Below are 144,179 nucleotides of genomic sequence, written 5' to 3'. Positions count from 1 at the left end.
AAAAGCTCCTGAGTATTTTTTTACAGCCCATGTTAGACCATGTACCACCTTTTGTAAATGGTTCAAAAGGTCATTTGCACCATTTACATCCCCACACATATGGACACACACAGAGTCACGGGAATAAATCCAGCAACCGGTCGATTATATGATTGGGTGCTGAGACAAAGGGAGAGCATGTTGCTAACACGTTCCCTGTCAGTAGGTTGGCTGGATGTGGGCAGACACAAAGCCTCATTAAAATACATACAGAGCTTGTGCTGCTTCAGTGGGTGGGAAAGATGCTCCATCAAGATGTCGTTACAACAAGGCTGTCTCCACCCACTGGCATGTATCTTCCTTGCACTGTCCTCCCCCATGCCTGGACAGCACAATGGCAGCCTCCTTTATAACCGGTGTGGGCTATTCCCCACCATCCTCAGCAAGGTCACAGCCTAATCCTTGGGGAATTCTTGCATTGTGTTTTAGCAAACTGGGGTCAAACTGTTTCCAATGAGGGGGTTTAGTTAAACACCCATTAAGCAGGTCCAATGTGTTGGGGTGAGCTTTGTTTATGAGGGAAGCAACATGTTGAGTTTAGAGTGTTTAGATCTTGTCTCAAAAAAAAAAAAATCAACACATTCCCAACCTAAGTAAAACACTTTGACCTGAGGTCCACCTCTGCAAGCATGAGTGCGATGAACTTTTCTTATAGTTAGAATAAGAAAAGGCATTTGAATAGCTCATGCACATGCCAACTTCTATGCCACTAAGAGGCGCTGTTCTGAGAGTAGGGGGAAAAAAAGCAAGTTAAAAGTGTGGTTGCGTTGTCAGAGGTGCCATGTAGCCCCCAAACTGCCCTGTTAGTGAGGCTGACATTCAAAGAGAACCGGGACGCCGACAACAATCCCACAACCTCCTGCTGCGAGAAGACATTTCGCATGGTGGCCGAGGGCTTTGATACCGCTCTTGTGATCCTCGCTGCCATGGTCTTTGAGAAAGCACACACACAGGACGCAGAATACAGGCCATCGCCATTATATACAAACTAAACGGAGAGCGTTCTTACATATGCCAGAATTTTCCATTCTGACTGTGGTGAAATCGCCATGTTTCAGTGAAGCTCTAAACTTGTGTTTGGAATTTGACTTACTTGCATGTGTTCATTTCTCAATTTACTTTCTTACAATAGAAAAAGATAGCGTAATTAAATATTGCACTACCCTCACACTGCCGATTAAAAACAAACCTGCCTCTCTAATAGCACAATGTGACTGCAAGTAATAAGCAGTAAAGCAGGTTACTGACTGTACAACCTGCTTTAAAGAGTGAAGGCAAAAAGCACCACTAATTACTGAGGAACTATGCAGACATTTTTATTTTTTTAGTGCAAGGTTACTGAATGGCTGCCTATTACTTCACTTTTTCTGAACCGAATGCTTAAGATAATGACCAGTTACTAATTGGTGCTTATACCTTATATCAGTTTGTGCAGAATATAATTGCAGCTATTATGGCACTAAATAATTGTTGGAATTAGCATCTTTGAGCGAAAAAAAAAAAAACATGGTGCTTGAATAATTGTAGGGAGCAGATACCGAGAAGAGGTCTTAATGTTGCCGCACCACCAGTTGATTCATCATTAACTAGAGGGTTCAGGGCAGAGGGAATGCCCTGCCTATCATAGAGCAGAGGCATCTTCTGCACCGGCTAATGGAGCCACTGATGGGTGCAGTCTTGTGTGCTTCATTCCTTGGAGACATTTCAAGTATGTTTTTGTGCCTGAGTTGCAATGCTGATATTTGCGTATGGACAACATGAAGTGTACGGGCAAAGTGAGGGAAGTCTATGTTTCATGCTCATCACGTTCGCCATCCTTCAGCAGCTCCCTCCTTTGTGCTGGCCCTTCCGTCAGCTGTTGACTTCCTAAGTGTCTCAGACAGCCGTGTTTCTGTCTGCGCCTCTGTCCACTGCCTTGTCCTGCTCACATTTCTGAAGTCTGCTGACTGCTAATGGCTGGGTCCAGACAAAGAGCCCACTCTGTGGCCACTCTGCCTGGCCAAGGCAGGGCCCAGGGATAACCAGAAGAAGGAGGAGGTGGGGATGGAAGGGAGCACTGGGTTTGGGGAGAGGGAAGGGTTGAAGCTGTGAAAAGCAGCCGGCACTGCCTGCCTCTTTCCACTTGTATCATGCTTGTGTGACAACCACTCCTCTGTGTTTATGCCTGTTTTGAACTGTCCTTCCCAATTAGCACTAATAAGTCACTCATCAAGGATGAGCAAGCACAGTGAGCCAAATCACTTCCACTTTCTCAAATGTGTAAACAGATATAAGTACAAAACACAAACAGATGTATCCTGTCTTGCCCTCTAACTTAGCAATTCATGACGGACCCTGGGAGCACAACACCTATAATGGGAACGGAAATCCAAAATGCCTCATGTTGAAAGCAAAGAAGTGTCATTGTTGAAGCCATCTGAGATATCTCGATGGTTATAGGTTTCAAATTATTTTAGTATGGATCATCTCTGCCACTGAAGATTTTTTTAGAGATACACACCTCATAATTCTGACCTTGTAGTTAAGAAGTCACATTAGTCTCAAATAAATAAAAAAAAAATCTTGAAAGTATTGAATTGTGATATGGTTCTCATTTTTGGCTTCTGCTTGTGTGACATGTTTGAGCTCCAAATGCAATTGGTTAAACCTTCCTTCCTCAAGGTGCAGAAGCTTAACTGTTACCTCAATTTAATGTTCTTTTCTCCATTGATTTGTTCCAAGTTGTTGAAAAATCCACTTCTGACTATGATCACTCGTGTTTCAAGTCTTGAGTTACTTTTTCTTATTGACATTCTTGAAATTCAAACAACTGGTTCAAAACACAAACTCACCATCTAGACTCTAGATGGTTACCTACTGCTTGATAGGCAGCATTTGTTCCCAAAGAGTTTTTACCATAACTGGTGGTTGTGCAATCATGAATGTAACCAACCCAACCCAATTCCAAAAAAGGTTGAATGAAAGCTTATGCTGACACGTTGCACAGTCAATGTTAAACACAGTTAATATCCTGGGAACTGTTATTGAGACAGTGAATTATTATAACTACTTGGCTCTTCAGTTACACAATAAGGCTGATGATGGTTTTTAAAGAAAGGGTCAAGGACACTCATCAAAATGGCCAGCTCTGTCCTAGGACCCAGTGCAGGCGGTGGAAAACAGTAGCAAAATTATCTTCACTCTTTGACATTGTCATCCATCCCATGCATTAAGCTGATGTAGAAGTGGAGAGCTCTTTAAAATGACAGATTTCTGCATCATATGTGCACAAAGGAGCTTTAGCACAGGTCCTTCTTCCCAGCAGCTGACTCTTTACCAACATTTCTCCCAACAAACTCAGTAAATTGTGACAACCCTGTTATCTGAAGGGTTTTTTTAACTGCACAGTCTCTTTTCTAAGCTTCTTACAAGGAACTGTAACATTCCTATCTGCCTCTACCAGCGACCAGTGCTTATTTGTGTGAATAAAGCATTGTGAAATAAGAAGAACAGGTTAAATATAACCACTCTCAACTTTATTATTAAAAAATATGGAAAGTCAATATGGAGAAGAAGATTCTAGTTGCAGTTGTCAGCATGTTATGCTACTATTACTATGGACAGAGAAGCTGTTGACAATCTAAAAGATTTTGAGGTACACCAAATTTTTATTATGTCATGTTGTGTCTGTAGGCGGGCCCAAATCCAGAAGGCAGAGGCAGCTTGTATTTGGAGAAGTGTTTATGAAAAACTTGCAAAGCACAGGGAGCCAGAGCTGAACAAAAATCATGAATCCAAAGAAAAAATCAGCGAGGAAACATGAGGAGAACAAGGGTTAGAGCAAGGAAGTAACAGGATTAGACAGGAGGAACTAGCAAAGAGTCTGAGGAGGAGAAGTGTTCAAGTACTGGGAGAGCAAATGCAGAACAATGGACCTGGGCTGATTGGCTAACTAATTGCAGGTGTGAGGAGAGAGGGAGAGAAAGTTGCACAAAATGTGAGGGAGAGTATACAAGGCTTTAGGAAATGAATCTAACACTAAAGAATAACTAGACCTAAGAAACATAATTAATCTAGAAAAACAATCAATAATAACTAGACATAAGACATAAACATGACAAACTAGAAACATATAGAAAGGACTGAACCAAAGTAAAACAGAAAAATTACTGATTTGATCAAGGAAAAGCAACTAATGAACACTGAAAGTAACAAAACCCAAAACCAACTCAAAGAACCCAAGATCCTGACAGTTAAAGCCTAGTCAAAGCCTTATTTGTAGGGTTATCTTCAGCAGAATTAAAACGAACCGGTCACTCCTGTGTTGTGGGGCAAGGATGATTCCACAACACGTCCAAATGCAACACAGTAAAGGTAGGAATATTGTTTATTTCTGTGTTCATCGAGCACGTACTACAGATTAGAATCTGCTGAGAGCTCATCAATTATGTATTTGAGCAGGTCAATCAGGTATGGAAAACCTGGATCAATGAATTATCGATCATAAAGGGACCTAAGATTTCTTCTTGTTGTTTCTGATAGATTCAACTGAACTGTGCATCATTTGCATAAAAAAATAAGAAAACACTTTACTGTAACCTGTGTCATTTTATCGGACTTGTCCACAATCATTCTTAAAACAAGCCAGGACTGGTGAATATGTGGAAGTATTCACCTGAATAGAGAAGTTTCCACATTTGGAGAAGCCACATATGTCTCTTTTCAATGATACATAATATGATTGAATCATAGGAACAAAGAAAAATCTCCTGACACATCCCTGCCTAATCAAAGTATAGGAATCAATAGATAGCAAGCTGACACTCCTCCAATTTATTCACACCTTTCTAGATGAGACATAAGTTTTTCTTTCCGTTCACTGAACAAGTGCTCAACTAAAACTGAAAGCTTTTGTCAGAGGCAGAAAGTAGGGCACGTGTGCTCCCGGGTTATGTCACTGTGTTGCTCATACTTTGTCAAATTCCTTTTCTTAAGTTCAGCGAGGAATTCTTCAACTTTATATAATACACTGATAAATATTGTGTTAAACTTGGAAACATGGATGAAATAATTGTGGCAGTTTTTTTTCCCCAATACAATGTTTGGTTGTGAGAACTACCATGCTGCATGGGGAGGCAAGCTAAAAGAACTGTAGAATAATGACTTCACACGTGTTTTCTCAAAGTAAAGACTTAGTCAAGCTCGGCTGTGCTCGACTGTTTATTGTTGCTGCTTGTTTATTGTCATGCAGAAAGCAGAGGAGGTATTAAAGGCAGATTTCGCCCTTATTTTAAAATGTGTTGCCGAAGATTAGAGCGCTCGCCAAACGCTGTGGAAACACTTAATTGATTTCCTTTGGACTGTTTACCTCCACTGTAGCCCTCCTGGAGACTCGCACACGCGTGCGCGTACAGAGTACAACCCTGGCCCCATTTACGCCAACACAGGCCTGCCAAGAGCCTCATTAGTATTCACAGCAGTGGCATTTGCCAGCCCGAGCGTTGCTGTGGTGATGCTGCCCACACAAGTGATGATAAATGGTGCTTTCAGCTTCTCTGCCTTCCATAGAGCAGAGCAGGGAGCTGAGGAGTTGCTGGCTGGGACCCAGCTCCAGCTCCGACTACAGCAAGGCCTCATCCCCAACGCTCGGCAACCGATGCATGACAACACGAGCTGAGGGCTGCTTTAAGGCTTTGGGTGCTGGGGAGTGGTGGGTAAGAGTGACTGGGTGCCGTGTGGGTTGTGCAGATTTGTTGTTTTTTTGTTTTTTCAGTGGGGATGTGTATGCGTGTATGTGCATGTGTGTCTGCTGGGAGAGGATGAGGAGGGGAGCATGTTAGGAAGAAGTGTGTGCTTGAACTTGTCATTGTTGGCTGAAAAAGTGATGTCAGCTTCAGTGTTTCTCGAGTGTGTTTTGTTTCTGCCTGTTTTCACGTCTGTGATAATCTGATGTCAACTCAGTGGCATAAAACTTGTGACTTAAAAATGCTAAAGAAAAGAAAACCTTTTTGACTCCTGGGACTCATCTCGGAATATTGTAGAAGAAATAATTACACTGAATTAAAGTTTGAATGCAGTTAAATTATTTGGAAAAAAACACCAACTTTGATTTTTCTTTTTAAACAAAGTATGTCAATAAACTGCAAAGACAAACACACCTAAATATTTATTTTTGAAAAGCATTTCATATTCACTTTTTTAAATTAAAAAATAATTTAAAAATGTTAGATTATTTTTAGAAAAAAATTGTTTTTTTAATTTTTGAACATTTTTTTCAATCAATCGTTCTTTTTCTCTGCACTTGAACAAACTAACTTTGTTAATAAAAAATAAAAAAATCAATCAATGAATCATTCTGTCCGTTAAAAATTTTTTGAGCCACTGCAGCCACAACCCCCACTTATTCACCCCCACACACTGTTTCTTTCACCGCAGGTTTCACTGCGAAGGCTGTTTGAGCCTTAAATCTGCACGGACCGAGGAAGGGTTAAGGTATCCGCCTACACTTGCTTCCACAGAGCCCCCACCCCCAAGAGCCCTGCATTCAGATGTGGTAGCAATGAAGACGAGAAGCCAGAGCAGAAATCCCCCTGATCCTTGTTAAACACTGGGAGACCGTGTTATTCCTACATTACTGTGCAGCAGTACATAGAGCATTAGGGCCAGGCTGATTTGAAATCATATTGTGTCTTACTGAAAAGAGTGTCAATGAAGGTGGATGGTGTCTTCGCTTCACTGTCTGAGTGCTAAATAAAGGTCTACGCAAAGTGTGTTTGATAAATGCATTATATCTATTGATCCGTTTTTGACTTTTATTAATTCTTGAAAATATTTTGCGAATCTTTTTTTTTTTCTGCACAGAAGCCTATTCATGATCAGATTTTGTGGTGGTATTTCAACAGAAATATTTAATCCTTTGTTGGACAAAAATGTCACAACAACATTGTGTCAGTAATGCAATTATTAATATTTTTGTCAGTCAAGGCTTCGAAATGAAATCAATAACCACTTTTAAAAGGAATACACACAATTTCTTTTTCACTTCAACTTTTAGAATTCAATGTTTTTTAAACCAAACTTTTAGCAATGTTTTGCTCTTCATTGACTTTTCTCCTGTCAGTGAAGTTGACTTCTAATAGTGAAGATGAATGATAAAATTACAGTTTTTCTCCCACCCTCCTTTGCTGAACTTGGTGATGACCCCCCCTTTACATGACTCTTCCAGAATCAAGCCTGATTACCCATCTCTAGGACACTAAGACGCGCCCAACTTCAAAAGAAGCAGAGACAATCACGGGTGGGGTGGTGTATTGTGGTGAAGAGGTGAGAGAGCCGCGTTGGCTCGGGCCAGACTGAACTGTCTCAGCCAGGGGGCCAGGGCTATTAAAAGATAAATGTATTTCTCTGTTGCATTATTCATGATGTGAGGGGAGCTTAGTATAGCAGTGGCTCCCTTCTCTGCTTCATCAGGGCAGAGGCCCCCCCAGTGCACCCGCTGCACCTACACCCTTTGCAAGAGAGGGTGGGTGCAGATGAGGTGATGGGGGCAGCAGCTGTAGAACAGAGAGGATGAGATAGAAAGATAATGCAACAGCATGTATTCCCACACACGCATATTAAATATATCTTTGCATGTTTACTTAAATAAACCTGAATGAAGACAACTGCAGTCAATAATTAGTCTGTCTGCACTTTGCACATTTGCTGTAAAATTTCTTATAAATGTTTTTGTTTCTCCATTTTCATGGTAATCTTATGCACACACACAAACCTGGAAGGAGCATCAGACTCTGGTACTGAACAACCTCTCAGCCCCTCATTAAGTAAAGCATTTGTGCAAATACTTTGGAGACATATTGGCCTTCTATATTAGAGTGAATGGCAAAGTGAGCTGTTGTCCAGCTCATCTCTGATCTGTTGGAAAAGCCTGACCCTGATGTCATTTGCTTGGAGATGAGTCTCTGCTGAGGAAAGCCAAACAAATAGAGGAGAGTGTCAAATATTAGGATCAATACATAGATCTTGGTTATAAGATGAAATTTAATACATCAATTAATCAACAGATTTTATTCACACATTTCTTTTAATACAGTCAAATGTAATGTGCATCACTCCATGCTAAATACAATCACTCCAAACAAGGTCAAACTAAGTCATTAAAATAATGCATTAATCAGTAGAATATAAAATTATATGAAATGTGGAGTTGTGGATATGCAGTCCTGGGGAGGAAACACCAGCAGCATAAATAATCAATATATAAATATAATAATTCCAAAACATAAAAAAATGCATTTCAGATTTTGGGTTAACCAAAGGATAACTGGACAAAGCCAACAAACAAAAAGGCATTTTATTGACAAAGTCTCACATTGAGAAAAATAATGATGTTATTATCAAACCTGATATGCAATTGAACCAGATTGTCGAATTTTATCAACAAGAGGTAAACTATGGACAAAATAATTAGAAAAAATAGCCTAGTAAAAACATGGTTTTATTACTTACGTAACATGAAATCATATTATTTTGTTTGATATTATTCTTTACATCATCTTATATTTTTCCTGAAATACAAGATTTTCAGTTGTAAAATTGATTTAAAAACTAAAATATTGGTGTACAATGTAAATGAAAAAGAAAATACCTGTTTATATTTTAATCAAATGCTTTCCAAATTGTTTCATAATTACCTATAATTGAGCTCACACTGTGCAATTTACCTGTCTGTGTCCAGGATCTGTTTTCTGTAGTTAAATCCCACTGATAAAGAAAATTGTCCTTTTATTTGCTGAAGATGATTTAAAAACAAAAATGTAAAACTTTTTAATTGCACATAAATAATTTTACTTCATTGAATGGTGATTTCAAGAGGTACTTTTATTGAGCTTTGATTTTTATCAGCCATTTTAATTACAATGTAATTCCTCTTGTGTCCATCAAAAGGTGCTTTTTCCTCAGCACAAGTGCTGCCCTTTTCTTATACGTACAAATCAGAGATACATTATGCCGGCATTAAATGCACACTAAAGCTCGGGAGATCAGGACAATGTCTGTGGCGGAGTGGAGGGTGGTCTGAACACATCGGTACTCATGACTCCATGCTGGGATCATTTGTCTCCAGACAAGAGGGCACAAGGGTGGGGAAAAAAAAGAGTCTAGGACTGTGGTGAGGTGTGTGTATTGAAATGTTTGTGTGTGTTTTGGTCTGATGAGTGTGTTTTATCTGTTTCTCTGTTCTGTTTATGTGGATCACAATTCTTGCTTTGCAACTTTACGCACACACCGCTTCGAATTAGACACAAGAAACAAAAAAGGGCTTCATATTTGCGCTTGTATGTCAAGGATTACTTGTTCTATTGAATGCACACACACACCCCACCCCCACCCTCCATTATCTGCTTATCACTCTCTGCGCTCTTTAATCTCTTTCTTGTCCCTGCTCAATGGCTTCCTCTCACTGTCTCCCCATCACAAACGTAGCCTTTCTCCCCTTCTATTTTTTAACACTTACAAAACTGAAAAGACTCGGCCTGGTCGGGGCCACCTGGAAGCACCAGTGGAGCTTTCTCCCAGGGCCTGGCTCCCTGCCACTAGCCAGCTGTAGCATTGTGAGTGGCCCATCTCAGTTAATTCCATGCATTGCAATTGTTGCCAGGCACTGTTTACAGCCACCTCCTAGTCCGCCTGGGTAGCCTCTCCGATTGTCCTGGGGCCTCCCTTGTTTAATACTGTTTTGCAAGTTATTAAGCCCTGGAAGTCCATTAATCACAGTTCACAGGCTGTGTAAGCCCACACAAGGCAGGCAGAGGTGGGGGATGGGGAGGCACACTCGCTATCCTCAATGGGCTTAGACGGTGGTCCATTCAGATCTCTAACGAGATCATTACCACTAACTAAATACAAACCTGACCCCACGACCTGCTGGGAAATTACATAGAAGCTCCCTGGTGCAAGACATTAATACAACCTCCCGCATCCTCACCCAACACCTCCATCTCTATCTCCACCCCTCCCATTTTCCTGCAACAGTGCGTAAACGCCCACCCCCAAAGTCTCCCAATGCAACCCAACCCTGCTCTACATCCCCACCCCCTTTCTTGTCCTTTCTCACTTTCTTTCCAATGGATAGAAAACTAAACCTGTCATCAAAAGATCCCTAATCACTGCTGTGATTGTGGCAAACCAAGCCTGACAGACATTTCACTGAGGCCTCAATGGCTACATCAGTGCCACCTCCCCAAGCCAGTCCCCCACCTCCTCCCTCCTTTCTCTCGCTTTCTCTTATTCCCCTCCGCTCTCTCTTTTCACCAGGCCTCTGGCCAATGAGCAGCAAACACCCGGGGGCTTTTCAGATTACTTGACACACTATGTCCACTTTTGGGAGAGAGACCACCTGGTAAGCTCATTTTAATACAAAACCAGTTTGGTCTCCGCTCTCTTTTTTCTCCACTCCTCTAATTCTGCCTCTCAAGCCAAGCTACCACCATGCCTTCTGTCTAATCCAGTGACCCCCACAGAACATTCCGGTTTTACACTCCTCGGAAGACGATGGATTTGGGCGGATTACATGCTTCCAGTTCTGTTTGGAAGCACCTGTGACTGAAAGTGGAAGGAGGGACCAAAGTGAAAGTGAAATAACAAGTTTCCCTCCTTTTCTATCAATGTTTCACTTTCTCTTTTTTTTCATAATTTTTCTCTCCCATTCTTGATACCCAACTCCGACTTTCCCCCCATGTAAAACTTATTAGACTTTCAGTCATAACAGCGTGGCACTGAGTAGCCAAAACTTTGGAATGAGGGAGTGGGGAGGTATGACAGGGAGAGAGTGGGTTATGTGGGTGGAAAGAGAGGTTGCTTGGGGGTTTGCGCTGACTTTCACTTCAGCTCCTCAGCTTATGTTAAGATGTTGTCACTTTCACCATCTCAAGTGTTGCCACTTCAGATCCTGGAGCTTAGTGTTTGCAGTGGTTTGGAAGGTGGGAGGGGGGTCGAAGGAGGAAGTCTGAAAAGATTTCCATTTTTAAGCATTTGTCACACAGTAACTGGACTACATTCACTGACCCCTTTTTTTAATGTTTCCAAACATCCTGTCTCCTTTTTGCTCCTTTCGTGTGTCCCCCCCCTTTTTTCTAGCCTCTCTTCAACTTACTCAAGAACTCTTTAAAGCAGCATTTCCGCCCTGAATTCTCCTGCCAAGTTGATGAATTGCATCTCACAACCCGTTCGGCTTTGTGCGTTCTTAATTGTTTCACTCTTCTTCCTTCTATTTTTTCCTACAATGTCATTACGCTTACTTGCTTCATGCAGTTGTACATGTGCATAATTTAAATTAGAAGTAATATCCTCCACTTTAATCCTTGATAAGATCTCAATTGTCCCATGATATGAAATGGAGATGCAGCGACAACCAGGGCGAAATTAAATTGAAATATTAATTTACCTGGATATCATCCTTCAGCGAAATGTAATCACTGACTGAATGGCTGGGCACCCCAGGAACTTCGTAATTGGCTCGTAATGATTTTATGTTGCATTTGCTTAAGTGTACATTACTAAGATAAAGTTAAATCAGTACTTTTATCTTTGCTTCAAAGGAGTCAGACCTGTCTTCCAGTCTTTCAAAGGAAAACACCAGCTTGATGACTAGTTTTCTAGGCTTTCTGGAAATCTTTTAAAGTTTTTATTTAGACATTTATTTGTTTTTGGGGGGATTTTTTGTTTGTTGTTTTTTTGTTTTGCTTTGTTTTGGGGTTGCTGCTGGTGTTATTTTTGGTTTAGATTATTTCTAGTCCAGTCCCTAGGCCTGACCTGAGTGGACTGTGGAAACCAAAAAATGTAAACAATGTGACAAACTGATATAAAGAATCAATTTTTTGTAAAGTGAGAAGAAATAGATAAAGGCATTTCAAAAAACGAAACCTGAAAAATGTGGTGTGCATATGTAATCATCCCTGCTGAGTAAAAAGTTTGTCAGACCACTTTGCCCTGTTGTTGCGGGTCCAAGTATGTTACACATCCTTGACTATCTGAGCACATTTAGAGAGCAGATTTTTTCCCCATTGCTTCTTTGAAAAACCAGCTCACACTTTCTCAAATGGATTTATGTTTGAATTTTGACTGTGCAACCATTCTAACACCATATATAAAATATATATTTACAAACATAAAATTAAAATCCTCCTCATATATAAAAAGTAAAAATATTTCTTTTATATATAAGGAGGATTTTAATCTTTTGAACAGTGAAGTAGATACATAAAGATCTGATAAATATGTAGTATTTGTAAATCAAAACATAGCCAATATACACACATGAACGCACTTGTATTTTCAAATTACCCACTCTGGAAAACACAACTACAAATACAAATTACTCAGAGAACCTCACAGCATCAGACTAGTAGTTGAGTGTCTACCTGGCACTGCATTGATTGTTCCTCAACACTGACCAATTGTAAGCTCATAATGATGATCTCTGGCATGACAAGTGATTTTAACCCGCGTGTGGGACGCCCCCGCAGCAAGCCACAGATCAGCTGCCCCACGTAAACAAAAACATTAGGAGAGCGTTCCATATTTAAGAGCACGCTAATTACAGTCATTCCTATCTGAAGTACTTTCTGCTGCAATTTGCTCAGATCACCAAACCTACAATACCTCTCAGGCAAACAAATAAACCCTCCCGCAACAAAGAGATAAAGCAAATAATAAAATGGGCACTGGCGCTATCGGAACTCACTAGGGGCACTGTGTTTGAAGTGGGCTTCAAATAGTATCATACTACTCTACGGTGTGGAATCCTAGAGTTGTTCACATCCCCTGCAAGGAAGAAATAATTATGAGTGCGTTTGGTGATGTGCATAGGAAAACAAATGGTTCATATTCAAACGACAGAATTGATAAATACAAATACACAATTATAAAGAAGCTATAGCACCCCTCACATTTGTTGGCATATCTGATAACGATGTGTTAAGAAATATTTTTATTGCAGTAGCATTGAAAAACTGCAATGTTTCTCTAGCTCCTTCTTTATCATTATCCTCGCTGTGTGTGGTGGGCAGCCCTCTTCGTTTCAGTTCCAGCTGTTTGAATTGTTCTAATTATTGTCGCGACAAAAGCACTTACGATGATTTCTTGATTTGTGAGAATCAACACTCACCTTTCTCACTTGAATAGCATGTTTCCAGCCTTTTCCAAAATGATGAGCAGTCAAAAGTAAGAGCCATATGTCATGTCATATAAATTCCCCAGGAAAACAGAAAGACAGATGACCAGTTGAAAATTCTGTAGAACTATAGCCAACTAAACATGTAATAAATTGCAGTGATACTTCAACTAAATAAGTGTTTTAGGTCTTGTTTGATCATTTCAAAACCAACAACACTGTAAAAAAATATTGGAGTGCTGGTTTGCAAACTTAGTAGACCTCTATGCACTTAGGGGTTGTAGTCTTCTATCCACTTATCTGGAGTACAATTTGAGGTCTCAGGCTATTCTAAGTTTGTTCACTATTCAATAAAGGCCACAACTGCCTAAAAATAATCTTTAAAAATCAAAAACGTTTCTTAATTTGGGTCTTTTTTTTATTGAAATAGTGGACTTAAATTGAATGCTTTTTCTGATTTTCTCAGTGAGGAGTGATGGTTTTGCAAGAAAAAATATATAGTATATATTTAGCATCTTCTCGCACACATTTAGAAAGAGTGAAAATGTAGTGTAGTTTTAGCATAAAAACCTAATAAATAACTAAATAAGATGACAAAAAATGTTTCTGTTATTCAGAATTGCCACAAAAGCTGAATTTACTGTGAGGCATTATGTTGCCACTGGAATGTGGTAATATATGAGAACTGTTGTTTTGTTTTGTTTTGCATTAGATTGTCCATGTTGTTTTGCATTAAGATAAAGATTTTTTGTCACAACATAATTCCGTTTTACAAGTTGAATCCAGCTAGCACTTACTCAATTACCAGGTATTATTCAGAATCTCCCCACTAATGTCTGGCTTCAGCCTTGTGCCTTGGTCTGTAAGCAACAGGGCTGATCCACAGCAACAGATGGGAGGTGGAGGGGTAGGTGGGTGGATGTCACTGCAGCCCTCTCCAGCACTCCAGGTGAGTGTGTTTCTCTGGCGGTGGAGGAAATGAAGCAAAAATGATGGAGTGTTTGTTTTCTGACATTTTGTCTCTCTCTGCGGCCTCATCAGGGCTGAGCCTCGCAGACGTCAAGTGTTAATTTAGGGCTCCTGCCGAGCATGAGCCTGTCAGCAGCAGGGCTTGGAGGAGGGAGGTGAGCTCTTGCAGAAAATGACCCTTCTGGTCTGATTGTCTTCTGGCCTGCAGACTGGCGCTGAGAGGAAAAACAAAGACGTGGGGAGAAAGAGAGAGGCGGCTGAGTGCTAATGCACCTAGCAGCAATTAGAGAGGCTTACCTGGCTGTGTGAACACAGTGGGCAAACATATACACACAAAATGTACACACCTTAAAGTGGCTCCGCTACCACCCCTTCTGAAACTTTCCCCTATACACAGACACACACATAGCTCCTTAGGCACACACACTCCTACTTTCATCTTCATACTCTTAGTGAATGCCCTTCAGCCACCTTTTCGCCCAACAATTAATTGACTTGAGCTCATAATAGTCCATCGCTTTATTGAGTGAAACTTAAACAAAAAGACCAGCCCCTCTAAAGTTTACAGCAGCACATTAACCACAAAGTGAACCATGAAATTGTTTTTTTCCCTCCTGCAGGGTTGTTACTCCAAAATGGTCACTGCCAGTCACATCGAAGCTTCACCAACATTAATATTACATCACAACAAAACATACATAGTGGTGGTTTTTGATATGGCCAATGTGGCTCACCACTCAGGGTGTCATTCTTTCATAGGGTGGCGCAAGATCTCAAAAAAAAGAATTGCTTTCAATTTGGCATTAATGAAGATTCTTTCAAATTCAGTCATGACTTTCTGTCCCAAAGACAGTGCTCCAGAGATCATTTAAACGCATTGCTTATGTACAAGTATATGAAGTTGGTCAATAGTAAGAGTCAAATAGTGGAGAGAACAGAATCTGTCAATTTTTGTCCCAATTCCCACAGTGTATTTTGTCTTCCTCTCAGAAGGATGTCGGGACGACTTCAATCCAAAATCAAGAATATTCCACTTTAGATTGTCTTGGCCTTAATTGTGTCTTGGCACTTCACATGACATTCACACTTCTTATTCTTTCAAATATGAAATTAAGAATCTAAAAATTTTATGAAGAAAAGAACACAAGTAAAAAGCAACTGTCTCAAGACAAAAGAATGACTAAAGTATGAAACATCACGAGAGAAAACAAACAAAAACTAGTAATCACGACTAAAAACAATCAAATTACAAAACTGTGACAGAGGTAGATAATTTTTAGCACAACTACATATGCCTGTGACTTTTGATATGAGCCATACGTCTAATTCCCCTGGATGCCATTTGAAAGGATAAAAAAAAATTATATATAATTTATTGGCAAGTGTGCCATGAGCAAGTTTTCTATTGCTTTATGCATGTCCATTTAATGGGGAGTTTCTACCCACCTTGACTGAATTACTTGCTGTGGAAAAATAGGTTTGGTTACTGCACTGCATTTTATTCCACCCCAGGACCTCAGATCATTTCTCGCACCTTAAGGGAGTGGACAGAAAGAGGCTTTTACCCAATTAATACCGATCTGGGACTTGCCCAGATTGGTATTAATTCAAGAACTGCTACTGAACCCATTAGTGCAGTCCAGGCAATTGCTAACAAAAAACTCAGTGGTTTTGTTTTAAAACAAAAAAGTCAAGTCAATGAAGTTCGACATGTGATAAAGAGCATTTAGAGGAATGTTAAACAGACAGGTAAGGTTAATTTTGTAATTATTTTAGCGCGGAAAAATAAATAGTGTGGCCATTGCCACATCCGTCATCTCCTAATTCACTCTGAAATTCATTTTCTTTTCATTTTTTTTTCACTCCACCTTGCCCAATTCAATCACTCAAGTTCATCTGTCTGTGTTATGCAAATCTGAGCAGCTGAGACTGAATCCATCAGCCTCTCCGTTCAGCTCACGAGCGAAGGGGCTGATAGAAAAGATGAATTCTTCCGTTTCAATGTGCTTCCCTGTTTTCACCCAGTTGCGCAGTATCAAGGCTAGCTTTTTATATTTTAGCCAATTGCACGGTGCCTGTCGGGTAGTCGACGGCATGAATAAGGAGGAGGATTCGCTCTCTGTCACTCTCTTTCTACCTCTGCAGTGAAGCGAGGTCTGTGTTGAAGTCAAGGACAATGTATACTAGGTAAGATCGTTTTGACAAGGTGAGCAGAGACAGATGTTTTATTTTTTATTCTTGTGGGGAAAAAAAGGCCAAGAAATGCTTTTGTTACTTTTTTATAACCTTGTGCAGTTAGCACTGGCAGATATGTTAAATAGATGTCACCTCTTGTTTCTGAATGACAATCTGGTTAAAAAGTAGAGCTGAGTCTGATGTCTTGGAGGCATGAAGACATTCCGCTATTATTTAGACTTATCCCTGGGAGTAAGTCCAGGCAGCCAGGGACACAGCAGGTGGCTAATAGACTAGCTCCCGGCAGCCCCCCTGAAGCTTGATGCATTGTGCCGAGGCCTTGTAAACTTCACGCACATTAAAGATCAGATGCCACAATTTCACAGTACAGCAGGGGGACCAGGCCCCCGCCATCCTTTGCCCCCATTTGGCCAGTGATGGATAGTGTTGACAGTTACAAGCCGAGAACCAAGTGGAGCAATGCATAGGTCAAGGTTGAACCTGCCAGTGTGGTCTGGGTGACAATGAAAGGTCTCCATGGTTGAAGCATGCTCCACAAACTATGCGGCGTGTTAGCACTTTGTTCATTTAAAGCCAAAGCTTTGTTTCCCTGCCAGAGTCATTTACCACATATCAAAGCATAATTGACAAAAGAAAAAACTGCTTAAAAATGTGTAGCAGGGAACTTGTCATATTTAGAACATTTATAATCTTCACATTTTGTGCATTACAAAACAAACTTTTATGTAAACCAAAAACAAAGTAGTGCATATTAATGAAGTTTAACAAACAATTGCTTTTCTTTTTTTTTTTTACACAATCAGATTTACCATTTTTTTAGTAAATTTGTTGGCTTACCTATTTTTTCAGTGAGTTTTCTTTTTTCCAGACTTCACTGTCCACCCAAACTGAAAGAACAGCATAAATGAGAGAAGCAGCCTGGAGGCCCATCTGGATCTGCAGCGATCCACCACTCAGGTTGGAAAAGTCTGTTGACAGAACGATGTGGATACTTAGCAAACCACTGTATGTTAGGAGCTGTCTGCACTGCACTGCTTGTAAAGCAGTGACAGCCGCCACAGTGTCCTGCAGAAGAGATTTTTTTTTCCAATACAGCACTTCAGGATGAAGACATTTCTCCTGTCATTTTCCTCCAGTACTTAAGTGTAATTCTTTTTTTTTCTCCTCTCCCCTCCATTTTTCCCCAGTGAATGCAGTATGTGGCAGACTGAATTGTGTGTTATTACCCAGCAGGAGACAATATCATTACCACATATTTGCTGTCAAGGGTCTGCAAAGAATGGTGCTGTCTCGGGCCTCAGTGATCTAACAGCCTCACACAGGGCTCCGGAATTACCCACTCCTGGCTTGGGGAAGTCAAATACTACCAGTTAGAGAGGGGAGTGAACAAAAGAGAGATAACTCACCTATCCACCCACTGCCATACACAAACGCAAGCAACTGCTTTCTCGTCAAGATAGAAGGGGACACACCTCCTCCGTGCCAAACAGAGGATGCTATTCCCCAAACGCCTCGATACAAATATATGTTTGGCTCAAGTGCTGAATGATACAAGACTGCAAGTTAGATTTGGTCCTGGCAGTGTGTCATTTCAGATAAATAGACAATTTGTAATCTCTCAGGTGTACTATTGGTGAAGGATGAGTTGCTGATAATTACCGGCACGCATATCAACTTTTTTCCTTGATGCATCTGAAACCTGCACACTCACACTCAGACAACATGAAGCGTGCCAGCTTGCAGAGACTGTCACGTTGCTGTCCTTTTTTTTCTTTTTTTTTATTATTTTTTTCTTAACATATCAGATTGTGACGTGAGGTTAAAGCAATTGAAAGAGTTCATATGGATGTGTCATGTAATGTGTTAGGAAAATAACTTCAGAATAGACAAACAATCCTCCTTTCATGAAAACCGCTATTCAGACTTTGTAACAATGTCTTTCTCATAAGACAAATAGAATTGCTATCATTTCTGTTGACAGCGTGCAACAAACAGACCAACAGTTTATGCATACTGAGTGACAAAGCCATCTATTTTCTTTGTGGAAAAAAACAGGCAATACACACTTTGGCAATTGAACCGCAAATGAGGAGTGAAAAATTCTAACTTTCCTCCCCCGCCAACCGCCATCATTTATACAAGTCATAGAAATATTTGATTGCTCTTGCATATCTCCGCGCGCTTAAGGAGGCAGCCAACCAATACGTGGCCGTGCAAACAAAGCCCAGGACTCTATATGAGCCTATCATTTAGGAATCCGGGCCAATCAAGCTTGCAAACAATCAGGAGGGGAGAGAGGGAAAGGAACTGGGTGAGAGCTTCTTCTTGCAGCACTTTGAAGGTGTTAGTGGAGGCCCTTATTTAAGGTGAGATGTGGCTGTGCCTCCTTGATACACCTCTGCACTGAAACAAGGCAAGAGTACTTGAATTTTTCACAATACCAGCCAGCTTTCTGAGGAAGACACATTCATATTCATGAATTAAGAATCTGTAATGGTAAATTATGAGTATGCTGCTACTTCATAAGAGAAGTGATGTTTGAAACTTTAAACTATTAAAGTAGCAATGTCCTTTGGTTTTCTATAATTACAACAAGGTGACCGTTTATGTGTTGTGATTTGCAGCATGTTTTATGTCCCTTGAACATTTTCATATTTTGTGGTTATGTGTTCATGCACATCTGTACATCGACATTATTTCCCCTATTTATATATATATTTTTTGGCACCGTATCTCAAGCTCATTTTGTTGGAGAGCAGCTGTGAACATTAACTTCCAAGCTATTTGGTTGGTTCCCTGATAGAACTGGAGAAAAAAAGTTGAGAACTGGTGGACAGATCTTTTTTTCTCCACAATTTTGCTAATGCTAAAAAGGTTAGAAAATAAAACAACAACTATTCTTTTCTTTTTATATTTAAAGGAGAATTTCAAGGTACTCCATGCATACAGCTGCAGTGCTACTGCAATAATCCATACTCTCAGTCACTTGTGGGCAATTTAGAATCACACAGAAAAGCTCCAAAAGGTAATCAAATTTAAAACTGACCTAAGAACATCTAATTGCATAATAGCAATTAACCGTATCTCCCATGGTAAATCATTACTGATAACTATTGTCAGTAGTCCCTAATATTAATATGATCAGGCAGCATGTACATATATACTTATATGTATTACTGTTATGAACGCTGTAACAAACAAGTAGCCTTTCGTGTTACTCTGCACCCGTGAAGTAGCGCCCAGTCTCAAAAAGGTTGATTTGACACAAATGCATGTCAGACTTTTCTGAGTTTTATGAGTATAATCTATAATCTTGTTCTACAAAAATTTGTTTTGGTTATTCGCAGAATTCTAGCTAGATTTATTGAAGTTTGTGGCTGCAAGGTGAGAACATTTAGAAACCCTCAAGGGGCATAAATGCTTTTGCAACATTGTAGACTGCAAAGAAAGAAAGAAAGAGAATTAGGTGAGTAAGTACAAGGTAAGATCTAAATGGTAACTTGCTTTCACTTTTATTTAAAGGTGAACAGTGACCTTACAGAAACTGAATTTGATTTATGCAGTCTTCATGCATTCACTATTCTGCAGGTGGTATCCAGGATCATGCATTAGTCAGATCCTGTATCAGAAGTGATATGAAATCTGAATAGTCACACCTTACAAACAGAGAGCACTCAAAGACTTTAGCTGATAGGCTGACATGATAACGTTTTGAAATCACTGCCACTAAATTAACCCGATTCTAATAGGATCCGAAGTAGATAACGTGAAAAATTACTGTTTTCTTTTCAAGATGATATACAAAATGGAAAAGCTACAAATTGATTCCTATTTCCTCCCTTGATGGCCTCCTTTCATCTGCGCATTTTCATAATTTGAGATAAGGCGATATGGCATTAATATTCCCCTATCTTATCTTGTCACATCCTGAAATTGTTGGAGAGGATATGATTAGCTGAACAATAGCATGAAAAATGCACTTTGTGAAGGCTATCCAGGTTTTTTTGTTTTGTTTTGTTTTTTTTTAAACAATGAGTGGAGAGACAGTGAATGGTTCTAGAAAGCAGACTCATTTCTGGATCTTGCTTTGCTGTAGTCGTGGGTTGAACTTTAGCAAGAGCTTACAGGGCAGTAGCATAGGGCCCTGCCAAATGTTATCTTTTGTTATTTATTGGTTTTACTGAATGGATATTTGATAGAGTACTCCTTTAGACTGCTTTAAGGCCAACTTATTAGGAACATGACAGTGGTGCAGTGGGTAGAGCGCATGACCCATGTAAAGACGCCTCAGTCCTCGACTGTCATGGGTTTGAGTTCCAGCCCATTAACCTTTGCGGCGAGCTTTCTCCCCTCTCTCATAACCCACTTTCCCGTCTGTGAGCATGTTCACAAATATAGATTGCACATCATTACAAGTGCCTCTTGTTGTATTTATTGTATCAAACTAATTTATGGTTAATATCTGAAACCTTTTCTCTGATTAACATGGGGGGCAGCCATATTGGACTGCCTCTTTAGGACGAGGGTCTTTGTTTCTGAGTGCCGGGAGAATCAGACTTAAGAGGACAAAAACTAACTCCTCATAAGAAAAGGCTCCTAGCAGATTCCCCAACATTATTTTTGTGCTTGTTAAATGTTAGTGACTGTAAAATTGTTACATAACATGCCTAGAAAAGCTAATGCAACATTTTAGATCTTCTATGAAAGAACGAAGACACTTCTGGAACTTTTTGAAAGGACAAACATCATGGAAATATTCTCTCTTTCTGTGGATGACTTTGAAAAATATGTATTCTTAAGTTATTTAATCGGTGTCAATTCAGACGGATATTAATAGACATATTGTCATTTGCATGTAAGAGCAAAAAGTCTACACTTTTGTAAATTCTGCCTGGCTGGTGATGAAGTTCAAAGGAACAGATTTCTCAATTGCAGTCAACACTTGCTTGCTTTGAAGAAGTCAAAGATTCGACTTGCAATTTGGCAAAACTTCCTAAGATAGATCACTTTTGGCAAAATGTCATCTGAGTCATTGTGCGTTATTGAATCTAATCTGTCAACATGACTGGGTTGCATCGTTAAGAATTGGTGAGTTTCTGTTTAACTGGAAAGGAGTTTGACCAGTTAATTGCAAATTGATCTATATTTGCCATTTTCTGTGAAGTGGTGCAAGGTAAATAAATTAAAATGAAGTAAACTAAATTAAAATGAACTGACAGTATATAAACACCAGAAGATTTTGGAGATTTGAGCAATGATTAGTACTGTTTAAGCATCATGTAGGAAGCGGGAAGGGAAGCGGGAAAGCAGCGTCAATCAAATGCTGCGGGGAGGACACAAAAAGCGCAGTGTTTAGGACTGGTTAAATGCACCATTAAGTCTTTCAAATTGAACTCCACCAGTCAGAGACTAAAAACAAGTGTGGCTTTCTGGCTTATCAATGGGCACCACTTAGGGGAAACAATGCCCTGTTGAGGCCCACCAGTTTCCTCATCAATGAACATCAAAAATGAATAAGGCCTGGCTGTCAGCTTTGTTTTGACTCTGATACCCACATAGCCCTGCTCAATATCATCCTGGTCGTGGTCCTCCAGGCTCTGCAAACAGGTGCGGCTCCTTTTCTCAATGCACCATTTGATGAGACCCCGGATGGGTAGGGGGCTTTGGTCTGCATCCTCCTTAATCCATGGTGCTCTATAAAAAAGAAAAATTTGAATACAAAAGTTTGTTTGGCCAAAGTCAAAGCCCTGGAGCCTGGGACTCATCCGTCTGTCTACCCAGGCTTCCCCCCTTTTTTGGAAAAAGCTTTAACTCTTTTATGCCTTTTTTGGCCACGACATGAAAGAAGACCCAGGAGGTTCCAATTCCCAGTCATTCCCAGAAGAGGAATACATACAGTTACGGCAGCCTCAATGCAAAGCGTGATAGAAAAGGGAGGAGTAAAAAAAAAAAAAGAAAAAGAAAAAAATGTCAACTGCACACTCCGAACAGAGAAAACAACTGCCAGCATCTAAACTCTTTCTAATACTTCCACTGCTTCATGGGGAGATTACAGCTCCTCCACTCAGGGACACAGAAAGGCCTTCAGCTGCAGAGTGAGAGGAAGAGAGAGAGAGAGAGAGAGAAAGAGAGGGGAAGAGTCAATGTTGAGCATTTTAATCTGGACTCACAAAGATAAGATGCATTGGCAGATCAATATGTGCTCTATGGTGGCAGCTCCATGAGAACTTGCCTCTCTTTCTGTTTACTGAGAAGACTTTGCTCTCTGTGTCCCATGGCTTCATTTTAACCACAGACCACTGTTATCTGTGGCAACTGTCTCTCTGTGACATCTCACACCGGGGCCACATTTAACCTCCTGAAAAAGAAAAAAAAAAAACATAGTGAATATCTAAATAAGATCGGCTGTGAAATTTCTCTCGATGAATCTCTCCAGGAATCAACCGGTTTGAATATTTCACATCCTGTCAGTCCTCGGCTAGCTCAGGGGGGGCGAGCAGGTCTGATAAGGGATATTCAGAGGAATGATTAGATAAAAAGAAAGCTAAATTCTTTCTCTCGACTGTGGGAGATGCATAGCAATGGTTTTTCCACTCTCCCGTGTCTGTGTGACTGAAGTGAAGAGTACAGGCAGCATTCAAAGTGTCACTTTTGCTTAATTTGCTCTCCTTTGTGTCATTGCAGCATTCCATCATTCCAACATCATCAGATGAGCTGTTGGTGGTGAGGCATCTTCAAAAAGAAAAAAAAAACAGATGAAATGAAATTCCTCTGTGCTTTTGAGAGCCTTTTCCAATAAATACAGAAAAACCTTGAACTCCCTTAATTTTCAGCTAAATAAACATCTCCAAAAGCATGCCTTCATATTCTTTTAAGAATACACAAGTGGGTTATGACTTGCTGCATTCATTTCTACATCCAGGAGCCTGAATTTCTCCCAATCAAATCCCCGTCCTTCACATTTTAGTTTTGCTTGCTGATGGCTGCATCCTAAAAGGGAAACAGATAATAAAAGAAAGGTAAAAAAAAAATGTAAGGAATGATTAGGTTTGTTTTCATCCTGGGCAGCAGTTCAAACGTAGCAGTGGAACCTAAGCCAGACATGGCCCTGACAGACAAACAAAATGGCAGCAAAAATTAGAAAAAATTGTGCATTTGTCCTGTAAAAGACAACTGGAGCCATCTGAGCAAAGAGTATGCACAACGAGGTGTTTGCATGTGCATGTGTGTGTCTGTCTGCGAGCGTGTGTGTGTGTGTGTGTGTGTGCGTGTGTATGTGTGTGTGATGTGACAGCAGACCTCGCTGAGGACTAGCAATCACTCCATTCAGCATCTGCTGCCACACAGCTCATATTGTCATTCCCCAGTTTAAAGGAACCTTGAGCGGCTTCAAAGATCTTTTCAAAGCCTTAATCCTAATAGGTCGCGGTTTGTTCTGTCACATCAAAAGAGGGGAGGGGGCGGTATGGGAGGGGGGGTAATGCGTCGGAGCTGGCAGAGATTCTTAAGGGTGGAAGATTGGCAGAGGATTTGCTGAGCGGGGAGGACTGAAATCTGAAATATCGGACACAGAATGCCTGCTGTAATAGATATGAAATAGGTCTTCTCAACAGCATGAAAGGCTGACATTTCCAGAAAGTTTGTCATGAGAAGGCCCTTTTATTCCCCTTCATCTATCTGCGTTTGTACTGCCACCTTGTCCATAGTGGAAATTCGCAAGTGTCACTCTAACGGGTTAGAGAATAAGATTGGACATTTAAGATTTTTTTTCTCCCCCTGCTCTTTCCTTTTTTATTGAATGTTTAGAAATTTCAGTGAGAGACCAATTGAGTCAGAGCTGTTCAGAAAACTGCCTTCTGCATAGCACTCAAGTAAAAAAAAAAAAAATCTACCTTAGCCACTTGTTTCCTGGCCTAGTGTTAAAAGAAACTCAATGAAACATGGCCCTGAGATAGAATTTGCAAATCCCAACATTACAATCAATTATTAGACACAGAAGTCCATCGCAACAAATTACAATACCAGTGACAAGTTAATTTATTTTATCGAATTATTAATTTAAATTAGTAATATGGATTAATTACACACACAGTGACATGTTTTGGCTGTTTATGCTTATTTTGATTAGTATGGCTAACAGCTAATCTAAAACCATAACACATTAACAAAGAAAGTTAACATGTTTGATAAAGTCAATGAAAATGACATTGTTTTATAGTCATTGTAAAGACTGCTAACTGGACAGTGATCCAGCAGGCTGTCACTTACACCATCTGTAATAGGGATCATGAAAAAAACCTGGCTGTTTAAAAATGCAGTATTTGAGGACATCAGTCAAAAGTTGAGAGGAAGGAAAAACTGTGATTAAATTAGGCATACAGGCACATAGGCAGCATGTATTCACTGCTGTGAGAAGATTGCAAAGCATAGCCCATGCAAAAAGTTTGATTCTCAACACCTGGATGAGGTTGGAGTTAGTGCTTCAGCAGCCACAACACTGAGGACATGGCCTGCAACTGCATTTCTTGGATTAAATCACTCATGAACCCAGAACTACCAGACACAGTCATTGACACCTTTTTGTGGCTTACACACCCCTTTAAGGTCAGAAGCTGGCTGCTCATGAATTACAATATATCAAAGCATTGCAATGTAAAGTTCAGTGGAAGGAAAATCTGCAGTACAAAAAAAGCACAAAAGAATAAGTTAGTGTTCAAGAGCATTTGACGGGAGATCAGATCAAACTCAAAAGAATTTTTTGAGTTTGTCAAGAGCACAACGAGACAGCAAAAGAGTTAAAGGCAGCTAATAAAAAATCTGTCACAGCAGCTGTACTTATAAATCTACATAAGTTTTACTTTTTAGATCAAATTAGTGAAATAAAATATGTGTTCAATTGTATTCTAATTCTCTTTTACTACCGGAATATGCATTAAAAAAGCCAGAGAGAGATTGTAAGATGAGAGATCTCGCTGATGTCCTCCATTTGAAATACTTCCATCACATGGATGATAAAGTTCAAATCAAGTCTGCCAAAAGCATGTAGTGGATGTGAGATATGCTAGACCTAAGTGTCACTTATGTGTTTACTCCTCACCTCTCTGACACTTTATCAGCTCAGAAGGTGTCTCTCTTGCATTTCCCCCGATCGGACAAAGAGATGGTTCCAAGCTTTTCAACGGTGCACAAGTGTCCTACTAATTAGGTGCTCATGGGAAACTGAGCATTGATTTTCTGTCAGCGCCTATGCAAGATAAAACAAACTGGGCTGTTTGTCTTTTTCTTCCATTGCACCTTGTGCCATTAATAACAGCGATAAAGACTGTTCAGGGGGCTGTTTGCAGCATAAGCAAAGGACACTACACCCATGGGAACCCATATTTGTAATGATGCAGTTTAATTGTTGGCAAGTTTTTAGGAAATAGGTGGCAATGTACCTCGCTGGGACTAAACAAAGTTTGTTGAGGATGGAAATGGACTGAGTTGTCTGACCAAAATATATCTTTTCAGCTCTGCAAAGGCATGGAATCCCTCTTGTGCTTGTTATTTCACACTCCTGTGGCTTGGGCTGACGGTGACACAGTAAACAAACAAATACATGTGAAATCACACAAACCACACACATACGTGCACAGTGCACTAAAACAGAAAGGAGAACTTACTAATGACCTCACATTTTCAGGCTACTCACTCACAGAGAATATCTAGGAACCCACAGAGCATTTTGAAAACCCCACATCATATAGAACAAGTTATAATCTTTTGGGGGTTTTTTTAATTATTAACAAAAAAAATCCCTTGAGAAACTTGACTTTTGAGCACGCGGATAACTGCTGTGAATAAATAATGGTTTCACTATCACACAGGACAACGTGCCAGCCACCCGCTGATCCAACCACACACAGGTACAGCCAGCTTGGGTGACTCGGTGCCGCAGAAGCGGGCGTTCAGTTTGCCAGCAAACTAATCAGTGAAAGGGATGAACTCCAAGCTTTTCAGACGGGGTCGGAGATGTAGGTGGAGAAGGTGGCGCAACACAAGCCACAGCAGAGTGACACGACTTGAAGAATGGGAAGAAAAATTCTCAAATCCCCCGGTGTGGGAGGTTGGAAGAGCACAACCCTCAAGGAGGTGAAGGAAGCTCTGCTGTTTGCTGCCCACACGCTACCTGAATGTGTGGCGATCTCAGGCGAGCACCTTCAGTCAGGCTGTGATAACTGGGTTCATGCTCGTAAATGGATATCTGCTGATGGACATTTGTGGGTGTACATGCTGGGTGCTTTGGTGATTGGATTTTGTCATTAGAAGTCACTAATGAAAAACAAAAAAAATAAGTGGGGTTTTTTCCCCGAGATTTATTTTAAAATACAAAACATATTGTGTTGTGAGTCATTTTTCTATTTTGTAGCCAAAATGGATTAGTCGGAGATTAAATTTGTTTTGGTTTTTCTTTTTAAGATAAAAAAAAAATCACAGATAAAGAGTACATTTTTAATAACCCTAGAAAGGCAACGCTAAATAATAAGAAAACATAAAATAACGCGAAAAGAGAAATCTTCAATTACTACTCTCATATTGCACGAGAGCATGTTATTGACATAAGAGTTATCGGCAGTATGTTTGAAATACCTGACCATATAAAAACTCAGCATATCCAGGTTTTTTAAAAATTTATGTTTTTCTCTTTTTTCCCATCCATTTATCTCATCCTTGATCAGCACAAGTGAGGTGCATACATTAAATGTTGCCTCCTATGTGAGGATAAAATTTTTGAAAAATATATCAAATAAACACATGTAATAATTTTGAACATAGCTTTCAAACTCTAATTCTAACTTTTTCAATTTCCAGTAAGCCAGTTGTTAAAAGAGCTGGTTCTTGCCATACATGAACCAGTGTTGTGATGTCACGAAGGGAAGACCAGAACAATTTAGGGATTTCATATTTTCTTATTTGTTTTTGACTATGAAGAAATAAAAAAAGATGTATTAAGGCTATTGTGTGTGTTTTAAAATAAAAATCTAAACAACAAAAAAAAAATACATTTTAAATTTTTTTATTATTAGTTCCTGATGAGAATATCTTGTTGACCTAAGACTGGAGAGAGCTCTGTTTTTTCTTGCCATCTTAAAGGTCCCACATATTAAAAGTTGGCAAATTTGCAATGAACTTTGGTCATTTATGTCCTGTGGTAAATCTTGAGATCTTAACCTTAGCACAAATAAATATGACATACTTTATCAGACGTCTAATTCTGAATCTACCACTGTTTGTTGTAGTGGTGAGAATAAGGAACAATGAAGAAATGCACTGTAGAAAATAATTTCCTATTGGATGTCATCACCAGAATACAAAAATAATTTCAATACTTTGTTATTCTTGGAGGTTATTTGAGTTTCATTTTAGATTTCTTTATTTTAAATCAAAAGAGTGTTAAGGTCAGAATGGATAATTGAGAGTTTTTGTTTTCATGTTAAAAATAAAAAAATAAAATAACTGAGAAATAGAAAGAAAAAAAATTGGCCTCCTTTTTTCCACAGTCTTAGTCAGAAACCTTTATTCTGTGACCATAAACTGTACCATAGGACAGGTTGTCTACTCCTCAAAAGTAAAACATAGATCACAAAAAAACATTTTTCTTAAGTTTGTTCATTAATTGTTTTTAATGAGAACACCCAATGACCAAAATCCACACAGACCAGGCAGTGACCTCTCAGGATGAAGGTCAAATGTGGAAGGTATTTGCATATGAAGAAAAAAATTATCTTAATATTGCATCCTGCATTTTAAGGCAAGCTAAAAGTTTTTTTTTTCTTATGAAAAATTTTGTTCAACCTCGCTGTATTGTGATCAAGACTATCATGACTTAAGGTTTTGCCTCAGGTTCAGTTTTTAATTGTCTCTCAAGCACTACCCTATTGGAAATGAGTATTCATTTTGATAGATAAACTCCATGTCTTTGAAATCTAAGGCCTCATCAAATTGAACATTTTGTCTTTAAATTCAAGAATGTGTTTTTGTCTCAGCCAAGAAAAGCATTATTACAGCTTCTTAACTGATCACCGCTGGAAACCAGTCAGTATCGGCATTTAAAGGTACAAGACTGCAATTCAGGAGGTAATTTCACATCTTAACAGAATCCAATTAAAAGCACTGGCATTTCAATTAAACCTCCCCCTGGCTCGTCGCTACGGTGTCACATCACAAGTTAAATTGGAATCAGATTACGGAGGGAATCTGAAGAAGTATTTTTACATCGCAATAAGGATCATGCATTCCTGATAGAGGACCCCTGTCATGCATACTGCAGGCAGAGGGGAAAAAATATCTTTGCCAACATTATTCATTTAATTCTCCCTCCTTATTAATTTCACAGCAGATTACCTGAGAAGATACCAAATGCTGTCAGCAATGAGCTTTAATTAAGTGTGGGGTATGTTGCTACGAGTACCTTATGTGAAACTGCTGCCTTATAATGCTCTTGTTTTAATTACTTCAGAGTGCCCCCTCATTAACCTTTTATGGAGATGTGCTACAAAAACTCCAGCATGCATTCAAACACTACACCTACCAGGATGCTTACATTTCCATCCACTTCCTTATGATCAATCCCAAAAGCTCATCAATTCTCATGAAAAAAAACTCAAAATACATGTTATTATGACTTATCAAATTGAGCTTTAAATTTCTTTCTTGTGATGGTTAAGACTTGCAGATGATGAGTACCCACAATTCAGTTTCCTAGAAAATATGACTATTACATAAAACCAATGATAAAGATACCTTAAGTAAAGCTATCCTATATACTGACATGAGTATTGTGAGTTATTGAACAGACAATCATTCACACCCTCTGCCAAAACAAGTTGCTTATAAATGTGTGCCGTACCCAAATATGTGACTGGAAAATTGAGTGGAAGAAAAACTAATTTGTTAAAAAGAAAAAAAAAGTGCTCAAGCAACAGGGAACCAAATCCCATTCACCATTTTGGGGAGATCCAAATTTATATCCACATTTTGTTAAAACTGGAAGAAGAAAAAAGTGTGGTAGAATAAGGATAATTGCTGGATTTTTTGGGGGAATTTTCTCAAGGCATAAACTGTGGCTGGAGTCAGTGCTTCCAGAACCACCACACGTATGTATAATATGCCTCATGTTTGTTTGAATTACTTCTTGTGCCAGTCTTGTAATACTTATGTAGATGTGCTCCAAAAATGACAGTGTGCTTTAAAAAATAAAATACACCTCTGAGGATGATTAATATCATGTCAGTTTCCGTACAGTTAAAAAGGTGAAACTGATAATTACTCCAGAAAATGATTTCAAAATAAAAGAAATGGTCATTATAATTAGCCAGATTGTGCTTTGAACATGTTAATTGTGAGATAAACCTGGTTGCTCTGTGATGACCCCTGGTGGGAGGAAAAACTTAAATTAATTGGACATTGTAACTTAATTCTAAAAAAAATGTGAAAATATATTTGGAAAATACATTATTAATCTTTTTTTTACTTAGTCAATTCATTTGGTCCTATAATTTATAAATCTTTAAAAGGAGCCTCATATTAAGTTAGCTTCAATTTTATACACTGGTTTTCTGATTGCATCATTGTTCCATGGCTAAAGCAGCTGTAGGTGGCCGAACAGGAAATTTCCCATTTATATTAGTTTTGCTTTTAATTTTCTTCCTAATTTTCTCCATTTAAGCGTCAAAACTTGTGCCAAAAAAAGAAAACCCCACTTCTGGTAGCTTGTTCAATGTACATCCTCGTCAAGTTAGTGTAGTTTAACAGGAGACATTAGCTTTTAATGGCACTTAATTGTCCAAAAAGGAAATCCATAACCACATAAGGAGAAAAGTCAAGTATTTCCAAGCTCTTTATAAGAACAATTTAGAACAGACAAGTGCTTTTCAAACCTTGGCTTGAAATCAGTCCGGTCTGGTCAGGGTGAGAGGTGGCCTTCATTTGTGAGCCTGCAGTGCCACCATTTGGCCATTATCAAAACCTTCGTTCACTGCTGCGTCCTGGCACTTAGCAAAGAAACTAAACACACTACTATTTTTTTAAAGAAATGGTTTCACCTTAAAAAAAAAAGACCTGTAATTACCCCTCACTGAACACACAACTAGACAGCATACAGCCATAAAATTACAATAAATTAATTTAAAATTCGGCCACAACGAACTATTTCCAGGTGCAGAATTAGAGAGGGAAGTAAACAACCAGGCCCACTGTTATTAGTGATGGATTACTCTCGGTCAATGCCATCTTGGATAATGAGCAGTAACTTGCATTTCAAGAACAGGGTAGGTTTGCCAAGAAGGAACGGTGATTACAATCAATTAAGAGTGATGACAAAGCATCAACAATAACCCAGCCTAAGTGTGTGTGTGCAAGAGAGAGAGAGAGAGAGAGAAAGAGATTGAGATAGAGAGAGCTTGTGTTTTATTCACACATCCTTCCAAACACCCCTGTTTTGTGTAATCAACATCTGTTGTGACAGGCAACCTCCTTCTTCCTCAGAATGGCCCACTTCAGATAATGAGTGTCATACCAAACTGCAGGGCAAAGGCTGATTTTGCTTCTCTCTCCTCCTCGACGGCCTCAGTTCCCACTTCCCTTGGTTCTCTCTCCTATCATCCAACGCATCCATGGTGGAGATCTTGAAAAAAGGAGATAAATGCTCGTACAATATTGTCTGTTCTCAAAATCTGGGGGCGGTTAATGGAATGCACGTTCTTCCCTGCTTATTGAGGATAGAAACTTTAATGAAGCTACCTATAAAACACAGGAATCTTGGTTTTCTTTTGAGATTTTGTGCGCCTTCGCTGACAGTGTGCCCTCTTAAATCATTCTGAACCACTTTCACTGGCACATAATACTTGATGTGCAAGCCACAGACTCTGAACAAAATGCTTCAAAATAAATAAAAAAATGACTTGTTTCTTTGCATGCATACTAATGGCTTAGGCGCCATCTTCTGGTAAATTTGGTCAATTTGAAACAAACATAGATGCTCAAAGTTTATGAGCTAAAGAGTATGTTGTGGTACTAAATCAAAAAGCAATCAAGAAATGCCTACTATTGAGTAATTCATCCCAAAAAGTGAAACCCCTATATTACACAAATTCATTACACACAGAGTGAAATATGTTAATGTTTCATTGAAGGTGATCTTAATTTATTTTCAGATAAAATGTGAGTCTTAAATAACATCAGTAAAAAAGCTTGAAATTTTAACACAAAAAGGCTATGTTATGAACATCCTGTGGCCTAAAGTGATGGGGAAACTACTGGCCTGATCTTCTGCTGACAAGTGTACAAGATTATTGTCAAGAACACCAGCTTTGCAAATTGCTGTATCCAAGCATGTTACTGGAAAGCTGAGTGGAGGCAAAAGGACTGTGCCTGAAATCAGAGCTTCAAAACTTTTAGCAGCTTCAACACAGAGATTTATCAAGGACAAGACTGTAACTGTTGCATTGCTTGTGATTAGCCATTATTAAACCAGATACATTGAATTTTAAATTACAGTCAGTGATAATTTGAGGGGCTATTCCATCTGCATGAGCTAATCGACTCATTTTTATTTTTTTTTTATTTCTATTCTTTAAAAGTTTTATGAAATATTCAAATTTTCTGACAAGCTATTTTGAAACAACAATGCATGCACACAGTCATTCCCAAGGTTTAGAGAGACCAACATGTGTGGTCTCTCCAGGCAGGGAAACCTGGACAGAATGTGTACAAAGAACAATCAGCAGAACTTTATGTATAAAGGCTTTTATCAGACTCAAACCAAAGTCTTTGGTTGCAGGGCAGTGCTGCCGACACCTGTGTCACTACATAGTCCTAAATATATTTCAAATGAAGCTTCATTGCATTAGGTTATATTCAGAAGCAGAGCAACCCAGTAAGAAATGTTCTGTATGAATAGTTAGAAACAACCCAGAGAGATTATTCTTGTCATGAAATAATTCAAGTCATTTGTACCAAGAACAAGAAATACATTTTTCCCCTTCGCTTCAAAAGTAATATTCTGCAAATTGATACTGACAAGTGAAATGATTGCAACTACATTTCAATTCAGAATTGCTGCTGAATATTTTCCAATAATATTACCAAACTTAAGACTTGTCTCAGATTAAAAACATTTTTGTCCATAGTTTCCTGTCTGTAGTGTGGAGCTAATTATGCTTTTGGTCATTTAAATAGGTGACTCATAGAATATGTTTCTCATCCAAACCTTATGTATTACATGACTAAAACAGTTGTAGCTTTGGTGCCACAAAGAGTGATTTCATAGTGAATTGAATTAAAATAAAATATAATCACATCTCATTCAATGAGTAAACTCCATTTATTTATTACATGTTGTAATAATGGGTTCACTCAATGATGCAAATCACTTGCAATGCATGCAAAAGTTTGCAGTTCATTGTACTATAGCAATGAACTTCAGGATTCATTGCTATAATGCTAGGATGAAAGTATTTTACCATAGGTGGGATGATTCCATCATGAGTGTGTGAATGTGTGCGTGAATGACTGAATGTAGTGTGAAGCGCTTCGGAGCACCATACAAGTACAGGACATTTACAGGCCAGAATGAGCATGCATGTAGCGACAGTGGATAGGAAAAACTCCTATTTAACAGGAGGAAACACCAACAGAACTTGACTGTGTGAACGGCCATCAGTCTGGGGATTTGAGAAGACAAAGCCTACACACAAAAAAAAAACAAAAAAAACAATACAGAAGATAAAAAAATAAAAAAAAACCAACAGTAGAGCAGTTATTATTATTAATAATAATAATAATAATAATAATAATAATAATAATAATAATAATAATAATAATAATAATAATAATAATAACTTCATTCGTGGACACTTTCAAACAAAGTATTGAACAGTTACTAGAAGATAACATAAAATAAAAACAGACTAAAACAATACAGCTTGAAAACATATAAGACACAAAAGGAACACCTTTAATTACTAGTAAGATTTTAGGCCATTAGTCCAGAAAAGGTTTCAAAATGATTATATTGCAGCCAGAAGTGACCCAATTCTGATTATTTCTTTTGACCTAATGCAACCTGTATCTGATCTTTTCATAACAGTCTGAACAACACAGGATTACTTGCAACCAAAGTGAGAAATGGAGAAAACATGCAGCAATTGCACATCTAAAATTCTTTTGATTATCCCCAAGACTTTTGAGAAAGTAGTCAGTGAAGTGATAAGATAAAAGTGGAAAGTGTGTCATGTTACAGCTGACCTAAAAACTAACACAGGATTTAAGGAACAGACAATCATATTTGCAATAAAACCTGGTGGTAGCAGTGGGAGGGTTTGGGGCTGCTTTGGTCTCTTGAGGTCTGGGAGACTTGCCATGGCAGGTGGAATCATAAAATTTGCTTGCTAGAAAAAAAATCTTAGAGAAAAATGTCCAGTTTCAGAAAAGGATCTTTAGTCCGATCACACTTTGGTACAGAAGGAGGACAATGATTCAAAGTACAGTAGCAAAGTCACTTCTGAATAACTAAAAATTAACATAAAATTAAGTTTTGAACTTATCTATCTCATTCTAAATCTCATTCATTTGCAATTATCACAATGTTCACACTTAAAAGGCCTGAATTTGGGTGAATTAAAAAAATAAAATAAAATTCTGTAAATGAGAGAATTTGCAGAATCCTCAAATCAGAGAATCTGCAGGATTTGGGGAGAAAATCTCCCAAAATCCCACTCTAATCATTGGTTTTATCTGTTGCCACACTTGTTCAAAGTATTGTTTTGTTGTGATGTTAAACATTCACTGTGAGTTTTGCATTGCATGGCATTAGGGCATCACAAACAGATATGTTTTTTTTATTAGCAATTTAGCTAGCTTTTTTGTTGAATTGTATGGTATATAAGTTCCTTTAATGATAAATGCCCGAAATCTACTTACCTTGGTCTCGTGTTCTTTATATTTCAAAACTCTAAAAATTTGTAACAGGACGTTGTTGATCTCTGTGAAGATCAAATGCGAAAGCATACACCAGAGGGCGCTTGTGAGCTATGACAAACGCGAGACCTTTATTAAATAAGCTACCCGTGGAACTTACTGTCTTTGCATACTTTTAAATATTTACCGATTTTTATTTATTCTTAATTCATTTTGGAACACGCATTTATCTTTCGCGTTCTGAAGGTTTTTGAACCGAGCGGTATCATAATCCAGCAGCTTATTATATTTTGAATACACTGGAAGTGCAAGGTGGAACTGCATAAGAAACTAAAAATGATATGTTCGGACGATCTAACCGGTCCCTTCTGTCGACTGTGCTTCCGTATTTACACACCCACCAAATAAAACGCACAAACACACACGCACACGCAGGACAGGGCTCACTAGCGGCCGTCGGGTGAATGTTTACCGAACAAGCATAGAGTGGTGGTGCGGAAAGTGACAGTCACACTGGAGCCTTGGTGTATGGTGAAAGACAGGTGATTTCTGCTTCCACGGTTGCATTTTACAGCGGAATGTTCACTCGAAGGGGGCATGGGGACGTCAAGAAATCTACACAGAAAGTTCTGGACCCAAAGAAGGATGTTTTGACCCGACTGAAGCACCTGCGGGCGCTGATAGGTGAGTGAAAAGTCACTGGCGGTGGTTCCTGGATGCTGCATCGTCGAGGCTTAGCTGCGGGAGCTAACGTCAAAACACGGTATCAGGTTAGCTGTCTGCCTATCTGAGCGGCTACTAATTACAGCAACCTGACGACCGAGACGCGCATTGTCGGTGTGGAAATAAAAAACACACACTGAGCCGTTGAGATGCACTCTTACTAATGTTTGCATGTGTATATTTTAGAAGGGTTTCTTAAAAACAACAACAGCAACAACAAGTCTCTATGTGATGCGGATGGAAGCTAGCTAATATGAGTTAGCTCCCTGGCTGCTAACTAGCCAGCCAATATTGCTAGCTGATGTTGCCGAGCATCAATATGTTCTCACCGCCAGTCTTTATTATGTATTCCTGAGTCATTGTTACTTAAAAAAACCCAAAACAACAAAACAAATGAATGAATATACAATCAGACACTTAAAAATAAACATAGAATGTAAGAAAGTAGATCTATGGGGTTTGAATTCCCTATACTCTATATATCATTATTTGAAAATAATGCGTGACGTACACGCGTATTGATTCTTTCTGTTTATTAACAAGGAAGTGCAGGTTTTATGCTATTGTGCTCTCCTTGTCCTACAATATAATCATTTAAAAAGACAAGGTTTTATCTGTTGTTGCCACAGTTGTTCAAAGTATTGTTTTGTTTAAAAAAACAAACAAACAAACAAACAAAAAAAAAACAGTTTACACCCTGCTGCATTGTTGGATACAGTAAATCTTAATGTATAAAATTCTGTTCAAATTCAAAACTACATATTTTTTCCCAAAAGAAGATTAAATGTTGACATAACATGAAGTATTGTCAAAGTCGATGTGGGTGATGATCCTGTAGGTAGGGAAGATCTCCAATAGCAGTCAATCTTGCACCAAATCTAAAGTGGTCTCTGACTGAAGACTGATGCTGCATGACCCATGACTGCCATGACATGCTAGCGACACAAGATCCAGGCTGCAGAGATGACAAAACATACCCTGGATGGCACCATCAGTTGTTGACAATCACTGCTAATCCACCTCATTTGCTTTTGCTGATCCACTTGAAATCTCTGTGTGGCCATATGGCTAGAATGCTAAAAAGTTGCAGTCAGGAATATAATCCTTGCCCATTATGATCAATGTGAGAGATGGTTTGATCTTCTTCACCGCTAATATCAGCTTGAAACACTGATTTGTGTTGTTTACACCAAATTCTGCCCCTACCATCTAAATGCTGTTGAAATCGAGACCAACTACAGCTGGCAATGTTTTTCCTATCTTGTATTGTCTAATTTTGGGAAGCATGCATGAATTAGCCCTAGTTTCCTGTGGTTAGCTGACAGGAGAGACACTCGGTGTGGTCTTTTGTTGCTTCTACTTCAACTTTTAAAGGTTCATCCTGCTGTGTGTTGAGAGATGCTTTAAGGCATCTTGTTTGGGTATTTGAGTTACTGTTTCCTTTTGATAATCTCCAACCGGTCTACTTGTTTTCATGTGAACTCAGACACCAAAAAATAATTATGCCCAATAAGAATACTCTCTTACTGGGCATATTCTTGTTTTTGGATCACTCTGTAAATTGGTATAATGTTTTTCAATAATGTTGTTTTTGCATTTTTATATGTAGATGAAGCAAATGAAAGTTTGTTACATATTATCACCAACAGGTTGTTAATGACTTGTTAATAACCTGTAGTCTTACTTATACTGGGCTTATAGTGTCAATGCCAACTTTGCAGCTTATTTTTGGGGAACAAAATCATGGTCTTATTCTTCTGCCAACAAACACACTTGTTAACAAAACAGGAAAAATTCTCTGTCCTACAGCATAAGTCAGTATGCGAACATTGTACAAAAAATAAGGCCATACAAAAAAAAAAAATACACTATCTTACATAACATTCATAAATAACCTTATCATTGTATCACAGCAGAATGTACTGCTGCATAACTATTTTATTTATCATGTGACTGTAAATAGGAATTCTAAATATTAAACAGACTTGTTGGACGAGCGTAATTGTGGTATTAATTACATAATTACTGCAAAGTGTTTAATTGAAGAACATGTTGAACTTTCATTGTGTAGTAATGAATGTTTTATATGTTATTTGATCCACTGATATTAAAAGTTCTAACTTAAAGCTTTTTATTCTTGATTTTGTTTCAACAGTTTCAACTTCTACTTAAAATACAATTTATACACTCTGTAAAAAAAAAAATGACACTACCTGGTGAAAAAGAGTAATTGCTAGAGGATAAATATGCGGTTGAGATGTTTGTGATTGGAACATTTGTTGACGTATACATGGTTAATTGTGACCTTTACATGGGGACACATCATATGTTTCATTGATTTTTTTGTGCAGTGGAACAACAGCGACAGCCATTTTCTGCTTTATGTTGCTTTAGAAACCTGGACTAAACTTTGAAAAGTTAACTGAATGGGACTTGTCAGCTACAGGAGCATAAACACAGTCAATGTCAACAACGTGAAGGTCTGCACAGATCACTGCTTGTCCCCGAGTGTTTTTCTTTCCTTCTATGTGCGGCTAAAGATAAAGCTGGTGTGCATTTCCAGCTGATAGTATATGCTGATGTGTCCCAAACTTGCTGATTTTACTATGCTTTCAGCTAAGGAAGAATTTCCTCCTGTTCATGTTGGATCCTGTGTGGCCAGGAAATGGTGATTAGAGATGGGGTGTTACAGAGGAGAGGACAGGGACTTGGAAAGGAAGGGTGAAGGACAGAAAAAAACAGCTGTCCTTTCATTTCTTGGAGTTTTATCTTTTTAAGATAATTTTGTTCATTATACTGATTTTTGAAAAAAGAGCATTTATACTTAAGCAATTTTTTTTATTGTTAGATGCAAGCTTTGCCATTCCTAAAACAGTTTCAAAGCAGTGTTGATAAAAAAAAAATATTAGTTACATGTTTATTTATATTTTACTTTGAAAATGGCATGTAAATTTTTTGTGGCCTTATCAAAAATCAATGGAAACATCTTTGTGTTACAGTAGTCTAACCATTCCTATAATTGCAGACCAACATTTTTCATGTTTCCACTGGTATTTTGATGAGTTTTGTGTCTGTGAACGTCCTTAATTTTCTCCACCGAATGCTATTCGTATTTAAGTCTGGTGTCTGACTGGACAGCTTCAAAAAATGTTTATGATGTCCAGACAGAAACGTCTTGGTAAAAGGGAAAGATTATTTCGAATCTAAATCTGCCAGTAGCATGGACAATTTTGGGCTTTATTTTATATGATTGTGTTTTGGGTTTTAACTTTTTCCACACTGTTTTTATTGACTAGACGTGTTTTTAAAATGTGTCCCTCTCTTAATGAAGTGGAAATTGTTGTGGCTTTAGCAAACCACCAGTGTGCAGCAGCAAATTTAAGAAGACAATAGACCTTTACTTGCAGATTTTATACAGTAGGCAGATAGTTCTGGTTACTCCATCACTTTCTCAGACATCTCAATATGAGGACTTAAAACTTTAAAATATTAGAGGTTGGAAACTGTAACTTTAAAACTTCAGTATATGCCGACCTGTGAGTAGAGATGATTCATCCTAACCTCTTTAACCTGCTGTGTGACTGACTTGGAAAATTGTACAAGCATGTCTTTTATAGACGATACGAATAAAGCAGAAGCTGCCACTGTTGTAAAATACCATTAATTACTGCTAAAGTTACTTTTAAAGCTTCTGTTAAGCTGTGAATGTTTGTGTTTGAAAGCTTTGTAACAGTTCCCAGTTATTTCTTAATCAAGCTTGTTGAATCAGACTGTAGTATTCATGGGCCAGGCTATTTTCAGACTGTTTTTGCTCACTGAACGGATCTGTGGGATAGTGTGTGAAAGCTGCTGCATGTTAATTCGTCGGTCATGCCTGGCTGCTTTTGGCTGAGGTTGTTAATTACAGCAGGCCAACCAACCACCTGATCGCTCACTGCTCCACTCACTGGTGGCACACGGGGGTGCTTTTCCTGCATATTCTTTCCAGTTCCTTTTCTGTGGTGGTTGTTCTCCTCTTTGGTCCAAACCTGCTCCTTATTCCATGAAGCCTGGCAGGGTCCAGTTTATTGCAAAAAGAGAACTTTAAAGGAGGGTTTAAGAAGTGGTGGGAAATCATTTCAGTAAATACTTGAGAGGGAAAATATATATAAATATTTTTCACCTCTGGTTTGACTAAAACCAGAAGTGGCTTTCTTTGCTGGCGAAAACAAGCTCAGGTCGCATCTGATGCTGAACTGCTTGGGAACTACAATGCATGTGTACCAAGTGTTGCTAGTGATAACCGGTGTATTGTAGTTTAAGTTTGCACCCTCATTTTAACTTCTACTATAGATGGATGACTCTGATCTGCATTTTAATTACAGAAAGTAAATGAAGTGTCTGATACCTTACCTTCCTTTATTGTGGGCTTTGAGTGTTTTTGGGGTCAATTGAAAGTGCTGTTGTTATAGGAGGAAATCAAAGCTGAAGCACCACGAGAAGCTATGACTACAAAACTAGAAGGGCTCTTGAGAAGGTCCTCTCTCTGAGGTTGAGGTAAACGCTTCATCACTCAGCTTGTAATTCCCCCCTTTTTGTTAAACACTTAATTTAGGCTTACACGCAGCGATAGCTCTTATCTTCTTTTATCTGGCACAATGTACGTGTAACATCACCACCTAAATGGTATGTCACTATAACACTTAGCAAATATTAGAGGGTTCTTTAAAACATTTTGCAATCATTTCAGTTTTGTTCCCTATATGTATGTTATTAAGTTGTACAAGTGGTAAAGTGTTTTTTTGGGTGGTTTTTTTTCTGGCAGGAGAATATACTCAGTCTCTCATATTGTAACAAGAAGATTAAAAGCAGAAAAGTTGCACTTTATCGATGTACTAATCATGAACTGGCACGTTTCAAGTTTGATACAGATTATAGTTGACTCTCATTTCAGTTAGTACATTTTTTCAAGTTATTGGATAGCGGTATTTATAATTAAAACTCAACAAAAAAATACAGCATAGCATAGTAATACACCTTGATGAACATATTTTTGTGCAAAAAAATTTCTATTTTACAGCAAAAACAGCTATTTAAGTTAGTATTTGAAAAAGCTCTATTTTGTTGTTTGTTAGACAATAAAATCATTTTTTTATTGTAGCTATGAACTTTTTATGATAGGTTATTAATTTTATATTTGAACCCGAGAGAGAGCAGTCACTGTTAAACAGCTCTACAGTTCAACATTTTCTCTAAAGTTTCAAAGACAAAATAATTACAATGTTGACATTAATAACGAATTCTAAAATCAAACGGCAGTGATTTGTACGCTTAGTGTGATAAGCATCACTAACACAATGTAGACCATTCATTTTGACAAAGATTATGAAAAGACATTTCCAAAGTGAGCTTGTTCCATTACAAGTTTAATTTGGCTTTGAGGAGGATAATGTGGAGTGACTTGGCTGTGATGCATTCACCTTAGTGATAACTTCTGTTAACTAACTCTCTATTAGATTTCTGAATGAATAGCTTCTTTTACACAACCTTCATACAACTTTTATTTTTTACTTCCTCACTTATACTGAAATTGACTAATTGAATATTCTCAGATGTAACTTTCAGCATCTAAGGGTGCATTCACACTAACTCTGTTTTCTCTGGTTCGTTTGCCTAGAAAGTTCACTTCGTTTGGGGAGATGGGAATGCTCAATCAGGCTGATGTGGACCAAAAGGTGAACTCTGGTCTGCCTACAAATATAAGTCTCAGTTTGGTTGAAGTGAATTCTGGTGGGGTTCAAATGCATATGGATACAAGCAGATCAGACAATGCTCCATGAGCAAGAAGTGGGTTATACCGCAGGGCATTATGGGTAAATACAACCAAATTGAATGTGCAAGTCTAGTTTTAGAGGGAGAAATCCCTAGTGGTTTTGGGAAGTTCTTCTCTGTATCTTCTTCAAAGATTTTTGTGTTGTTTTCTTTGGTGGTTCATGTTGCAGCGCCACCACAGGCAAGGGATAAATAGATTTTTTAAATGGTTTAGTCTGTATGACAGTGTGGTGTGAAAGAGAACAGCACCTACTGAAGTGATAAATATTGCAATTTTGGCCCCCGCTAAAACCAAGTCAACCAGACTGTCAGGTTTGAAAACCTTAGAATGTTGTTTTCATTTTGATATGGTAGTGGTGGATATGAATGCTGCATAAACTTGTTAAAAAAAAAAAAATACCAGTTTCCAATCGGTCAGTATCTGATCGACTTAGTTGCAAGATGCTTAGTGACTGGATTAAAATTAATCTATCAGTTTGTATTCTATGAAATCTAAAAATGTTTTCGGAAAAAAATATTTACTTTAGCCTCCAAGAAACATGAATACAAAACATTTAATTAAACAAAGACTGCTTTAGATAAGTTGTTGAATTGATCCTAGATGCAAACAAAACAATACTGTTATTTCAGATTTGTCCTAATCATCACTATGGCACTCCTATGAGAAGGATGAACTTAAAGACTTGATACTAATCCCTTTCAAACATTTTGATGCAATATGCTGCTAATGATATGAACAATTTATGCTGGTGCAAAAAAAATACTTTATGATTGACTATGTTTTATTTAATAGCTCTGTTAAGAAACTATTCAGCAAGTGAAGTGAAAAAGCAGAAGTGGAAAAACATAAATAGCTTCACTGTGGAAGCAATGGTGGTATTGTTAAGATAAGCCTTTAGCAACACAAAGAAGTCCTGTCCTTCAATCCCTCAGTCATTAGAATAGCAAATTTAGACATGGAAATGCATGGAGGCTGGGTAAGTCACATCAAGAGTCGCTGGTGCAAGACCAGTTCCCTAAATGTGACTGGACTGCTCCTGCTGGTATTTATTTAGTGACTGGAGAGCATTTATACCAGAGCACTAGCAATCAGAGCTGCGACTTTTTGGTTACTAAGTTGAAATCTAGTAACCTCAGATTTGCAGAGAGCTTATCGTTTGTCCGTGACTGCTTGACAAGTTATCTTTGAAAAGTCAGTCAGTTTGTGGATTAAAGACAATTCAAAACAAGTACAGATTGTCACACTAAGCATTTTTCCTAGCAAGAATTAAGTTATGTCTTATAAAACCATTAAAATAATGGCATTTTTATGATAATAGTATGTAAACGAGTGACTTCAGCTGTATCTATCCCCAAACCTATGTCTGTTTGGCCTTGTTTTTACTCTTTCTTTTTCTTTTTTATTCTGAGGTATTGTTGCCTCATCATGTGTTTTCCAGCTTTGGCAAAACACCAGAACTCAAATATGACACAAATCATGTGGTTCTGAATGAAAGGCTTATTCATTCTCTCAACTAGCCAGCTACAGATATTAAAACACCTTTTTCCTGTTGCTTCCAAGTGTATGATATCTATAGTGTCCAATGGAAAACCTGTTTTCTTAGTTGCACTGTTTGCCTATATTGTTTCTGAATAATCAAACATCCAAGACCTGTGGTTTGCTGTGGCAGCAGATGCTATCAGGGCTCGATCATGGAATGGGTTTATATTTACGTTGCAGGTCTAAGTGGCCAAATTCCTGTTAATCTTTAGAGGATTTAAAGCTATACAAAAATAAACACTTAACATTTTTGCACTCAACATGTAATGAAGCCAGTTTTAGGTTGGTAAATAAAGTCTGACGTAGCTGATTCTATGATAATTATGACACTGTATTGCTCTGAATAATGTTGCATGAAATGATGGAGTGAAAGTTGCCAGGTCTTCTATGATCAACTGCTGAGATATGTCCATTTGTAAAGAGCGCTGCTGTGACAATTTCACACTGGGCTCTGTGCAGCCCTTTAGATCCCAATCTGTTACACAGCTAGACATTGACCACAATTCAAGACACACCCAGACAGAGCTTGGCACAGTTGCATCATAATGAAATTACATGCACCATGAGTGAAGTGAAGTGAAACATTCTTGACTAACAGCATTTTGCAGGAAATGCTTTTACCAAAAGCATAAAAAATGCCATTGGATATTTTTCATAATATCAATATCGAGTTTGTAATTTTATTGTCATGAGAACCCTTCTTCAAACACAATTGAAAGGAATGGCAGAGGTGAAATGGAGTGACAGCAAGATGTCCTAAAGGTTGTGTAAATTCCTGTTATTTGCCAAAATCTCACCCTGTTTAAAAAAAGGCCATTTATACAAATTAGAATACAGTTTCCTTTTTAGTAGCTTTTGAGCTTAACCCACCATCATTCAGTCTTGTGTAAAATTATCCATCTGTTCACCAGCAGATCTGTCACTGTTGCTCAACATAATATAAAATATCATCCTTAAAGATATATTTAAAGATATATTTCATTATGATCAGACAAGCTTATATGACACTCGATCAATTTCAGTAATTACTTCACATCTTTCTTGGCCACTGAATTGGGTAAATTAGATAATTTTATATGCATATGAGCTACATAAAAGATTGGACTTTCTTTTTTATATACCTGCAAAATACATGTGCAATATGCAATGAGAAAAAAACCATTACTGTTCCAACTTGTCTTTGACTAGAGGTTATTTAATTTCTTCCAGGGAAGTGTTTGCTTCTCTTCACTATTTCACTCTGTCAGTCGTACCCTTCAGGTGTTCTTCTCTGGGGTCCTTAAAGAGTACTATTTTTTTTTCTTTCTTCCTGAAGATGCTGCCAAAAAACCACATCACTCTTTTCTCCCTTATATTCTTTCTGGCACGAACATAGGGCACCTGCAGTGTTAGTTACCCAGAGCTGATGCAAATGAGCTTGTCTAATCAAAGACTTGATTGGGCTGGTTTTGTGTATGACCTGGCATATTAATGACTTTGCCTCAAGTGGTGTAATAGATGGCGTATATTGGACTTTTCCCAGAGGATCAAATCTGATTCCAACTCTTACTTTTACAGTAAAGATGTATTTGATGTGCTGTGTGCTCATTAAGTTTGAATAAAGGTTGGAGGGCAGAGTAGGATGATGTTTAAACTTGCCATAGGCTTCAGTTGGCTAAATGACCTTCACCTACTTGTTTACTCAGCAAGCAATTAGAGTGCACACAGTAGTGTCACACACATCTTGTTAGCCGAGCTTAAAATAACAAAAAAGGCACACTACCTATTCATGTGGAACTGCAAAAATAGTTTAAATTCAGTCTTTCCCTGGTTTACTCATTTGAGGCTCTTATGAACTAAACGTATGCTTCAAAAATCTGAGTTTTTTTGTGATGAAGTTGAGACTAACAAGCTGAAACATCTTTAACTCATAGTGAATTGATAACATCTGCTTCCTTAGAACATTACAAAAGGATACAGTAGTTTTGTGCCCTGCAAAATAAATGTCAACTTTGGCATTTTCCAGCTGGTCGTCTGATGTGGGCGTAAAAGAGCTGATATTCTCTGCTGGTTAACAGGAAATGTATCACAATGGGAAATCCTCTCATCTGACTCAAACCGGTTTATTGTTGGAGTTTTTAGCTTGAGCACACTTATCAAAGATTGTAGGTCACTAAATCATTAGTTTATCAGCATCAGCAGTTCTCAAGATGGCTCAGTCAACATTTAGTTATTAATAAAAAGGCTGAAAGTAACACCTCACAGAGGTGTCATTTTTAACACCTCACAGAGGTGTCATTTTTACTGCATTGCTAAGTAATCAATATTATATTAGCGGTTCCCTTTCACAATTAAATACCTTTCTTTTTTTATAGTGTAAACTTAACAAGAATAAATCTAAAATCAAATGGTGTGCCTTCAGACCTGCAGATTAGGTTTGTGTGTTTTGAATTATTGTCATTTTTTTCCCCCAAATGTTTTTTTAGAAAGTTGGACTTTAACCACAATATTTTTGTAGCCATGAAGGTCCTGGCCAAATTCCAACTGAACATATGTCCTCTTTTCCTTATCAGAAAGTCAGAAGAATACTCCATGGACTTTTCAAAGCAGCCAAGGTCAAGGGTCTTTTTTAGGTTAATGCAAGGCTGCTTTATCCATTCCAGAACTGGCTGTGATGTGTATTTTTGCTTATTGTCCTATTAAAGAAAACAGTCATGTTGAAATATCAACCATCAAGCTGCTCATCTGAGGTAACGTTTATGAATTTTGAAGTAGTTCTCTCCTTTTATTCCATTTACTTTGTGCTGTACATCAGAATCACTGGGAATGGAACAGACCCTCATCATGATGTTACCACCACCATACTTGGTACTGTATTCTTGGGTATAATAATATCTCACCTCAAATTCTCAAAACCTAACCTCTTGTGATTGGGATCAAAAAGCGTTTCATCAGAAGGCGTTTAGCTTCTTGTGAGCAGTTCCTAATTTTAAGAACGCTCTAAAAATATTCTTTCTGTCAGCAGCTTCTTTTTTGATGGAACAGCCTTTCAGCTCCTCCCAGGTCATGTAAAATTGTAAAACAGTAACACAATTAAAAGTGCAAAATTAGTGATTAATGCCTACAATTAACTTGTGATTTGCAGTGGAGATAAGAATAAAAACTGACAAAATATATATTAGGGCTTGTAGTGAATGACTGTGTTGAAGAAACTTTAGGAGGTCTGTGGTTCGTAACCACCATGAATATCACAAGTTCCTTATACTGGTATACCAAAATGTATGGTCTGAGTTTGCTTAGGCTGTTATTTTTGCCTTGATTTTTATAAGTTTTTAAATGGTAGAATTGTGTTTTCTTCTTTTTGTGTGTTTGGAAAATGAAGTCAAACTTAGTGTATTTAATTTTGTGTTTAGGTTAAGGTCTCCGGCTCTTTCAAAAGCTCTTTTTTCTGGTGTTTTCCCCAGATACTTTCTACACAAGCCCTCTTGTCTTAAACAAGGGAGTTTTAGCAGATGAAGAAGTGTCATTTGAGGAAAACGGTTACTTTGTTGGGCTCAGAGGATATAGTGTCATCCTCAGCATTCCCAGGCCCAGGGAACAGCTTCTGTATCGCCCAGTCCTTACGCTGAGGACACCTGAGAAGTCTGTTCTGCGCAGTGAATGAATCTCTGTGGCTACTTGTGCAACTCAACCAAAAAAGCATTCTGAAAAAGCAAACCCTACATGAATAAGGTTGAGAAATCTCCACCATCTTTGTACATAGTGAAACTCATTACCAGCATAATAGGCAGCAGTAATAGAGGTATTAAATTTTTAGTGAAAATCCATTACCAGTTCCAGCTGCTACAGCTCTAGGTGGCACGGACTGACGATTTCCACAGCGTTGGTCGTTCTGTCTCCAAGATTACGCTTCTTAGATACTGATCGTAAAATGTCCGCTTAGTTGACACTTTACAACCTTCAAACTTAATAATAATGCAGATAGAAGGCTTGATGTCCGATATATTTACTGATATTTCACAATGAAAGAATTGATAGAAGACACTGCTGCTTATCAACCAAACACCCCCAAGAAGCATTCAATATAGGAGGATAAAATTGCTCCAGCGCTAATAACTCATAGTTGGTTCAGAAAAAGCTGGGTAATTATAATAAAATATTTGCTGCTCTGCAGACTTTGCTCCAACCAGCAGCTGCTACTTTGCACTCAAAATGAATCAATTTTTAATCAGTTAATTCATTTAATGGTATATGAAATAGCATACAACTAAACAAGATGATGTTGCTGTTTGATTTGTAACAGAAATATATGGAAGTGGTGGACATTTATTGATTTACTCAACCTTTTGAGTTCTGGGTTTGTGTTTTTGTACGAAGTTCATAAAAAGATTTTATTATTAAGAGCTAAATATTTACTCATTCTATATATACTTGTTACTTATAGAAATTTTGAAACTGGTTTTAATAAGCTATTGGATATAATTCTTTCCCATTTGTTTGACTACTTAAAATCTAAAGTTTAGCAAAGTTCAACTTATCCTGAAACATATCAGGCTATTCATTTTTGAGGGCTCAAGTAGCCTTAATATTTAGAGCTATATCTTATCCTTTATCTATTTTAATAACTACTCTGACTGACCATAGACTAACATTATCAAATTTATGGGAAAGAATTGAAAACGTTATAAATCATACATTAAATTAAATGTGTCTGTATGTTATTTTTCACATTTGCCATTATTAGCACTCTAGTTTTTCCTCCACCAAGTTAATTGTAATTTCTTTTAAATGTTTTAACTGCCAGTAGGCATCTGATAACCTGCAGGCTAACTGCACCTATATCAGATAACATTAAGCCACAAGGATGCTGACACATTGAAACTGTCTCTTCTTTGTTTAAATAATTGCTAGTGGATTACTGGAACTGAAATAAAAATGATGGAATTTGTTGTGAAATCAGTTGAACTCTGTCTCAATTTCGCAATTTTAGGTACTCCATTTACAGGATTTATTCTCCAGTGCAGTTAGTGTTTGATTTTGTTACATTTTGATGTGCATTACTTGAGTGATAGACCTTTTAGTTTTCCTCTTAAAGCTCTGCAGATTGTTCTTTTACATCAAGGCTGAAATCTAAGCAATTTTGTCTGTGACTTAATTTTCCCATCATGCGTCCTCATTATTTCTGCTTTAATCTGGGAACACAGATAAGTGGTCTGGGCTTCTCTCGCATTGTACATCATTCCAGCACTCCCCAGGAGCTGAACAGCTTCTGGAAGGTTTCCAGTTTACCATGTGGTACAGGAGTCGTTGCAACAGAAGGTGAACCTTAATTGCTGTTATTTTTCCAGGACTCCTCCTGACCTACATTTAATTATTCAGAAACACCCCATCTTATGTTCTGCACGTGAAGCAAAAACTGGAGTTTTTTGTATCATAAATGTAAGATTTTATTCCCAGTATCTGTTTTTTATGGTAAGGTGTTTTGTGCTGTGCAAATTGTTAAAAGAAAGTGAAACAGTCAGACAAATGAAAGCTTTTTTTAAGCAATATAGGTGGAAATGTAAAAAGTATGATTTTTAGCTTGCTACTCACCTGTTTTGATGTACTTGCATTTGGATAAAATCAATGTTCAGCATTGCACTCCAACACTTACCTTGCAAAGTATTAAATCCCTGCACAAGTCTACCCATTCTGTCCCTATACATAACCTTTATGTTTTGGGGATTGTATGTATAAAATTCTGAATAGAGTAAAATGATAATTATCAAAAAATGTTCACGCATAAAAATCTGAAAAGTGTTATTCACATGTATTTGGCTCCTTTACTTGCGTACCCCTCAATCAATTTCAGTGCAATCATTTGCCAGAAGTTAACTCTAAACGGTGAAACATAGTGGTGATGGCAACATGATGTTGAGATGAGATCTGGGACCACTTTGACTAAAAACAGGTGGGGCTAAATAGGGAAATCCTTAAAGAAAACCTATTAAATGCTGCAAATACAAGAGATTGGGTGGAGGGTCACCTACTAGCAGGACTCCAACCAATACCGACAATGAAACACTAAATGAAAAAAAACTTTCTCTTCAGTGGTTGGATATTCACAACCAGTGCAACACACATCAACTGTGTCACCCTTCTTAAATATGTAGATGTGTCACCTGACTGACACAACTGCACTGACCCAGTAAAAGCAGGCAGTTAATAATCTCTTCCAAATGTTTGCAGAAGACTTATTGGATCTAAAAGGCAAAGGAGATGAGGTGAAGGAGCTGAGCGAAAACTCATTTGTTCAACTATTAACACCGTAATTTATGCAGAATCCTCTTGTGGAGCTGCCTTTAAATCCTTCAGGATAGAGTTAAACATCTGTCTCTCCTTTTCTCTAAATGTTGACCATGTAAACAAAGAAGCAAAGCTATGTCATATAGTGATATGATATTTTTAACTGCATTTGACTCACTGAATTGACTGTTCCCTTCAATATCTCCCTTATTATCGAACTTCCATGCCATTAAACATTATCAAATGTCAATGGTTTATCTGTTTAGGGCTCATTGCAATATTTCACTTAACTTTACTGATGCTACGGCGCTACCAACATGTATTAGTGCTGACCAACGATTCCTTCTGTAAATAAATGACAACCGAGTCAGACCTCTTTGTTTACACAACTTGGTGATTCTCAGAGGGCTTAAGGTCCTTTTTTTTTTTTGTAGAACCATACATTCATTTACATTGTGATTCATAACAGAAAAAGGTAAATTACCTTTTGTTCTCATACATACAGATGTTTTACATTTTGGGTTTATGGGAGTGAAAGTGTGGGAGATTATGGAATTACTTTGCAGTTCTGGCATACAAAAGACATGTTCTGGCTTTGCTTTGACACAGAATATGGTACAAATTCATCAGTTCAGAATTAGAAGAATATGTAATATACCAAATGGGAACTTGCCAAAAACACTCTAAAATCTGAATTGTTAATTGAAAATATAAGAGGCCATGTCCTCTGCGTGTGAAAGCTGTTAGTCTGCAGGTCAAAGTTTTTTTTTTTTTTTTTTTAAATTTTTTATTTATTTATTACTTAATTACATCAGTATGTTGAAAGAAATAATATGGTTAAGTGTGTACAAAAACATGCTAGGCTGAAAAGAAATATTTCTTCTTAGGAAATACTTTGTAGGTATGGGTTTGCTGTGATATTCTGACAGAATGTGTGTTTGACCCAGAAGTTGCAAATGTCTTGAATGATAATTATAACGCCTCACGTGTCAACAAACCATCTTAAATAATGATAACAAAATGATATGAATGGAGTGAGGCAGACCTCCAGGATGGGAGCTCTAAGTCTTTACCACAGGTATTTCCCCACACCTCCCACTCCAATTTTTTAATTTTTTTTAGCTAATCGTTGCACATATGTGTCCACTGACACTCTACTTTTTGGGAAATTGTGTGCATCTGGAATGGAGCGAGAGTTGGTGTTCCTGATACCAGAGTTTTTTTTTTTATTCATTTATTTATTTTTTTTAGTAAACTATGACTATATTTTAATTTCTTATTTGTAAAGGTTTTATTTAATAGACTAATGTAAATTTTCAGTCTACAAAACATGATCCAACATCACACACTCATAATTCTCTTCTTATTTTTCTGTCTCCACAGACATCATTGACAAGAGTGAACTAAAGGCATTCTTTGAAAGCAACTGCTCACAGATTTATTTTATCTTCTATGAAAATTTCATTACACTGGAAAGCAGCTTAAAACAAAAAGGTAAGTACCAGGCATGTCAGTTTCACTTGAGCCTCAGCGCGTTGGTGTCTCTGTGTTTTTAACGATCATGTTCTTGCCAAATATATTTCATTTCCACTCTATATTTTTGCTTTGTGTGTTTTCAGGGAACAAATCTCAAAGGGAAGAGCTGGACTCTATCCTCTTTATTTTTGAAGTAAGTCAGTTATCCTCTATTCATGTTCCAGATCCACCTACAACCTACTGTAGTCTACAACCTGTTTTTCAGCTCAGCTCTGGGGTGGGATCATAATTGCAATTGTCTTAGAACTCTGCTTGCTACCTGTATTCAAGAACCTGAATAGCAAGAACGGATTGTGAAAAACAAAACAAAAAAAACCACAAAACGCTCAGCTCAATCATTACTTCTTTTTAAAAGCCCAGAGTTAATGCAAATCTCAGAGGGCATGTCCAAAGTGTATGTGAGATGATGGGTCTGGAGGTTAAAGTCCTTTTACTTTTTTTTTTTTAACCGCACTGCAAAGCCAGCTCAAGTTTCAAGTACAAACAATCAGCTCTCTAGTTACATTTGCTATGGGCAGGTCTTTTAAGATGGCAGCAAAACAAAATGGAAGTAGCCTCTCTGTTCCTTTTTGTTCAGCATGTCATTTTCAACATTTTCTGTCAACCTTTCTCTCTGCTTTTCATCAAGAAAACTGCCCTGACTGTCATTAATGTCAGCCACTCATCTGACCTGTAAATAGATCCTGGATTCACTCCTCTTCCATATTTATGGAGTCAATATTGAAAGCAGCTTAACCCTCATTTGTCCCCTTTTAGCCCCCGTCTGTGACAACGTGTGCTTTCACCCGTGTGCTGAGTAGATAAGCTTGCTTTGAGTGGGTGTGTACAGGGCAGATACAGAGTTTCTTTGATCCTGAGCTCTGGTACACTACATTAACGTACTCTTTCCAAACTGTTATATTAGTAATTTTTCTCATATGTGATCTTAAATTTGTTATCAGAGGCTGTGTCTTTTATCTGGTTTAACCAGGTGTTTTGTTATGTGCTAATGGAATGATGGCAGATGAATTAGAAGATAGTTGTATGCTATTTGTATGAAAATGCAGTTCATTGTTGAATATTTGTATGCAGCAAATCCACACATGAATGGCTAATGTTGCCTTGGAATGAATCGAGTGTCTTAATGCAAGGGAATAATTGGAAAGAAATTTGTATCATTAATTTTCATCAAAAGAAGCTGAGAATAAATTAATTCCTCTATTAAATCTAGCTTCAAATCCAGTTTGATAATTGTCTGGAATAAAATCCAATTTGTCTTTGACAAAGCTTTATACGGTCCTGCACACGCTTTAATTAGATTGGACAGGTTAAGAAGAATAACACATCTATACTAACTATATTTGTGGTACGAATATTTTGGGCCACCAGAAAAATTTGAATATGGTGTCTCAGCAGCATCCAGATATGTTTGTTGTGTATTGTAGATGCATGTTTTCTTAGAGTTTGCTGCATGGGGATTACTTTTCAGCCATGATCAAGCCTGTGACCCCTTTTTCTGTGGCTTGCAGAGGGGGGAGTGAGAGCTCCCATGCTGATCCTTGGTACCTTGAGTGGATGCTTTTGTTCCTGCCCATAAGCTCAATTGGAGTTTTCCAACCCCCATTCAACCAGCAATCATCACTGCTCCTTTCCAGGATTTTATTCGTGTCTGCTGCCACAGAGATTTCAGCAAAAGCATATGTTAAATGTTGCAACATGATAGCTGTACAGCCCTCATCTGGATTAGGATCCAGAGACATTTTAGAAGAAAACGATTTTGGAAGCAAAATAATTACATCCATATCAGCATTTATTTAGTTTTCATGGTTACTTCACTACTGCTTTAGATCAGTTGATGTTTAGAAACTGTTATAATGTAGCCCAGCTATAGAGGCTTCTATATTTATAGAAAAGCGATGGCCATTTATTGCATTACTTGTCATTAGTGCTGGAAACTGATAATCATAAGAGTTGAGATTTATCATGATAAGGTAAACATTGAATGAGGATGTCTGTAATCAATCATATCAGTTTCGTTGGGTTTCGTTTCGTTGCTTTTTAATTTGTTCTGTGTCAACTATTATCAACATATGTGAAAATATTTCAGTTATAATTATAACTGGAATATGTATTGATAATGTATTTTATTTAACTGGTCTGCCTAAGTAGACCATATGAGAATTAGTTAATAAGTTAGATTTCTAGGTAATATTTCATTTCCGGATTGATAATGATGTTTGTGAAAGAGGTAGTGATTTTTCAGAGGGTTCAAAAAATTACTCTTAGGAAGGTGGTAATATTTCACGTGGAGTGTGTTCATACATTGCATGCTACTGTGTTTATGGTCACATCTGACATAGCCTTTAGTTGATGTGACATAAATAAAGATCATGTGGTTTGAATCACAGAAAATCCTGCTTAATTCAATTACAACTGATAGAATTTACCTTAATTCACAAATAGACAAAATGAAATCAAAACTCTGCATGAGTGTTTTGATTGCCTAAGTCTATGTGAGAACTACAAACACCGAGAACAAATGCCCTGATGAAGTTCAGAGCCTTGACATGCAATGTTGATAGCTAAATCAGGCTTTTCTTGGTGACCTGAGTGACTTCTACAAATGTTGAGTTTTTAAGTACACTTTTTCTGCATAGATCATAACATTTATACTTGCTTTTTATATAGTTATTGAAACTACACTTACGGTATATCAAAGTATAATTCACAGTGATTTAATTATTTTTTTCCCTGGGAAAAGATTTCTATTTTGAACTTACAATATGTGGTTCTCTATATTGAAGAACATTTTAGAATCCAGCTTGTTTTTGTAAGTGAGAAGGAGAGGAATAGGCAAATGCTTTTATGACAAACACTGAGTAAAGCAGTAAATGTAAGACCAGAGTCTGTTTTACAAGGCAGTTTTTGCTGTCACAAGACCAGAGTGAGTTTCTCACCCCTTCAGGGACTCCTGACTTGTTTATGCTCCCACATGACTCTTCACTGTCTGAGAGCATTTTTATCTTGGTGCCAGTGAGGTTGTGGGACAGGTTAAGGGACACCCTTAAAACCAGCAACATTTAGAAGAAAGTCTGTTCCAGGACCCTTTTCGCTCCAGGATATGGCCTTTCTGTGACCTCTTGTCTATCAACCGGACCTGAATCAGCATTCCAAATTCCCTCTACTGTTCTCTCTTTCAATCTCCCTTTCCATATTTAAAGGATATCTTATTGGTATTCATCTTCTTTGTTAATGGGAGAACCAAGAGAATTGTGGTTAACAATTATAATTAATGAATTTTGAACAAATCTCACTGGGCAAATGGTGAGGTAGACCGGTCACTGATTCATAACACACCGTCATCACCGTCATTTCCCTGACAGTTTTAAGAAACTGTCAGGGAAACCTGAGTACCCACAATAAAACCACATGTTCTCAGGGAAAACGGGCAGACAGATACCAGGCTGGGAATCAAACCCAGGACCACCTTACTGCATCGCAAAAAACAGTCAAAGCTATGTCACCGTGCGGCCAGCAGAATTTCCACTACTTTAATGCGAATAAACCCCCAACACAAGTCATTGTTGTTGGTCCCAAAAATGCAAGGTTAGAGAGCAGCAACTCATAAGACTAAATACGACAAAGCATTAATTAAACCTTGGGTCTTTAGTTTTAAAAACAGCTACAGTGTATTGCTAAAGCCTTCTCTTATTTTAAAAAAATGTCCAGAATGAAGAAAATCTGTGTCAAAACAGGATACAACAAATTCCAACATTTTTTTTAAGGAGTTCAGATTACTTTAATTGTCTTAAGTCTGTTGGTCTATGTATCCTAAATAAAGTTTCCTAGCCAAATATCAGGGAGCTTCAGCTTATTCAAAGTGCTGCAGCAAGACTCATGTCCAATACGATGAAAATGGATAATACCTTAAATCACTGCTCTCCGCTTGTTCATAAAATTCTGTAAAGTGCTTTGTGATATTTTTATCTGTGAAAATGACTATAAACATAAGATTTATTTATCTAGAATGAATTATCTTGATCCTTCAGTTTTCTCACAATTCTTAGGATCAGAACTAATCAAAGGAAAGCATTTTCCATTTTTTGCAGTTTTGCAGTTTTACCTTTCTTAAGAACTGAAATGTGAAGAAACTGGTGGATCCCTCAAATCAGGACTAATATTTTCACGTACATGTCAAATTTTATCAGTTAATTTGTATCATGTCTAAGCTATTTGTTTTAAACATATATTTTTATTTGTGTTTAGAATGTGATTTTATTACCTCTCTCCTCTTTTCATATAAATAACTTTAAATAATACTTTGCATATGAATTGTGCAATCCAGACACTCTTGCCTTACCTAATTAGTTATTGCAGGCTGCTGCTGCCACCCACTGGCCCTTGAGGAGAATGAAGCCATGTAATTCTGGTCATTCTATTGGATATTTTTGCTTAATGTCTTTTGTCTCATTTTGACATTTCTTTTTCAAATTTATCTTGGATGTTTTTAGTTTAGCTAAACTAAAAACACTTTGTTTGAAAATAAAATAGCATAAGAAGTAAACTGTTTGACTCAAGCACAAGTATTTAGTGGTATTGATGCTCCTCATAAGTTTGCCACATTTTATATGCTCTTAGTGCAGTGCTGTGTGCAGATTTTAAGTTTTTTGTTTGTTTGTCTTGTTAGTTTCATCTTTGGATGTTGTGATCCTCTCTATGTCGTCAAAAATCCTTAAGACTGTGTAAATGACAAATGTTCCTCAGAGAACAGTATACATCTGTTACTTCCCTTTGAAAAGCCCTCATAAACTACTGATATTCGCTGTCATGTTCTGGCTCTGCCACTGGAAACCTAAGTGCGGATCATGTAAATGCGTTAAGGCAGCGGTAGTACCACAATAATGCCTCTATCTTTATGCTGGAGTATGGCTGCAGATTACAGTAACTCCTCCAACCTCTAGCCCTGCAGACTCTGTATTCGCCTCATATTGCCCACTAAATTCATCACGTTGGTGCTTCTGTTCCCTCACTACAGGGAGTTCTTCTGCATTAGCTATCCGTCTCTCGTTTGTGTTCCTTTGTTGATGCTCTCAGATAGGAAAGACAATGATATTGTGTCTGTACACGCACGCACTCGCACATAGGGAAGGGCTTAAGTAGGCTACCATGCTGTGCTGCAGCCTGGCATAATGTCTCTGCTGACCCAGGGAGAAGTACAGCTCCAGTACAGGGATGTAAGACTCCCATGTTGGATCAATAATAAGGTGCAGCTTCCCATCTGGACACGCATATCATCATGTCTGTGGAATCGGATCAGAAAGAAGTTTAAACAGAACAGATTATCATTGTGTCTTTTCTTAAAGTAATACATGCTTCATTTTCTCTTAATAAATGATTTAAAAAAAACACTAAACCTTTTTTCTTTTTTGTAAAACTCACCAAGAGCAATAAAAATGTTATTGGAGAGCATTAACATTGGCACAAACATTAGCAGTGCACTGCCCCCCACTAGTTGGGGGAGGTGCCTTTTCCCTAAACTAAGCTTTTTATCTTCTTTTTTTTAATTCTCCATATTTAGCACACTGAATGAAGGAAGTCAATGTAAGACAACATGCTAGTTATACCCCATATACCACCTGCAGCAATTAGGCTAACATTTGCATTTTGACTAGTTTTAGCTTATACACTAATTTTAACATACTGAGTAGAGTTACTCAACATGCTTGTGACTCTACACATGCTACATTGAGTACATTGTAGCTTACCTCAGAATTTATGCTAATTTTTAGCTTTAGAACACTGAGTTTTAATTGTTGGGCACACTTTGGCAGCCCCCATTTAAATTTCATCAGAAGTTTGCTAGTGTTACATTTACCGATGCATTTATTTTGTAAAAATACACATCTTCAACATTTTAAGAATTTGATCACTTTACCTTTAAAATGATTCCATCCTGTGAGCTTTCTCTGTGTGATGCTCCTGCAGCTCTGTATAGCTGCAGCTGACTTAATCTTTTTGGCCTTAAAGGTCTCGCATTTTTTTTCTTCCTGTTATGCTCCAAATCCTTCACTATCTCAGTTTCTCACTCTCTGGGGCAGATGAGCTTTTTACTATGCTGTCCAGCAATGCTTGTCTTGTTAAGTGGGTCAGAACTGCCTTGGTAAAGCAGTAAAAAGGCAGGCTTGACCTCCACATTGCAATCATGAAGACTTATTGGGTCAGTGATTAGGCCTGATAAGAATTGAACCATCGGGAGCACAGGTTGATCCCAGTGAACCGACTATCAGGTAGCGAGGGGGCCACAGTTGCAGTGTTTCCCCCCCAGGCTTTTTTCCTCTTTCAATCTCTCCAGCGGGACCCAGCTAACCTGTCGCTGGATTCAGGAATAATGATAGGCTGCTGAAAGGTTAGGGTGCACTAATTGAGTTGTAACGTGGTTAACGCTGAGGTGTTGAGTGCTCTCTTGTGTCTCAAGGTTCTGCACACTTTCTAGGAAAAGTGGAGGCAAAGGGTGAATGCACTGTATTCCTGAAACATGTACTTCTTCAGTCAAACGATGGCACTTACTAAAGTAAAGTCAGTCGTTACCACCTTTCTTTTTTTTTATACTGTTTTTAGAAAGCAGATGCAGCCCCACTGATGGTGCCCATGGGTTTGTGGGCTCTCGTTTTGAAGACCTGAGTTCAGCTATCTGTCTGTTTGAGAAATGGAGCTAGTTTTACTTCTGACTGAGAGCCAAGAAGCAACACAAAACTGAAGTGTAACAGCTTGGCTGTCTATATATCCCACACTAATGCAACTGACATTTATTTCCAATATAATAATCAATCTTATTCTATGTAGTTATCTAGTTTAATAGCTACTTAAAAACTGATGTAATGGTTATTAAAATGGATACTAAATAAATATTTGGTGTCTTATTCTCATTTTGGGGAAAAAAGTTATTGTCTTATTTTGGCTGTAATTAATTATCTTTATCAACCTTATAAAGTAAGAGTATTGTTTTGATTGTTTTTCTCATTGTGCCTGTCTTCAATAAAAACATAATTATTATTATTTTTTTTTTTTCAACTTCTCACAGATCAGAACTGATGTAATTGAAAACCGGTCTGATTATAGTGCATCTCAATTATCTTCTAGTCTCTACTTTCTTCTTCTGTTGGTGTTTGGTTTGTTGCTACTTTTTTTGAGAACTTCAACAACTAAACCTTTCATAAACCGAACCATAACTTTTCTTTTCATCAGAAAATTCTTCAACTTCTGCCTGAGAAAATCTACAACAGATGGCAATTTCACAGTATAGGTATGTACTTAGACAAGATATGCAATGTGTATGTTCTGTTTATTGTTTGAACTTTTCTAATGTCTGAGACATTTAAGTATAAACAATCACAAGCACACATCAGTGATATATGTGGAAGGAAAAATAGATTAGCATTTGAAAATCCAAATAAGCACTTGATTTAAAATGTAATTTAGTTGAGGGACACTTAAAAAATTGTGTGCTGCTGCACACAATTTTTTTCAAGATTGATGACCCCAATTATAACTGTTTCTTATCAGTTCTGATGGCTAAAACAGTTCACGTCTAAATCAGTGTTACAGACTGGCCATTTATCCCACCCTGCATTTACAGGGGATTTTCTCTTCCACTCATCGGTTCATGTGTCACTGGTCAAGTTGTGGTGCAATTATTTTCACATTTGAGACTAGATAACTGCCATATTTTTTGTTATCACATTTTTACATCCATTCCAGTACTGCTTCAACGTCTCTGCCTCCTGACAAATTCCCTGGGTGGCTGGAATGACATTCATGACTTATTTGTTTAGTCCCTTTCAAACTGAGACTTGCAAGGTCACAGACATTTTACACCGCTGTTAAGATACTTCTGTGCTCAAGTCCGCAAGTATGAAAAGATGAATTTATGCTATTGTGCATCCAGCATTCTGATGATGACACCAGATGAAAAAAGTATAACAACACAATCACCTTTTTTATTGTAAATCCTATTGCCAACAGGTTATGGATAACTAGCATTTGCAGCTTTTACAATAACTGTTGCAATTTGTTCCAATGATTTTCCAATTATTTTATGTTCCATTGTGTTGTATGTGTGTAAAAAAACATTATCATTCAATTTATTGTACTGCTAAGTTCTTGAATATGTGGCATATGTATGATGTTCTTATAGTCTGAATTTTTTATGAAAAAGCAAATGGAAGACATATATATATATAAATCCATTATTACATGTCGTCCATGTGTCATTTGTTGAATTAAATTTTTTCCCCATTTTTCCACTTTTTACATGTATCCACCTTTCAATCAAGCCCCCATTCATACCTTCATCTCAGCCTGTTTCATCTCACGTGTCAGCCTGTTGACTGTGCTTCTGTGAGCTACAGTCGAACCACTATAGCAATGTCGGCTATAAATTCATAGGAAAAATCGTTCTCAACATAGTGGTGACACCACAAACCCCCTCCAATATATATTAAAATAATTAAAGTACAGTTACTCTAATACACATCATGAAGAAACTGATTGGTAAATAACCTAATTTTATGACTTTTTGCACCAATAACTTGGTCTATTCTTCTGTTTTGTTTTATTCTATTTTCTGATTAGTAATGTACTTTCCTACATATGAAGTAATGTTCCAAATAAACATGGTCTTGAACCTACCCCTAAAGCTCTCTTGTTTACAATCAGTTAAAATATGTTGCCCTTCCATTTTGTCCTCATAGTAACAGAGCTGCTTGCTGCCTGTCAAAACTGTACCCTAATTCACACAAACCCCTTCTGGCTCGCAATCAGAGCTGTGTCTCATCTGATTACAGAGGAAACAGACTGGCTTCATGGATTCGTTGTACTGTCAACTAATGTTAATTTGGATTGGAAAAATGTGATGATGTGCCACTTGGCCTGTTCATTTGTCAAGATCCCCTTTCAAAGGCCATTTGTCTCAGTGAAAACGACAGTTTATGGGGTTGCTGTGTCTTTGTAACTTTGGTTTTCAAAAATATCTAAACGTGTTTTGTTTTTTTTCTTCTCTTTTTCAGGTTCTATTCTGAAAAAACTTCTGCACACTGGAAATTCATTTAAAGTAAGTTGTTGATTGTATCTAATTCTTATATGAATGTCCAAATGCAGAAACATTACTTTCCTGCCACATGAAGTTTTGAAGATAAACTGAGTTGAATTTGAATATAAAATGAGATAATTTATCTTCTGTCTAGATCCGCTGTGAGGGGATCCGTCTCTTCCTGCTGTGGCTTCAGGCTCTACGGGACAATTCAGCCGAGGAGCAGTTCCTTATCTTTGCCTGTCTGGTCCCGGGATTCCCTGCTGTTCCCTCCTCTAGAGGACCCTGCACACTTGACACCATCATTAACAACCCATCTTCTAATACCCTAGAAGGTGACTTAGATGCAGGCCATTTGCTTATTTTGCTGGCACAGAGTCCTTCTTTTCATAATGTGGTTCATATCATTATTTTTTGGATTTTTGATCTGTACAGCCAAGGTAGTGCCTGAGGAGATCACTCCGTTGGTTCCAGCTGTGTCTGGAGAGAAGGTTGCAGAGGACCTGACTTGTTACTTTCTTGAAACACTGCTCAAGTACATGGTTATCCAGGTAATTAATAAACTTTAGCTGTGAAATGGCTCACTTTTAATCAAGGAGAAAAAGGCAAGTCCATCTTCTTTAAAATCTGGAGTTGCAGGTATCAGAACATAATAAAACTCATCTTTTTTATGTCGGGCTTCTAAATTACTTCAGTCGTACCTCAACTGCAAGAAAACATGAGACCCATTCCACAAGGTCGTTTCTACCTCAACATTGTGTTAGCACGCATCTGTGTTCTTCAGGCCATTAAATGCCAAAGTCCTGCATGTATAGAGGTGGTCATATTTACTCATTGTATGAAATTTGGAAAACGGTCAATTCAGCTTCATATGTTCATATAGTAGGTAATCCCCAATCACAACATCACTACTTGTTCTTTTTTTGTACTTGGATTTATTTTTGTCTATGGGGGCCCAACTGACATGCTGCCATATTCCCAATTTGTCACTGAAACAAGTACGATACAATTGAGTTGCAGCTGTTGTTTACAAAATGTGTGCCTTATTAATGTCTAGCATTTCTGCTGAAAACATCCCATAGGACCTCCAACTGTGAAATGATGTTCTGTTATAGTGCACTGAAGTATGTGTTATTATTAAACAGGCAAAAAAGAGCAATCTTATTAGGCAATCATTGTTTATATGATTTAAAGTGCTTTGTGTGTGTTTTTCCTTTTTTATATCCTCTCTGTATCTCACTGCATGCAGGACCTGTGTAAAACTTTAATTTAGAAATCTGTGATGTAATGAGTTAATCTTGAGGCTTAAGTGCCGATGATTACAAATTTGATTACCACAATATACCTTACTGAACAATATCCTGTTTAAAGTGTCAACTGTTTTGATTAGCATGATGCACATCTTTTTTGAGTATTTTGTGATAAGCAGTCATTCTTAACCAGCATTTATTTCAATCATATTATTGCAGAAAACTGCTGCTCAGAGTGTTAATTTTAACCCAATTAAATCTTGCCTGAGTTTTGTTTCTTATGATGGATGAGCCTTGTCACACAGACAATAAACGCTCGCTGTATGAACATTGTCTTGACCTTGTCTGCTTTTGTGCTGTTTGTCTGCTTCAGGCATCCAGTTTAGAATGGAGGAACAAAGAGAATGAAGACACAGGCTTCAGATTTCTCTTCAGTCTTTTCAAGAAGTACTATCTTCCACATCTATTCCCTTCTTTCACCAAATTCACAAATCTTTATAAGCCTTTGTTAGGTAAGTTTATTCATTCAGTATGTGTCTCTTTGTTGTTGAAGCCTTGTAAAGCAACTATTCTCACACTATATATTAAACCTGACTCAGTATCAGATTATTATGGCATAATAGTGAAAATGTTAGTTTCATATATCATGCTACTTAAGTAACAGTTGAAAAAATAAATGATTAATTAATCAGATACAATATCTGTAAGATTTATTTACTTTCCCAATACCAGTGATAGATGTTAAAATAACATAAAAGAACAAAATGTGAAAATAAATGAAAATGCAAAAGTGAATTCACAAAAATGTACAAATATGATTGTTACACAGACTCCTTATCTGTTAATGTGAAATGATTAAATAATTTTCCAATGAAAATCATTTAGTTTTGCTCTAAACAGCTGAACATTGCATACTGCAGAAGCATGATCAAATCTTGAAAGGAACTCCTATTGCAATTGAAAATTCCAGACAAGTGGTCAGGGATATCTGTATATCAATAAATAGAAGGGGTGTTTCGGGCATTTATGCGCTTATTGGAATCAGACTCTTGGGGGTGGGAGGGAAATGAGAGGAGCAGGAGGGAAAGAGACAACGGTAGAAGCAAAAAATCAGATGTCGGTTGCAGTAACAGTCAAACTGCAGGACATTTCCCCACACATTTTAAGTCGCTGCTTGATGTTTATTGTAGATTCTCTTTGGTTGTGAAAAAGTCAAATTGGCGGTCGTTAAGTCTGTTGCACTGAGGGATCACAGACCAAATGGTTTGAGAAAATGGGCAGAGATTTCAGTGTGACTCTTTCATAACTAAAGACAGAAGGTCATCACTCTGCAAGAACAGAAAAAAAAAGTTCTTTCTTGCACTTCTTGCTTGCGAGTTCGTTCAGCTTGATGTTGATGCATATTCTAGACACAATGTTTTACTTGACCGGTGTTGGTGAAATATGAAGTGTGTGTGCTGCATTGGGAGAGACCCATGCAGATTGCCTGGAAGTTCTGCCTTTCAGTTTTAAAGAACAAAAGTGAAACATGTTTGTCCTTTTCATTTCCTAGGATTTTAATAAAACATGTAATTCAAACAATTACAGCCCTAAATATGAATCTGGCGCCATAAGTCTGTCTTTCAGTTTTTATATTAGCCTCCTTTGTTCTGTGTTCAGAACTCCCCCCGCTCAGAGCGAAACCCTTGTATGTGCCGGTGACGAGGAACAATGAGAGCACCTTCTGCACCAGGGATCAGTACTTGGCAGCCAGGGTAGCCTTTATCACCTGGCTGGTCACTTTCTTCCTGGAGAAGAAGTATGTCAACAGTGCTGCTGCAGCGCAGAGCGCCAAGAACGGCACTGAGGTCATTCCCAAACTCATCCAGGTGAATATGATGCCCCTCTGTTCATTTGTTTTATTGTCAGAAAGAACGGAAGATTGTTTTTGGGAAATCTAACCAAAAAAAATGTGAATAGAGCAAGAAGGTATGTAAAGGGGAAAAAAACCCGTCCATATTCTCTTCTATATCAATAGGGAATATGGGAGAGATGCCTTATTGTATGACCTACTGATTAATAGTGCAACTCCTCCACAAACTCCAGCATTCATTAATTGTTTGATAACATTCTATTATTTCTTTTCAACTGCTATATATATTACAAAAGAAGAGAACTGTACATGCAGTCTAAATTTGTATGCAAGTAGAGCTGATGATGATTTAAAAATATTAGTTTGTATTGTAGAAGCCAAGTTATTTATCTGTGAGGATCCTCTTTAACTTATGCTGACTTCTAATTTCTTTCCCCCTGTTCGTTTCTGGCAGACTGTCACTGCAGGCGGTAGCAGCCAGGAGAAGGAGAAAGATAAGACTACTGATGGGGATACTAGTGGACCACCGGGGGATACAGAAAAGAGCCACTCTAACAGCAGCACGCTGTCTGATCGAAGGCCCAGTGATTCCAGTTTGTGTAGCATTGAGGAGGAGCACAAGCATGTCTATGACATGGTGCACTGCATTCTGCTGTCCACAAGGGACAATGTTAATTTTGTCAATGAAGTCTTCCACCAGGTACAATAAATATCTGCAAACATAAGAACTATTCTCATATCTTGTACTTTGTCTCCCTCTGCTGGTTGTATTTTTATCCTGACTGAGTTTCTTCCATTCTACTAACCTCTCTATTCAATCTCACAGGCCTTCTTGTTGCCGGCTTGTGAAGCCTCAGCAACCAGGAAGGTTATCAAAGTGTACAGAAAGTGGATCCTGCAGGAAAAGCCCGTCTTCATGACCGAGCCTGACCCAACTACCCAGGAAGATGAAGTGGATGAAAACTCGGAGCGTGTTCTGAACACAGATGCAAGCATCATGCATGTAAAAGTAAAATTCACAGAAAATTTCAATGTTGACAGGATTTACATCATTTTCACACATGGCAAACATTTGTTGTGTGGAGTGTAAAAGTACAGGAAAATAGACGTGATTATTCATGATTCTGAAGTTGTACTTTCTCCATACAATCCAAGCTTAAAACCTTTTGGGCCTCTCCCTTTGTTGTCTCTTTGTTCTCTGCAAGGCGTTTGAAAGTCACGGTCACAAACGCTCGTCAAGCTGGGGAAGGACTTACTCGTTCAGCAGTGCCATCAATCGGGGTTTTCTCACAGAGGAGCAGAATAGAGACGTTAAAGCTGGCATGCAGCCTACACTACAGGTCAGTAATACTTTGGCCCACATAAAGAAATTACCTTCAGAAATAATTGTTTTTAGTACGATAAACACCTGCCATGCTATGGTGATCTGTCAGAGTGAAATTCCATGAACAAGCGGGTGAACATGATGGATGTCTGGATGACAGACCACCTCCCTTATTGCGATCCTATTATTATTTCTTATAATTCTTATTCTTTTGCAGTGATCAGTGAGTTATCAGTATTTTTTCCTTACATTTCCCTCCTGGTGACTATTTCGTAAACATGGATCCTCATCCTGTCATGCAGTTAATAAATTACAAAAAATTAGTTTGTTTATGTTTAATTTTTACAGAAATTCTTGGATTACCGTCTAGGGAGTTGAAAGAACTCTGATCAACCTTAAAAAGTATAGAATAAATAAAAACAAAACCCATTTGTGGAAAGTATTTTAAATGGGTGTTTGGAATACCAGTTATTTTATTTTCTACCGTAGATTTGGTCTAATATGAATAAATTTGTTTTAATTAAATTCTCTCTCTCTCTCTCTCTCTCTCTCTCTCTCTCTCTCTCTCTCTCTCTCTCTCTCTCTCTCTCTCTCTATTTATATATATATATATATATATATATATATATATATATATATATATATATATATATATATATATATATATATATATATATATATATATATATATATATATATGTCAAATCTGTCCACATATGCACATGTTGCATATATCTTTGTGTATTTGTGTAGGTTTTTCTGACCAACTCATCCAATGTGTTCCTGTTGGAGCCATGCCAGGACGTTCCGAAACTCCTGGAAAATCAGGTTGAAGTGTGCAAGAATGTTCTCAGCATCTATCGGCACATGATCATGGAGCACAGCATGACTACACAGACATGGTTAGTTACTTTGGAGTATGTGAGTGATTTTCTTAGATGATTTGTTTTGGTTGATGCCTTTTTGATTCGTGTTTGTTCATTCCTCAGGGAGCAGATGCTGCAGGTCCTACTGAAGATCACAGAGGCAGTAATGAAAAGGCCACAAGAAAACCAAAGAAAAGACAGCTTTGCTGAAAGTTTAGCATCCTTACTTTTTAGGGTAAAAGCCAATATTTACCATTTTATTCAAATTTCTTTGCAGTTTAGTCATTTTTAAGTTTTAATCAACAGTTTCCCCATGAACTCACCTAAAAGTTACTGTAGATACCGAACAAGCTGAGTTCTTCTCTCCTGATTTTTTTATTTTTTTTAGACTATTATTGTGGCGTGGGTTAGAGCAAACCTCAGCGTATTTATATCTCGGGAGCTGTGGGACGAGCTGCTGGCAGTGCTGTCCTCTCTTACCTGCTGGGAGGAGCTGGTGATGGAGTGGGCCAGCATCATGGACTCGCTGACGGCTGTGCTGGCACGCTCTGTTTATGGCCTGGACATGGCCAACTTGCCTTTAGACAAACTCAGCGAACAAAAGGAGAAAAAGCAGCGAGGACGTGGTAAGGAGATTAAATGTGAAAACATGAAAATTGGGATATGGTTTTAAAAAGTGGCGAACGATACAGAGCCTTTCAAAAGTTTTAATACCATTTTCAATTTTCCTTATTGTCATATCACAACCACAAATTCCCATGTATTTTACTGTGATTTATTTTGTGATAGACAAAGGTTTTAGGTTACAAAAGAATATTGATAGCTTTGAATTTCATCTTTTCATCCAAAAATGAAAAGATGATCAGAAAACCTACCAAGACATTGTTTCTCACCTAAACCAGTGGTCAGCAATCTTTAAAGTGCAAAAAATGTCTTTTCTCAACCACAAACACTGATGCTTCAAAAAGACTAACTTATTAGAACAATATATTAATTCACTCAATGTACATACTTTATGTTGCTGTTTTGTGGTTGACAAAGTAGGGTTGATATTTGTTTTCAGGTTAAAAAAAGAAAAAGATGAAACTTTTACTTAAAAAGAATAAATTCATATCGTTTTAATTGAGATGCTGGTATTTAAAGAACAAAAAGGGAAAAAATTGTAATAAAATAATGGGGGGAAAAGAAGACCAATTGTATTGAGGTTGAAAATAACCTTTCACAATACATCACCATGGTAACACATGGTGGTGGCAGCATCATGTTGTGTGAGAACTTTTTCAGTGGAAGCAGAGAAACTGCTCAGGGTTAATTGGAGAAAAAAATCAGTGTCTAAGCTGGTAGAAATAAGCCTTGAAAGACTTGAGTTAAAAATTAGGGATGGATGTTATGGACACAATATTTTGTGGTACTATTGTGATAATAAAAATTATAATAAATTAATTTGTTTTAAGAAATGTATGGCTGTGATTGCATGGCATAGCCTTCATAGCTCCACAAACACAAATACTGTGCTTGAAAAATATCCACATTTAAAATAGACTTCTTCAGAACCCAGTTACTTAAAAAAGTGTAATTTATATCTCTAAGCAGCACCCAGTAACTGAATTTAATAATATTTTCAAATGTAATATTTATTGATGCTCTCATGGAACAAGTAAAAATAAAAAATAAAAATTTGAAAAATCAATCATTTTTTATAAATAATTCTTGTACACACTTCATTGTTATGAACTACTTTGAATTTGTTTAGCATTTATTTCTAAAATACCCTAACGTTTATGTGACAAAATATGAAAAACATTAAGTGAAATACGCTTGCAAGGTAATGTTTAACTTTATCTTCTAGTGATATAATTTTGGCTCTTTTAAACTAAACTTTGCTTCAATTCAGTTGTATTTACAATAACAATATTTTTGGTACATTGTACGTTGATTTAATTCAAGACTGTTGGAGAATCAACATAACATTTGTAAAGCCTTTATTTGTGGAAATTGTAATCTTTGTAGTATTATGCATTCTGCAGATATCTCTCTTTGTTGTCAGGATAATCCTTTCTTCTAAATCTGAATTTATACGTATAGCTCCTGCAAAACTGCCCACTGGCATTTTAGTCCTTTAAAACTCTGTCTTTGCATGCCAGGAGTAATCCAGGACTCCCAGAAGGCTGCTGCAGTTGCACGCTCATTCTCACTGAGCTGGAGAAACCACGGAGAGCAGGGTGGGCCGGTAGCCCAGGAACCCATGAGGATTCGCTCTGCCACTACCTCAGGAGCCCCCGGTGTGGAGAAAGCCCGGAACAATGTCCGACAGAAGGCCTCCGGTTAGTTTGATTCACGGTCCACTAGCAGCTCTACACCACTGGCTTTTATAAAGCTTTTCCCACATATATGCTGTTTTACAGAACTAACCAGAAATACATATTAACATTGTTAAATGTCATATTGATTCATTTGCAAGAGTTTCTTTCCTCAGGGAGGAATGATGGTACAACATAACTCACAACATAATTCACAAAATGTTTGTGTACAATTTTTGATATTATGGACATTTTATCCAATACACAGATTAAAATCATGCATGCAGGCACAAGTATACACATACATTCCACTAATATTTAGATAAATGTCTGTTAGCATGATGGACACCAGGTACTTTTTTGTCCATAACACACCCTTAGCACAGTTCTAACTGGGTACTGCTGTGGTCTGACCAAGATTTGGCTTTTGAGCATAGCTTGTGTATTTTTCATTAGTATTGGGGTCTGAGCCAATCTGGAATTATAATCCAAAATTAGTATTAAAGTGTGTTTCAGCTCATCATTGGTTAGAACACAAAGTTATATCTAAACTTAATCCCTTTTTTATTTATCTAAAGTTTATGATGATGAAGTAAGAATCATCTTACTGATGAAATACCAGTAAGATGATTCACAGTTAATTTCTGACCTCCAAAATAAACGCTTGAAGCACAACTGAGACTTTCTGCCAACCACATGGACAGACCTTTTGGGAAAAAAAAATTTATAGGCAGACAAGGAAAAGAATGAGCTTTTTAGTGATGGTGACAGTGATGTGTCTTTGTAGGGGTCAGCTTGAAGTTTACAAAGCTACGGATGCTGCACCTCCTATCAACGGTAGAGGTGCTAAAATCATGCTTTTTTTGCCATCAGCATTGTGCAAACTGGATGGAATGATAAAGATGGTGGACAACCTTCAAATTTTTTGATGTCAACATGAGTGAGTGAGTGAGTTTATGAGTTGAAACTTGGATGGCATTTCAACACCACATTGAAACTAGTGGTTTTGATATGGATAAATCAGGCTATCACTAAGCTTATGCAACAGCTCAAATTTCAAAGCTGTTGAAATGAACAGGAGCTTTGTTTGTGGCAGGAATTGAACCAGTTTAAATTACCTCTTTATCATAAGAGTGAAAAAGTAATCCAGGCAGAATTGGACAAGAGCCTTACTCCTGGCATATAGTTTCTTTTATCAATTAATCTATCAATTTATTATCTTTGATGTGTGTCACCCCTCTATCCAAGGTAAATTTCTCACATGGAATACAGATAAAGAGATGGATTTTACAACTTATTTTGATATTTGACAGATGACAGAAAATCATCTAAATACTTATGGTTGCATTTGCTGTGTGTGCATGTGTGTGTGTTTGCATACAATTCATAATAAATTCATACTTTTCTGATCTTGTATAATTTTATAATAATTCCAATCTGAAAAAAAAAAAGTTAAACTTCATTGTGAAAAACTTTATATTTTTTGCGATTACCATAAGTGCTTCCAGCACTCAATTGTGAGGAAATGTATGTAAACTTCACTTGTGAATGCATTGTATTTCTGTTTTTTGGGGGTAGCCTGCACAGCAAAAACCACGCACAGGGTTTATCAGACATAATGATCTTATGTGGAAATCTTTGAAAGGGGCCAGGTGCCAGTGGGATGCAATTCTGTAGACAAAGAGGCCAACAGATGGCCCTCATTGTTTCTTTGACATGTCACTGGCCAGTGTCTGCATATTCCATGTCAGTTTAACTGCAGGCACACAGAACAATTCCCTAGACTACATGCCAAAAATAGGGGTTCAATGTTGCTGTAATGGCAGCTTTTATTTGATTGAGAAGTGGGAAGTAAATTATATGTTTAACTGATAGACTTGTCAAACATTGCAATGCTTTCCTATGTTTTTCTGTTTTGTTTTAATCCAGATGGTCAAATCAAAAGGAAATAGTTTTTTTTTTGTTTGTTTGTTGGTTTTTTCCATTTAATCCACCAATTTTGCTCTCAGATTACAAGCCTGTTTGGAAAGGATGGGATTTTTTTATTTGCTTAAAGGATAATGTGTCTGTATGCTTTTATGTGCATGTGTTGAAAAATCAATTATGTCCCTTAGGTAGATGTTTATGCATCTATTTTTTTAGCCTGTTTATTTGTATCTCAATGCAAGTAAAGATGGACATTAAAAGCAACCGCTTCAGATTCTCCTCCTTTCTTCAGCTTAATTGGATTGCTCTCACATTGATCTTCAAAGGAGCAACAGCCCTTCTCCTTGCTCCTCAAAAGAAAGCCCACACATCAATTACACTGGAGTTTTTGATTGTTTCATTAAGAGTGTAATTAATGCTCATTAATATGCACAAAACAAGAAGCAGCAGTGGGCTGTGGGAGATATGATGTATCTCTCTTAACTGAAAGGCATAATTAAAGTGTGCTGAAAGCAGATGAGAGAAGCACCTTTTTTCAGTGCTTTCTATGAGAATAACCCTGAAGTACTATCCAGACACAATGGTAAAGCATCAGCATTGACAACTGTCAAAACTTGGTTGCTCTTACACATGCAAATGTACAGTCTTATTGTGAGATATTTCTTATAATGAAGAAAAAGGGTCTTTAATTATAGAGCTCATTAAGTGTCTGCAAGTACACAGATCCAGGTGAATAAACTTTCCTCTTGCCTTTGATTTGAAGGCTACTAACCGGTCGCAATATCCTATTTATATTTTATTAGATGTGAACAGCTAATTATTTTGGGCAGAAACTTGTTAAATACAATAACTTTTTTGTATGTATTTGTATAAAGTACATGAAATAAATACAGGTGCAGCCTAGGGATATTTTTTTTTCAGTTCAGAAAGCAAAACTCTAAAATGCACAATTGATTAACTATGTTGCCTTCAGTTATAAAAAAATATTTTTAAATGTCAATCACAACTTAAAAGGAATTTGACTTTGTAATTTTATCTCTTGAAATTAGCTTCTGGCTCCTTAAGAAGCTTGTGCTCTTCCCAACATTCAGCCTTCATAACAATCCCTCTGCATTATCTCATTTAAACCATTCTTAGGGACATTGTACTGGGAAGTAGTTCATACAGTAATCTCAGCAGACTCATAGGTGCTTGCTAATTGCTGCTTCCACTTTTCACATGCATATCAAAGCATACAGACACAATGTAGTGGAGTAACCTTTATCAAGTTGTCACAAAATAACCACTTCTGTAATCGCATGATGATGGGATGTCCATAATATTTGCTTTTCATCCTAACGTTAAGTTACAGCTTGAGTTATTTGGTGTCTCAGTACATTCTGAGTCATATGCATGTGTGATCCTTACAATTTTGTAAAGAATCAAAAATGACTGTAATTTGCATATATTGAATTTGCTCTTGCAGTATTTGTGCAAACTTTGTTCTTTTTAATTTGTAACCTTAATGTTTTTGCACTTTATTTCTTGCAAGAGATGTTACATCTATCTTGAGCAATATCAAGATAGATGTTCAGCAATTACCAATATTTAATATTCCTTCAAAATATAGTTTTAAGTTGCTTAATTTCACTTGCTTAATTTATTTAGTTTTCTACTTAAGTTTTGTGTTTTTTTTCCCATTCCAAGAGGAAAACTTGCTCAATTGTTCCTGCTTAATGTGACACTTTTTTTCCTCAAATAACTTCCTTAATTATGTGAGAAGTTATGTGTAGCTATTTTGTGTTTGGCTGTGATAAAATACTCTCAGCTGTTATGAGTTAGAGTAGTTGTATTTTCTATTGATCGCATCTCCTTTTTTCTGGGTGTTATATGGTAAAACCCACACAGAACTACAAACTACAGTTAGTTTGTCTTTCTGATGTATTTAAATGGCATCACGGGAAAACGTCTTATGTCTGCGTGATGTAAATTACTTATGTGATTTAAAAAAAAAAAACATCATTAGAAGTGACTGTTTTATTGAATTCTGTCTTCTTGCCTTTGCCTTTCTGCTGTTTCCACTATCTGTTTTCTTCCCTCTCTATCTTTTCCTGATGGAAGCTAAGCGAAGCCAGTCCATCAGCAACTGTGTCCATCTTTACGAGGCTTTGCCCACTACTAAAAGTGTTCCTATGCTGCTCCACACTGTGAGCTCTTTCTTGCCTGGTATCTCTTCTGGTAATTCTGCTTGCTCTCATAGACTCTCAGGTAACGTGCACTGCGAGAGCCGCATGTATTTGTGTGTTTGTGACCTCCGCCCTGCATTCTCATCCATCTCTAACATATTTTGACAGTTAATAGTGTTTATGACCGTATTACCTGACCTGTGCTGTATGAAAATGGGGGAAGCTTGGATTAGATTAGATATTATTATTTTTCCAGGGAGAATAGCTATGAAAAATGAAGAAAGAGCCTAGAAAAATATTCTTACACTTTACTTCTAGTTACATTGTTGAGAAACTATCGATCCATCCGTCCATCCATTTTTTTCAGATTTCACATTTAAGCATTTCCGTGGCAATTTTTGAAGTTATATGGCAAACATTTTTCAGTAAGCATTTGTATTTGTTGTAAAAATGGGCAAATTTCATCATGAAAAAGCTGTAGGAACCCTGGTTTTATTTTTAAAAATAGTTCCTTATGTACTGAACTCCCTTTATTGCAAAATTGCAGTCTGTAACAAAAGCATCTCATTAGTTATTACTAATGCATGTCTGCATGTGATGTTTTCCTCCATGTCTTCATAACAGTCTGTTCTGCATCATGAACATTTCTTCATCTCCTTGGAAATAATGCAATTATACTTTTATACTTTTAATTTTATTTTCAGATGATGTAGTGACACAAACTGACCTTTTTTTTATTTTTCCCCCTCCAGATGTGGAAGAATGTCAGCTCTCAGAATGTGGAGGAGAAGAAGAGATGGGGGGCAGGGAGAGTCCTCTGCAGCGGAGCAGCAGCACATCAGACATCACCCAGCAGCTGTCTGACACTTTACCAGGTATTGAACAACAACAACAAAAAATATTCGCTCTATTTTACTTATATCCTCATTCTCATTCATAACTTAAATTGTGAAGACACTATTCAACTGAACCGTCATCAGTCATTCATGAGTGGAGTTGCCTGTATGCTAATTACTTTTTTGTTGTAATTTTATATGACAAAATGTCATTATGTCCATATTACAATGGTATAACAATATGATGTGTCACAATTAAACCCCTGTTAAGAGAATCCTATTTAATGAAGACTAGAATTAAATCTGTATTTATTTCAATAATGCAATTCATAAAGTGATTTTTTATACACATTTTATGCATTTATTTCTTTTACTTTGAACAATATGGCTTTCAGTTAAAAAAAAAAAACACAAAATTGAATTTCTCAGAAAATGTGAACATTACATGAGACCAATTGAAAAAACAAAAAATTATACATATAAGTTCAACCTTTTAGAAGTATGTCCATATACCAAATCTCCTCTATATCACAAGTTCCATTTTTTCAATTGAGCTACAAACTAAAACATTTCAATAACATTTTAATTTACATAGATGTATTTGTGGTCATAATTTAAGGAAAATTTGTATTTAAAAGCATTTAATAGAGAGCTGTTCATGCTCTCTGTTTAAATAAAATAACTTTTTTTTTTTTCACAGCCCAGAAGAGAGACTACTCCCCCACTTCTTGTGGTTCAGAGGGCAGGACTGAGAGCAATGAGCCACCAGTGGTATGTACATTAAACTTGTACTATTATATAATTAAGTATTAACTGTGTGTCCTAATTTTTTTAATTTTTTTTTATTTTTTTATTTTGTTTATTGTTTTTTAATTTGTTACTTCACATCTAGATATTTATCCGACGGAGCAGCAGTCCAGCTGAGACAGAGTCAAGCACTGACGGACCCCCAACCTACACAAGACACAAACTTCGAGATAAAAGTGAGAAATTACCTACCGGTTGTGTAATTTGAATTACCTATGTGTTAGCTGTTTAGCTCCAGTTGATTATACGTGTCCATAAAGAGCATGTTTTCTAAAAATTACATTGTGCTCGCATGACTCGACTATAAAAAGCACATCTTCTCTTCTTTAAACAGGTGAAAGTGTGAGTAGCGAGACATCCAACGGTTACCTCAATGAGGCTGAAGTTACGTGGCAAACATTTGATGAGGAGGCCGACACTCAGTCCACGCAGTCGGCTCACATGGACGTTACGGCTGACCCCCAGAACCAAGGGAGTTTGCTGCTCAGCCACAATGATGCTCTGGCAGGTAAGGCCAGGGAAAGGCAGTTAACACATACTCCTGAAGATTAAAAATGTTCACTTTAGATGTCAGATTTTAACGATGTGAAATATTAAATAACAGAAACACAGGATAGCTTTACATTAAAAGCTTAGGTGTACCTCACTGTACCTAAGCTTGAGTCCGTTTCCAAGTACTTGTAGGTCTTCATCTTGGTCAGATTTTTATTTTACTCCTAACATTGTTTTGGGAGAAAATGTGTTGTTGTCTCCTCACATCCCACCGTTTGAGTTTAATTTTTCTGTTCCTTGTATTGTGATCCGTGTGTCTTTGTGCTCCCTCAACCTCAAAGCCAGTTTTTATCCCTTTTCCATTGTTGTTTTTAGGTCCTGAGTGTGCTCTCCTTCCCCACTTTGCTCCTCCCTACCACCACAATTACCACTACCCCCAGAACCCCCCCTCTTCACCAGCCCTGCTGGTGCACACAGAGTGCCCGCGGGACTGTCCCCTGGATGACACCATGCATCAGTCTGTCTTGCACATGCCACACCACTTGGGTACCGCTGCCTAGCTGTTATTTATCAATCAAAGATACCATTAACTTTTCTTCTACTTTTTCCACCTGGTTCTTGCATCAACAAATTCTGTTTCATGTGTCTATTTTCATCCTCCCTCAGCTGAGATGGATCTTCTTTTCTTAATCACAGTGACTTGCAAAATAATAAACATGTTCAAATTCTGCCAAGGTACAACCAGAATTTAAGTGTAATTGATTTATTATTTTTTTTTGTGATAGACCAATACAAACAATACAAATCTGGAAAGTTCTTTGTACTTAGAACATCTGCATTTCTTTCTCATCTGGGTAGATCAAAACTTCTGCTTGTTTGCTGTCTTCTACATCACTTCTGTCAGACTGAAAACAGGACTGCTAAGACTTTCTTTCAACAATTGCGTTCTACTTTCAATTTTTAATAAAGCCAGATTTATAAAGCTCATAAAGAGAAGTGGCTGTTTTGAAAGTTTGGGATCACTGCAGCTCCTCCAAAGTTACTGCGGGCTTTTTGGCTGCTTGTTATTAATTCCCTCTACAGTTCAGCTCATTTTTCAGATTTGTATTCGTATTAAAGTTTGAAAAATAGTTTTTCTTCCACTTGAAGATAATACAGTACTTAACGTAATATTTCACATAGAACCCAGATGCATTGAACCTTTCAGTTGTAACACGACACATTGTGAAAAAGGTTCATTAGTATGAGCACTTTTGCAAGGCATTATAGCGACATCTTTCAGTTTGGTACTCATTTTGTTCCTTTTGACATTGATAGATATGCACATACTGAGCATCAAATTATTTTTCCCTTTTTTTTTATTACATTATATTCAGACCTTTGAACTGAATATAATTTAAATGTTTTTTGGGGAACATTTTCTTTTCTCAACAAAGATATCACAACTTAACAAGAAAGTCCATTCCTGGCCTCTGCTCCCTCTTACCTGCATTTCTATTTCTGCCCACTCGGTGGCACTGTTCTCCCATACTTCAATGAGATGATGCATGTGTTGTGTGCCTTTTTCCCCAAAGTATTGAGGCCTATTATTCATGTACAGCTAAATGGTACAGGTCGAATGCATTTGGGACAAAAGCACAGATACTTTGTGAGATTCAGTCAACAGTTGCTAAATAAGTTTTGAATTTTGTCTTTTCATTCCTGTCTTCAAGTATTTAGAATTATTTCAGAAAATTATTCAGCACATGTTGACTAAATCCAATTTCCTTACAAATAAATTTTGCCTTGTTTTGTAATCTGTATTGCATTCAAACAAAAACTGTCTCTGATCCTGCAGACAGCAGTGAGTGTCTTGCCGATGATGTCAGTATCATCGCTGGAGGGACGCTGACTGGTTGGCATCCTGATTCAGCTTTTGTCCTGTGGAGAAGGATTTTGGGCATTTTGGGAGATGTCAATAACATACGATGCCCTAAGATTCATGCCAAGGTTTTCTCCTATCTCTATGATCTCTGGCACAAGCTGGCCAAGGTAAAAAAAAAAAAAAAAAAACAGACCACACTGCCATTAATGTCACTAAGATTTCACAACTCTTATTTTGAAAATATAATGTTCTTTAAACAGTCATGCAAAAATGCATTGATGAAGATGTGGTGATTTCATTTAAATGTGCGATCACAGATCCGGGACAATCTTGGGATCAGCGTGGATAACCAGTCCTCTCCTCCCCAGCCTGTGTTCATCCCTCCTCTTCGAATGCTATCATCATGGCTCTTCAGGGTAGGAACAAGGCATGGACACAACAAACGGCATGCAGGGCATTTGCATGCGTCGTATAAGTAATGATACCAGCAACATCTTATCTTGTATGAAATTCAGACATCTTCTCCTGGGTTGTTTCAAAATGTTACTGCTTTTTTATTTGAGAAGAAGATCACATAAGAAGTAAAGAGGGCTAAAAATGCGAGAGAAATTTGAATACATTTCAAAACCATGTGTACAGTGAAAACCTTATGTTGATTTATGACATAAAGTCCTAATAACATACATTAAAATTAGTTCTTAGGCTTTGCACTAAGCTCCAGTGTTGCAGATAATTATATTTTTAACATAGAAGAAAGTGTTTGATAATGATTAACCTCTAATATGTAAATATTCCACATTATGTTATTTTACAGTAGCATCATTTGATCATCCCACGTCATATTTCTTCTCTAAAATGACATTAACAATAGTATTGCAGAACAATTACAACTGATTTACTATCATTTAAATTTTTATTATTATTCTTATATAGTTTTAATGTGGCAGAAGCAACATGTCCTTGATTAGAGCAAATTGTTTATTTTTAAATCGTATTCACTTAATTCCCCAAAACAGCATGTCATATATGTAAAAATTATAGTTTGCACCTTCTCTCTTGATTGTTTAAGTTTTAAGCAGTTAGAAAAACCTAATGCAGATTTAAGATGACAAAAACTCTGGCCCCCTAACGCATTATACAGCTCGTCATAAAATTGCTGACCACTCTGCTTTTCTGTTGTCCACAGGCAACCATGCTCCAAGCAGAATACAAGGCTGGCAAACTGCAGGCATACAAGCTCATCTGTGAGATGATGACCAGACAGCAAGACGTTCTCCCCAACAGTGACTTCCTGGTGCACCTGTACCACGTCATGCACAAGGGCTTCACCAGCGATGACCAGGTACAACCAGCAGATGGCTCTTTACTCATCATCAGGTTTCTTCTTAAATAAAAGATGTTCTTTCATCACCCGTAGATGGCGCGTCAAACTAAGATGCGCTCAAGAACTTTCTCAGAATTAGCTAATTTCAGTTTACTTTTTAATGTGTTTGCAATTTTCATTTTTATTCAGCTAGTTTCTGAGACATTTCCTGTGCCCCTCATATGTCAACTTTGAAATAAGCATGGTCAAATTAAAGGTAGGATAGACTCAACCTAGGTAAAACCATAAACTATAAATACACTACAGTTTTAAAATAGAGGCTCATTCTGCCTGCCAACCGGTGGTGTTGAGAAGCACTGCTGTGTTTTGGCATCTTCCTCCTTTTCTCGCCACACCCTTTCTTGTATTCAAATCTGGCGTAGCTCCTTTGGTCCTAGACAAAGATGAGTGGAGATGAATAGAGTTCCCCAAAACAAAGAGATGGGGATAAAAAAGTCTGGGTGAGCAAGGGGTGTTTTGGATACAAATGTGTGTGTGAATATATATGCATATATGCCCTCTTGGCTGGGTTTCTATTGCGCCTTGGCAGTGCGACAAGCTTATTAGAATGTTTTCCATGTCGTTAAATAATGTTTTGAGCCCCTGCCGTGTATACGTGATTAATTAAGGATTGACGTCTGTCGCGCTCCGTTAGACTGACACGTCGGCCGGGGGCCCAGAGTTAGAGCGGCCCGGCCTGCCTGTGTGTGTGAAGGAGCGGGAGGGGAGCCTGGGGAACGCAGTGGAGAGTAGAGCAATGAGGGGGGCTCGGCGCACTGCGAGACCAGGCAGCATTCTCCAGCTTTTGTTGTGGCTCTGTATAATGCGTTAGGGGGCCAGAGCCAGGCTGGCCACTGAAGCATGCTCAAATTGGCCAGTGAAAAGAGTCCTCACGCCACACAATAGAGGACAGCCGCACGCCTGCTTAACATAAGAAAGTGGCTCTTATTCTCCCCCACCTCCTTCCTTTTTGCCTCCACCCCCAAGCCCCTCTGCAACCCAAAAAAAAACCCAAACATTTATTTATTTATTTTATTTTTTTTACAAAAACAACCCTTTCAAATCAAACAAGTTAATTTTATAACACATATGTTTACACATAACCTAAGTAACTAAAGTTGTCATCTGTTGAAACAAACTGAGCAAGAGATCCCAAATATTTCCATGTCCTTATTTCTGCCTAAAGTTGACAGTTTACCTAAATAGTCTTTTTTGTGGTTAATTTTTGTTTAAGTCAGCCACTCTTCTGTTAGTAGGATTCTTCCTCCAACTGACAGAGTGCCAAGGTCAGAGCTATTGTCCTGGTTCCTTGTCACTTACTGGTCACTGGTCTCAATGGCAAGATGGCAGCACAATAGCAGTAATCGATCAATAACAGTCTTTCTAAAAGCTAGGCAATCTAGAGTTAAATGGTTATCAACGTATTTTTGTGACATTTAGTTATTGAAACAACAGGAGTGTCCCAGATCAGGACTCTTTATCCTCAATACTGATCCAGGCCATTTGGGTCCAGTGCCTAATTAAAATTAATAGAATCAGTTCCACGTAAGTGATTGGAAACCTGTTTAACTTCAAAAAGCTGAAAAATAACAATACATTTCATCAGTATCACACTTCACTTCAATAATGGCATGCAGCATGCCACAGTCTCTCCTATTCTTTTTTTTTCCTGACAATAACAGATATTTTGCCACAACCGAGGTTTATGCATTACAGCCTTAGTATGCTACTCCAAAACACATATTCTAAAACATGCATAACGCTTAAGTACAAACTTATTTATATAGCTGATAGATTAGAAACTGTTCTTTTGATTTGACCAACATGTATGTTAAAGAGGAGAATAGCTAGATTCCAGATTTGAATCTGTGGATGGAGCTAAAGATTAGGATGATGGCAAATAGGCTTTCTAATTTCAAAGATTTGGAGCTTGTTGTATAAAGTGCTTTTCCCTGCAGTTGCTGATGTAATGTTTAATCCTTGGTTTACATCTGTCAGTATGAATGAACATTTAACACATTAATCAATAACTGCGTCACGAAGAGGAAAAAAAAACATCAGTCGCACTCAACTTCTGTTGTTGCTTAGTGTTTGCATCTTTACTCTAGGTTTTTGACATACTTCATTAATAATTAAACTATTAATGAGCGATTCAACTGAATCATATGCAGACAAATATTACAGAAGCATCTCCATACCTCAGAAACTGGATGCTTTATTGTGAACATCAGGAAAATTACTTTGTGTGTATGTGCCTGTTGCTCTTTCTCACCTTGTGCAGCCCACTTCTCTAACAAATATTCAGAAGTGCTGTTTTTGGGTTATCACTTTCTGTCAAAAGCTGAAGATTGGAAACAAACATTAATTCCTTATATAAAATGTTCACCTCTAAAAGTATCTCCTGGTCATTCATTTATTAGAAATAAACAACCACATTAAATATATAATGTTAATTACGAAAATTTATCATCCTACTCAGATTCCCAGGATTGTGTTTTTGAATTTAAAGAATCTGTTTAGATTCTTAAATTGCAGGACGTTTTATATGATGACACATTTAGATAGTTAAATTGGACTAACTATATTTACCTCCTGGACTAAATCATTTTAAGCTTTGCAAATCATTTTATGCGAATAGGATTAGTAATAGTCAGGATCCTTACATTTCACAGATTAAATGTTCTGGAGGTGACACTTGTCGTGTTTAATACAACAAAGATCACAATGAGAAAGTCATTTATAATTATCTTATTTGGTTGTGATATGGATAAGTATGGCAACTTGCCTTTTTACTTACCCATAACCAGCTTTCTTCCTGCTTCTTCATTATGATTGGCCCTCGAACACAACCTGTTTTACATTTTTTACTATAAATGTCTGTGTAAGAAGGTAAACAAAAACAATTAATTTGGCCTACAAACTAAACTACATGAAGAAGAATAAATTTTTGCAGCTCATTCACTCATAAATAGGCTCTGATTTGGTAAAAAAAAAAAAAAGTGCATCCCACAACAGTCATCAATTGCAGAGTTTAGAAAACTTTACCAATTAATTAAAAATTCAATTATTGGGACCTGAAGCACTCGTGAAGCAACTAGACACATTTCTAAGACTTTCTGCAAGGTTTAAAAAGTTGGTCTCAAAATTTGTAAATATGTTCAGATTTTATTAAATTGGTAAATTTCACAAAGGTTCGTATAAATTTTGTACATGTCTAGTTTTTTCACCCATTTGTGTGATATTTATGTAAATTTGATATAATAAATTCAGAAACATATTTCCATCAGTTTACTGTTCTGTGTGGCTAAGAAATTGGGGTTAAAAGTTCATAAAAGTCTGATTAGGACACCAAGTAGTCATGTCAGAGGTAAACGTTAGATTACTTTAACACAATTAAATGACACACCAGGGCTGATGCACACCTTGACAAGTCCACAAATATTTTTTATATATATTTTTGGTGTTTGTTTTTGACTTATTTGTTACTGAATAAGTGAGACATTTCATTGAGCAAATAACGTTTAAAACTAACTTGCTTATTTTTCATAACTGAAGTTTATCAAAACCTTTAAATTGCTTTATATATATGTATATATATATTTTTTTTTCAGCTAAGATTAATTCAAACTTTTTCACAAAATCTTCTGTCAATCTCTGAACTGTGAACTCTGTTGATATTTCTTTATAAAATTTTTGAAATCAAATGTTTCCTCTTATAATTGTGAAGGTTTTTTGATACTTTATGGTGTGATAAAATGCCAGAATGAACCCTGTCACCCTGGGCCAGGCGCAGTGCATTCTTTCCTGAGGATGAGGCCACATTTATAGGAAAAAAAAATCCTGTGGTAATTCTGTTCAGTGTTGACGTTAATGCACCTTTTGTTGATGCAGTCGGCCATCCCTACTGCCAACACAGCTCCACTTTCCTCAAAGCTGATTTCTTTACTCACACCTGAAATCAGGTCCCCTCTGCTCACACACACAATCGAAAGCACTTTGCCGTCTGCATTTGTAGCTTCCTCTAAAATGCTTATTTCAGGCAATCAAGAAACAGTTTGTTGCCTGCTAATTACCTCTGACTGCACTGCACATTATGCTTCAGAGGTCAATTACCAACAAAATGAGGGTAAAATTGGCCCCTCAGCTCTAAAGCTCTTCCCACCAATTTTCCGCATGCAGCACTGATGTTGGTTTGACTTCCTGCTTTTTATGTCTGTGTTTATTCTGTTTTCCTTTTGTTCACCTGCATAGCTGTTTACTGAGGGTTTGGGGTTACTTATGTCACAAATACATAGGTGGCACAGTGTGTTTGTGTGTCTCTGATGCTGCAATTGTATGCATGTGTTTTGTTAAGGTGGCCCTCGGCTCAGGTAAAAACAGGCTAATGTTTGAACTGTCGGATTTGCTCAGGTTTATAGCCATGAAGGCAGGTGTTTCTGAGCTGGACCTTGGCTTTGTACACACATATTCGCAGATAAGAGAGAGTAATTTTGCTCTTGTTGAGAAGCAAATTCTTATACCATTTTGTGTATATGTTGTGTATATACAAGTATTTTCAGTTTGGTGTAAAACCTTCAACATCTGAATGGCCTTTGTATGTGCGGTTGGTTTTATACTGTACACATTTAAGAGGTTTGTGTGTAACCCTCTGCTGCACAGCATATGTTGGTGTTGAAAGAGTACCCATCTGCCACTGAGCCGCTGTACCGCCTCAAAACAATACCTTGTCTCTGGCTTTAATTACAGGTTTGCTGGTGTGTGTACCTACATATGACTCATGAAAGTTGAAGTCTTTTGTCCTCCCTCTTATCCACTGTGAACAATCCATCTGCTGCCTCTCGTCTGTCTTTCTTTCCCCCCCTTCCGTATTGTCTTTTACTCTTGAATCTTTAACTTTAATCGTCTTGCTCTAAATGACCAGCCCACCATTTGTAGTGAGAAGCTTTCACCATGTTGCGTCTTTTCATCTGTTAAGGAAAGATTAGTTCCTCTTTCTTCAAAACTTGGGGCCTGCAGAAAACTTAAATCTAGATTGGTAAAATTGTCAGTTTGTTCCAAGATCATGGTCAAAAATCTGTCACTATAAAATTTAAATAGTATTATTCATTTGTTTGTGTCCATTCACTTCTTTAGGACGTTTTGAATACCATCGTCCGCTCCTGCTCGCCCCGCTTCTTCTTCCTCGGTCTACCAGGTTTCACAATGCTGCTTGGAGATTTTATCACAGCTGCTGCCCGTGTTCTTTCTTCTGACTCCAAAGAGGTACAAATAAGTTTTACATTCAGATTTACTTTGAGTATCAGTCTGGAATTAATGGTGCACCAAAATATGGATTCAATCAAAGTTCTTACACACATCTATGTATATAAATTGCATCTGAAAGTCAATAATTGTCTTTATCTCTAGTGTCCAAAGTTGGGATAAGTGAAATATCAAGAGTTGGGTCTTGAGATCCTATTTTTGAAATAGAAAAGCATAATAGCGAGAGCTTATGTCGATTGTCAATAGTACAACTGGTAAAAATCTAGATTTTGAAAAAAATATTTGAAAACCGGTTTCCATTTGATTAACTAATTTATCAATATATATTTTTTAATAATAAGTTAAATGATATATGTGAGCCCTCATATATGTGAGACTCATACAAGTATATATATATATATATATATATATATATATATATATATATATATATATATATATATATATATATATATATATATATACAGAATGTTTTGACACAAAATATCTTTTTTCTTTTGTCTTGCAATTTTCAGAAAAATAAAAGGGGAATTTTTGCAACCGAGAAATGGGGGGAAAAAAATAAAAGACAAAACATTTTTAAAGATTTTTTATGCACACCATGTATACTTTTAGCAATATGCACTCAACAAATGTAATTTTTTTTCTTTTCCAAATTTGTGAATGCAGCTTGTATTAAATTGTATTCAATTGTCTGGAAGTTATGCTAATCCTACTGTAGATTATTATTTTTATCTATGATGTGACGTTTTAAAATTTATTTACATTTATGGTGTACTAGTTTAGTTCTTGCACTGTAGATTATTTACAGAGCAGGACTGTAATCCATAAACATAAACCACAACATGCTTGAGTAAAATATTCTATAGCTCCAGAAATTTCACCCTCTGAGCTATCCTCATTTTTCTCTGGAAAGGGTATTTAGTTTAAATAATATAATTTGCCCTACTAGTAAATATGCTTTGGTCTTCTGATGATCTACTGGAGATTTCTTTGTTGGATAAACATTCCTCCCCCCAACTGCCACATACATGCATCAGAGCAAGACTGTATTGAAAATTAAAAACTCATTGCAGTTAACGGCTGCGCTTTATTTCATGATTTTGTTTTTCACTAATTAACATCATAAACCAAATTTGGCCACATTGTTTTATAACTAATTCAAATTGGAATAAGTAGGGCCTAATGTTGTTTTGCTGTATGGTTTGATTGTGTTGATTTAATTTTCTATATTTCTGAATGTGAATTGGAATTCAGTGTCCGAATTAAATGAGATCAAGGTTAATGTTGAATGCTAGACAGACCACATTCAACTCACTCTTTCAATGAGCTGTTCAAGAAAAATAACAGATCTGAGGTGAATGGATTATTGCTTTTTATTAATTGAACACATTTTGAAAGTGTGTAAATTGGTTGATTCCCTTTACACACTGTTTTTACTGGTTTTGTCTTTTTTTTTTTCTTCTTTTTTTCCAAATCTACTGGTAGCGTAAAAAAAAAAAAAGCATTTAGGGGGAGATATAAGAAATGCTTGAAATGTCTGTCATTTGTATGACTCGGACAAAACTGAAGAATGTAATTTCGGAAAAACCTTCCAGCATTCTTCTTATTGTGCCTCAATGTTGGAGTGAGCAACAATGGCAGAATTTATAACCATAAATTACTTTCCTGTGATTTACTAAAAAAATGGAACAAGGTTGTTCTACTGTCTTTGGAAACTAAATCAAAATGTAAAAAAATCTTAGCTCATGATGACTGTATTTGTGACAAAAACTGTACTTTATTAGAAACTGAACAAATGCTTCTGATTAATGATACATTGTTAATAAAATAAATGACTAAGCACACATGGTTGTTATATTCTCCATGGTAAACTCACCCGCTATTATGTTTAATGGTCCATGAGATAATGTACACCATTTTTATTACTTCAAACAGAGCTAGGAAAGTCATGTGATGTTGTGTAAACAGACATGATATAATTTCTGACAATATTTGAAACAATTATCAGAAAAGGTTGCAAAAACAATACTGTCCTGCAGAAATATTGAGATACTTGAAACTATATTGATGTTCCTAAATCAGCCTCTGCTGTCAAACCCCATGTAAATACTAATTTTTGTAACTTTTCAATGAGCAATCGGTTACATTGAAAGGTAATCCAAGGATATTTCTTTATATTTCTCAAGATTAGTAATAATTTTGAGAAATATTACTAATTTATATGATATTTATAACTTTGAGTCAGGGAGTCAGTGGTGTGACGAATGCTATTATTAAACCAACATCTATTTATACTATGGAAATAATAAGCTTACAATACACAAAAACAAACCAATATAAAGACTAACAAAGAAATAAAAGCAAGTAAATACTAAACTAGGAATTTAATTTTGAAAATAACACAAATCAAACTGGTTAGTGCTGCACAACATAATGAAGCACAACTATATTTATATATCAGTGTGTATGCAATATTACAGTCATAAATGACTATTTGGCGGCAATACTTGGTAGGAAATAATATTCTTTTCAAGATCAAAATGCTCATGGAGAGTGGTGGTGGTATTTTGTAATTGTAAAGGTAGAAAATTTAAAGTTAATAATATTATCTTAATTTACATATTTTTGATGCCATGTAGTTCAATCTCTTAGAAGTCTAGAATGAGGAGATTTTTGGAATCTCAGTTCTATATTTTAATACCCACAATAATGTAAGAAAAAACACCTTTATTAGCCCCAAAACTCTTTTTGCATTTCTGCTCTTGTGGCCGCAAGCGCCATCTCTCTTGGCTTCAGAGGTGGTCAAGTCTTCGGTCAACCACTGTTTGCTGCAAAGCAGTCAGATGTTCTGCCTTTTCTCGCTCTGGGCTTTCAGATGTCTTTGAATCACTGTTGGGATGGGGGAAAGAATCAAAAGAAAACCCAAGTGTCACTGAGTATATGTCCAATACATAAGAAACCCTTGTTATTACAAAACAGATTAAATACAATGTATAAGAATGATAACATAATTTATCTCAACCAGATCTTAAAATTGACAAGAAAGTGGACTCTTTAAATTCTTCAAGTCTTCTCAAGCAATAGTTGTTGCATTGGATAGAGCAACCAGTCAGAAGTGAAGTGTGGGTCAGAACTACATCACACTAAAGTAAGACGTAATTTTTGCCTAATCCACTGATGTCTATGTGGATTAGGGTTAGTATGGTAGAGATATTGAATTGTTTTTCCCAATGTAAAAAATTGTCCTGTTTTCTAGAAATGTGTTGCATTCATGTTGTAAGTTTTCACTTGATGTTTGTTCATTTCTGCCAGGCTCCAAGGATGGAGGCTCAGACAATCTTGGGCTCTCTTGTGTGTTTCCCCAACCTGTACCTCCAGATTCCTGTTCTGCATTCTGTGCCTGGCTCTAATGACATCAGTGTCAGCAATGAGGATATCAAAGTGAGTAATCGATGTGGTGCAGCATGGTGAAAACAGTGATCAGTGTAGGTTGCAGTAATTGATTAGTCATTTTCTGCATTAATTAATTTAGCTGTATCTTGGATTTTAACAAACATGAATCTAGAGAGATTCTTGACAATTAAATTTCATGAAGTCAGACATTAAAAAAACATACTGTATTTATATGTGCAAACTATTAACTCGTGTTATTTCTTTAAACTGTGCTACAAAATAGACTTTATCACATTTTAAAAGGATTTTACATTTGCTTCTGTTTTTTTGAGGGGTAGGTGAACTTGAAGTTGACTTACCCTTTCATTATAGTTTGGGGGAAGATTTTGGGACCAATTCCCAACCTTTATAAAGTTCTAAGCCGCTGATTTTTAAGTCAATAGGACTGAAAGTTTTGCAGTGTAACAAACCTCTGTGAAATCATAACCTCGTCCCCAGACAATTTTTGAAAAATGCAATCTGTGTGCAGTGCCAGGGGACACTGAGGGGTAAGTGTGGGAAATGAGCTGAGGGGGTTTTGATCAGGAAGAGGAAAACACTGTCGCCAACTTATGGCCTTTGTCATTACAGTCGATGACTTTTCAGACACACCCATCGACTGCTTTCCAAAAACACTACTAGCAACAAATTTGATGACATTTTTGTTATCGAAGACTTTGGCGACATGTAAAACACCAATTTCAGTGCTGCCCTGAAATCCTCCCGCATCCTAAGTACTGAAGTGAATCTCTCACAGTCATTCTTCAGCGAACCGCCTGCAGTCAGAGCAGAGAGATCACTCAGTGTCCACAATGCAAATGAAACAAACGCGCACAAAGCCAAAGAACTCCACAGATCAATACTCACTATTCTAAGTCCTTCCTGAAAAAGATGGTTTTATGCCTGAAATTGCCACAAAAATTTCACAGTTTGCACAGAAGCCTAAAGTTTGCAATTTATGCAAGTTACCTCTTAAAAAATGTATTTGTGGTTTAATTCTGTAGATTAGTTAAGTAAATGCCTTTGAAATTATTTGAAAATTCATTGTGAAATTATTCTGTTTGGTTTTCTGCTCAGAATGATCTGGTTAAGAATCTTCTGGGTGCAGCCACAAAAGAATATTGTGAAGGAGCAAGGTAATGATCATCTGTGCTGGTCTCACTATTTTACTTTAAAGGATTACTGGTAGTTTTTGTTTGTTAGTTTCATAAATAGTCATTATTTTCTACATGTCTTTGTAGGTTTATCTCAATAAATCAGAATGCTATAGAAACATGTATAGATTTTTGTCATTCAATTTAAAGAGTAAAGCACAACATCATAAAATATTAAGATACATTAATTACTCACAGAGTGACTTAAAACATTTATTTCTATTAATAATAATTCCCTGCAGCTAATGACAATGTGACAAATTCTGTTTCATTTTGTTTCTGTATTCAAACTGAAAAGAGAAATATTTTCTCACTGTAGAAATACTTTATTTACAGATTTGTAAAAAAATAACCTTGTTTCTTCTTAATTAGCATGTGTCATGTTCTGATTATGCCATTCAGGTGCATTGCTGTATGCAGCCTGGGCCTGTGGGTGTGTGAAGAGCTCACGCAAAAGAACATTCACCACCAGGTTAAAGATGCCATCAATGTTCTGGGAGTAACACTAAAGGTTTGTAACTTTAGAAATAAGTTATGTTAGCAAATTGTTACGCAGAAAGCTTCACTTTTTAAAATTGCTTTCATCATTTGCAATTTAATGTGTCATAGTTCTAGGGAAAAAAAAACATAATCAATACAATTATTGTGTCTTAAATAAATATGAACATAATAGCTGTTGTTATTTTACAATCTCTATTGGGGCTTGGCTTTTACAAAAAATGAGAGTTGATTGCATTAAAGGACTGTGGAACAATTTAGACATAGTGGAAGAGTGAGGAAAAAGTGTTAGAATAAAACATGTCCGTGATGTGATGTGACTCATAGGTATATTTTATAAGAACCCTCTTTTCTCCCTGAGTGAAGAGATGCAGAGAACCAGAGGAGGCTGCCCCTTTTTTTCCCCCTCATGGAAAAGGACTTTGGGCGGTGGCGTAATTTCCAGGCTGCTCGCTCTCGGTAGATGTGGGCCAATTTAAGCAGCTACATCTCCCAGCTTCCTGCTCAAGCACCCCCTGCCTCCCCCACCCCACCCCTTCTCTAATGGAGCAGTAATCACTCCCCTGTACAACTTGACACACAGACTCAACCAGCCCCAAAATAGAGGGTATAGGCTGGGTGGGGGATCTAGGGGAAAGAGTGGCACTGAGAGTCTCTTTTCTAAAAGCAGGTGCTGAACTCTCAGGGCCCCTTTTTGTGTTTGGCCATTTCTGTACTCCCCACATTGTCTGCCCTTGTTACACGTTGAGAGGCATTCAGCTGGAAGAAATGGGAAATTCTATTTCTCCACAAAGAATTTCAAATCACTGAAGAAATCCACATTTGAAGGAAAATTGTCAACAGTTCAATTCTTTCCTCCGATGAGTCTGGAGAAAATGAGGCAGGGTGGTGAAGTGAAATGAAATTATGCTGATAATCTGCACAGTAAGTGAAAAACTAAATTTAAGGAGAATTACGGAGAATCTTGCCCCCGAAAGTGCGTCTTTCACCAAAACTTTAATTCACCATCTTCAATAAGCCTTGGCTTCCTGCTTCTGTAAGATTCAGGTATTTGAGTGTGACCTGCTGTAACAAGTAGCTGAAAATTAACTTCACAATGATCATCACAGAAGGTCAACTTTTTGGTAAGTTTGAAACACTTAACAGCTTTAAAGAATACTGGTCTGTCAATAGTCGTTTTGCATAGAAACACACGTCAAAGATAAAAAGGGGACATTTTCAGCACTCTTCCTTTACATGGCAATCTAGCTCCCTGCAGTTTTTGTTCAGATTGTTGAGCTGATCAGAAGCACATGCACAGAAAAAAGTAAACATTAATTACTTCTCTACTGACTTTTAAAGTGAACAATTGTTAGTATTTGCCCTTGTTCCCTCGTCTTAAAGTAGTTTAGAAACTCCACAATTCATCCTCTGAGACACAGATGAGTAAAATATTCTCTTGTCACGACTTTTGATGATTAAACTCCTAGGTAGTCTTTTTGTCTGTGATGAGTTTGTCTTTATCTCTCAGTCTAAGGATTTTTGTATTGATCTTCTGATAAAGTGTGATCACAATTAGTCTGTCTGATGGTGCTTTGAATGCACCACACTCAGTTTCCTCCCAACACTTTCCTTCCTTGTAAATTATCAATCTGTTCATGATATGACACTGAGAAAGCGCCTGGCTTGACTTAAAGCAACCAGCTGACTTCTTTTACTTTACTGTTGTTCCGACAGCACGTTTCCTACATGCAGTAATCACAATTTGGCTGAAACATTGAGGTGAATTGATATATAAAATTGTCAGTTCATCTTGTACCTATATCACAAATTAACGTTTCGTTTTTAGTGATTTATTTACAAAACATAGAATTTAGTATAACATGTTTAGTATATGTTAGTATAACATATACATGCATGTTAGTATATGTATTGTTTATGTATTGTATACTAACCATACAGATCAAATGATGCTTGTTATGTAATGCAGTAGAAAGTGTTTAGGTTTAACACTTTCTACCGCCAGCAGTTTACCTTTTCTTCATCCAACAGTTGCACTGATCTAGAATCAGGAAAAGGGCAACTAGTACCTCTGCAGATCCCACACATCATGGACACAAACTGTTATACTTTCAGGTCATGCTACTAATTTCAGCTACCTTAGAGTCACTTTCCTCCTGATGAACACAATAAATATTCTTCAGCCAGAGTAGTCAGCTGTCCAGTTTTGAAGCAAAATAAGGATATTGCATGACTAGTAAAGTTGATTCTGATTCTCAAAACATGTGACATTTTTACCTTTTACCTTATTACCTTTTTTTTTCTTTACCTTTTTTCTGCTTGCTCTATTAACTACTCATTATCTGGGCTCTTTCTTTAGTTTGGAAACAAAGTAGTGGCGCAAGTCGCCTGTGACATGTTTCAACTGCTGATTTCTCACTGGGAACATCTCCAGCGGCTGGATCCAACTCTTCCCAAGAAGATAATTGAGGTATCACTCATGCGCATATGGTATAATGGATGAAAATTTCTATTGTTTTAAAAGGAAGTGGTGGGTCAGTCATTTTTACTTTTACATGTAAATACTCCAAATTCAATAATTTCACATTTATTTTCCTGTACAAGTATGGCTCTGCGTATGAATAGGAGAGCATAACAATAGATGCGTCATCCAATTATTTTTCACCTTGTTTTGTCCCAACACAGATCTTTGTGGCTACAATAGCCTTTTTGTTGCCAAGCGCAGAGCACTCGACAGTGGAAGCAGACAAAAAGGTACATCTATAGATCTAAAGGCCCTTGATCTATCATGTCGGAATGGTGCATTTGCAGAGGAATGTTTCCACTGAAGTGATTTGTTATCCTTTTTTTCTCTACTTTCATCTCTCTAAGGCTTTCCTATCACATTTTTTGTTGTTATGCATTTACTATTGATGCTTGTACCTCTTAATATTTGTTTTACTAATCAACTTGAAAAATGCAATTAGTGTAAAAATTAGAATTACTATGAAGAAACATAAAAAATAATGGATTATCTGCGAAGATAGGCTGGATTTATGCACACGAGAAAAACTGTCTGCTTACAATGCTGTTTCCAAACATAGTAAAGGGAAGTTCAGTGGTAGAAAAAATGTGATACAAAAATTCCTCTGGACTTGGTAAAGCGCTCTACAAGCATACGACATTTACAAAAAGGTTCACAAGCAACAGAGATACACAATGCTTTGTGAGGATTGTGAAGCAACGTTACTTAGACGTGTTTTTCAGTGAGATACCTGGCTCTTACTGAGTCTTCATAAGTTACAAAAATAGGGGTGCACAGATAAGTCAGCCAGCTGATAAATCATACCAGATTGTCTTAATTTTTGTAGTGATTGGCTGATTTTATCTACCTCTGGAAAGGTCTAGAAATCAACTACAGTCCTCTTTTGCTCTGCTGTGTGAGAGAGCTCACCTCACTGTTGTCAGCTCAGCAAGTGGCACACACTGATGCTGTGTGAACACACACTACATCCTTTTACATGTACATTCTGTGAAGGTAATTTATGAAACAGTGTCACTGCTTTTAAATTGTTTTTCTATTGTTTTACACGTGTGTACATGTATTAATTGGTTTTATTCTGTAACTAGGTTGCTCTGTATTGCAGACTTCTGCCCAGGTCCTTCTTGAAAATGAGATCCAGATCTCAACGGGGTTTACCTGGTTAATAAAGGACAAAACAAATTTTTCAAAAATTGACATTCTTGCCATATTTAGCAAGATTTGAGACCAAAAAAATCTAAATCGGTCAAAGTCAGAATCGGCAGGTCAGGCTTACAATCAGTGCACCTCTACTGAAAAAGTTTTAGATTTTTTCAACAAGGTCTCCAAGTATAGAAAATAAAAAAGTATGGATAAATATATGATTATTCAGGATTCTTCCTTCAATTATCTCAAGGGAAAGAATTTCACTATGCTAAATTATTGCAGAAGACTTGACATAGTTATATTAATTTGATGTGCTTTATCTTTGAGTTTCCAAATCACACATTGAGTTTGATATTTTTTCCCCATCATTGTTTTGATTTTGCTTCACTGTCTGAATGCATTTATTTAGAAATCAAAGAAGGACATGTTATACTATCTGTTTTTGGTTTTAGACAGCTTTAACTTCAGGTTGAACTGGACCCATGGTTCTCAAAGAGTCTGAAATGTAGTTCTCTGTTTTAGGAATTTTTATTATCAAAAGTTCCAAAGTACAAATTGTGGTGTAAATAATCTATGTTTAGTCAAAAAATTGGTTCCAACCGTTGCATATTTTGAAATGAAATGGAGGTCATCAAGTGGGTGTAGAATCAAAAAAAGTGTTGGAAATTACTTGACAGCCCCTCCAAATCAGAGACCAATTTTAACAATTTCTTGTTTTTGCCATTTGTGGATACTACATGCAATAAGATCTTGACTATTCAAGTTGATTCACGGGTAATACTTGATACAAAAATGCTCTGCATGATTAGGATGGAAAACATCTAAAAAACAATCTAGAAAGTAAGATATGTAGAAAGTTAAACCTGTACCATAAAACCAATGCCTCTGAATTGATTTGTTTTTCTTTATTAGTCTAACATTCATGTTTTCAAAAGAGCTGGATTTATGCTTTCACTATGAGATTAACAAACACATGAAATTTATCACTGTCATTTTTGTTTTGAAAAGAATTCTGGAAAAAGCTAAACAAAAGCTTGACGTTCTAATATACTGAGATTCACTTGTAGATATGACTAAAAGATTATGTATCTGTTACTTTAAGATGATGGTTTCGCTGCTACTTTGCTTGCTGGACTGGTGTATGGCTGTTCCCATGAGTCTGCTGCTAGAACCCATCACCAAGTCGTCTTTGGAGCCCCACTCACCCAGCAAGGCCCCGCTTCTGGACTATATCTACAGGGTGAGTGTTTAAATCCAAATCTTAACATATCTTAATCTTAATATATATACACACACATTTCAAGCTCTATATTCTGGAAGATTCAGAACCTTCATTCACAGAGACAGCAGCCTTAACTATACTCCCTCCATCAGCACAATGCCACATGGGATTGTAGCTTTAATTAGACTCACCTCCACCATGACCTCATAAACATGCCTCACTTAACATTATGGTGGCATAACCATATAGAAGCGTCCATCGTAGCTGACACAAATGATTGAAATTTGTCATATGTAGAACACCTTTGCAAGTCCACTCTGATCTTGATTTGATTGCTTAAAACATGCAAAATATTCAACATTTAATCTACATATCCGTATTTATTCCTCTAACATTTTTTTATTTATGGTCTGACCCTGAGGATGAGGGCCAGGCTTTAGGCACAAATGAATGAGGTATTATTCATTCCCTCCTGTCTGGGCAGATGCGGTCAACGGCAGATCTTTGTAAGGATGTCACCCCTGATAAGAAATGGTCCAATTATTCAAACAGGACCTTTTGTCCAATTGATAAGCTCAGGCTCTAAACGCTTGTCCTGGAGATTTGAATGGAATATGTCTTAATATGAGAGAGACTGCAGCTGCTATGAAAGCAAATACAATTAGGCATGATTGGTCGTCCATCGGCACACAAAAGGCACGGTCCCTCTGGGTTTCCATCTGAGGTGTGACAATATTACTGCAATATCAAGACCAAAATCTCTTTACATTTCTATGGGCTCGTTGGCTTCTAATTATTCTGTTTACCAAGCAGAGAATAGCCTCGCTACTAGGAAACAAGTCCTTTTCTTCCCTGATTGGCTTGTGTTGGTAACAGGGAGTGTCATGCTCCTGTAATTACCAGTGTATATATTTTTCAAAACACAGCTTAAAAAGACACTGCTGGGAAAAAAGGGCAAAAGAAGTTGATTTTGGTGGATGCTCACGGCTTTAAAATGCAACATTGCTCCAGACCTCAGTGGTTCATTGGAGTTGTGCTCAAGCGTCTCCATCTGCTCTCTCTCTCTCTCCCTGCCTCAGCAGCCAGCTGCACCACCCTCTGTGTGTGTCTGCACACGTGTGTGTGTGTGTGTGTGTGTGTATGCATAAGGAGAAAGACAGCAAGAATATCATATCTGCATTTTTGTTTACATACATCTACTGCCTTGTTATTTGATGTGTGTGCATGTACATAGTACATCTCTGTGCAATATGTGCCCCTCTAACTGAGCTATGCTTGTTTATTCAGTGTTACCTTCCAGGAACTGTTGCTATGCGAGGTGCACTCACTTACTTGTCAGGCACAGCCGTGCCCCCCTCCCTCTTTTTTTTTTTTTTTACCTCTCCACTGAGGAAGCTCTTTGGGGCTTTGGTGTAGCAGCTGTTTGGTTCAGGTCTTTTCAGCATCAAGCCGCCAATCCCTCCCCCATGCACTCAGCTTGGTAGAAGCATCCACATACTGTCTACATTGCCCTACACAATACTGTTTCACATGGCAGGGCCAGACTGCCTCTCCAAGCGTCTCTCAGCCAAGTGTACTGAATGGGATTAGCTTTTTTTTTTTTTTTTTTTTTTTTTTTTGCATGGCTTTACTCAAGTTGTTCCAGTCTGAATAAGAGGCGCCCTCATCTACATACATTTAGCATATGTTTTGTGCCGTCTGAAAATTTTTTTATCTATCAGCAAATTTTACTCTATACAGGTGTTTGTGTGTGTATGTTTGTGGTGAGAGCAGAGCACAGGGATAATGTCTTAATTAAATCAAACAGTGTAAACCTGTCCAATGGCTGTAATCAACTGCCCCAGTGCGCCTTATCTAGTGTTGCCAACGGATGCTCTGCCATCTGTTATGTAGATCGATACACTCACACATCAGAGGAGAAATGGATTAGTGGCAATAAAGACCCTCTTTTCTTCACTCCCCCGACCCCTCAACTCAGCCTCGCCTTATGATGTAAATAGACTGTATATTTGCACGCTCCAGGATCTTGTCTGTCTCAAACAGGTCCGCAGGAGCATCTCTGTGCAATGTCGTGCCAGGCACAGAGAGGTCTTACCTTTACACATTAGTGTTGAATTTAAGTCTTCAAAGTGAAGCGTGCTCTCACATCACAGAAAAACAAAACAAGCACAGTTCGTCTGGACATGATCAACCTGTTTTTTTTTTTTTTTCCTTCTTTCTCTTCCATCAATCAGGTGCTTCACTGCTGTGTGTCTGGCTCCAACCTGCACACCCAGCAGAGCCACTACCTGCTCAGTCTGTCGGACTTATCTAACGAATACGACCTGATGTTGGGTCAGGTGAAGAGCTTCGAGCCGCCGCCCTCCCAAATGACCACAGCAGATTTTGGCAACCTGTTGACAGTAGCTGAGGGTAAGGATGCAACAATATGGAACAGTATGATGTTTCCCACTGTAACATTGAGCAAACATCATACAGTTTCAGAGTAGAAAGTTAAACCTGTACCATAAAACCAATGCCTCTGGATTGATTTGTTTTTCTTTATTAGTCTAACATTCTTTCTAGTGGATATTGTGCTGTAACAAAACTACGAGCCTCATTATGCAGTCCTGGTGCTCTGTAAAAAAGATTTGATCCCATTCCGTTTTCCCCATACTCCATTTCAAAAAAGCTTTGATAATGACAAGCACAATCTGTGGAATGAAACATTATTATATTCAATATAATGTAACATAAAAGTAATTGGTCCTACAAATACAGAAGTCATCAGGTTAAGTATGCATTTTTTGTGAATATATCCAAGTTAAATAAATTGATGAAAATTGATGATCCCTTGTTCTGAGACTACAAACTATATCTAGGAACATGGTTGTCCACATTTTTTATATGAAAGAAGAAGGGAAAGGAACGGCCCAGCAATACTTTATCTTCCATAGAATTGAAGTTCTGGTTATGTTTGCATTAATTTGCAAAGAGTAAATGTCAGTGCAAAGGCATGTGTTGGTATGTAAAAACAGAAACATGGGAGAATGAAACTTCTCCCATTTAGTCATTCCTGTCTGCAGCAAATTAGCACGATGCCTGCCCTCTCTACTTCAACATTTCCCTTGGAAAGAAAAAGAACCAAAAATGGTTATAGGTAAAAGCAAACTCTAAGTAGTCCATCCATTTGGAGCCTCTCCATTAGATGTCAATATCTTATTGAAAGTATGAAAAGAAAATCAGCCATCAGAGGGAATGGAATTTTTGCATTAGTGCCGTGCCGTAAAGAGAAGACCCATTATGGGGTTTAGATAAAATTGTTGATTTTTTTTTTCTTTTTTTTTTCTCCCCTTTTTATGACCTTGTGATTCCATTAGGGAACGTAGTCCTCTCCCTACCCCCGGTCCTCAACTTATAAAAGTCATCAAAGCCCAGATACAGAGTGCCAATGTGAACTGAAACAATGTAAAACATATTCTAGAAATAAAAAGCTTTTGTCTGTAAAATTTCACCACACGTCTTGCGTTTTGGTGTACTGCAGCACGGAGTCTTGGTAGATATAACAAAACACTATCAAAAGGGCAAACCAAAGAGTGCCGGCCGGCCTAGTTACATTCATGCCCTCACCTCATATTGATCAAGTCACATCAAAGGGCCAGCCCATCTCTAATGCAGCTTGGCCTGCTCTCTGAAGAGCTTTCTCCACTTTGATGAGGGATGATGGTATTGATAGCACTGTCACAATGCAAAAGTACATCATCTTGTTTTTTCCCACATCACTGCAGAATAAAGTGCTGCATGCCTTTCACTTGGGGAGCAACAAACCCTGTGTATTTACATAAATGCAATCCACAGAGTGGAGTTCTATTCAGCGGCCTGTAAAGATGCTCGTTCTCATTAGCACCTGGCTGGTCTCAATGCTTATCTTTTGTAGAAAGACTCAATGGGCTTTTCAGACTTGTCTCTTATGATTAGATTCTACCTACTTAGAGGTGCGCTGGCCAAGCTATTGTGAGAAATAAATAAAACACCACCTTTTAGTGATCATAAATGAGATTTGGCTTTGTGTAAAAGGAGCTAATAGAGATGATGGCATGTCTGCACACAAATGTTGAGCTTTTTAAGTTCTGCATTGAATATAATATGTTATAAAGCAGCAAGTTTGGTTAGAGTTCTCTAATATGTTTTTCCTTCAGCAAGTATCTCAGTATTGTAATCCTTATCCTCCCCATACCCTTTTTTTCCCTCCTGTCAGAGAAGCGCCGTCGAAACATGGAGCTCATCCCTTTGACGGCGCGGATGGTCATGACTCATCTGGTGAACCATCTTGGCCACCATCCCCTCAGCGGTGGCCCAGCTCTCCTTCACAGCCTTGTGAGCGAAAACCACGATAACCCGTATGTGGAGTCGTCCGAGCTGTCCTCTGAGGTCTTTAAAAGCCCCAACCTGCAGCTGTTCGTCTTCAACGACAGCACACTGGTGTCCTACCTTCAGATCCCAGCCGAGCCGCCCACCACAGGTCAACCCCCGCACCCTTCCTCCCAAGTTCGCATTATCGTCAGAGACATTTCAGGAAAGTACTCTTGGGATGGAACGATTCTGTACTGCACTGCGCAGGAGGACCCTGATGTGGGTACATTCCATCCAGCTGACCCGCTTCTTTCAAAAACCTCTAATTCACACAGCAGAAACCAGCCAACCTCTCCGCTGAAAGGACATTACAAAACTCAGTGCTCCGTCTCGGACTCCCTCTCTAACTTCTGTGAAGAGGATGAGGTCGATGTGCTGGATAAGCTGTTGGAGGACCTTAGCCACAGCAGCCCAGAATGCCTTCCTCAGCCACGGCTCCAGCTCAATCAGCCAGCCCCGTCACCTCATGGCATGAACTTGGAACAAGAGAACGCTATACTGGAGGGCATTCTCCGTCAGACTCAGCAGGAGGAGGAGCAAGTCAGGAAGTGGGATGCCGATGTGAGCTTTCGGGCTGCCTGCCAGAGGGAACCCTCCCACCAGGAACCAAAAGCTCCTTTTTACTTTTGCAGACTGCTTCTTAATGATCTGGGCATGAACTCATGGGATCGCAGGTATTATCAAATGAAACCAGCTGCAGTTACATGTAGAGATGCGCTATTGAATTAAACAGAGGTCAATCAATTAGACAAATGTTTGATTAGGGTTAGGATAATTGGGAGTTGTCAGAACTAGTCAATAGTGTCCTAAACTTTATTTAAAATTATGCTGGCTGAGGCATTGTTTGCTAAAGTTATGTTTGCACATCGTCCCTCAGGATTTCTCAGTGAGAATATGTTTGATTCAGTTTGAATAGATTTATGTCATACTTATAGACACTGAATGATATCATAATTATGTTTTTATTAAGATGTTTCCAAAGGATTCACTTGTGAAGCACAGCTGAAGTAACTCAGCTGTTGACATGTTAGTTAAAGCGAGAGTGAAACTAAAGCCATATTGGAGTCTGCTGGGTCTTAATCTCCTCTCCACGGGGTAAAGGTGCCCAGCTGTTTTCATCAGCGTCTACAAAGCCACATCTTTCCAGTGCTGCCCCGTAAATTAAAGGCTTACACCTCTTAATAGTGATGGTGCAACAGGCACACAGCAAATAGGAGATTGTATTTTGCACCTGTGCCTTTTTTTGGGGGGGTTTTATAACTAAATCAGCACCTGAACTTTCTCCTGAAACCTACTTGCATACAGTCAAGTGCCTGTTGGTTGTTGGTAACTTGATTGATAGTTGAATTGTGTTTTTTCTCTACATTAAAAACCTCACCTTGAATCAGATTTTTTTTGTTTGTTTTTCAAACAGAAAAAGCTTCCACTTGCTGAAGAAAAACTCTAAACTTCTAAGAGAGCTGAAAAACTTGGACTCCAGGCAGTGGTAAGTTGTTTTTTATTCGCTATCTCCAGCAGAAATTAGATTAAATTACACTAGATTTTGCCTGATACCAGTGAAAACAATTGTCTGTAATTTAGTGCCCCTTTTTCTATCATCAAACTACAGATGCAGCTTTCTGCAATACCTGTTTTAGCCTGAGTGAAAGCAGCATAATATTGCCCCCTTTTTTGTAACACCATTATTTTCCTCATGCAAGCCCCAGCTAACCACAACTCTGAAAATCTCTTACCATCTCTCTTGTCTCTCTTCTCCCAATCAATACATACTTCCCACACTGCAAATGACAAGTGTATTGAAGAAAATCCACAGAATTGTAGCTTATTTTCGCCGATGTACCAGATTGTTAGGACAACAACAGTTTGTGTACAAGCATGCAAAGTGCCCCAAAACCTAGCGTAGAGCAATGCACTGCCATGGCAACAGGGGAAATGGATGGGCAGAGTTTGCAGCAGTTCTTTCAAAAATCAAGTGAAAAGAGGAGAAATTTGGCAGATGTTCTTTTTTTTCTTGAATTTTGCTTAGTTTATCAATTTGACTACAGGATTGTTGTTGACCTCTAATTTTCTCTACTTTTTATGTTATTCTGTAGCCGAGAGACGCACAAAATTGCTGTGTTCTACATCAAAGAAGGCCAGGAAGACAAGTGCTCCATCTTGTCAAACTATGCAGGCAGCCAGGCCTATGAAGACTTTGTGTCTGGACTGGGATGGGAGGTGGGAAGACCTACAGTTCTCTTTCTTTTTTTTTTTTTTTTTTTACAGTGAATTGTCTATACTTCAGTTTGTTGTGAAGCTTTAACATGCTGATAAAAACTTGTTGCAGATTGAGATTTTTTCTAAAATGTAACAGTGAAAAGGATTTTTCTGAGGCCTGCCTGCCATGAATGTTATTAAGAGATGACTTAACACCATGTATTAGAGACAGTATTCACTACAATACTGGGTTTTAATATTGTTTTAAACAACAACGAAATAATTATGGAGTTTAGTGTCTTCTATTAGCAATTACCGCAGATCTGGCAGAATTTGAATTTGATGGATGTTGCATGACAAATAGCAATGGGAAACCCCAGGGAATTAAACAAAGCAACTTTAGGCAGATTCCCAAAATGGGTCCCTGATACATTTCAGCTTAACTTTACGTCTTTTGACTTCAGTCAAACTCCCACACCTGAAGAGAGTTGCTGTCAGCTTCAACCAGCAGCATTCAGAATGGCACGTTTGCTGGTTGGAGAAAGATCAGCTATTTAAGTTTCCAACCAGTGCTGATTAAACTGAAAACCATCTGATTCTCCTCACAAGCCCTTTCTCACTACATCTCTGCTAAACCTAAAAGAATATTTCCAGACTACATTAAATTATACACTCAGCTGTATTCCTCAGGTGGACCTAGCCTCACACTGTGGTTTTATGGGAGGACTCCAAAGGAATGGCAGCACAGGTCTAACAGCTCCCTATTATGCTACCTCCACTGTAGAAGTCATATTCCATGTATCCACGCGGATGCCATCTGATTCTGATGACTGTCTCACCAAAAAGGTAAAAATAATCTTATTAGCTCATCTAACACTCAGTAGAAATGTGGACTATCATCGTCTTAAAAAGTTTTACATACCTGCGTACATATAGATACTTGTGTAAAGCTTTTTTATACATTAGATGCGGTGAAATGGCTCCACAGTCATGCCTGCCCAGAGCCGTGTGTTGTGTAGCCTCTACTTCTGTGTTAAGCTGTGATCAGGAGGTGTGACTCCAAAGTACGGGCATTGATTAGTGACCCTGGTCAGGAAGGCCTGAGGAGTAGAGAATCGCAGGCGCGTGAGTGAAGAGAGGGCATGTGCCGCTGGGGTAATGACTATGATTCTGCCAGCCCCTGCCCCCCTCCCTGCGCACTGTGACCAGGGCCTGGATTCAGCTATTAGCTCTCCCTGCTAGGGCAGGCGCCGGCCGGATGCCGGCAGGATCCTTTTATCCAATTCCTGCTGCCGCCACAGGAGCAATCGATTGCGTTCTGCTGTGGGATTCTAAGCTCTAGTGCAGCGGTAGCAGTTAGCACGGAGAAATGAGCCGCAAGGCCCCTGCCCGCACTGCCAATCTTCTCATACAGTACCCTGCTGGGAAGGGAAATTCATCAGGCTCTCCTCATATCCAACCACAATCCCACTTTCAGACTTTCTCTCCCTCTTGTTTTTTAAAATGGTACACTACCCATTCCAAACATACACTGAAGTTTCTCGTATGGGCACTGAAAATTAGAGTAGACTTTGAAGGAAGAATTTCTCCTACATTTACCAAAGTGAGGTGCTGGAGGGTGGTGCTATCCCATCACCATACATTTCACCAGAAACTTCTGTAATTGCTCTGGCTCACCTTGCTCAGATCCCTACACCAACCACAAGGCTGACAAAAAAATTGGCAGACTGGCTGTTGGTGCAAATGCTTTAAAGAAAAAAATACAGGAGGGAGAAGAAGAATTGGAATGAGAAACAGGCTTCGTCTCTGTCCAAGTAGGATGTTTCTCTGTCAATTTAAAAATAACACTTAGTCCAGCAGTCACCCACTTTACTGGCTGTAACCATAGAAGCATACCGTGGGGAGATATGGATGGGGTAGCTCTGGCTGAGCAGATTTGTCTTTTTGAAGATGATAGAAGGGGGGCAGACAATCCTGAAAAAGAAAAGAAAAAAGAGAACCACGAATTCCTGAATCCAATTGTTGGTTTTAGTGCAGTGCAGGCTGCAGCAGTAGCAGCTGGCTTCAGTAATGGGGTTATGGAAACGACCTGCAGGGTTGGGGTCAGGCCATGTAGTTCTTATGTGCATGTGTGTGAAAGAGAGTGAGATAGACGGGTGCCTGCCTCAGCTATCACACTCACCCCCCCAGGCACTACAGCTTAACTAGCTGCAGGTTGTTTTTATAAGGAGCCTCTTTTGTTCTGGAGTCCTCTGGTTTTCTGTTTCTACGTGTGTGAAGCCCAGTGGTTAGATGGGAGGTCAAAGAGGGATAATTGGACAAGAGCCTTTGACTCGAATCACATTTTATTAAAGAAGTCTCAAACATTTGGATGTGATTAACAGAGGGGTAAATAGATTTGTGCAGAAGATGATTTACTAGAGCATAAGCATCCTCATTAAACTTGTCATTCAGCTCATCCAAATGCTAATATCTTAACCCGAATTAACATCCCAGTGTTAATTGTCTCCTGCAAATGCATATTCAACATTTTCTCTGAAATTGTCCCAGTGACTGACCCGGCTGGTACCTGCTGATCCTTGGACAGACAGTCTGAACTGCCGAGCTTCAGTAATCAGCATGCCGTGGATTTGTTTAAGATTACCGTATTACCATAATTAAGGGCTTATAATAGAATGTGCTAATTGCATTTTTTGTTGGCAAGGGCATGTTTCTTAATGGCTCATTAGACCAACAGTACATTGGCAGATGTTTTCTTCCGAGTGGAGGCTCACTTCTCAGTGTTCTCGATAGAAATCGGAAGGGGGATTCGGAAAGGGTGCTTGGTCACTGGACTAACAGATGACGCATTAAACTTTCTCACATTTTGTCACATATTTCTAATAACGTCATTGTTTTTCATTGGGATTTTGTTTCAGATAAACCAGTACTGAGAAGTGCTGTTAAGTGAAAGGAACAGAATATGCAATTTTCATATTTTTGGGATAAAAAAAATGTCATATTTTTTATCCCAGAAAGTTGAAACTCTGTAGGCTCTAAAAGGTTTTCTTTGAGTATTTCTCTGTGAGATGCTCAACTGTGACAAAATCCATTTGTTCTAGCTAAAGAACATCCCCATGGCATGATACGACCACCACCATGTTTGACAATAGAGTTTGTATGATTGGGTAGCTGTGCTCTCCTCCAGAGTTACATGGGCCTCTTAACTTTTTCTCTGACCAAAGCTCTTCTTGCCCAGACTAAGGTTAGGTAGACTGTCAGGTTTTGGTAGATATACATTTGTGTTATTTTTAGCTAATGCCGCTTGAAATGCTCAGAGCTTTGAATAAAAGTTCTGAGCAAAAATTCTCCACAATTTTCTCTGAAATGAAATGACACACAAGTGGATTTGATGTGAATAAAATTGGTTCCATTTGACTTTATTTAGAGGTATTGGAGTAAAGGGTCCAGTGTCTTTTGAAAATTTCCTAAACCTTGTATTATTTTCCTTTCACTTCACAGGTATGCACTGTTTTATGTGGGTATATAACATAAAATTCAGACAAAGATTTTGATATGTGACAAAACATAATATTTCAAGGGGAGGGACTACTGTGGCAAGGTGCCATAGTTAATATTAATCTGTAAGAGAAGATAATGCGACTTTGTTCACCTGTTTACCTTCAGAAAAGGGGGAGACCTGTTTACCTTTTATAAACTGCTGTCAACCTATTTCCTGTCATTTAAGAGCGTCTTCTTGTCCTGCCCTGTTTCATTTGTGTTTATGAATAGAGTGGAAATGGGAAGCAATTTAAGCTCTGATGGGGAAGGTTAATTGGATTTGAATTACTTTGGTTTTAAAAAGTGCAATTTTGTCTATTTTGTGTTTGCTATTTGAATTTATAATGAAAAATCTATAAAAAGAGGCAAATCCAGGACCAGTGTGAACCTTTTTTTTTTTTTTTTGTTCTTTAACAAACTTTGTGATTTCTCTTACGCCTCCTGATTGCAGTGATAAAAAAATGGTTTCACTTTTTTTGGGACACCTTTCAAGTAAATATTCTTTATTATCTCTTATTGCCTTGTTTTTCCCCCCTCAGCTCTAGTTTTCTCTTCTGGTCTCTAGTTAATAAAAGACTGACTAGCAAAACAGTCTTTTGCAATAATCCGCCTAAATCTGTCGTCTTTCCTTCATCACTGTAACAGTGGAAATAACATGCACTACCAAGGCCCTTGATTAGAATGATTTTTGTGTTTATTTGGCAGCTGCGTCACTTGGGCAACGATGAGGTGCACATCGTGTGGTCCGAGCACACCAGGGACTACCGTTGTGGCATCATCCCAACTGACTTTGGAGACGTGCTCATCATCATCTACCCAATGAAGAATCACATGTATTTTATCCAGATCATTAAGAAGCCTCAGGTAAATATTTATAGACATTGTAACGTAATTGTAAATCTTTTTTTTTTTTTTCTGTGGTAGAGCCTTTTAATCGGTGTCGAGCGACGGTCCATGAGGCCTCAGGTCCGGTGATCATGCACTGTTGGCCCAAACCCCATGAATTAGATGACTGAATTATGTCCTTAGAATTTGTTCAAGTTCTACAAAGTTGTGCTAATTATACAATTATTTGATTCAGGTGTGTTGAGACGGAGACTCATCTAAAAGTTGCAGAGCGCAGCATTTCAGTGAGTGGTGGTTGTGTCATGCTGCGAGTGGAGTTTGAAACCACTCACAGAGTGCAATTTAAGGAAGGCATCATGTTAAACTGCCAAATAAAATTTTTATCAGTCAATTTAAATTCAGTCAAATAATCACACTTTAAGAGAGAATCGCTTTTAACAGAATCAAAACAACTATAGACCCTCCATCCGGCTGTAATTGTTTTTGACTGGGAATAGTGTAGGAGTAGGACCACAGGGGAGAAAACTCAATTTTTTTACTTTTTTAAATTTTTGCCTATCATAATAAAAAAGGACATAGTTACAGTTGTTGCAAATATAAATAAAAACATTTATAAAAGTTACCTTCTGCAGCTTTGAGTTGTTACAGTCCTTGTTTAATTTATGTTAATGCTTTTTACTTGTCTATACCAATAAAATGTTTAGTACTTCTTTGGAAAGCATGTACACTAACACCTACGCATTGGTGTACACGTTTCATATAAAAAGGAAGAAACAGTACATTTTGTAAATTAAAAGGTTTTTGTTTTTGTCCCCCTGGAATTCCAGGACAGTCTTTGCTGCTCTAAATATATCTAGGTTTTACAGAGCAGTTATAATATACAACACTTTAACCTGCTAAACTTAGTCTTATCTCCCTTGACTTAATTCATTCCTATAAGAGTTTCTAATTTGGAACATACAGCTACAAAAAGTCAGAGAGCAGAAATTGGGCTGAGCGGGCGAGAGCAGCAGGGATCATGAAAGGTTCTTTTTAACTGTTCACTCACTGTAAGTGTCTGTATAGATACACTCACACTTAGATTGTGGGAAAACCCCATATTTGTCCATTCAAATCTATAAATGAACACATTCCACAATATATGTCCAATTATGCAATTTTCCAAACTGCTAACTCAGTCTGAACTGACTTGTCATGTGATCTGAACTGTCAGAGTTTGTGAAAGTGTTATAATCTGGTTATCACAGTACATTTTTTAGAGTTAAAGTCACATATTTGGCCTGTGATTAGTTGGCTCAATCAGCCTCTTCAAATAAAATTGATGAATAGAAATGATTAGCCCACAATAAGCAAATGCCCAAAAAGCTGTCATTCTAAATACTGTTTTTGAACAGTTAGGTGGTGGTGACAGTAAAAACCTTCTGGTATCCTAGTAAACACTCTTCTATTGCCTGCCATATTTAGTTGAGAAGGTTTTGCTTTTCCACATGCTGGTTCACAGTTGAAGCTTTCTGAGACACTTAATGGATAAGATCCATCATCAAACACCCAAATGTTCGGTACTGTGACGAGCCAAATCGTACACCATAAAGTCTTCAACTGTGTTCAGACAGCACTGTGCTGTTTTAATATATTGTCTCTGTTTATGCGGTAATGCAATCTCTTCCCTGTATTTCCTGTTTTTTATGTTCTTGTGAATTTTTAAAAGATGTTTCTGCTTTCTGTTTTCTGTCTGAAGGCTTTCAGTCCTCTTCTCCTACAGCAGTGCATTATTACCCACACTGTGGGTATGTGCTCTCAGAGGTGGTTACTGCCCTTTGTTGGTTAGCTTTCATCTTGGTTACTTTGCAGTGCTGTACTCCATGTGTGGCCTCACAGAGGGCAGTGAAATGTCTAAACTCCTAAAGCCACTGATGACAGTTTTAAGATGGTTAAAAATACCTATTTACACTCTTTTTGCATAAATATTTGTTAAAAATCCTGAACATATTTGTGGGATGTTATAAATAAAAGAAATTAATTGCATCTAAAATAAATCTTTTTTTTCTTCTTTTGAACAACATCTCCATAATTTTTTTTTAAATTCAACTGGACTCTTAAAGTGTCTGAACTGCCAAATTAAACCTTTCAGGAACCCTTTGACATTCCCGTCAACTTCCAGGTCAATGACTATTGAGCTCTGGTGATTAAGGGCCCCTTCCAATATGCATGAACAGACGCGTGTACGACGCGTCTGTTCACCCACACACACACACCCAGGCTGTTGCTAAAATTCATATTGCTCCTTTTGTATTTGTCCAGCAGCTCAATATGAGGGCATTGTGTAGCATTGATTGTCATTTTAATTTCATTTACCTAACATTGATTCGCATTAGATATGTGTACTTGTCATGCAAAGTTAGGAAAAATTCAATTTCAACTTGAACCCTTTGCCCTAAACAGATGGAGCAACCGTTTGGAAGAAATATCCATGAAGATGTTTAATCCAAGAATCTCCTACAGTGCTGGGAAAAAGGATTTGCTCCATAACAGATTTATTTAAAATGTAGTTTTTATTATTATTATTATTATTATTATTATTATTATTCACACTCATTGTTTCAAATTATATTATTTAATATTAGTGACGTGCAGTCAGGGGAGGCAGGTGAGGTACAGCCTCACCTGTCATCGTGGAAAAATAACTAATGCTAAAATCATTTATATTGCTATTTTCACCCTGTGGTTTGTACTATAAAGTACCTATTTTTCATTTAGCTTAACCAATTCTGATTGTATTTTCACATTTTCTCATTCAAATGCTCAGAAGCGCAGCTGGTGAGGCAGCAACAAGCCTAGCCTCACCTGGGATTGCGCAACCTCTCGCTAATTGCACTGGCTGCCGTTCTATGGGAGCCTGCTCCTCCTGCCTGTAGGTCGCCAATAAAATGGCTAAAAAATATTTAATGTATGAACTCATTTTCCATAATTTAGCTTATGTATATAATGTGCAGTGTTTGGTTTTTGTTTTTGTTTTTTTGTCACCAATTGTATGTGACGTGTTCTCTGATGGCTAAAACAAAACAAAAAAAAACAATAGGAACATAGTGACCAGTCAAAGTCCAAACTTGAAACTGTTTATGACACTGCAACTAATGGCTCATTCAAGACAATTCTGCAAAAAATGTTTGACAAAATTCATTCACAATGGCATAAAAAATTAATTTTGAGTTAGCCTGAACACTGGATACAGTTACTGCTGTCAGGGGTGGCATGACCTGCTATTATGTATAAGGGGCAAATAGTTTGGTAAATTGGAAGCTTTAATTAGTTTGAATAGATTATTATTATTTTTTACCTTAATAAAAGACATTTTTGGACATTTTTTTTCATCATGTGACAAAAAAATCACTGTACAAATAATCATTGGACTCAAATTGTTATTTGTTCTTCTTTTAATTCTTATGTATTTGTTTTTTTCTCTCTGAAACTTTTTAGGTTCCTTTCTTTGGACCTCTGTTTAATGGCGCCATCGTCACTGGATCGCTGTTGCCAAGTTTGGTACGAGCCACTTGTATTAATGCCAGCAGAGCTGTCAAGTCCCGGCTGACTCTCTACCAGAGCTTGTATCCTTTACACCTCCACTGTGTCTTCTTCACCATCTCATGTAACAACAGATCATCACTTGAATGCTTTAGTGTAACAAAAAAGCAAAATAAAAGGCCAACAATTGAGGTAAAACTTTCCAAAGCTTCAGTTTATAGTGAAACTAAAACCCCTTCTGGGTAAATTCATTGAGACATGTGGCGTGCATGTCATGTTAGCCAGTGTACACAGCTGAGTGCTGACAGCGATCTTTATGAGCTGCCTTATTTACATATAACTATTAGGTTGGGCTGTTTCGCAGCCTGGAGCAAAATGGGAGGTTTGTAGGGCTGTTTTGGGTTGGAGCAGAGATAATGTGTCATCATCTATCACTACCATTATACGGATGAAAAAGTGAGCCAAAATTAAAGCGCCATGAGCAAATACATGTAAGTGCATTCAGACACACACGCCTGCGTCCCTCCACCCATCCAACAGTGTGCCGTTAAGAGCCTGACTCCAGCTGTAGTTGTCAGTTGGTTTAAAGAGAGTGTAATTACCAGTGGAGATAAATTAGCATGTGAATACCGACAGCATGGAGTTGTTGGGGGTGGGAGGGGTGCGGGGTGATATGGGGGACACGGATGGCCCCTTGAGGGAGAAACCCGATCTCCTCTAACGCCCCTGCTCCTCCTCGGACTACATGTACAGCACCTTCTCACCAAAGCGCCTCCATCCCACTGGCAGTTGCTATAGAAACCTCCCCAAAGGAGGTTCAGTTTGGAAGGAAGTCTTGTATTTGTGTTTTCAGATGCACGCACTTGTTTTTAAAACTTTCCTTTCGTCATACTCATGCATCAACCACCGTCTGTCCCAAATCGAGCTGCGACACACACCGCGTTGCCTGTGTGTAAGTATGCATCCGTCTGTGTACGTTTCACAATGCATCGCGTCGCCCGGCCCCCCAACCCAGTATCAGGCTGTGTCTGTGTGTCCCCTGGGGCATCCTGAGTGACAGATGTCTGTTACTCAACGCCAAGTGAATTAGCCCAGTGTGACTGTCTGTGCCAGAGCCGAGGGGGAGCAGAGGTGGTGGGGCCACTGCCGGCCTGTGTGAGCCTTAGGGAGGTTGTGGTATGGGGATGGTGGGAGTCGATGGAGAGAGGGGCGAGTAACAGGCCTGTGTTGAGTCGCACAGCTTCACCTGGCATTCCTTAGCAGAGGAGCAATAAGCACAAAGACGCGATCTATGGGAGGAGATAAGCACTGCCTCTGGAGGTCTGGCACTGATAGGCAGCCAGTCCTCACGCTGTCCAAGAGGAGATGAGACAAGTGAGCCAGGCAAAGCACACTGCCAATATCTGTAGGTCTGATGTTTGTATGTCGAATTAGATAGAGTGCTTACCAGTATAGCGGCAATAAAATAGCAAAATCTGTATTGTTTTGTAAAAACTATTTATGTGTTTGTTTTTTATTTTAGGGTAGTTGAAGTTCATTCATGTGTCGTTTGTGGCACTAGGAACTAGAAATGCCATTTTAAGTTTTGCTTTGAGGGGTGTTCAACACTGGATGCACATGTTCAACATTGGATGTACATTGCTCCAGTTTTATTTCCCCATTTATTGCATTGTTTCGTTTTGCTTCATTAGATATGCAGGTCTTTTTCTTTAACAAGTCAGAGCAACAACTTGTGTTTTTTTTTTCCCCCTGAAGGATGTGTGTGCGTTTTCCTTTTTCTGTGCAAGAAGAAAATCCTCTTCCTTAGTTTACCTCTCCACAATGCCTTAACAATCCACAGCCTGCTCTCTGCCTGTGAGGCCACTCTCCAAGGTAATTAGAGAATATTTCTTCAAAGAGGAGCTATATGACCCCTGTGTGTCCAGATAAAAGGCCAGTGTGGCTCAGCAGCCCCCTCTCTCGCTCCGTCACAAGGCTCAAGAGGACTCCAGCAGTCCGCTGCAACGCTCCCAGAATCTCTCAAGCTAATAAGATTTGATATTAAAAAATGTCCACCAGCAACATTGCAGGAAAATACACACAGATGGGCAACAATGTTTTTCAGTAGGATACCACCTCGTAATATCTTTCCCCATTATGTCCTGTTTCCATCCATCTCCCCTTTTCCTCTCTCCTGCTGATTTGTTAAGTCTGACCTGTTCAATCCACTTTTTCATGAGCTCTACAGCTGTTCGTTGCACTTTTTTTTTTGCATGTTTTGTCTCAGCTTGCTTGTCAGGACACTGCATTGGCCTCAAACTAATGAGAATCTTATCATAAGCTTTTTACAAACAACTCATCATCGATAATTTATTATTTATGTATGTCTAACAGAAAATGCAACTGGTCTGGCTTTGTGGTCAGAGCATCCCATCTGCAGCTTGTCTATCCTTCACAGAGGCTTTGTCAGCACTGATGACCACAAATTGTTTTTGTTTTTTTAAATCACAGTTTTTTGAATCATTTCTGAACTTGTGTATGCTGGGTTCCTACACAGTCCTGAAAGGGTTGGGAAAGCGTATTATTTGCTTTCAGTGTTTTTAAGGTCTGAATAAGTAGGGAAAGAATAACAACCACTTCCAGAATTTTTCACTTGAGCAGCGGCTAAGTCTGAAGCAGCTCTGATGAAACTCAGCACCTCTAAAACTAAGACCCTGTTCTTGAGCTGTAAAAGGGTAGAGTGCCATCTCCAGGTTGAAGACAAAGTGTTGCCCTAAGTGGATGAGTTTAAGTATTTCAGGGTTTTGATACTGATGAGGACCCAGGCCACTCTGGCGGGACTGCATTTCTAAACTTGAAATAGCTTGGGATTCCCCTGGAGGAACTGGCCCAAGTGACTGGGGAGAACGAAGTCTGGGCTTCTCTGCTTAGGCTGCTGCTTCAGTGGCTTGACCTCATAGTAAGTGGAACCACTGAGTGCTATATACAAAGAGTTACAGTATCTTTTTCTTCCGTTTAACTTAAAACAGCCGCAGTAAAATATTCAGGTTTTGTGTCAGAAACAATTAATGGATCTTTTTCATCAACATTTCTGACATAGTGGAAAAGGACCCGACAAAGTTGAACCATGTCTTTTTTTTTTTTTTTTTTTTTTTTTTTTTTAGACCAATACATTTACATTTTTCGATTAATAGTTAAACGCTGTGGCTTACAGTATTATATGTTTTTTTTAAATCCATATCTGGCCACATCCCAATTAAATAGAATATAATGGAAAAGTTATTCAAAGCAAAAACTACAGCTTATTGAATAAATTTGTTAAAACGATAGGGATATAAATCTATTTAAGCATTTCTTTCTGTTGAGCACATTTTCTTGGAAATTTGGCATATTTAAAAACGAGAAAAAAAAAATTTAAAGCAGAAATGCCAGATTACCAAGAAGTAAGCCTGTGTGCTGTGTCAAATGTACTCCCAATGCTTTTCGGGATAGTACATGAAATATAATGTGATGTGGGATGGAAACAAACATCTGATATATTAATAAACATCTGGTCACTTCAGTATTCGTAATAAGTCTCTCAGCTTTCTCTTAACAATACTCCACAACTTGTTTTGGGAGTTTAGGTCATGTCAATTTGGAAATCAATGAAGCACAATGATAAAATAGGCATATAAAACGGGTATTTGCACTTTTGTTATTGTGGACCAGAAAAAAATCCCATTGGAAAATGAAATGACTGCTTGAACATTGTGAGCAGTGGGAAGCATGAGGTCCACTAAAAACTAATGATAGACAGCAGCTGACTCTGGACTTGAAGAAACACAGCGAATCCGCTCCTGCAGATGGCATGGCTCACCCGATCCTCTCTGACTGTAGAAACATCACACTGGACCTCAGTCCACCTTGTCTGTGCTCCCTCCTGAAGCCCTGATACCAATGGCATACAAAACCTTATTAATTTAAAAAATAAAAATAAATACATGGGTTTTGCTTCACAATTCTCCCAAGGCTGTGGCTAATATTGCATCTTTTTCTACTACACCTTCTCCATCTTTTTTGGCCAAAATGTACCTCATTGTAGCATTACAGAGCTAAGTTCGTTTCATTTGAAAGCAGTCAGTCACAGGATGGCCTCGCTGTCCAATTCCATTTACTGTGTATGAAGGTCGTTCATGCTGTCACTATAGAGTAATCTCCTCATCCAAAGGGTGGGATTCATTTCTTTCTTTGACAAGCACTTGAGTTTGATGCTCTGTCCGTCACTTTTTGTGATAGGGCCATTGTTATAGATAAAAATGGATCTGTGTGTGTGTGTGCGTGTGTCAGCGTGTGTGTTTGTCAGATGGCAAGTTACTAATAGGTGAGACAATGCAAAACTGACCTTGATTCAGAGACATATCCTCCCTACCGGACAGAATCAATAGCTTTTGCACACTGCTCTCAGTCCCCATCCCCTGTTCTGACACACAAGTAAACACACACACACACACACACACACAGATCCATCTCCAGGCAGCGATCAATAACCATAATCTGTTTCTGCCCATCGCCAGTCATGCGAGCCAGGCTTTTAGGTGGTGTGTGTAAGTGTGTGTGTAGCAGATAGAAGAAGGTTTGATTCTTTCGTTGGAACCCAGAAAGCTGCTGAAGTCTGTCATGTTTTCCCTCTCCCCCCCACCCCCCCAACCGGCTCATATTAACATATCTGGACATAATTTCAAAGCATTTAAAGTGAAAACATAAAGAATATGATATTCTGGGTACACTCCTTTGTGTGTTGATGCTTCAGCCCAAGACTCCCATTATAATTATTAGTGACACATTCTCACAGCCCTTCCTCCAAGTTATTGTCCCACTCTCAGCCCTGTCTCTGTCTGACCACAACCTTTTTTTTTCTCTTTTGTATACTGTAAAACTCCTCACCTAGCAGAGATGAAAGTGCTCCCATATGCATGATGGGGTGTCATGAATAGGATCTGCTATGTTAGTGTTGTCTCACATGAATTATTTAGCATTGCTGATAGGTCTAATTTGCCAGCTGTTGTGCCATAACTGTCAGCAGCCTCATAGATAATACTCAGCAGTCTGGATCGCCATGGTACACGGTGCTTGACTGGGCACAGTGAGACGCCATGCAAGTCATTATATACAGGATTCATGTGAGTGTAACTTGCCAACTTCCTGTTTGTAGGAAACGAAGCTCACTACCAGGAAGTTTCTGTAAAATTTAAATAAATTTCATCAACTGAACTTTATGGGGTGAGTTTATTAAAACTGAGTTATTGCTGAATGAGTGTGTTGGTAGGGGCCCCGTTTGGACTTGGCAAGTTCTTCTTTGGGCGGTGGCTGGCATTGGCTTTGATAGGGTAGTTGGGAGTTTATGCATTATTTGGAGGGCTACTAAAAGGGGAGGGGTCTTTCTCCCCCTCTGAATGTTTTAACCTAATCCCATTATCAGTGTAGCGCACTGCCTCCCATCTCTTCCCCTCCTTATCCCTGCCCCCTCCCACCTCTCTCTCCAGCTGACCAGCTGTTCCTGCCGGGACTCACGACAATGTCCGATGTGTTCAGATCACTGAGTAAGCCCCCACCCCACGCGCACGCACGCACACACACACTCACACACACACACATATGGACTCTTCTTCCAATGCACACACAGATGAACAGAGTGCAGACCATACACAACCAAAGCAATTGCCAAGCCCATTGCTGGAGCATAGAAAGGCCTAGAAGGAGGAGGGTGTTAGTTAGAGTTGGGGGAGGGGGGTGTTGGAGGGGGCAAGCGCAGGCCTGTCAAACCAAGAGCCCTGACTCAGGAGGCAGCCCAGCTCGGATGGCATATGGCGTCTAGCTTCATACAACATGCAAAAGTATTCTCGCCCTTCGTCCCCTCTTTTCTACTCCCCCTCTCCCTGTCTCCCACTCCTGCTGCTAATGCAAAATGACTCATAGCATTACTCCTTTTTTTTTTTTTTTTTTTTTTTTTTACCCCTCCTCCCCTCCACATTAGTTCCTCCTCTTCTTGCCACCCAGCCCGTAACAAAAGGTGTCCACTGTATGGCACCCTGAAAAGCCCTGGAGGCCCTGTCCAGCCTGCACTCCAGGGCCTGGGCTTCATGGGGGCCCCCCCTTTAAAAACACAGGTAGGGCAGGCGTAGAACCAGACGGCCAACAACAGGGTCCCAGAGACCAGCCAAGGGTAGCATACACACACGTCTGGTGTCACACTGTTGTGGCAATTTTATATTTTGATATTATGGTACATAAACTCAGCTTTTTTACAGTTGTACAATTGCATGTCTAATAATTTGAATATCAACGAAATATGACTTATTTCAGTAACTCAGAGATATAAATATAGTTTCTGCACAGTTCCAGATTTAAAGTAAATGTAACATAGCTTATAATTATAACACTTCGTATAATTCCTCATAAATTTGCAAGGTTTGTGTTTTTGCCATAATTTGTTGTCACTGAGTTCAGCATGATCTAAGACAATGTGTGGAATATTAGACACAAGTGGATCAACAGACCAACAGGATAAGCCTGTTGGTCTGAAAGACTTTTGGAGTTACTTTTCTTAAGAGAAGTCACTTTCAGTATTCCTAGAATCATTTTGTACAGTTACTTCTGTTTGAAAACAATTTTATGCAAGTATTTTTAAAGAAACTTAAACATTTGTAGTTTACCCGTCTTTGAAATAGTTTTGCATATGAAGGAATTGTTAAATCTAGATGGGAAATGTCTATCAAAGTATTGTCTGAACATTGTTTCAAATATTAATATTAACAAAATAAATAAATAAATTCAGTGCCCCACCCTTAAGATACTGTAATCCCAGAGTCCCTACTAGATGCCTCAGGGTCCAGTGTGATTGGTTTGTTGTTGCTGTTTCCAGCTCAAGTGTAAAAAACCTGTCCCTCCGCTTTAAGTGATTAGCATCCAGCTAGCCATTCCATCTGTTACCCCTAGCCCTGTTTAATTAATGAACTTTCTTTTCCACCCCACACCCAGTGAGCACAGCACTAAAGCAAAAGCTGTTAGTCCTCTCAGGTTATCGTGTTATCCCCCTCTCCACACCCTCCCAACCCAGTGCATTCCCATTGATTAGTTATGTTTTGTTTTCCCTCTCTTTTGTCTCAGGGTTCTTGAAGGGAGGGTTAATGAGCTTTACTGGCAAGCGGTGGAGCTTGGAATCAGGGGATAAATGGGAATAATATATTTTTTTGTAATAGATTTGGCATTAATGTGAAGCCTCGTGCCACCATGCATGCTTTTGCAAATGTGAAAGATGTGCGCTTTCATACAAATAGCTTGGAGGTGCTTTGTATTTTATCCCTGCTTCTCTGTTGTTATTCCTATGGAAGGCTCTTTAAACAGTCAACTGTGTCACCATTCATCTCCAGACCATCGCAGAAAAACTCTTGTCCCCTTCTCTTGTAACCAGCAAGTAGTCTGTCTTTTTTCCTTTATGTCCCATCTTCCTAGCGTGTCTCCTGCAACAAGGCCAGAAACGACTCGTTGTCCAGCTAAAGCTGCCCTCTTTTGTTTGTGCGGCCCTTTTTATCCTTGTGCTAATCGCCGTGGTCGTGTGCCTGAGTTGGACCCCATATTTCACGCTCGGCTCTCCTTTGTTTGACACACCACCCCTGATAAGAATCCCAATTCTAGGGCCTCTCTGATATTGAAATCCAGCAGCGGAGTAGAAAGAGCCTTCAATCATCCATTATCTGTGCTCCAGTGATTACTATTCAATCTCACAGGGTCCAGGCTCCTCATCACTGGCCCCAGAGCTGAGGCCGGCCCCTGAAAGAACCCACATCCCTTAACGCCTGTGTCACATTCAAGCATATCCATAGATATTCCCGACACCGTCGTGAGACAGCCTCACATTGAATGCTGCTGGGAAATGTCAGTGAAATGTCACTCATCTCGCTCCACTGGAATCTCTTCGTCTCTGATCTAGCTCTACGTTTTGTAAACTCTTTTTTTTTTTTTATTCGTTGTTACATCATCTGGCTCTTCTTTCTAAATGATCTTTTTTTTTTGTGATTCCCCAGGACTGCTCTTTTATTATAAGGCTGCTTTGCTTTTAATGTTGCAGACTTAATTCATGGCGTTAAAAAGAAATTAGTTGATTATTCATAAGTTCCACATTAATACCTCTTTAAATACTTCAAAGGCACGATTTGCTTCTCGGCTGGCCTGTGGCCATTGTTTTCGTTCAGTGGATGTCCTTGTCCCTCCCAGCATTTGCATTTTTGCACTAAATGGAATTTTTTTGTATTGATAGACAAGGGCGGCAAACAAAGCAATAACAAAAACAAAACATTTAAGTGTGCATCGCTGTGCATTGTTTGCCTCTTCTTACAGACAGCAGCCTTTGATGTGTTAATTCTGATAGTCTTTCTTTTATTGTCAAGTGGTGGCTGTGGCTGAAAGAGAAGCATTGAGAGATGCTACCTGAATCTTCTGACGTCCCTCCTCTGCAACTGAATATGATTGCGTGCTGGTCATTTTGTTCCTTGCATCTTTGGTTTTGGTTGATTCATACCAACAGTGCATAAAATCATGCCAACCAGTGGGACATTTCAGGGTCTGTTTCTTTTATCTATCTGTAGTCTTCTATGCGGAATTGTAGGTTTGCAAAATTACATAACAGCTTCAAGCAGGCGGTCATTTGAGTATTTTGTTTGTTCACGGGTAGTCATCTACCGTATTTATTATTTTAAATAGGGTTCAGAACAAATAAAAACAAGATATAAGACTAATACTACAGTATGTAGTGTAGTGATTTTACTGTAGTGTGTAGGAAAACTTTATTGTAATCATTTATCTGTACTTTTGACAATTTCTCTCTTGTTAAATGATAATGTTAGAAGGTATCCAGTTATGAACATCTTCCTTTTGTGTTTGGATGCCAGAAAAACTGAGAAATATATTGTTGACGTGTTTTGCTAGCAATAGTTAGTGCCAAAACAAATGAAAAATCAAACTTTTTTTCTGACTTGGTAACAAGAACGCTCTCAACTCCTTTGTGATGTTATTCCCAGTTCCGTGTTGACTTTGATTACAAATTGAGTGTTGTAATATTACATGGATCCAAATTTGAAGCAGGAAGTGGCCATATGACGTTTGGTCACAGATTGGCAAACCATTGAATTGTTCTAGAGTTGTTTGGTGTCAATGTAACAAGGTTACAGTATAATTTGAGAGCATTTATTTTTTGGGGTTTATTTTTGTAAAATTTGACTTTTCTAACTTGTGTCTTTTAGTCTTTTTACCATCTTGTGGTCTTGTGGCCTATCTTTCTTGGTGGTTTGAAATGCAATATAAGGTTTAGTATTCTTCTTATTTAATGATTTAATTTTAGATAACATAACTCAATAGTTTTTTGTTTTTTTAATGTAGTGTCCACATCTTCATTAGTTATGTATAGCTTCTAATTACTATTGATGAGATGCTAGCTCATTTGGGTACAAATCTATAGCTTTTTGTTATTCTAATGATTGTTATTTATCCTCAGATCTCCAAGCCAGGGGGTTTTGGATTTTTTTTTTCTTTTTTAAAAGCTGTAATATCTGGAGCTGGTCGAGCTACGCACACTTGTTTTTGTATCAGGCGGCTGACAAAAATCCAGTGTCCCTCCCCCCACATCATCACCCGTCTGCCTGTATGTATAGTACTTCCCGCTCCTCCATCTGTTTTTGTCCACCCATGAAAAGGTCCTTTATAAGCTGCAGGATGCACAGTTGACATGCTGTAAGCTATGCTTCACCCAATCAAGACAGTGCAGCAAACGTATGCCGTGAATCCAAAGGGGCCACAGGCCCTATTCCCCTCCCCCAAGTCCATTTCGATTATGTGGGATCTCTGTCAGAGATCTTCAGTTGAAGAAGTTTTTATAACAGACATTGTCTCCATCATCCATTTTCACTATAAAAGCCTTCAGTCTGAATGGGCCTTCATGCTTGCCCACTGGATGATGGCTGGCTCCTGATTAACCCTGGAGTGACTAGCTAATGTCATTGAAGGAGGGCCACCTGGCTGTGAGACTGTACAGTCAGCTGCCACTGAAGGGCCAGAATAGGGGACGACCAGGTGTTGGGCTGCAGCCCCCCTAATTGTTGCCATGTAATAGCCTGCTTGACTGCACAATATAGCCCAAGGGCGAGGATTAGGGAAAAGCTGTTGCCAACACAGAAGTCTATTTTCTTCTTTGCCCAAGGTTTTCTGTGTGAGTTTCTTTCTGTGTGTATACACATATACATCACCCCTCACCGTCCTTCTTATCCATTAATATACAGACAATAAGAAGGCTCGGTCCAACTCCTTCCTTAGTTCCAGTCCTTTATCATCACAAGATGTTGTCTACAAAATGCATCTATGTGCACAAGACAGGTGCATTTCAATTAGAATATCATGCAAAAGTGAATTTATGTCAGAAATTTTATTTAAAAAAAATAAAACCTATAGATCCAATTTCAGGAAAATTAAGTCTTGTTGTAGACTTCATTTCTACAACAAGAAGAAATTGTTGTAGAATTTCTTCAAAATGTTGCTGATGGCTGTAAGCAGAAAGGACCTCCTGTAACAATCTGTATTACAGTGGTTCTGACAAATCTCTGACAGAAGACACTCTGCTGTTGTAAAGCAGTTATTCCACAGGCCCCAGAACAGAACCACCCTTCTTTATCTGTTTGTTTGGCCTCTTTATGTCTGTTTGAATTGAATTACATAAATAAATTCACATTTGATATTACAATTTCTAAAGATTCACATATAAAATGTGCAGTAAAATATTTTTGTTTCACTACAATAATTATTCCACAAATATAAGATTCTTAAAATATTATGAAATCTCTCTAACCCTCCAGGAACTAAATCCTCTTAGCACTTACATTTACCACAGATGTGATCATGTGCAGCATAGCGCTGATCATTATCATTCCTACTAAATGCTTGTCATTTTGCATAAGGCCAGACAGCCTAATTGGCACAATAAACCTTCTGTAGATGGGGGGGACAGGAGATTTTATGTCAGCAGAGATGTTCGGCATTAATGCATCACTGTTGTTCTGTTGCACATGCCACAAGCATCATTAAAATTGCAGAAGCTTCTCCTCATTTTGTTTTTAATATTTCATCAGTGCTTGTCTGAGTAATGTTATCGTATGGTTAAAATCAGTCATTTGGGATGACCTAGAGTTTGTGCTGTACTCTTGTAATTTAAGTGTCTGACCTGTTTTCTCTATGTGTCAGATAGAAGAACAACAGGGGAGTTTGATTTGTGTGCATGTGTGTTTTTAAGCACGAGTCCTAATGTTAAGAGTTTGTTTGTAACCTGAGAATGATTGCTGTTCTATAAATTTAATCAAAAAATATGGGGTGAACCTCCTTGTGAGCATTCAGTTGGATTTTAATCACTACCTGGATTCAACATGCCCTTCTGTGTTTCATCAGCGACTTTTTATTAAAAGTTCAAATTGAGATCAGATAGATGCTGTTGTTCTGACGCGACTCCAAACAAGTCAAATGTCAGGAACTGAAGGGAAAAAATTACTCACATTCACCCCAGATAGCTCATATCGTGCCCACCTTTGTCCCAACCTAATAATGTTTCCATTGGGCTCCGACGTTCATGTCACTCTGGTGATCGTCACTGACAAAGGAGACCTTCAGAGACAACTGTCACCCAGCCACTCGTAGAGCTGTATCTGTTAATCTTCATCCCTATCAGCCTTTTTGTAGCTCATCTTATTATGACTTTCTGTTAACGTACCGTGGAGGCTGGTGTGACTGTCTGGCCATAATGGGTCTGTGTTTGATTAATCATGTCGACCCTTTGTGTTTCACATCTGAGCCTGCTGTATTAGGACTCATCAATGGACGCCAGAGTCCTTTGAAAAGGAGATTGGTTACAGACTTGATTCATCTAAATACATAAGACCAGTAGGCTTTGACAGTTGCCACGTTGGGCAAGACCATTAGGTCACCATGATTCTTATGGCTATCCCAAAGTCTCTGGTGAAAAACGGTGGCTTATTACTTTAAGCTTTATTCCCAACAATCAGGTAACACCACTGACCTCTGTGTTGGTGCTACAACTGTGATTTGTTGTTTGGCAAAAAATCAATTTTTACTGTCCCCCAGAGAAACAGTTAACTGCCAGAGACTTCAGAAAATGGGTGACTACTTTTTTCGTTGCAGCCTGTAAATTATCCGGTCAGGCCAGTTTCTAGACAACAGGTTTGATCTTCAGCTTAGGCCAGCCTGCGTGAAATCACTGATGGGCAGTGATGATGTCACTGGTTGAGAGTGATGTCACAACCATAACTCCTCATCTCGCTGTCTGAATGCCAGATGAACTGCAGAGAGGTGTGGAGGTTGGAGCGTAGAAAGCTCTTGCAGTGGGAAACCAACCCCTCAGGAGGTGTCATTAACCTGGGATTACTGTTTGACCTGACTCATTTGGTGCTCCTGCAACTCCAGTTATCCTGGGCCCACTAATTAGACTACTTGTTAAAACTTTCTGAAAGCAGCTACTCCTCAGGAGAATCCGCTGTCGTCAAAGTCCACGCTCACCCTGAAAATGGACACACAGACACCTCCATTCATCATAATGCATTTGTGACACATTCAGACATTTTCTGTACTGCTGCTAAAGCTGTCTATGCCCAAAAAAAAGCTGTTTAATGAGACACCAAGAGCAGAGTAGCTGCTTTATGAAATGAAACACACACATGCACTGTACAATCACCCTACTTGCTGGTTTCTGTCATACATGCTCTCACTTTATCCGTCTCAATCTGTTTTTCCTTCCCACTCTGCCATTATTCCTGCAGCCAGCTTTATTGCCACATTCACGCTCTGCCCGTGTCTATCTTTCTCCCTGTGTCTCTCCATCTAAATTTCTCTGTCTTCTTGCCCATAATCACCTCACACCTCCGAGGGCCTCTGCTGAGACGAGCTTCACACCTCAGCCCTCGCTGTGACAACAGGTACCGCTGGCACTCACTGCTCGGCCTCTCTCCAATCAACACCTGCTCAGCTTTATCTCTTTTTCTTTCCTTCCTCTTTTCCATCTTACCCTCCCTCCTATAAGTCTCCGCCCTTTCCCCCCTTTCAGTGAAATCCCTTTTTTTTATGGTTTAGCTAATTGTTTTCTCCCAATAACTTAGTTTCCTCTTTTTCCATTTTTCTAGTTCATACAATGCATACAGTCCTTTGCATATAATTGCTACCACTGCAACTCTTTCACATTTTAATATAAAATCTTATTGGGATTTTATTAAATAGACCAACACATAGTACATAACTGCGAAGTAGAGAATTTGTGCACAGGATGAGCATTTGTGCACTGTACAAGTCTGCCATTTATAGAGCAGTAGTGATCAATAAAACCACAAACCTGTTTGTGGTTCGGCACAAAGTATGCAGTGGATGCAGCAAATATGTGGAAGAAGTGCTATGTTCTGGTTAGAGCAGGATTTTAACTTTTTACTTACATACAAAATGCTTGGTGTGACAGAAAACTGACAGACCATTACTCTGAATACAACATGACTGTGGTTAAACATGGTTCTGAGTTTCCTTTTCACATAGGGAGGAGAGATAAAATGCCTATTAAGAAAGGAAAACATCTGCTTTTTAGTCAGTTTGTACTCGCACCCCAAAGTAACCAAGCACCTCGCTACCATTACTATCAAATCTCTTCCTCTTAACAGGCCAATTACATGACCACTTGGACTCGATGGCACTGTGAGCTACTCCTGAGGCCCTCTCCTTACCAAGGTCAAGCTGATTGGCCCAGGTTAATGGGCAGATGTGGGGACTGACAGAGGAGGGGGACGAGCACACAGAGGAATCCTCCACCTCATCTCTCAACTGTCCCTCTTCACAACAAGAGCCCCTTTTCCTAGAAGCGCTTTGACAAACAGCATTAACCTTGGTTGCTGGTATGGAGGCCGGAAGGCCATTGGCATGGCTTTGTCCACATGCATGAGTCAGAGTTTTAGGAAGAAATAGACATGCGCCTATTTGCTTGGTTGCTGTGGGATTTATTTTTTATTTCTTTTTTTTGGATTGTCATTGTTGGGTAGAGTTCATTCAGGGAGAATTTTTCCAAATGTATTTCCTTGAAGAGGATCATTTAAAAAAAAAATTAACCAACGTAGAGTTGGAGTTCTGTTGCATGAAACAATGTCATAAATCCATGATTGATCTGGAGCCTTTATCAAGTTCAACCCTGGTCAGACCTCAATTTCTCCACCTTCTTCTAATATAAAAATGTTCTAATTAAGCTAATTTTTAGCTTTAGGGAGTGCTCTATTTAAAATTCGACATGAATAAAGCATATAGACAAAAGACGAGGAAGCAGTCACTATCCCCATACCCATCATCCGACTTCTGTTGGATGAAATCAGAGCTTACGTAGTTAAATATCAGTCTAGAGGCTCTAAAGACCTCACTACTCCTTAATCTCATCTGGATTTTTACATCCTACTTCTCATAGCTTCTTTCAATATTTCTCCATGTTTTCATTGGAGGAAATTCAATAAAATCTTTAAGTCCTTTGGCTTTGGTTGAGTTATGCAGTGACATTAGAGAAACCTTTGGAAGGTAGGCCTTTAAAGCTGATTGGTCTAAGCAGCAGGTGGTGGATAAAGGTTCGAACACTGCTGTTTTCCCCCCTCATATATTACTGTGTGGAAACAAAAACAAAGATAATTTCACTTTTATTTACAGAGATAAAGAATTGTACTGGAGCTCTACATACCTATAGAATTTTCTAATTAGCTTTGTAGCAGTGATCCGGTGGGTTCCAGGACATTTTCTTACCAAGAACCTCATCTGTTCAGTGTGTATAAAATGTAGTGTTTAAGCAAACATGTTTCAGCATACACACATAAATGACGATGTTTAGAGGCCATAATGCATAATCATCCCTGCTGGCTGTGCATGTGTGCATGAAGACTCAATTTCTTTTAGATGTGTTGAGTGTGTGTGTCAGAGGCCAGTGATGGTGTGAGGACTTTTGTCAGCAGGGAAACTGGGGAGCACAAAGACTCAGGCTGGTCTGATTGTCAGGATGCTTCTCTCCAGAGAGACACCAGTTCAGAGGTCAATCTGGGCTCATGCTCTTTCAACTGCTCTTATAAATGGAGGGTTTTGATGTTTTTGTGTGTCTGTATAGTGTCTGTTGACACACCCACTCTGTGTGTGAGGATCTGTAGTTTTCTACCTATGCTCAGTTATTTACAGTACAAAATGAATGTCAATAGTTGAGTACTTTCATACCGGGTCTCTGTAGAAGCAGAGAGAAAAAGGTGAGAACTTAGCTCATCCTGGAGGGTAGAGACTGGCTGCTGGGATCCAGCAGGGATGGGGCAGCCTTCTAATGAAGAGCCATCTGAGGCCTCTATTCACCTTGAACATGGGCCACTGCAGCTGCCCTGACCTTGGCTTTGATCCACAAAGACGTTTGACCCCCACCATTCCCCCAGAGCTACCTCCCTGCCATCTGGACAGCACGCATGCATATGTAAACAAATGTGCACACATCCCAAGATACATATGTATGTACACATACATTGTCACATTCACATATGCATACACAGGTACGAGTAGTGAGAATGACATTTCTGCTAAACTAAAAGAAAAAATAATAATGTCTAGAAGGAGATGGTTTCAAAAAATTACTTTTTTTAGTTATACGTATTATCCTAAATGTGTAGATGTTAGAGGTGTAACATTATATACATTTCTAGAGGTGACAATTTAGCAGTTTTAATAAAAATATAACATTATGCTGTTTCTATTCACAAATACAGAACAGGTTTCTTGTAGATCTGCATGTTACATTGATGGCAATATCAGTTTGTGCAATATTTCAGTTGCAGATCTTTTGGAAGTAATATTTCATATCTCTATTTTTCAAAAATTATTAAATAAAATTTAAGTGATGACAATAAGGCAGCCAGTGATGAAAATCTTGGCATATGACGATATGCATGTCAACATAGTATTCAACAACCATATACAAAATTATGTTTTCCTACTATTGTGTATCCCTATTTTCATTTTAAAATGTATTTCAAGAGTTTCTGATTAGTGCAGAATACTGATTACAAGAATCTCAGACACGCAGAATGTCAAACCTAAACTTATCTGAAGCTCATAGAAGCTTAAACTAAAAGAGCAATTAGAAGATTTCACTCTGACAAGAAAAATTGTGGCATTTCGATGTGGAGAGCTCTCATCTTAACGTCTCATTAAACTTGTAGTAAAATGTAATAACCAGAGATTAATTTGCATGCTGCTCTTTTTATTGCTATCTTTTTCATCCCAATGCCAGATCCCTTACAAAGCCATCCCATTTCAAGGAAGTTGTCCTAACCCAACTTGTTTTACAAATCTCACACCTGGAAGATTTTTTTTCCCGCCCTCTCGTTACTGTCCTTGTGCTCGCCACACTCCATAGGCATTACATTGGTTTCCCTCTCCTCCCCCTAATAGAAATGCAGCCATTTGGAACGTAGGGGTTCCTTGGAAATTCCCAAAGTGGTGCAACAATCTTCCACCCAGACCAGCTGTAAATAACAGTTATGTCACAGATGACTTGAGTTGCAGTCCATCTGTGAAAATGTAGACCGGTTTGAATTTTTCCTTTTGGTTTCCCATTTGTCTATTACCCAAAAGTGTTTGCATCTTAGTGGGGGATTTCAATGGCAGCATGTATTTTTCCTGAAGGATGATAAATTTATCCTGAAGGATGATTTCCTGTTTGTTGCTATTTACCTTCCCTGGATATTTGCTCTCACCATCCATGTTTGAATTCATGCTTCTTCAGTAAAAGTAGGTCAGAATCAGCGGGCTTGGTATCCATAGCTTGGACATAGCCTTTGCGTCACTGCTCTGGATGTGTCCCCTGATTCGGTTACTATGAGGAGATGGCAGCAGCTGTGCATTTGCAGTGGAACAAGCTGTGCCCATGGATTAGTAATTAGAAACAAGCAAAGAAAAAAAAAGAGTGGGAGAGAAAAGACATGATTACTACTTGATGTACATTAGGTCAAATTTCTTTGCAGGTATTTTTTTGCCAACACATATCATTGAACATTAATGTGAGTGAGCATGACCATGCCCCATGCTTTTACACATCCTAAAAATACCTTAAACCTTTCCCTGCTTTTCTCACCCACCTATCACCTCCATTCTGCATCTATTTTCTCCCACTTCTTGATTACTCTATTTTGTTCATTTTATTGTTCTTATTTTAAGTTTTTACTTTCTCTCTCTTACTCACTGTAATACATTTGTCCAACTTACAAAGAGGGCAGCGGAAGGAAGTAGCGGAGGAGAGGCGTGTGTCGGAGTCAGAGAGCGCCTGCTCCAGCTGGAGTCAATATTTGCTTTAGGAATCTCAATAACAGGCCCACAGTCATCTGCATCTCTGATAATGGACCGCCATATGGCTCTGTTGACCCACGCTGTGCTCAGGCTCTCTCTCTGTCCCCATCCCTTCTTGTTTTTCATTTATCGGCTTCCCTGAAAGTCGTTTCATCAAGACCCTTCCTTCCTTCTGTATTATTTTTTCCCCCTCTCCACTTGTCCCCTCTCTAGGTACATTTTGTTTTTTATTTTTTTATTTTTTACAAGCTTCTTTTCTTTCTGTCCATCATCCACTAAACCCTGGACATGACCCACCACACAGAGCTGTGACCCATGTTACCATAGCAGCAGGGCCTGGGATGCCCACTCTTTGTCCAGCACAGTTTCCAGCAAGTGACAGAAAACAGTGACGTTGCATGTCTGGAAGACGGATAAAGAGCACATTAGGAAGTGCTTTTACGTGCTTAAAGTCATGCTGCTCTACTGTGAGGAACAATCAATTAGTCACACCATATTATTTGGCAGCTTTTAGAGCTTTTATACAGCCAATACATACTTTTGAGTATTTTTACTCTGTCTTCTTCCATTTTAAAGTGTAAAATAAAAGCTTTTATTTTTATGGTGTCTTAATGTTTAAATTTTGTATTTCTCTGACACTTTTCTGGGACAGTCTTTTGCAACTTATTGTCTCCACAAGAATGGATGTTCCTATCAGCTCTGACCTTCTTTGTTTTATGCCATTGGATGTAAAGTCTACTGCAGAACAAAATTTCTTTTTGCGTTCTACTGACAATGGCTTTCTTCAGTTCAATTTTACATGAAAGCCAGATTTATAGAGCACATAACGAATAGCTGTCCTGTCATTACACTGAGTCGTGGATCTCTGCAGCTCGTTCAGAGTCAAGTTTTTAGCTGATTCTGAAAAACGGCATCCATTTAGGTGGACAGATATGTGTTGGTAAGTTTTCAGTTGTGCAATACTCTGGGTTTTGGGACAATAGATGGCATGCCCTTCTTTATGATGTTAAAATCTTGGAATATTGCTTTGTAATCCTGCCCTTGAAACAGTTAAACTTTATTTAGGAATATCAGAGTAAAGGGGTTAATTTTAGTTTTGAAAATATGTCTTTTCACTATGAAATGAGAAGATTATTCAAAGTTGGTGTCTGATATCTACATAAATAGATAAATGTGTTTGCAAGGTACGGTGTATTTTTTTCAATGACATTATTTTTCAGGAACATGCTCTCCTACCTCATCCTTTGTCTTATTCTGCCCTCTGTCCAGTTTTTATCCGTTACCCTGAACAGCTTGGCTGTCGTACCCGCTGGTGTGTCTCTGCACAGGTGCCCGTCATCTCTGCTTCGCCATGGTTCCCCTCAAAGCCATTGGTCATGGCTGCCTTGGCCCCTGCTGTGGCGGCATGTGCCCACTACAGGCTTCCTGCCCAGTGACTGTCTTGTCCTATCTATCTAACCCAGACCACAGCCCCTCGGCCCAGTCCAGCCTATCTCAGCTTAGCCTGGTTCATCCTTGGCGTCCACTTCAACCTAGTTTCACTCTACCCAGGCTGTCATAATGAGATGGGGGAGGAGGGCATCAGTGTTCAATAACTGCGGCTTTGTCTGCTTGGGAGTTCATGCGTTTGTCAAGCAATTTGTCAGGCATTGTTTGAGAAGAAAACATGGTCACAGAGAGTAGTCCGACTCATTCTCGGATATTCGCTCACCCACACATTGTTAAATCTCGGGGTACTTACTGTCATCATGGCATCAAATAGCCCTTTTTTCCCCAATGGTTCCCTTCACCATATTTTATCCCAGACTTCCTTCCATTCCACAACAGACTTAGCAGGATATATCTATGATAATGATATGATAATAGCTATCAGAATGTTTTTCCACCCTCACCCAGAAGCCATTTTGGAGGCTTATTTATCTATTTATTTATTGGAGTTTCCTCCATTCCAAATCCAGGCATCCATCCTGCATGCTGGCTGCCCAGGCCTCGGTCGCTGCTTGTCACTCTGAATTTCAAATGGCTCCAATTTTCCCCCTGATGGCACGGAGAAGTGGCAGGCAGCACATCGGGGAGGGTGGTCCTAGACATGCTGCCTGCAGCAGGGGTTCTATTAGAGAGAGGAGAGGGATGAGAGTAGGTAGAGGAGAGCTTTTCAGCATCACGCCAGCATTGATGTATTCTTTTTTATGATTATTTTGGAGACTGCATTCTCATTTGGGGCTATGTGGCATGGCTGATTGTTCCATTTCTGCTTCTGGCTGGAATGATGATGATGGGGCTGTCTGGTCCAACATAAGCTAAATCACACTATCACAGTGTTTTATGAAGCAACTATCAGTCAGTTTAAATGACTTTAAGAACAATAATTCATATATTACCAAGCTTAAATAATAATTAATCAGTAAACTTAGTCTCTGAAAAGGTAACCTTTTCTTTCACACAGGAAAGATGAGTAATTGTCATGGGAACAAATACTGTAAAATCTTGTAATAATGGATCATTGCCTATCTTTTATTAATTGACCAGATAAAGCAAAGAAACCCAGTATAACTAAGGAGCAAGAACAAATCTAAAACATAGCACAATATAAATGTTAACTATAAACTTCTTTTGATTGAGTTAACAATAGATGGAGAGTGTTTTCAATAAGACACTGATTAAAGCCATAAAACTTCTGCAGTTTTTTTAGAGTCTCGGATTATCATTTTACAGCATCTAACACGATGCTGTAAATTAAAGATTTAGATACTTTTTATTTTCTCATCTGAGATGAAAGATTCCGATGGAAAAAATGTTGGAGCAAATTTTAATTTTACTGAATGGATTATTTTTGGCCAACACAGGAGGTAACGAGCTGACGGGACTCTCAGATCAGCCATCAGATTTTCTTCCAGATGCTAGAGAGTCGCAGAAATGAGACTTTAGGAAAGTATTTTCCTTTTTACCTAAAACTTTGTTACTAAGACAACAACAACTTAGAAGTTGAAGAATTTGGGATCACAGAACCAAATTGGTGTGATAACTTAAACCCATGCGCCTCCCACACATGCACACCATTCTGTGTCTTGATTTTCCAGTTGATCTCCAGGCTCAGAACATGTTCCTGAGTACATGTGAAGATGAATATACATGTATGTGCGTAGACACTTTTGTCTTTTTCCTGTGCATCCAACAATATCTATGACCTTTAGTATTGTCGTAGTCGTCTGTGTGTGGTGTGAGTTTCCTGCTGTAAAATGTCATTAAAAAAGCTATGTAATAATTGCAAAGGGGAAACTCTTGACACTAATGCATTGTTGCAGACATTGTTTGCAGTATATTGAGCATATCTTACATTTATCTGTGTCTAATATAGAAATTAATCTTTTTCTCCTCTGCACAGGAAATTATGGATTTATTGACTTCAGGAGTTGTTTCATGTAAATGAATGTATAAAAAAAACTTGAAGCATATACCAGTTGCTTTTGTTTTGGTTTTTTCCTACACATACTGTTTGCTCCTTTAACGAGTTGCCGCCAGCTACGAAGAGCGAGCACTCTACTTGGAGGCCATTGTTCAGAACCACAGAGAGGTCATGACCTTTGAAGACTTTGCTTCGCAGGTCTTCTCTCCCTCCCCGTCCTATTCTGCGAGCGGAACAGGTGAGAAATAAACAAAACTCCCCTTCGGTTCATCTCATTGCTGCATCATTTGTCTCCTGTTTTTTCCTCTTCTTTCTTTGTTTGTTTTCTTGGCTCCTTTGCTACATTACTCTCCCCTCCTTCACAACACACCTGTTTGCCCCCTTCTCCCTCCCCTCCACTCTTCTTCAACGCCTACGCTCACTGATGAATATCAAACGACAAGCCCTGGCTCTTCATGCGCTCCGACTGACTTCAAACACACTGCTTTCTCCACTTCCTCAAGCCCCACTCATGCTACTTTGTTCATCCCTTCTTTTTTTTTTTCAAACTGCATCTTTCCATGCAATTACTTCCCCCATGAATATAAGCAGCCTCTTAAATGCCAGTTGCAGAGTGCCTGTTTGTGTTTATGTCTGTGTGTGTTTCCTCATGAGCTCAGTCACTAACACTTAAAAGATCTGACCGACAAACAGCAGCTCGCGGATGTCAGCACAGCCCTCTTATCAGTCCGTGATGAATAGAATGGAAATCGTGTCTTATCTTGTTCTTCCTCCTTGTAGCAGCTCTGATCGATCTGCAGCCGCCCTGAAATCAATACAAGATTGCACTTTTCTACTCTATTGGATCCCGACACACATTCTGTTTTGACAAGGAAAGCACTTCACAATACCACACCACAGATGCCTTGTCATTTTCAGATATGTCTGGGCTTATACGTATTAATGGTGTTTTAGCGTGCGTGCAGTGTGTTTACTATGAGTGGGAACAAGTGAAAATTAACTGCCGTCTATTTTCCAGTGTTTCCGCCAGTGTGATGGACTTTTAAAAAGGAGCAGGTGTGACATTCAGGCAGGCAAGAAGTTGTCAGTCACATTTCCATATCGTCGGCTGCTCCTTCCTGCAGAGGTGCTAAATCTCCTTCAGCAGCAAGAAAAAAATACCCACACATCAAACGAAAACACATTTCTTTACAGCGTTAAAACATATTTACATGTTTTAAAAGGATTGTCTAAAAAAATCAGTAATTATATCATGTTTTAAATTTACATATGTTCGAAATCCCCGCATAAAATCTTATTTACACATAATCATAACACAATAATAAAAAGTGAAATCACAAAAACCAGATGTTAATTTAGTTAATTCTTCCATTAAAATCACAAACTGTCAAAGTGCAAAATATTTAATCAGAATTTTTTATTTTTTTGATAAACAGGTACAAAGTGCTACATATTTGTGAAATAGAAAAAGATACCTGGTTGTCAAATTACAGATACAGTTTTAAAAGTGTGGCATGCCTTTGTTTTTTGCCCACCTTGTAGAGGACATGGTTCTGTCAATTTTGGTGTGTCACCCACTTCCTGACACAGCAAACCAGACCCAGTCTTATCACGCTACCACCATTTTTAACCATGTTGATTATTCTCTCTTTTTTGAAATGCTGTTAAATGTATTAGGATTCACACCTTCCTAAAAGTTCCACTTTTGTCTCACCATTTTCTCAAAGTCTTGTGAATCATCAAGTTGATTTTTGGAAATGATGTAATGGACTTTTTTGTTGATTTTGATCAGAAATGGCTTTGGCCTTGGAAATCACATAGATTCTGTTTCTGTATATTAAGCACTGAACTTAAGCATTGCAGATGCACAACGTCTGCAGTGCTGAAGATCTTGTTTTGAGTTCTTCAGTGACCTCCTAGCATTGACACCCTCTTGGAGCATTTTTGATTATCCAGCTTTTTCTGGTTAATTTCACGTTTCTTCCATGTTTTCTCCATTTTTGGAAAGCGACTCATTCTTTCATTCACAGGAGTCCAAACTTTTGGACTGTTGAGGATTTGGACTGTTGAGGATTTTCTCATTTATATGTTTCTTTTACAGATTTTTTTAGCTGACTCAAGTGATTTGGTAATTCTTCAAGTCAGACAGAAATCAGACCAGACAAAGAAATTTATTGATAAATTTCAGGGGCACTATCTCTTCTGTTTCACATATGAACAAGTTGTTTCTGATAGATTTTTTTCCTTAATAAATGAACCATCATTTTATATTTACATTTGACAAAAAAATTATAAAGAGGACTGTTGGAAACATAACTATTACCAGGCAAGTTTGTATAGATTTTACACCCAACTCCTACATAAGCATTGCATGTGATCTACATGGAGGTAAAAACTTGTCTTAAAATTGCTCATTAATTATCCACCTAAAATGCTGACTTCTCAGTTCTGAGAACCCTCAACACCATGCAAGGCTTATAACTTTGTATATTATTTCATTTAACTGTGTTAGCTGGCTGACCGCTCTCCGTCTCACTCTCCTGTACACTGCTCTCCAGTTTCTTTCAATGCGCAGGGCTGTGTTTATATGCAACTTTGTCCTCCCCATCTGCTTGTCTGTCCATCCTGCTATGGCTGCCATTGCTGCCACTAACATGTCATCCATCCTCCATGACAGCGTGCAGGCGTTGGCCGGGGATGGTTTGGGACATGGAGTACCCCTGGGCCAAGCTGGACTGTAAGACTGCCTGTTTCCTTCATATTTGGCATGGCGTTCAGCCCATTGACATCCCCCCTTCAGTCGTTTGATCCTGACATCATCAGATCCCTAGAGGCTGCGTTTCATTTCTGTTGATGCATCCAGGTTTTGATTCCAAGCTCAGGTCCTGCATGCTGATTTGAACATTACGAACATAACATACAGTCCCGTGCAAAATTATTCATACCATTTTAGTTTTTTTATATTTTGCCACAATACAACTTCAAACTTCATTGTATTTTATAGTCGAAATATATATGTATGAAGTGGAAGATAAAGAATACACAGCATTCAGATTGTTTTTTTATGGATGTGTACTTGGCACCGAGAGTCAGTACTTTGTAGAACCAACAATTTGTGCACTTAGAGCTGCAAGCCTTTTGGGATCAGTCTCTAACAGCTATGCAGATGTAAAGACCTAAGTTTTTATTTTTTGATCCCTGGTCAGATTGGATGGAAAGAATCTGTGAATGATTTTTTAGGCCTTGACAAAGTTTCTCAATTAGAATTAAGTTTAAATGTCGACTGAGTCGTCTAAATGTATGAACGTGGCTTCGCCGTTTTATCTCTGGCTGTATGATTAGAATCATTTTCATGCTTTAAAGTAAACCTCTGTCTTAGTTTTTTTGCTACCTGTAACAGGCTTTTGTTTGAGGATTGCTCTGTGTTTTGCCCCTTTCAGCTTCCCTGACCTGCCATGTTTCACTGCAGGAACAGTGTGTTTAAGGCGAAATGCAGTGATGACTTTTTCACCATGCATTTAATATTGGTTTCACTTGACCACAGCACTTTCTTCCACTTCATTGCTGTATGTTCTATGCATACCAAACTTTAAACATTCTTTTATAAAGTTTTTCTTCTACCTACTCCTTTATGAAGGTCAAACTTAAATATACGCAATTAATAATTGTCCCAATTGATTGCACTGGATTTTACTTACAGGTGTTGATGTATATTGATTTTATTATTTTTTTTGCATAAAATTTTAGTTAAATTTTGGAGTGGTTGTAATGTGGAAAAATGTGGAGAAAGTTAAATTGGAATGAATATTTCCGTAAACCTTAGCCCACATTCATCCTTTACTTTACTGCAGCTGCTGTTATCCTCAATGTAACTTCACTCTCACCACGCAGCTTCTGTGCAACATCATGGCTTCCTGCATGAGCCAGTCCATCTATCCCACAAACTCTCTATCAGTGCGTTACACTTTCCACTGCTTTCCTTTGCTCTTTTGCTGTTTTTTTTTTTTTTTGTGTGTGTGTGTTTTTTCGTTTTGTGGTCATTTGCCGTACTTCTTAAAATGATTAACGGCAGCAGAGGAGAAATAAAGGCTCTTTCAGGATGAAACTACATAAAAGCTGCCGTGACCCTTTGAGGTGCCCCAGCATCTTTTGCTTTTTCACCCAAACTCCTTTTCTACTCGTAACATTGGTGGTAAATGTTTCTAAGTCTGTTGTTTCCATGTGAACTGCGCACCGTTTGTGCACTGGCTTTCAAAATGTTCTTTTTTTTTCCAAATCTGTGTTATTGGGCAGCATCAAACATGACGGTACCTTCAGAGAAATCCCACTTGTTCATTACCTCATTATCCAGAATTGGTTAACCCCCTCTTTCTTTAAAGCTCCGAGTTACAACTAATCACAACACCACACATGCTACCTGAAGCTCCATCCATTCAACTCCTGTGAATCATTCAAAAATATTTATTTTCAGCGGCAATGTGTTGCGTTCAGTTTTTCTGGTGTTTCCACTTTTTTTCCCTCACAAATGAATATGTACTCTGTTTTTCCTTTTTAGATTAACACAAATATGTTAAAGGTCCAAATGCTAGATGTGGTGAAGGTAAGCCAAAGTCGGACTGGAAGCTTGTTTCGGTCCAGCTGCTTTACCTACCCTTCACTCACCCTGACTGTTTTTACCCAAGCCGCTCTTCTTTTTAAATTCAGTACTAACCAAGCTTTATTTACTGAATGCGCTTCAGAATGGGAAAAGAAAGAGAAACCGGGCTGTTTATTTGGGGGTGTCCTACTGTTTAGGCCAGGCTGGTAATTGAGAGCGATGTACGGTGGCGACAATTAGCACCTGACTAAGTAGCAGCATGAACAATAAAGCTACACTTCTGGCCCTTGCTTCTGCATGTGGTGCGCCTTTATCTCTTCCCCCTGCAAACACTTTTCTCTTTTCTTTCATTCTCTTTTTTTTTAACCCCCCCCCTCCCCCCCTCATTTCCTCCTGTTGGAGTGTGCCTGTTTGCCTGGGGCATACTCTGAGACTAACACCTGCCGCACTGGAAGACGTCTTTGTCATCTAAAGCCTTGTTTGAACTGCTGCACTGGGGACCAATGGGAGTGCAGGACCATTTAAAGGGTCCCTTTTTTATCTCTTTACCCTTTTTTTTCAATCTTTCTTCTTTCCTCCTAAAACAAACGAGACTGCAAGGGTGTGGGAGGCTAAATGTGTGGGTTCAAAACAAAGAAATGTATACAGTCAGAAAACACAATTCCTCCTGATTAAAGATATTTTGCTATAATACCGTTCGCTGTAAACATAAGTCTGAGACAAATTCAGCTGTAGGCATGGCTGGTAAAAAATCCTTACAGTTCAACCTGGAGTAAAACTACCATTACTTCCTGATATTTAACCAATAATCTGTTGCTTGTATGTAGTGAATTTCTTTGTTCAAGAGATAAAAGCATCAGGTATTCCTTCTGCTGCTAATGTAATTGACTATTACCTGTTAACGGGACGGTTACTGTAAACTGAGGGTTTAAGAATGTGAAGTTTTGAAGCTGGTAAAATTTGACATCAGCTTCACAGGTTAAAGTCAGAGACACCACAAAAAATCCTGAAGTGATCAGTTTTCTCCAGAAATATAGAGCCATAGGGGAAAAAAACAGCATTGCCTTTTCCCCATTTGTTACTGCCAGTCAGCTGGCTGAAAGAATGTTTTCCTTTTTTTCATTTTCAAACTGACAGAAAACTGATTCTTTCACACTTGCAGTTGTAAAAGAGATAAAAGGAAATAGTGTAGTCGTTTTCTTTCAATCAGCTGACTGGCAGTGCACAGCATCAAATGGGGAGTGGTTCAGGGCTGCATCACTTTATCCTTCATAAAGCCAAAGAAAACTCATCAGTCCAGCATTTTTTCTTCTATCTGAAAGGATTTAAAGCCTTTGATGTGTTGGAAAACTTCAGCAGCTTTCAACCATAATTTTTTCAAACATTGGTACTATTATTATTATTATTATTATTATTATTATTATTATTATTATTATTCACTGCTGGAATGAACGTCTTCCAGATTATAGGAATGCAAAACCTCCCCAGTACACTGCTTCAGCCAAGCTTGTCCCTCTTTTACATTTAAATGCCAAATTTTCAGAATCCAGTTTCACCTCCCCTCCTGTAGCCCGGCACAATGCTCACACCCAGCGTTCAACCCGCAGCCCGGTCTCCTCTCCCAGCGACCTGCAGCGCTGGATGCTGCTGGTGTCCACTGTGCTGGCTGTGTCTGTTATTCCTGCCATCTGCCATTCCTTTTAGCCGCTGCAACTTGAGATGCCTCGGAAAAATGGCAGGAAATAAAAGGATAGGAAAGAAAATAGGCAAGCAGATGCCATCCCAACAAAGCAGAAAAGTTGTTTAAACGGGCGGAGGGGGGAGGCCCCCTCACCCCCAGTAGTTTGGATTTGGTCGGGGGCGCAGCGAGGAAGTCGATGTTCACAATACTTGATTGTCCTCAGTGGCATTATTACCGTTAGTCGTCCCATAATCACTGATGGGAACTTATTTTTTTTGCTGAAAAATGACAAGGTGCCACAATGGGAAAGCTCCAATATTCACAATAAGAGTGTAATGTGTAATTTTGTTTTCATTCAGAGCATTTTGCCATCACGCTGTGAACTGGATGCTTTCCTTTAAGCTGGAAAGGTGGCCTTTCTTTTTGCATTATATAAGCAAGCCAAGGAGGGCGAAGAGGGGACATGGGCTTTTCTTTTAGCAAGCTTTGCTTTTCAGCAGCATGCGGGAAAAAGAAGCATGTAACTTTTAGAATGGGCTGTCTAATTCCAATTAACTTGAGTTGAAATAATTCAGATCCTAACCAGTGTTTATTTTTCTTTTTGCAGCTTCGGTTGTAGCTTTTTGAATGTTGGTGAAAATCCTACGAACTTGGTTTAATGAAGAGTCAGATGCATGACACGGCATGCTGGGATGAACATCGTACAGACAGTTTGTGTGAAGCTGCTAAACTTCTCTCTGCAAACTCTTCATCCATCTCTCTGCTAGGATCCCTCACTGGCAGCGTGAGCCCCGAAGGTGGAAACCCCATGGCGGACTCGGCCGAGCAGGTGTCTCCCACCCTCCCTCGTTCCACCAAGCAGAGAGTTTCGGGAAAACTCCGCAGATCGGCGAGCGCTATAAGCAAATCTTCAAACTAAGCTCTTCAACCTGTCCACTGTCCTCAAGAGTGAAGCCTTGAATCTGCTGTGGAAGAACCTCAAACACCCTGCCGGGACTGCAAGATTGTTATATTTTTGTCTTTTTTTTTGTGTGTGTGTCGTATAAACGTTAATTTGAGCGTGGCGTCATTTTTAATTTAAGTGGTTATTGATGATTTTTGTCTCACATTTCAGTTTGCTTTACTGGCTTAATTGAGACAGGGCACAAGATTAAACGATGTTCATCATAGGAAGACTTCAGAGTCTTAATGCAATCTGTGATCCAAGTGTGACTTTTTATTCTAAGACTAGAGCTCTTTGAAAGCGCTAGAAAAACCGATGTTCTTACTATAGTAAGGAAATGGGAGACTGCTTCAAGCTGTTTCATTGTCAGATAATTCAACATTTTATGTGAAGCACTGAATGACAGTTTGTGCTAAACTTGCACAGGAGATTGGTGTCCTTTTAGATATTTGTCTTTTACCTCTTTCCGCAGCCGCCACTGCCTTCCTGCGCCAGTTACTCCACATCCGGTGAGGTCTCAAGCTCTTGTCTTCCTCTGTAGCACCGGTTCATTCAACGTTTGTGGAAGACTGATTCCATTTTCGGAAACTTTTCCAGGTGGATACGTATGCCATTCACGACCACACCTGGGCACATGGTCTCTGTAGTGTCTGAGTTGATTTTTTTTTTTTTTCCTTTCTATTTGCTTTTTTTTCACCCCATTGTACAATCGATGGCATCCTTGTGACTTGAAATGAAATTTTTTTTTTTTTTCTTTTTACCATTCTAATTTTCCACTTTAAATGGATTCCAATAGATTTTGTCACTGTTTGATTTATGCAACTCTGCTGGAATGAGAAAAGACCACGTTTATAATCGTTATATGATGTCATTAACCTGGGCTTATGTCCGGTAATTGGATAAGTTTCCTCCTGTCTCTTTCCTCCGCCATCAGTTTGCCCTGTCCTATGATGACACTGACATTCCAACATTCCCAACCTACCAGTATGTTTTGCACTCACTCATCACTACCACTGAATGCTCCTCTTTTGTTGAGTTTGTTTGGGATTCAAGTTGCTTTCATTTGTTTGTTGTTGGTTTTTTTCCTTCTGCATTTCCTAAATTGAATGAATTGATGAATCATTTTGTTGTTGTAATATGAATCCTGTGCTGTTTAGAGGAAAAAAAAAACGCCAAACCCTCAGGTGAAACTTTACTCCATGCACTGGTGTGTGTGTGTGTGTTTGTGTGTGTAAATATGTGTGAAGTATATGACAGTTTAGTATTTTCATGTACTCGGGTCTCTCTTATGAAGCTTGTCACAATACCTGTGTAAAAAGAAATGCAGATGGGTCTCGAGACGCACCAACATGAGCTTTGTGGCTGATTTTATCACATCCAGATTTTTCTTCGAGATCTATGATACAATAGCCTTCATAGTACTTTTTCTATTCTTCCGGCTTTGACTGGTTGCTGTAAAACAAGTTTGAAAGTTGTATTTTTTATATTTTATTTTTAGAACGGCCAAATGATTGAGTTGACATTTAAACCTGGCTTTTCAGACTGAGATTAGCAATTAGCACAGTTGGTACAACTAGCATTACTAAAACCACAGACTCCTTGCATATTTCAAGAAAATGTAGATCCTTAACTCAGATTTTACAATGCAGCCAGCTTAAAAGATAAGATGATGTACATCTGGTTCTTGAGAATTGAATTATGTTTTCTCAACTTTTGGGAAGAAAAAGCTAAAAGTCCTGTTTTTTCTCATTTTCATTCATTTCAAACTGTGTTTTAAAGAGTCGCTCTTTGCTATAGAATAATCCGGTTCTGGTTTGAGCAATTGTTTTTATTTATCAAACCTAGACTCAATAAACAGTTAAATTGTCCTTTATTTATCACCACTGAGATGATTCAAAGTAGAAATAGGAGAAATAGAGTCATTTTAATATACACAAAATCTGAATGCCCTGCTGCAAATACTTTCCAAGACACAACATCCATGACAGACTGGCTGAAAGCTCAAAAGGATAAAACAAGCAACTCTTTTATGACTTCATTACTAAAGAACTTATTGAGACTGGAAAATGGCAAACTTTGAATCTTCTTTGTTCAGTAACAGCATCCACACCAAAGTGTGGTGTTGCTAGATATGGTCCACTAGAAAGTAAGGTTGCGGTTAGGGTTTGATGGACGACTGCTTCGGTTGAAAATTGCTGAAAAAGCTCATTTGTTGGTGCTTCTCTGAATTTAAGGCTTCTTTTTCCACCGTGTTGAACATTTGTTGATCATCTCGTCGGTATAATTGGTCCTGCTCCTCCATCATCTCTAAACATCCATGTCTTGTGCCTCCCACAAAAACAACAGATGGATTTCTTTTCTTTTTTTTAGCGTCTTGCTCCATCTTCATCTCAGAATGGAGTGTAAGTCACTCCTGCTCTTTCCCATGATCCTCTCTGTCTCCATGTGTCCTCCTGAGGCCCCGGCTGCCTCGGAGGGGGTTGAGTTTGGGTTAAGGTGGCGTGCCAGAGCTGAACTCTCACCAGGCCTCTTAGCAACAACCAGACCAGAAGCGCTCTCGACCTGCAAGCTCATGGTCGTCATGGCAGCCAGGTGTCCAACCCCCTCCCTCCTGCACTCACACTTTCTGAGAGCTCCACCCAAGCTGCAACACTATCCCCATCTGTTGCACTGCTATGCCTTACCGTCTTTCTCCAAGATCTCACCTCCTGTTGTTTGCTCATTCCTACAGCAGAATATGGGGAGTCCAAACATCAGGGGGTCTCGCAGAAATGTTGCTGTGCTTTTTATTTGGTTGTCTTTTTTTTTTTTTTTGAAGAATGTATGAACTTGTAGGCCTGGATCGCAACTGTGGTTTTTGTTTTTCCCCCCAAAGTCTCTCGAAGGAAAAACCGGCTATGTGGATCTAAAGATTGTAGCTTGTAGAATAATGTGTTTTAAAGGGATGTTTTGCTCCTCTTTTAGTGGCTTCGTCGCTGGAGGTGTTTGGACCAAGATTGTGTGTCTTATATTTGTGAAGAAAATGAGTTAGTTCTTAGACGTGCTATTTTTCTCTTCTCGTTTTAGAAATCCTTGTACATTGTGTCAATTTCAGGGGCCTCATTGCCCTCTTAATATAAATATATTCATGCCTGTAATATAATCTTTGTATAAGAAAGCAAAAAAAAGCTTGAAGTTTTCATCATTTGTCAACATATCAAAACTGTTTTTAATGACCGAGGTCCTGCTTTCTTCACTGGAAATGTGAAAATTGAAGCATTTCATTAAATCGTTTTTAAAATTCTACGTTTTGCTGTGTTTGACTGGGAAGTTACTAATGCAGGTTTTTAATCTGTGATGCTGCTGTCACCGTGGGCTTTCTGACCCCAGCCGGCTGTGCCATCAGCAGCAGGGGTAACCTGACCCTCCTCCCATCTGTCTCCCCTGCTGCTCAGGCCTACTTAGAGGAGGCCTGCGTAATGGAACCTCACCAGGAGGTACAGGTGCAGCGGCTGCAGCACCTACAGGTGCCCCTACCTCTCCTGGGCCAGATAAAGGCACATGAAAAAGCACTTGACCATAATTGGAGCCCTGAATCTGTATGTGTGTGGGGAACAATCCTAATGTTACCTAATTTTCACCAGGCTCGTCGTTGACTCTAGATATGTTGCAGCAGAACAGGCTGACACTGAGATTGCTGTCTTGTATTATTTCATGTCTTTGTGGTCCATTCTCAAGTTTCAAATATCTCTCCGTGTTGCAGAGGGAGAGCAATGCTAGTTAAAAAAAAAGAAAAGTTTTATTTACTTTGGACAGGTTTGGAATATTAATAAAATACAAAGTAATACTTTTAGGCACACAGTTCACTGATTTGCATTTATTTTAACTACACTTTTGTGTATTATATTTTTAACACTTTGTCACTTGTACACCTACACATCTGCAGTCTTTTGTATTGGGATTTTATGTGATCGACCAACACAAAATAGTTCATACTTGTGAAGTGGAGAAAGCATACACAGGTACAAACCTTTCAAAGTGTTGGATTTGTTTTGTATTTTAATACCCCTAAATAAAATCCGTTGCAGCCAGATGCTCAACAAGTTGCTTAACTTAACCACACCTAACTTTTCTGTGAAGTTATCAAGCTAATATTTTTTTTTAGAAAATATTAGCAAACAAATAGCAGATTAAGACAGGTCAAGGTAAAGGTTGTGCATGAGATTAAACCAGAGTTGGGTTATAAAGGGATATTACAGGGTTAGAAAAGGCTTCATAGCATTGTTCAATATATCATCCCAAAATCACAGAAGCAGCCAAGATGTCCCTGGTAACTGGAAGAGCTGCAGAGATCCACATTCATAGCTGGCCTTCATGGCTGAATGGCAACCAGAAAGCTGTTGATAGAAAGCCACGCAGTTTGTCCCGACCCATCTAGGGAACACAGCAGACATGGAAGAAGTTGCTCTGGGTAGGTGAGGTCAATGTCAAACTGTTTGACCTACGAGTAAAGCACATCATCCCTGCAGTGAAACATTGGAGTGGCAGCAAAATGGTATTGAGGCACTAGGTAGATGGAGCTTTCTGTTTATTTAGCAGCAGGACTGCAAAGATCAAAACATTCATGGCTTAATCAAAGTGCAGACCTGAATCCAATTTAGAATCTCAAGACTAACAGATTATCAGCACCCAATCTGAATAAGATTTTTTATTTTTTTTTTTTTTTTTTTTTTTTTTTTTTTTTTGCATGAAAAGAGGCAACATTCTAACTGTACCCAAAAACACTGGTCTTGCAAAATCCTGACTGGAGGGAACTGAATTACAAATCCATGCCTCGCTTAGTATATTTTCCTTCCGCAACATGTTTATGCTGTACTCTGTCCTCTTTGGCTGAAATGTGACGAAATCTAAAAACCCCAAAGCTTAGGAGCGTTTTTAATGTCCTGAAACTGAACATGAGCGCAACTTCAAAAACTTCAAGGCGTTTAAGTTTCAATTGACCCGTCTGACGTCGAGCTTTACGTTTCCTGCCAGGATGGATCTAAAGTCAGTAGTGGACCTGATGAATCATAAATCGTCTTGCAACTCAGAAAAAAAAGGGGGAAAAAAAAGTTTATTTCTCTCTCTTTGTTTTTTATGTTTTGTTTTTTTTTTCTTCAAGAAGCAGACAGATGTTTTACTGCTCCAGAGGTGAGCTCTGATCCACCACCTCCTTTGTCCCGCTGTCATGTCCTGACATGGTATTAAAGGCAGGAGGGGATTTATGATGAGGCTCTAAGTGCTCCTCTCCTCTCTTGAGCCTCTGCAGCGATGATTTACAGAAAGTCGCTCTGATGAACGCGCAGGTTCGGTTCCGACGTCAGTGATTCACGGGGAGAGTGTCCGCGCGACGGACTCAACTTTGAAAAGCTCTGAAAGTGGGAAACCTACAAATGGAAATAAAAATCTATTCGCTGCCCTATAACTGGTGAATGACTCGGACCTATTCGATTAAATAAGTTTGCGAACTCCTTGATTCGATCGTCCTGGTCCGCGCGCGGGAGGAAACCATCGATTAAATTAAAAAAAATAAGTTAGGATTAAGTTGATGTCATTTCTAAAAGTTTATGTTTTCTTTGGATTGTTATGCTTTAATATTTGAAGTGAGAGGGTGCTCACAGAACATCAAAAATAGGCTATATATAATTTGGGTTGGTTAAGTACATTTATTCCAGCAAAAATATATATTTGTTTTTTTCTTTTCTTAAAGGAAGTTGTGTGAAAAAGTTCAAGCAGTCAGTGCGTCTTTTTGAAAATATTTTTTTTATTATTATTTCGATAGACACCAACGATGTACACATACAATCAAAGCGCTATAAAAGCCAACATTTAAGAAAAATAACTTGTCCTTAAAAAAGATTGCATCTAAGGTAAGAGCTTTACGTTTTTCTTTTTTATTATTATTATTATTATTTTTGAAAACACAAGAGCTGTGAAGATTGATGATTAAAACCCGACCCACCACAATTATCACAACTAATAAATAAAAGACAGCAACCAAAATAATAATAATAATAATAATAATAATAATAATAATAATAATAATAATAATAATAATAATAATAATAATAATAATAATTGAAAGACATTTGGCTACACGACATGTAAACTGCCAGAACGATTCACAGGGGAGGGGAAAAAAAGGAAAGAAATCACAACAATAAGTTACATAAAATAATTAGAATAAATAAATAAATATGATGGAAAAAATATTGCAACAATCTTCAATAATAATAATAATAACGATGATGATACCAATAATAATAAATCGAATAAAATATGTGCCAGCATTCAAAATTAAAACAATCTATGTTGACTTTTTTTTTTCTTAAGGCAGTTATACAGCAGGATTTGGATGTGTATGCAGGCTATTCAAGACTAGGCTTTCTTCTGTTTACTAAAGGCATTTGTGGTTCTACTAAACTGGGGAAAAAAAATCTTCAGTCACACTTTTTTTTCCCCACCAAGACAAAGTTGATAAAGTTCTGTCCTCCACAAACAAGCGTAAAGCTACAGTGACAGAGCAATCACGGTCGGTGAATTCAACAGACTTTGATGGGGAGAAAAAAAAAAGATTTCTGAGATTTTTTTTCTTTTTTTTTTAAAGACATTTCTTAGGTCTAGAAGCTATCATTGAGCATGTGCTGTGCTAGAAAAATACCCTTTAACAGTCAAACTAACGCTTTGTATTCATTTTCCCCCTCTTGATAAACTAATTTGAGAAATCAAATCTCAAAATAGGCCTATTGGTAAAGTAAATATCGAGACAAGCATTCAACAATCACTGATTGGCATGAAAAAGACACCACTTAAACATCGAACAGCCCTGCCTTTCATTGGCCTAAAGTTATGGCAGTGGGCAACTTTTTTATTATTTTCTTTTTTTTTTTTCTTTTAACCCAAAGCCACTTTTTTGTTTCTATTTTTTTTTTCATTATCATTATTTTTTTGTTTGTTTTTGTTTTTCCCTCATCAAAGGCACAAGTTCTGCGTTGTCTTCAGCAGGCAGGGCGCACCGGCATCTGCAGCAGGATCACCTGCCTGTTCTCCGAGGGGTGGCACTTGTTTATGTGCCTGGTGAGCCCCGGTGAGCTGGGGAGGGTGGCGGGGCAGTATTTGCACGGGTAGATCTGGGAGGGGTGCATGAGGCGCAGGTGTCTCTCCTGGCCGGCCCTGCTGGTGAAACTCTCCCCGCACATCGTGCACAGCAGGCAGTCCACCGGGCTCAGATTCAGGGGGCTTTGGTTTGAGGCTTCCTCTGATGATGCTGAGGAAGAGCAGGAGGAGGAGGAGGAAGGGGCGGACACTGGAGCTTGCTCGGCCGCTGCACGGTCGCTGGTTTGAAAGCCGTGCTCTTCCAGTACCTTCTTCTGCAGGGCCTGGTGAGCCATGATGTGTTTTCTTAGGTACGCCTGCCGTTTGAACCTCTTCCCGCAGAACTGGCAGTCGTACGAGCCGTCTTCAGAGCCCGACTCGGACAGCCCGGGACTCGGGGTGTCTCTGTCACTCATGTCTTTGGTTTCGTCGGAGACCGCCTTGACGCCCAGCGGCTGCATTTTGGCCATGTCGGGTTTGACGCCCTGCGCAGGCGGCACCGCCGGCGCGCCGGTGCTGGTCCGCGGTTTGTGCCAGCGGCGGTGAGAGGCGAGGTTCGCCGGGCAGCTGAACATCTTGTCACACTCGGGGCACCGGTACTCGACCCTGACTATACGGGAGCATTTATGCTGAGCCAGGGAGAAGGGATCCGCGTACGCCTCTTTACACAGCTGGCACACAAACTCCCCTAAAGGTTTGGTTCCTCCGGAGGACTGCGCCCTCGGCTTCATCTCCACCGGCCCCTCTTTGATTTTCAGCCCGAGCACCGGAGAAGTGGTCACCTCGTCTTCAAAGTTGAGCTTCCTGATGGCTTTGGGTTTCTTTGAGGCGGCTTTAGGTTTTCGCTCTGCTCCCTCTGCGGCGGGTCTTTTGGTTGCGACCCGGTTGTTTGGTACTGATAGGCTGCTGCTGCTGGTGGTGCTGCTGCTGCTGGTGGTGGTGGTGGTGTTTGTGATGGCTGCGCCGCCCCGGCTGCTGTTGCTGGTGCCGATTTTCAGGTCCACCGGAGCGTACAGGAGGTGGTCCAGGCCAGAGAGCGAGGCTGCTGCGGGGAATGACTCCGCAGAAACGGGCGAGCCCAGATTGAAACTTCGCTCAAAATATCCCCTGTCGTGCTCCTTGCTGATGGGTCGGGTGGGGCTGTAGATGGCTTGGCACGCCGCTTCTGGATTGCCGAACTGCTCCGGCTTTTCCAGCCTTGGCACCGGCGCGTCGGCTGCGACGAAATCTGGTGATACCGAGGCGCGGTCAGGGCTTGACGCCACGGACATCGGCGGGGAGGGGTCCGTCTGACTTGGCAAGGCAGCTGGGGTGTGTAGCTCCTGGAGATCATCCTCATCAGATCGAGTCCTGTAGGAAACATGTGCGGATTTCTTGTTTCTTTTCACCAGGAATCCTTTGGGCATCTTGGCGAGTAACAGCAGAAAGGCACTTCGGAGAGGTGGCTGAAATCTGGAGTATCCAGGTTGGTTTAAAAAATATGGCAACACCAGAATTTTAGGGACTTTTTACTCCCCTCTATATCGATCCTTCTGTTGCTGAAATGTTTTCGTCTCCAAGGCATAGCTCCACTCTTTTTATGCCGGAATGATGCTATTGTTCTCGCCCCCCCCTGTTGCAGCATCCCCGACCAATGGGATGAAACCAAGATCCCAGTGGATTTTATTGTGGGAGGGCTCTGAGCCTGGGGTCGGTGGATTTCGTTGGAGGATGTGCAGATAGCTCAGCAGATGTACTGGCGGTTTATTACATTAATGCTGCACGCACAGACTCCCTCCCCCGACCGAGGCACACGCCGGGACCCTCCTCTTTTTACGGTCTGATGGGCCCCTACACAAATGCACACGTGCCACTGCTTTGTGGCTCTCCTCTGGGGGGCCTCTGAGTCGCTAAAAGGGAAATGTCCCTCGGTGCTAAAAATCACCACGATTTGAAAATGTTTTAAAATGTAAAATCAGAAGGTTGTAAAAAATGCTTCGGAAGATTCCCTGAGATGTTGGTGAAACGTGCAGCACAAAAACAGCTTTAAAACACTCGTTCTCTATACCTCTGCGCCATCTTTACGCACCACCTTTACGCACACTCTTCGCTCGCAACTTTCATTTTTGTCCGATTTTATTTTATAATATAAGCCCCATAGAGGAGAAGTATTTCTTTTATTTAGAGGGCACGCGTCTGTCTCGGTAGTTTAACCCGACATATAAATCAGACATCTCGCTGCATACATAAGTAATAAGAAAGCCCTCTGGTCTTTGTGCACAATGGCCACGTCTGCGTGTGCGTGGATATCTTTTTTTTTTTTTTTTTCATATCGTTTCAAAGGCAAATTGACCTCTTAACTGTGAAAAAAGGACTCGCAGGCAATCTGGGCCACAGTGAGACGCGTGCTGGGCGGAATCAGCGCTGCAGACAAAGAGGAGGGCAGCAGCAGCCAAAGCTTGTAATGGGACATTCTGCACGGATGTTCAAAACCGGCGCTGCATCTACTTGTAGGAAATATATTGCTTTCCGGAAGCTAAAGTTTGTACTATTGTTACTGTAGCTGTAAAGTAGGCAAAAATAAATAAATAATAAAAAAAAGTTTTCAAATTTGACAAATTTTAAATGTTGTTGTAATAAAAGTGCTAAACTCAACTTATTTCTCTTCCTCTTTGTTCTGTTCGCGTTTCGCACATTTGCCTGAGTTTCCATGCATTGCCTTCATAAAGCAGGCCCTACATGCGACAGTGCGCCGCTTGGAAGAGGGCGCATTCTTTCCCCCTCTTTCAGTGCGCAGACCAGGGAGGAATTAATCTCCATCGTCGTTCATTGTTCCCCTCATTTGCATAAAGCTGCAGTATGACCAAGTCAAATAATTACACAATCGAAGCTGAGCCGCAGGCCTGCAGCCCCCCTTTCAATAGGCCTCTGTGTCCCAGAGCCTTCTCTCACCTGCTTGAAAACACACCGTTATGTTGGCTCCGTTCGAGTTAAATTTTACATTTGATCCTGACTAAATAATCATATTTAA

General features: G+C 38.6%; 2 protein-coding genes across 8 annotated transcripts; one reads left to right on the top strand and one right to left on the bottom strand.

The window, feature by feature from the left end:
* The first annotated feature begins 34,725 nt into the window (after positions 1–34,725).
* On the top strand, positions 34,726–137,341 carry ralgapa2 (Ral GTPase activating protein catalytic subunit alpha 2). Of its 7 annotated transcripts, XM_055038882.1 has the most exons (42): positions 34,726–34,996; positions 50,034–50,144; positions 50,270–50,319; positions 57,411–57,468; positions 59,231–59,274; positions 59,408–59,588; positions 59,689–59,804; positions 60,877–61,015; positions 62,163–62,371; positions 62,810–63,055; positions 63,182–63,364; positions 63,561–63,695; positions 64,433–64,581; positions 64,669–64,780; positions 64,934–65,171; positions 66,690–66,869; positions 70,872–71,018; positions 71,689–71,811; positions 72,473–72,543; positions 72,665–72,755; positions 72,914–73,087; positions 73,447–73,617; positions 74,909–75,102; positions 75,253–75,351; positions 76,122–76,277; positions 81,432–81,560; positions 84,876–85,004; positions 86,073–86,131; positions 86,552–86,660; positions 89,007–89,117; positions 89,333–89,401; positions 91,417–91,554; positions 93,771–93,948; positions 95,774–96,602; positions 97,343–97,414; positions 98,022–98,145; positions 98,815–98,970; positions 102,370–102,528; positions 105,988–106,115; positions 126,952–127,073; positions 131,391–131,435; positions 133,881–133,972. In XM_055038882.1, exons 1-41 carry the CDS (start codon positions 34,891–34,893, stop codon positions 131,393–131,395), a joined length of 6,000 nt encoding a protein of 1,999 aa, XP_054894857.1. In that variant the 5' UTR covers positions 34,726–34,890; the 3' UTR covers positions 131,396–131,435; positions 133,881–133,972. The 7 variants fall into 7 exon arrangements, with proteins under 7 accessions (XP_054894857.1, XP_054894854.1, XP_054894853.1 ...); XM_055038879.1 differs by lacking the exon at positions 131,391–131,435 and having other exon boundaries at positions 63,182–63,358; positions 133,881–137,341; XM_055038878.1 differs by lacking the exon at positions 131,391–131,435 and having other exon boundaries at positions 133,881–137,341.
* Positions 137,342–139,818: 2,477 nt separating this feature from the next.
* Positions 139,819–142,739, bottom strand: insm1b (insulinoma-associated 1b). Its single transcript, XM_055038117.1, has one exon. It carries the CDS (start codon positions 142,573–142,575, stop codon positions 141,073–141,075), a length of 1,503 nt encoding a protein of 500 aa, XP_054894092.1. The 5' UTR covers positions 142,576–142,739; the 3' UTR covers positions 139,819–141,072.
* Between the last annotated feature and the right edge of the window lie 1,440 nt (positions 142,740–144,179).

The sequence above is a fragment of the Poeciliopsis prolifica genome, unplaced genomic scaffold (genome assembly GCF_027474105.1).
Source record: "Poeciliopsis prolifica strain line A6 unplaced genomic scaffold, Auburn_PproV2 SCAFFOLD013, whole genome shotgun sequence".
Classification (NCBI taxonomy): Eukaryota; Metazoa; Chordata; class Actinopteri; order Cyprinodontiformes; family Poeciliidae; genus Poeciliopsis; species Poeciliopsis prolifica.
Note: the sequence above shows the minus strand (reverse complement) of the source record. Positions and strands in the feature narration are given on the sequence as shown.

What these genes read in the sequence shown, in the direction of transcription:
- ralgapa2 (XM_055038878.1), top strand. Translation starts at nt 34,891, where the DNA reads ATGTTCACTCGAAGGGGGCATGGGGACGTCAAGAAATCTACACAGAAA. An exon ending in TCATTCCCAAACTCATCCAG is followed by an intron (nt 62,372 to 62,809) that starts GTGAATATGATG and finishes CGTTTCTGGCAG; the next exon opens with ACTGTCACTGCAGGCGGTAG. An exon ending in AGCATGACTACACAGACATG is followed by an intron (nt 64,582 to 64,668) that starts GTTAGTTACTTT and finishes TTCATTCCTCAG; the next exon opens with GGAGCAGATGCTGCAGGTCC.
- insm1b (XM_055038117.1), bottom strand. Translation starts at nt 142,575, where the DNA reads ATGCCCAAAGGATTCCTGGTGAAAAGAAACAAGAAATCCGCACATGTT.